Source organism: Mustela erminea, chromosome 7, assembly GCF_009829155.1.
Source record: "Mustela erminea isolate mMusErm1 chromosome 7, mMusErm1.Pri, whole genome shotgun sequence".
In the NCBI taxonomy this organism is placed as follows: domain Eukaryota; kingdom Metazoa; phylum Chordata; class Mammalia; order Carnivora; family Mustelidae; genus Mustela; species Mustela erminea.
The window spans coordinates 46,124,050-46,268,228 of record NC_045620.1 but is presented as its reverse complement, the minus strand read 5'-3'; the positions used below and the strand labels follow the sequence as shown (position 1 = coordinate 46,268,228).

The window sequence follows — 144,179 nt, the reverse complement described above, 5'->3', positions numbered from 1 at the left end:
CCAAAGCAACAGAATACACATTCTTCTCTAGTGCACATGGAACATTCTCCAGAATAGATCACATCCTCGGTCCTAAATCAGGACTCAACCAGTATCAAAAGATTGTGATCATTCCCTGCATATTTTCAGACCACAATGCTCTGAAGCTAGAACTCAACCACAAGAAGAAGTTTGGAAAGAACCCAAATACATGGAGACTAAACAGCATCCTTCTAAAAAATGAATGGGTCAACCAGGAAATTAAAGAAGAATTGAAAAAAAATCATGGAAACAAATGATAATGAAAATACAACGGTTCAAAATCTGTGGGACACAACAAAGGCAGTCCTGAGAGGAAAATATATAGCGGTACAAGCCTTTCTCAAGAAACAAGAAAGGTCTCAGGTACACAACCTAACCCTACACCTAAAGGAGCTAGAGAAAGAACAAGAAAGAAACCCTAAGCCCAGCAGGAGAAGAGAAATCGTAAAGATCAGAGCAGAAATCAATGAAATAGAAACCAAAAAAACAATAGAACAAATCAACGAAACTAGGAGCTGGTTCTTTGAAAGAATTAATAAAATTGATAAACCCCTGGCCCGACTTATCAAAAAGAAAAGAGAAAGGACCCAAATAAATAAAATCATGAATGAAAGAGGAGAGATCACAACTAACACCAAAGAAATACAAACTATTATAAGAACATACTATGAGCAACTCTACGCCAACAAATTTGACAATCTGGAAGAAATGGATGCATTCCTAGAAACATATAAACTACCACAACTGAACCAGGAAGAAATAGAAAGCCTGAACAGACCCATAACCAGTAAGGAGATTGAAACAGTCAGTAAAAATCTCCAAACAAACAAAAGCCCAGGGCCAGACGGCTTCCCGGGGGAATTCTACCAAACATTTAAAGAAGAACTAATTCCTATTCTCCTGAAACTGTTCCAAAAAATAGAAATGGAAGGAAAACTTCCAAACTCATTTTATGAGGCCAGCATCACCTTGATCCCAAAACCAGACAAGGATCCCACCAAAAAAGAGAGCTATAGACCGATATCCTTGATGAACACAGATGCGAAAACACTCAACAAAATACTAGCCAATGGGATTCAACAGTACATTAAAAAGATTATTCACCACGACCAAGTGGGATTTATTCCAGGGCTGCAAGGTTGGTTCAACATCCGCAAATCAGTCAATGTGATACAACACATCAATAAAAGAAAGAACAAGAACCATATGATACTCTCAATAGATGCTGAAAAAGCATTTGACAAAGTACAGCATCCCTTCCTGATCAAAACTCTTCAAAGTGTAGGGATAGAGGGCACATACCTCAATATCATCAAAGCCATCTATGAAAAACCCACCGCAAATATCATTCTCAATGGAGAAAAACTGAAAGCTTTTCCGCTAAGGTCAGGAACACGGCAGGGATGTCCATTATCACCACTGCTATTCAACATAGTACTAGAGGTCCTAGCCTCAGCAATCAGACAACAAAAGGAAATTAAAGGCATCCAAATTGGCAAAGAAGAAGTCAAATTATCACTCTTCGCAGATGATATGATACTATATGTGGAAAACCCAAAAGACTCCACTCCAAAACTGCTAGAACTTATACAGGAATTCAGTAAAGTGTCAGGATATAAAATCAATGCACAGAAATCAGTTGCATTTCTCTACACCAACAGCAAGACAGAAGAAAGAGAAATTAAGGAGTCCATCCCATTTATAATTGCACCCAAAACCATAAGATACCTAGGAATAAACCTAACCAAAGAGACACAGAATCTATACTCAGAAAACTATAAAGTACTCATGAAAGAAATTGAGGAAGACACAAAGAAATGGAAAAATGTTCCATGCTCCTGGATTGGAAGAATAAATATTGTGAACATGTCTATGCTACCTAAAGCAATGTACACATTTAATGCAATCCTATCAAAGTACCATCCATCTTTTTTAAAGAGATGGAACAAATAATGCTAAAATTTATATGGAACCAGAAAAGACCTCGAATAGCCAAAGGGATATTGAAAAAGAAAGCCAACGTTGGTGGCATCACAATTCCGGACTTCAAGCTCTATTACAAAGCTGTCGTCATCAAGACAGCATGGTACTGGCACAAAAACAGACACATAGATCAATGGAACAGAATAGAGAGCCCAGAAATAGACCCTCAACTCTATGCTCAACTAATCTTCGACAAAGCAGGAAAGAATGTCCAATGGAAAAAAGACAGCCTCTTCAATAAATGGTGCTGGGAAAATTGGACAGCCACATGCAGAAAAATGAAATTGGACCATTTCCTTACACCACACACAAAAATAGACTCAAAATGGATGAAGGACCTCAATGTGCGAAAGGAATCCATCAAAATCCTTGAGATGAACACAGGCAGCAACCTCTTTGACCTCTGCCGCAGCAACATCTTTCTAGGAACAACGCAAAAGGCAAGGGAAGCAAGGGCAAAAATGAACTATTGGGATTTCATCAAGATCAAAAGCTTTTGCACAGCAAAGGAAACAGTTAACAAAATCAAAAGACAACTGACAGAATGGGAGAAGATATTTGCAAATGACATATCAGATAAAGGACTAGTGTCCAGAATCTATAAAGAACTTAGCAAACTCAACACCCAAAGAACAAAGAATCCAATCAAGAAATGGGCAGAGGACATGAACAGACATTTCTGCAAAGAAGACATCCAGATGGCCAACAAACACATGAAAAAGTGCTCCATATCACTCGGCATCAGGGAAATACAAATCAAAACCACAATGAGATATCACCTCACACCAGTCAGAATGGCTAAAATCAACAAGTCAGGAAATGACAGATGCTGGCGAGGATGCGGAGAAAGGGGAACCCTCCTACACTGTTGGTGGGAATTCAAGCTGGTGCAGCCACTCTGGAAAACAGCATGGAGGTTCCTCAAAATGTTGAAAATAGAACTGCCCTATGACCCAGCAATTGCACTATTGGGTATTTACCCTAAGGATACAAACGTAGGGATCAAAAGGGGCACATGCACCCGAATGTTTATAGCAGCAATGTCCACAATAGCCAAACTATGGAAAGAACCTAGATGCCCATCAACAGATGAATGGATCAAGAAGATGTGGTATATACGGGGCGCCTGGGTGGCTCAGTGGGTTAAGCCGCTGCCTTCGGCTCAGGTCATGATCTCAGGGTCCTGGGATCGAGTCCCGCATCGGGCTCTCTGCTCGGCAGGGAGCCTGCTTTCCTCTCTCTCTCTCTCTGCCTGCCTCTCCATCTACTTGTGATTTCTCTCTGTCAAATAAATAAATAAAATCTTTAAAAAAAAAAAAAAAAAAAAAAAAGATGTGGTATATATACACAATGGAATACTATGCAGCCATCAAAAGAAATGAAATCTTGCCATTTGCGACAACATGGATGGAACTAGAGCGTATCATGCTTAGCGAAATAAGTCAAGCAGAGAAAGACAACTATCATATGATCTCCCTGATATGAGGAAGTGGTGATGCAACATGGGGGCTTAAGTGGGTAGGAGAAGAATAAATGAAACAAGATGGGATTGGGAGGGAGACAAACCATAAGTGACTTTTAATCTCACAAAACAAACTGAGGGTTGCTGGGGGGAGGGGGTTTGGGAGAAGGGGGTGGGATTATGGACATTGGGGAGGGTATGTGCTTTGGTGAGTGCTGTGAAGTGTGTAAACCTGGTGATTCACAGACCTGTACCCCTGGGGATAGAGTATTATGCCTCCATCAGAAAGGATGAATACCCAACTTTTGTAGCAACATGGACGGGACTGGAAGAGATTATGCTGAGTGAAATAAGTCAAGCAGAGAGAGTCAATTATCATATGGTTTCACTTATTTGTGGAGCATAACAAATAGCATGGAGGACATGGGGACTTAGAGTGGAGAAGGGAGTTGGGGGAAATTGGAAGGGAAGGTGAGCCATGAGAGACTATGGACTCTGAAAAACAATCTGAGGGTTTTGAAGGGACGGGGGGTGGGAGGTTGGGGTACCAGGTGGTGGGTATTATAGAGGGCACGGATTGCATGGAGCACAGGGTGTGGTGCAAAAATAATGAATACTGTTATGCTGGAAATAAAAAATAAAAAAAAATTCCTACTGCTGCTGTAAAAAATTACCACCAATTTAGTGGCTTTAAAAACACCATGAATGTGGGTGCCTGGGTGGCTCAGTGGGTTGGGCCTCTGCCTTTGGCTTAGGTCATGATCCCAGGGTCCTGGAATCAAGCCCTGCATCGTGCTCTCTGCTCGGCGGGGGGCCTCCTTCCTCCTCTCTCTGTTTCTCTGCCTACTTGTGATCTCTCTCTGTCAAATAAATAAATAAAATCTTTAAAAAAAAAAACAACACACCATGAATGGGGGCACCTGGGTGGCTCAGTCGTTAAGCGTCTGCCTTCGGCTCAGATCATGACCCCAGGGTCCTGGGATCGAGCCCCACATCGTGCTCCCTGTTCAGCGCGGAGCCTGCTTCTCCCTCTCCCTCGCCCTGCTTGTGTTCATCTTTCTGTCAGATAATTAAATAAAATCTTAAAAAGAAAAAAATAAAAAATAAAAAAATAAAAAAAAAATAAATTGTAAAGTGGTTACCATAATAAAGTTAGTAAACATTCGTGGTGACAGTTTTTTTCCTTGTGATAAGTACTTTTACGATCTACTCTCAGCATCTTTCTAGTACGCAATATAGTATAAATTAATTATAGTCATTATGTCGTATGTTATATATCCAGTACTTATTTATTCTATAATTGGAGGTTTGTACTTTTAGGCCACCTTCACCATTTCACCCACTCCCACACTCTGCTTCTGGCAACCACCAATATGTTCTCTATGAGTTCTTTTTTTAGATTCCACATATAAGTGAGATTATACAGTAGTTGTCTTTGTCTGACTTATTTCACTTAGCATAATGCCTTCCATCTATATTGTCATAAATGGCAAGATTTCCTATTTATATAGCTAAATTACATACACACACACACACATCCTACATATTACATTTTCTTTATCCATTCATCCAATGATGGACACTTTGGTTTCTTCCATGTCTTGGCTATTGTAAATAGTGTTGCAGTGAACATGGGGGCCCAGATGTTTTTTTCAAGATAATGATTTTATTTCATTTAGATGAATATCCAGAAGAATTGCCAGATCATATAATAATTCTATTTTTAATTTTTTGAAGACTATTTTCCATAATGACTACACCAATGTACTTTCCCACCATTAGTGCATAAATGTTCTCTTTTCTCCATGTTCTTGCCAACATTTGTTGTTTTTTTAAATTTTTTATAAAAATAACATTTTTATTTATTTTGTATTAGCATATAATGTATTATTATCCCCAGGGGTAAAGGTCTGAGAATTGTCAAGCTTACACACTTCACAGTACTCACCATAGCACATACCCTCCCCAATATCCATAACCCAACCACTCTCTCCCTACCACCACCCCCCACCCCTGCAGCCTTCAGTTTGTTTTGTGAGATTAAGAGTCTCTTATGGGTTCTCTCCCTCCCGATCCCATCTTGTTTCATTTTTTCCTTCCCTACCCCTCAAGCCCCCCATGTTGCTTCTCAAATTCTTCATATCAGGGAGATCATATAATAATTGTCTTTCTCTGATTGACTTATTTTGCTCAGCATAGTACTCTCTAGTTCCATCCACGTCATTGCAAATAGCAAGAGTTTATTTTTTGATGGCTGCATAATATTCCATTGTGTGTATATATACCACATCTTCTTATCCATTCATCTGTTGATGGACATCTAGGTTCTTTCCATAGTTTGGTTATTGTGGACATTGCTGCTATAAACATTCGGGTGCATGTGCCCCTGCGATTCACTACATTTGTATCTTTAGGGTAAAGACCCAGTAGAGTGATTGCTGGGTCATAGGGTAGAGTTGTCTTGTCTTTTTGATAATAGCCATTCTGACAGGTGTGAGGTAACATCTCGTGGTTTGGATTTGCATTTCTCTGATGATTCATGATGTTGAGCACCTTGTCATGCACCTGTAGGTCATCTGTATGTCTTCTTTGGAAAAATGTTTACCCTGCCCATTTAAAAAATCAGATTATTTGGGATTCTTTTTCTATTGAGTTGTATGAGTTCTGTTCTAATTTTCTGAGAATTTTCATCATGGTTTTTCTTCTTTCATCTGTCAATGTGGTGCATTAATTATACTGAAGATTTTTACATTTTGAACTAGACTGCACTGTCATGAGGTAATTTAAGTATGGAAAAAAGAAGATTTAAAACCATCTTTATTCATAGACAATAGGATTATGTGTGCAGAGAGTTCAAAATGATCTACAAATACATTATTAGAATTAGTGCATTTAGCAAATATGCTGGAATTAAAGTATTTATAGGGCACCTGGGTGGCTCAGTCTGTTAAGGATCCATCATCATCCTGGAGGTCTGGAATGGAGCCACACACTGGGCTCTCTGTTCAGTGGGGAGTCTACTTCTGCCCCCCCCCTGCTCCTTCTCTCTCTCTCTCACTCATTTTCTCTCTTTCAAATAAAACTTTAAAAAAAAATAAAAATAAAGTATTTCTATACAACTCTACTTCTATATACAAGCAATAATCAGAAAATGAAAAATTTTATTCAATATACAATATATTTAAAAATCATTTTACTAGAAATAAATTTTGTTAAAATATGCATAAGATCTTTACACAGTAAGCTATAAAACATTGAGAAACCAAAACAAATGGAGAGACATAGCATGTTTATGGATGGAAAACCAACATGATAAATAAGTCCATTCTTCCAAATTGATCCATTCCAAACATCCTAAAACTTTTTTTAATAGGAGGTGATAAAGTGATTCTAATGTAACTATGTATGGTGAGGGACGGTAACTAGACTTACTGTGATTATCATTTCACAATGTATACAAATATCACACCATTATGTGATAACTAATATAATGTTATATGTCAACTGTACCTTAAAAAAAGGACCTCAACACCAATATGTAGATACCAATGTAAATACCTTTACATTGGCTTTCCAATGTTATATGTCAACTGTACCTTAAATAAAGGACCTCAACACCAATATGTAGATACCAATGTAAATACCTTTACATTGGCTTTCCTCTAAACTCTGCTGCGCCTTTTATTTTAATCTAAAGAATATTTTTTGAATTGTTTTTACCTTTAATTCTGTTTCTTCCTGAACAATTATTTCTGTGTTCTGGGACCTATCAGGTATTGTGTTCACACTGAAGTTGATAGATGGCTTATGGATGAGTGGTGATAAACCATAGAGAGAATGATGGTATTAATTTCCTGCCTGAAAAGATAGACTTGACTCCAGTGAAGGCCTTCCCAAATACTTTGCAACACCTTGTTTCATATGTCTCTTGATAAACTATAAAATGAATGTTTCCATTAGGCTAGGGCTGAGATGCAGAGCAAATAACACTCTTTATGCCCTCTTTCCTTGTACTTCTACTCCAGCATTTCTTTCTGAAGGTGGAATCAGATTAACCTAGAAGGGGAAAGAAGTCACAGAAGGTTTGTGTCGTCTGAAGTTTGTGTGTGGAAGTGAGAAGAGGCAGCTGTATTCTCCTTGGTGATAAAAGTGGTGGTGGTGTCACAGGTCAAATAGGGTCAGAAAGCACCAGCCGGGAGGGGAGTCAAGATGGCAGAGAAGTAGCAGGCTGAGACTACTTCAGCTGGCAGGAGATCAGCTAGATAGCTTATCTAAAGACTGCAGACACCTACAAATCCATCAGCAGATCGAAGAGAAGAAGAACAGCAATTCTAGAAAGAGAAAAACACCACTTTCTGAAAGGTAGGACTGGCGGAGAAGTGAATCCAAAGCGACTGGAAGATAAACCCTGGGGGGAGGGGCCGGCTCCCGGCAAGTGGCGGAGCAACGGAGCACAAAATCGGGACTTTTAAAAGTCTGTTCCGCTGAGGGACATCGCTCCAGAGGCTAAACCGGGGTGAAGCCCACGCGGGGTCAGCATGGCCTCAGGTCCTGCAGGGTCACAGAAGGATCGGGGGTGTCTGAGTGTCGCAGAGCTTGCGGGTATCGGAACAGGGAAGCAAGCTACAGAGACAGAGCCGACAGTAAGCTCGCAGCTCGGTGTTACCTTGAACTGGTCGCAGGATCGGTGAGCTCGGAACGTTGCCGGAGGTCAGGCAGACGGGAGTTACTGGATGCTGTTCTCTGAGGGCGCACTGAGAGTGGGGCCCTGGGCTCTTGGCTCCTCCGGGCCAGAGACCAGGAGGCCGCCATTTGTATTCCCATCCTCCGGAACTCTACGGAAAGCACTCAGGGAACAAAAGCTCCTGAAAACAAACCGAGCGGATTACTCAGCCAGACCCCTGGTAAGGGCGGTGCAATTCCGCCTGGGGCAAAGACACTTGAGAATCACTACAACAGGCCCCTCCCCCAGAAGATCAACAAGAACTCCAGCCACAACCAAGTTCATCTACCAAGGAGTGCAGTTTCAATACCAAGGAGAGCAGCAGAATTCCAGAGGAGGAGAAAGCAAAGCACGGAACTCATGGCTTTCTCCCTATGATTCTTTAGTCTTGCAGTTAATTTAATTTTTTTTCTTTTTCAGTTTTTTCTCTTCTTCTGCTAAAAATTTTTTTTAACTTTTACCCTTTTCTTTTTTTAACGTTTTTTACTAGTTTATGTAATATATATATTTTTCTTTTTTATACTTTTCTTTATTCGTTTTCTTTTTTTAATTCTTTTCTTTCTCTCCTTTTTTTTTTTCTTTCTTTCTTTCTGAACCTTTTTTTATCCCCTTTCTCCCCCCTCACGATTTGGGATCTCTTCTGATTTGGTTAAAGCATATTTTCCTGGGGTTGTTACCACCCTTTTAGTATTTTACTTGCTCTTTCATATACTCTTATCTGGACAAAATGACAAGGCGGAAAAATTCACCACAAAAAAAAGAACAAGAGGCCGTACCGGAGGCTAGGGACCTAATCAATACAGACATTGGAAATATGTCAGATCTAGAGTTCAGAATGATAATTCTCAAAGTTCTAGCCGGGCTCGAAAAAGGCATGGAAGATATTAGAGAAACCCTCTGGGGAGATATAAAAGCCCTTTCTGGAAAAATAAAAGAACTAAAATCTAACCAAGTTGAAATCAAAAAATCTATTAATGAGGTGCAATCAAAAATGGAGGCTCTCACTGTTAGGATAAATGAGGCAGAAGAAAGAATTAGTGATATAGAAGACCAAATGACAGAGAATAAAGAAGCTGAGCAAAAGAGGGACAAACAGCTACTGGACCATGAGGGGAGAATTTGAGAGATAAGTGACACCATAAGACAAAACAACATTAGAATAATTGGGATTCCAGAAGAAGAAGAAACAGAGAGGGGAGCAGAAGATATACTGGAGAGAATTACTGGGGACAATTTCCCCAATATGGCAAAGGGAACAAGCATCAAAATTCAGGAGGTTCAGAGAACGCCCCTCAAAATCAATAAGAATAGGCCCACACTCCGTCACCTAATAGTAAAATTTACAAGCCTTAGTGACAACGAGAAAATCCTGAAAGCAGCCCGGGAAAAGAAGTCTGTAACATACAATGGTAAAAATATTAGATGGCAGCAGACTTATCCACAGAGACCTGGCAGGCCAGAAAGAGCTGGCATGATATATTCAGAGGACTAAATGAGAAAAACATGCAGCCAAGAATACTATATCCAGCTAGGCTATCATTGAAAATAGAAGGAGAGATTAAAAGCTTCCAGGACAAACAAAAACTGAAAGAATTTGCAAACACCAAACCAGCTCTACAGGAAATATTGAAAGGGGTCCTCTAAACATATGAGAGAACCTAAAGTGGTAGATCAGAAAGGAACAGAGAAAATATACAGTAATAGTCACCTTATAGGCAATACAATGGCACTAAATTCATATCTCTCAATAGTTACCCTGAAGGTTAATGGGCTAAATGCCCCAATCAAAAGACACAGGGTATCAGAATGGATAAAAAAAACAAAACCCATCTATATGTTGCCTCCAAGAAACTCATTTTAAGCCCGAAGACACCTCCAGATTTAAAGTGAGGGGGTGGAAAAGAATTTACCATGCTAATGGACATCAGAAGAAAGCAGGGGTGGCAGTCCTTATATCAGATCAATGAGATTTTAAGCCAAGGACTACAATAAGAAATGAGGAAGGACACCATATCATACTCAAAGTGTCTGTCTAACAAGAAGATCTAACAATTTTAAATATCTACGCCCCCAACGTGGGAGCAGCCAATAGTTGGTATAAACCAATTAATAACAAAATCAAAGAAACACATCAACAATAATACAATAATAGTAGGGGACTTTAACACTCCCCTCACTGAAATGGACAGATCATCCAAGCAAAAGATCAACAAGGAAATAAAGGCCTTAAACGACACACTGGACCAGATGGACATCACAGATACATTCAGAACATTCCATCCCAAAGCAACAGAACACACATTCTTCTCTAGTGCACATGGAACATTCTCCAGAATAGATCACATCCTCGGTCCTAAATCAGGACTCAACTGGTATCCAAAGATTGTGATCATTCCCTGCATATTTTCAGACCACAATGCTCTGAAGCTAGAACTCAACCACAAGAAGAAGTTTGGAAAGAACCCAAATACATGGAGACTAAACAGCATCCTTCTAAAGAATGAATGGGTCAACCGGGAAATTAAAGAAGAATTGAAAAAAATCATGGAAACAAATGATAATGAAAATACAACGGTTCAAAATCTGTGGGACACAACAAAGGCAGTCCTGAGAGGAAAATATATAGCGGTACAAGCCTTTCTCAAGAAACAAGAAAGGTCTCAGGTACACAACCTAACCCTACACCTAAAGGAGCTGGAGAAAGAACAAGAAAGAAACCCTAAGCCCAGCAGGAGAAGAGAAATCATAAAGATCAGAGCAGAAATCAATGAAATAGAAACCAAAAAAACAATAGAACAAATAAACAAAACTAGGAGCTGGTTCTTTGAAAGAATTAATAAAATTGATAACCCCCTGGCCCGACTTATCAAAAAGAAAAGAGAAAGGACCCAAAAAATAAAATCATGAATGAAAGAGGAGAGATCACAACTAACACCAAAGAAATACAAACTATTATAAGAACATACTATGAGCAACTCTACGCCAACAAATTTGACAATCTGGAAGAAATGGATGCATTCCTAGAAACATATAAACTACCACAACTGAACCAGGAAGAAATAGAAAGCCTGAACAGACCCATAACCAGTAAGGAGATTGAAACAGTCAGTAAAAATCTCCAAACAAACAAAAGCCCAGGGCCAGACGGCTTCCCGGGGGAATTCTACCAAACATTTAAAGAAAAATTAATTCCTATTCTCCTGAAACTGTTCCAAAAAATAGAAATGGAAGGAAAACTTCCAAACTCATTTTATGAGGCCAGCATCACCTTGATCCCAAAACCAGACAAGGATCCCACCAAAAAAGAGAGCTATAGACCAATATCCTTGATGAACACAGATGCGAAAATTCTCACCAAAATACTAGCCAATAGGATTCAACAGTACATTTAAAAAATTATTCACTATGACCAAGTGGGATTTATTCCAGGGCTGCAAGGTTGGTTCAACATCCGCAAATCAGTCAATGTGATACAACACATCAATAAAAGAAAGAACAAGAACCTAGGATACTCTCAATAGACGCTGAAAAAGCATTTGACCAAGTACAGCATCCCTTCCTGATCAAAACTCTTCAAAGTGTAGGGATAGAGGGCACACACCTCAATATTATCAAAGCCATTCATGAAAAACCCACCACAAATATCATTGTCAATGGAGAAAAACTGAAAGCTTTTCCACTAAGGTCAGGAACACGGCAGGGATGTCCATTATCACCACTGCTATTCAATATAGTACTAGAAGTCCTAGCCTCAGCAATCAGACAACAAAAGGAAATTAAAGGCATCCAAATTGGCAAAGAAGAAGTCAAACTATCACTCTTCACAGATGATATGATACTATATGGGGAAAACCCAAAAGACTTCACTCCAAAACTGCTAGAACTTGTACAGGAATTCAGTAAAGTGTCAGGATATAAAATCAATGCACAGAAATCAGTTGCATTTCTCTTCACCAACAACAAGATAGAAGAAAGAGAAATTAAGGAGTCAATCCCATTTACAATTGCACCCAAAACCATAAGATACCTAGGAATAAACCTAACCAAAGAGGCACAGAATCTATACTCAGAAAACTATAAAGTACTCATGAAAGAAATTGAGGAAGACACAAAGAAATGGAAAAATGTTCCATGCTCCTGGATTGGAAGAATAAATATTGTGAACATGTCTATGCTACCTAAAGCAATGTACACATTTAATGCAATCCTATCAAAGTACCATCCATATTTTTCAATGAAATGGAACAAATAATCCTAAAACTTATATGGAACCAGAAAAGACCTCGAATAGCCAAAGGAATATTGAAAAAGAAAGCCAACGTTGGTGGCATCACAATTCCGGACTTCAAGCTCTATTACAAAGCTGTCATCATCAAGACAGCATGGTACTGGCACAAAAACAGACACATAGATCAATGGAACAGAATAGAAAGCCCAGAAATAGACCCTCAACTCTATGCTCAACTAATCTTGACAAAGCAGGAAAGAATGTCCAATGGAAAAAAGACAGCCTCTTCAATAAATGGTGCTGGGAAAATTGGACAGCCACATGCAGAAAAATGAAATTGGACCATTTCCTTACACCACACACGAAAATAGACTCAAAATGGATGAAGGACCTCAATGTGCGAAAGGAATCCATCAAAATCCTTGAGATGAACACAGGCAGCAACCTCTTTGACCTCAACCGCAGCAACATCTTCTTAGGAACATCGCCAAAGGCAAAGGAAGCAAGGGCAAAAATGAACTATTGGGATTTTATCAAGATCAAAAGCTTTTGCACAGCAAAGGAAACAGTGAACAAAACCAAAAGACAACTGACAGAATGGGAGAAGTTATTTGCAAACGACATATCAGATAAAGGGCTAGTGTCCAGAATCTATAAAGAACTTAGCAAACTCAACACCCAAAGAACAAATAATCCAATCAAGAAATGGGCAGAGGACATGAACAGACATTTCTGCAAAGAAGACATCCAGATGGCCAACAAACACATGAAAAAGTGCTCCATATCACTCGGCATCAGGGAAATACAAATCAAAACCACAATGAGATATCACCTCACACCAGTCAGAATGGCTAAAATTAACAAGTCAGGAAATGACAGATGCTGGCGAGAATGCGGAGAAAGGGGAACCCTCCTACACTGTTGGTGGGAATGCAAGCTGGTGCAACCTCTCTGGAAAAGAACTTGGAGGTTCCTCAAAATGTTGAAAATAGAACTACACTATGATCCAGCAATAGCACTACTGGGTATTTACCCTAAAGATACAAATGTAGTGATCCAAAGGGGCACGTGCACCTGAATGTTTATAGCAGCAATGTCCACAATAGCCAAACTATGGAAAGAACCCTGATTTCCATCAACAGATGAATAGATAAAGAAGATGTGGTATATATACACAATGGAATACTATGCAGCCATCAAAAGAAATGAAATCTTGCCATTTGCGACAACGTGGATAGAACTAGAGCGTATCATGCTTAGCGAAATAAGTCAATTGGAGAAAGACAACTATCATATGATCTCCCTGATATGAGGAAGTGGTGATTCAACATTGGGGCTTAAGGGGGTAGGAGAAGAATAAATGAAACAAGATGGGATTGGGAGGGAGACAAACCATAAGTGACTCTTAATCTCACAAAACAAACTGAGGGTTGCTGGGGGGAGGGGGGTTGAGAGAAGGGGGGTGGGATTATGGACATTGGGGAGGGTATGTGCTTTGGTGAGTGCTGTGAAGTGTGTAAACCGGGCGATTCACAGACCTGTACCCCTGGGGATAAAAATATATTATATGTTTGTAAAAAATTAAAAATTAAAAAAAAAAAAGAAAGCACCAGCCGATGTGGTATCTTGCTACTCACATTCCCATCTATCATTGCATAGTTACCAGTTAGTGAAACAGCGTAGGAACCCCTGAAACATGTGGCTTTTAGTGATTTTTTTCTTAGGGTTTTAGTCATTCATTTGTATGTGATATCAACATTTAGTGAATGATTCTAAAATTTCTATGAAAATTATAGGGACAAGAATAGCCAAGACAATTGAAGAAAAGCAAAATAGGAGGACTTAATCAGATATCAAAACTTATTAAAAAGTCACAGTAAATAACACAGTGTGGTTTAGTGCTTGGAAAGACAAATGGACCAATGGTAGAGAACAGAATCCAGAAAGAGACACAAACCTATATTTGTGACAAAAGAGGCACAAATTAGAACATTAAATAGTAATGTTAGAGGATCATATTGTATTAAAGTTTAACCTTTTCTTGAAAGCTATGCTGATAACATCATGATTATACTATATAACATTATTTCATCATCAAATTAGTAGTATGTTTATTTTCATAGGGAACAATTTATAGTTATCTTTCAATAATTAATGTGTAGGCATGTTGAATGTAATTTTGTTAGATTATAATGATTACTTTGGTCATATTATAGTATAGGTTATATCAAGATTGTACAGTACTTGCTGAAATTTTTCTGAGTTCAGAGCTTAGTGATTTAATTCCATTTGACTTAAGAAACAAATCTAATCCATGTTAATGCCGATAGCACAATCCCTTTGCATTTTACTAATGAGGTTCTGATTTAAAGAACAGGGAACCAAATTACTATTTTGATTGGAAAATTATTGTCCCTATTTTAAGTAAAATGTGTTCATTATTTTCCAAGAAACTTGGATCAAAGACTATTAGTTTCTTATTTTTAATTTTTGAGATTTCTATTTTAACAGTTTTTATATTTGCCAAATATGTCTAGTAAAGGAATCCCTCAATTCCATGACTTTGATCTTGTGAAATTCCTGTTGATCTCAGTAATCTCTGGTTTGTAATTCCAACAAGTAGGATAATGGAATAAAAAGGATTCATGCAGTGAAAGTTGTTTGAGTAATACTTTGAAAAAGAGAGCAAATTTTTGTACATTCGATAAAAATCTACATAGGAAGCATGGAACAAAGAATTCAAAAATAGTAGTATAAACATAAAAAGATAGAATACTAACTCTTTGAAAACAACTAACTACAAATGGAATTTATGACTCAAGAGCCTGGTGTATGACAAGCTTTTACACTAGGCAAAACTTAATTATATAGCTTAGCATTAAGTGGTGAAAAAATAAGTAATATTTGATTCTTTGGTTTTCCCAACCAATCATTCAGGCCCTGAAAATTAGTATTGAACATGAAACCAAACTTATCTCAGAACTAAAGAGATTCACAAAGATACATGCAAGTAATCTAAGTCAAAGAACCCACTGAAATCAAATAGCCACTTACACTCTCAACAAAAGCAGGAATATCTAAGAAGTAAATGCTCTGCTATATATATTTGTACTATTGAAAGTGGTTTCCAAGAAAGAAAGAAAATCTGAAAAGCAAGCAGTCAAGGGCAGTAACTGCTGCCTAAAGAGAGAGAATAAAATTACTGATGATGATGGAATGATTTCAGGAGGAAATGAGAAAATCATATATCATCGAATAGAATTTTTACAAAGAAAAATAGCCATAGTGTCTCGATACTCAGTATTGTAGGAATAATGTATTTCTGACATCTGATTCATAGGACATTAGTAACTAACTCACCAAATAATGGAAAAACCTAGGACTGAGGCATTATCGTTAGAGGAGTATAATACCACGTATATCCATGTGGCTGAGGAAATCATTTAAAATTTGTTCCAACATAAATGTCAGGGCTGTCAAGAAGCTTTAGGTTAGGTGAGATGAACATCCACATCACAATTATCTGCAGTTCCTGACACAAATACTCTTATTTTTTTTTTTAAAAGGTGTTTGGTTGGCTAGTCTGTAGTTTCTGGTTATTAACAAGTACATAAATACCTTTCCACATAAACCAGCATTTTAGGGGGAGTGTAAATTCTTCAATATACTGGTGCTCCCACCTTTCAGAATATGCACTGCTTGGTGATTAGTGGTTATAATAAGGAATCTGACCACTATAAGCCTGTAAGTCACACCCCTGCCTATAACCTGCCCCTCTGCCCCACATTAGGGAAAGCTGATAAGAAATCCTGGGTGCTCCCTCCTTTGACCCCAAAAGATTCAAACCAAGCAAGTTCCTGCCCACACACAGGAACCATTTCCCCATCTCCATCCCCAACCACAAAAGTCATGCCAGTCTCCTTTCCTTATGCTCTCAAGCCATTTTGGATCTCTTCAGATGCCTGCCCTGCTCTGCTCTCCCTAAAGACCTGTATTGTATAGATACTTAAACTCTTCATACCCTCTTGATGTGTGTGTGTGTGTGTGGTGTGGTGTCATCAGTCTCAACATCTGAAACTAATTTTTAGAGTGTCCATTCTGTTTCTCAGAGTGGTTACAACAGAAATTAATAATATATTGCTTACCCAGGTCTCTTTCCCCTTATACAGCAAAATCTAAGCCAATTGGTTAGTTGGTCTAAAAACTATAAAGTTGGTCAAGGCTGGAAACAAAAGATTTGTTCAACTTAATAAAAGAGAAACATAAGTTCTATTTTTTATTTAAATTATGAAACATTGGGCGCCTGGGTGGCTCAGTGGGTTAAGCCGCTGCCTTCGGCTCAGGTCATGATCTCAGGGTCCTGGGATCGAGTCCCGCATCGGGCTCCCTGCTCAGCAGAGAGCCTGCTTCCCTCTCTCTCTCTCTGCCTGCCTCTCTGCCTACTTGTGATCTCTCTCTGTCAAATAAATAAATAAAATCTTTAAAAAAAATTATGAAACATTTGGGGCAATTGTTTAAACAACTGTTGACATACCCAATGTCATCGAACTAGGCTCTTGACTGCACTCAATTTCTGTGGTGCTCATAAGATTCTATTTCACCATACCTGTGAAGAAGTGACTTCATATTACCCTTCATTCACCATGGGAAGTCATCCTAATAACCCTTCCCTTAACAAAACAAATTTCTCTTGCTAAGAATATTTTAAAAAATCATTAGGAGCAATAAATACATTAAAATATTTTTAAAATCTTTAAGTGGGAAAAGAGTGAAAAACCAGAAGTCACAAAGGAAAATACCAACACATTTGACTGCATAAAAATTCTAAGTGTCATCCAGTAAAAGACACTAGAATCAAAATTAATAGACAAACTGAAATATACACAAGACAAAGTTAATATATTTACTACATAATGAACTCTTACAAATCAATACAGAAAAGATGATCACTGCAGTAGAAAAAATTATGAACCGACAATTCACAGAAAAAAGTCCAAATGACTATGCTGTATACAAAATGATCCTCAACCCCCCTGAAAATCAAAGAGATGCAAATGAAAATATTAAAATATTCTGTTTCCCATGGCATGGGTATGATGTGAGACAGATGAAGAAAATAACAAAGTCCAAAGCTGGTGAGAGTGTAGGGAAAAGGTGATCCTCATGTACTGCTGGTGACAACATAAATGGGGTTGCTTTCCCAAAGGGCAATGTGTATCAAAATATAAACTCAGTTTTACTTCTAAGTATGCATCCTAAAAAAATTATTGTTCAGGTACACAAACATGTACATACATGTATGTTCAGGGACTGCTACTTGCAGTATCTGATAATTAGAGCAACATGAATATTTGTCAGTAAAGATCTGGTGAAGTAATCAATGTCGTAACTATACAATACCTTTTCATGAACATGGAAAATGCCATAGGAGTAAAGATTACTGTCTGTGTAGTATCACCCCATGTATGTTTTTTAAAAATGCATAAAGGAATGTAGAAGATGACATACCAAGTCTTTAAATGGCTGACTCTGGGAGTCACACCCTGAAATAGAGGGCAGGGGAAGGCATGACTAAAAGCCCTGGGATCATTTGCACAGGTGCCTCCCTAGAAGACTGACATTTGGAAAGAAAAACAGAGTAATGAAGCCTACAAGTAAAATCAGCTTCTCCTCTGGCCCCAGCTGGTTGCTGCTCCAAGTGGGGAGTCATTAAGGGTACAGGGAGATGTCTTCCAATTACAGCAGTCCCTTCAAATAAGGCACCATGAACACAATGAGTTTGGGTTGCTGAATCAAGAAGCTTAGAATGTTTCTCATTTAGCACCACTGAACTAGCTATTCCTGGCTGTACTGCCCTCAAAAAAGGGAGGTGAGGAGGGAGGGGAATAGCATTAAGTAAATGACAATGGCTTGCCTTTGGGGAATAGTCAAAATGTGTTAGGCAGAGTCCCTTCAGAGGCACACTCTGAAAGGTGTCAAATAAAAGAGAGAGAGCCAAGGTCTGGTAAGCAGGAAACACCATAGTATATTGGAGGCAACCTAGTGTGACCCTTAGTAGGTGCAGTAAAGAATTGTCCTATCTGTAAGCCGAGCTGTGGCTTTCCGGAATTTTGTCCTCAGCCATGTGCATGGTATAGACTGGGAGATAACTATGGTCTGGGAGTACCATGCTCAACCAGTGTCATGGCAGAGGTGAACATTTCAAAGACTATAGAAAGCTGACCCAATCGATGGTAGATAATAGGAGTCACTGGGGAAGAGAACTGGACATATCAGGGTTGTCTGGGTCAAGGTAACAAACAAGAACAATTACAAAAACTCTTCTCATTCCTCTCGCTTCCACAGCCACACCCTGGAATGAGGGACTGATTTAGAGCCCCAGATCTGGAGGTGTAGGGAGCAGAGATTCTAGCAGCTGGCACTCCGTCCCTTGCTTCCCGTACCCCATCACCTCCAACAATAGAGACAAAATCTACCTACAGCTAAATATGGGCTTGAAGAAGAACCTGAAGTACCTGAGAAACAAAATATCTGGTGGAACAACTCTCGTCAGAGGAACCAAAGAAGTCTTGCTTTGAATGTAGGCAAGGGAGAAGCTGGGAGTCCCACCAATTTTGATACACACTCTGCAACTCAAACTCAGGTCAGACAAGATGAAGTTAGACAAAACAAAGAGACCTATACTAAGAGTTCAAAGAAAGAAATATCTCTAATTTCTTAGTAATGTTTTACTCTTGAATACATTTAATATTGAAACAGATTTTTCTTGAAACTAAAAAGTAATTATGGAACCAGAGACAACCAGGATGGCAAAATGGTTTTACTATGATATCTGAAATAGTTTCACATGACAGATTTAAACATGTTAACTTTTTCATTTCATTATACTGGCAACATAATTAGTTTCAGGGTATAAGTACCAAAGGTGTTGATCCAAACGTAATCTCAGTATTTTAGATTGGAAATATAAATGTCAATGAGTTACAGTAAGACATTTTTAAAAGTCAAATGTATATGTGTACATATATATATATGTGTGTGTGTGTGTGTGTGTGTGTGTGTGTGTGTGTGTTTGCTTTCTACTTTTTTGGCATGTCACAACTCAATTAGTGTGATAACGATGGCCATGTTAGGTTTTACCCACACTAATACATTTAAAATCCATGAGACTTATCCACATATAGATTAATGAAATAAAATTGAGAGCTCAGAAATTTTATACATGTACCTATAAGATGAATTGATCTTTGACAAAAACAAAAAAGTAATTCAACAAATGGTCCTCGAATAATTGGATTTCCACTTTTGAAAGTGAAAAAGAAAAAAGAGAGAGATGGAAGGACAGACAGAGATAGAAGAAATGATGGAAGGAAGAAAAAAGTAAATAACTACATCCATACTTCCTCACATCCTCACAAAAATGGATTAAAAGTGGATTATAGACCGGAAAGTAAAATCTAAAACTTTGAAAGGACACAACTGAATGTTTTGGCTAATGGAAATATTCTATATTTTAATTGTGGCGGTGGTTACATGACTCTACACCTTTGTCAAAGCTCACAGAACTAAACACTAAAAAGAGTGAACTTTAATGTTTATAAATTATAATTTAATTTGAATTTTTAAAAGATTATGAGTGTTAGGAAAGAATCGCTTTATATAAACTTATCAACTCTGCTACAGTGTCAAATGTGACTTGGGCAAAACCTAAATTTTCTGTGCTCGGTTTTTTAATGAGTATATTGAAGTCAACATAAGTGGTTCCTGGAAAATAAAATGTGAAAATGTATTCATAAATATACCTTAGGTTCATTAATGGGGGAAAAAAACCAATGAATTGTAGAGAGTTCAGAAACCATGAATTATATATAATTCAAAAACATTATTATTTCAAAATGATATTTCTTAGCCCTTGAAAACAACTTTTTAAAGACCTGGTTTATTTTTTAACCTTTGGAAACATGAATGTTTCTTCAAAATAAAACACTAAGATGTAAAACAACCAACCAAGGTCTTTCCTTCTTTTTCATTAACAATAAAGCTTTTAGTGCAAAAGCAATACAAAATCGCCTTGCTACACATAAGCTTTGTATTTGCAGCCAGCATGCCACATATAGCAGCTTCCCAGCAATGGAGATAAATCTCTAAGACATGTTGAGCCTCTCTCTTCCCTGAACCTAAGTTCCTAAATAAGGGAAAGTCACTTCACAGGAGCTTGTGCGAAGGCATTTTCTTTCTCTTCTGCTTCACAGGCACTCTTGTGAGCAATGTCAAGACAGCTAAGCATTACACATACATGCAAGTTTGCCCACTGGGGTCTCCTTTGAAGGCATTGCTACTGCTGGGCATCCTGCTGCAACATCCTGCTGCAGAGGGGTTTCAAGCCTAGCCCTTAGCTGCAAGCCTGGAATGGGGTTCAGGACACTGTATACCAGCTTCCTCAAAGGCCATTGCCATTACAAGTGTGTAAATGGATTTAAACCGTATTTAGACAAAAATTTGAAAAAGGAGTAGACTTTTTCTCCTTTGGGAGGCTTAAAAGATACACTGAGAATCAAAAAATCTCCTCATCAGTAGCTATGTAGGACCACCTCTCATCAAAGACAGTTTTTCTTTTACTGCAAGTACCTGAGGATTTGTCACTTAGCATCTGTTTCCACATACTCACAGATGGGAGTAGGAAAAACTTACTGGCATTCCCAAATCAATTCACAATTAGAAGTGGATGTTCAAATCATAAACCTATATGTCCAACATTGTTGAATAATTTTCCTAAAAGTTCCTTATATTAAGTTCTGCCTATATACAGGGTGCCTGGGTGGCTCAGTTGGTTAAGCGACAGCCTTCAGCTCAGGTCATGATCCTGGAGTACCAGGATCAAGTCCTGCATTGGGCTCCCTGTTCAGTGGGGAGACTGTTTCTCCCTCTGACCCCTGTCTCGTGCTCTCTCTCTCTCATTCTCTCTCAAATAAATAAATAAAATCTTTTAAAAAAAATCTTTCATATAACTCTCTAAATATTTGAAGATGGCTTTAATTTTACATTTAAAAACTTTTATATAGGGGTATCTGGGTGGCTCTGTCATTAGGCGTCTACCTTGGATTCAGGTATTGATCTTGAGATCAAGCTCCACATCAGGCTCCCTGCTCAGTGGGAAGCCAGCTTCTCCCTTTCCCACTTCCCCTGCCTGTGCTCCCTCTCTTGCTGTGTCTCTCTCTGTCAAATAAAATAAAATCTCAACAAAGTAAAAAAATTAAAAAATAAAAATAACAACTTTTATGTAAGCTAGCAATTTGCAAAACAAAAAATAAGCTATTAATATTCTACAAAATTCTACAGTCCAATATAGTTTATTTTGAGGCTACTAAGTGTTTAGTTCATTTCACCTCAAACATGCAAAAAATTTGGATGTCATCACTCTCCATCCTACGACAAGCAAAAAACTGAACAAATCGAAAAGTAATGGTTTGTACCCATTAGAAAACTGAGGGTGCAAGGCTGTCTGCCACCTTGAAATCTATCAAGACGGAAAACCTAGAGTGTCACAGCTATCGGCTTACCTAGAGCAGAAATGTTAGAGTCATAAACTGGTAGGGACCCTTAAATGGTAAATTTGATTAACTTCTGGAGGCTGAGGGTAGACTAACATTACAGTGATAATCTCTTGGGGGCTTAGGCTTAGTGGGGTCTACATTTCTTGTGGTGGGGAGGGGGATCCCCACCAACTTCTTATGGTAAAAATCCAAAAAAGATTCCCTCAAGACTGTGGCAGGGGAAGGGGAAAAATGACATTGTAAAATACACACAGGGAATTCCCTTACAAATGCCCACTCTCCAGGGGAAGGACTTTACCAGGGATCTAGCCAATCTGAAGGAAGAAAATTTCTCCAACTCCAGCCCTCTCTAGGTTTCCCACCTCACCAAAAATTGTGGGGAGCTAAGAGACACTTCTGAAGTTCACACTGAGGGACACAGGCCCACTAGAAGACTGAGATTTAGTAATAAGACTATAGAACATTCCCTCCCCCTACACTTTATCACCACACCATCAGGGCTTCATTATAATAACAGTGGGATAGCTAAAAGAGATTCAAGACCCAGATTCTATTCAAGAAAGAGTCCTTAGGTAAACCCTCTAACAACAGGAGAGCCAAAAGAAAGAACACTAGAGGGACGCCTGGGTGGCTCAGTTGGTTGGACAACTGCCTTCGGCTCAGGTCATGATCCCGGAGTCCCGGGATCGAGTCCTGCATTGGGCTCCCAGCTCCACGGGGAGTCTGCTTCTCCCTCTGACCTTCTCCTCGCTCATGTTCTCTCTCACTGTCTCTCTCTCAAATAAATAAATAAAATCTTAAAAAAAAAAAAGAACACTAGAGAAATTTGAAGCCTCCAGCACCTACAGTTACAAATTAAACACAGCCCAAATCCTAGCCAGATTAACATTACAATCTTACACTAAAAGCCTATATAATAATTATTACCTGACACATAGTGTTTGGCTATTAAAAAAAAAAAAAAAAGCCATGTTAAAAGACAAGAAAAAGTACAGTCTGAAGAGATGAAGAAAACATCAGAACTACAACTCGGGCATGGCACAGATTTTTTTTTTTTTTTATCAGACAGGGATTTTAAAATAATTGTGACTAATATGTTATGAGATCTAATGGGGGAAAAATAGACAATAAGCAAGAATACAGAGGTAAGATAAGATAGAGATGGAAACTCTAAGAATTAAAAGGAAAAACTAGAAATCAAAATGACTCAGTGGGGGCACCTGTGTGGCTCAGTCAGGTAAGTGTCTGCCTTCAGCTAAAGTCATGATGCTAAAGCCCTGGGATAGAGCCCTGAATAGGGCTCCCTTCTCAGTGGGTAGTCTGCTTCTCTCTCTCCTTCTGCCCCTCTCCTCCTGCTTGTACATGCTCTCTTGCTCTCACTCTATCTCAAATAAATTAAATCTTCTCAAAAAAAACCCCACAAAACTACTCAATGGGCTTCAAGAGATGTCAACAGAAACTTCCCAAACTGAAAGGCAAAAAGAAAAAAAAAAAGAATGAAAAACACAAGACAATCTAAGAACTGTGGGACAATTTCAAAATATATAACATACACATAATTGGAATACAAGAGGCAGAAGAAATAGAGAATAAGCAGAAAAAAACATTTGAAATAATAATGGTCAAGAATGTTCCCAAATTAATGGCTGACAGCAAACTAAAAATTCAGGAAGCTGAAAGAACACCAAGTAAGAAAAATACTTAAAAATTTACACCGAGGCATGTAAAATTCAAACTGTAGAAAACCAAAGATAAATAAAATCTTGTAAAAAGCCAGAGGAGGATAGAGGCTAACATTATATTATAGAGGAATAAGGATAAAAATTACAGCAGATTTACTAATCAAAAAACATGTAACCAAGTAGAAAGTGGAGTCAAGTATTTAGATGAACAGCACTATAGTAAGTGCTACCAGGAGGAGATGACGTTATCTGGAGCCTGGGTTAAATAACTGGAGAGACAAGATTAACATATTAAAAACAGATAATCCTAAGAATTGCAGCCATATTTAAAAGGTGAAAATTCCTCACTTTATTTCTCTTAATTCTGCTCCCTGGGTAATTCTTTGAAACTGGTGTGATTCCTTCCAAATAATTTTCCAGGCATATAAACAGATTGATGAAGTTTTAACTATATGTTTAAATACATGCTTCTCTTTTCCTTCCTTCTTTCTTTCACACAATGGGATTATTTTGTATGATTTTGCAACCTGCAAAATCTATTCATGGCTGTGAATGCAGCTGAATTTTGCCCTCCCCCACTCTTTTCAGCAACTACCTGGCATTTTCCTATTGATGGGAATTCATATTATTTACAATACTACAAATTACGCTACCATCAGGACAATGTGTTTGTGTGTGAGTGTGTGTGTATCCTTGTACAACATTTTCAGACCAAAAAAGCTGTATCACTTTATACCATCATCAACAATGTGCCTTTGTAGTCCTTTATTTTCCAATTCTAGATAGAATGTAAATCTTTCTGGGAGAGACGAATGGCTTCTAATGGCTGTTTTCATTAGCAAATCCCTAATCCTTCTGGGGAATGAACACTTTTTCAGGTGGTTATTACCTACTTGCATTATTTCTTTTGTAAACAGTCCATTCTCTATTGGCTTATTTGTTAGAAGGCACTTTTATAGTAGCAATATTAATCTTTTGCACATGTTACATAAAAAGGGCTCAACATCACTAAGGAAATACAAATCAAAACCACACTGAGATATCACCTCACACTTGTCAGAATGGCTGTTATCAAAAGACAAGAAATAACAAGTGTTGGCAAGGATGTGGAGAATAGGGAACTCTTGTGCACTGCTGGTGGGAATGCAAATTGGTGCAGTCACTGTGGAAAACAGTATGGGGTTCTTCAGAAAATTAAAAATAGAACTAGTATATGATCTAGCAATTCTACTTTTGAGCATTTATCCAAAGGAATCAAAATCACTATCTTAAAAAGATACCTATACTCCCATGTTCACTGCCACATTATTTACAATAGTCAACACAAGCAAACAATCTAAGTGTCCATTAGCTGATGAATGGATAAAGAAAATTATACACACACACACACACACACACACACACACACACACACACACATATTCAAGAAAATTTTATTCAGCCCTAACAAGAAGAAAATCCTGCCATTTGCAACCACATGGATGGACTCTGAAGGCACTATGCTAAGTGAAATAAGTTAGAAACACAAATACCGAATGACCTCACTTATAAAATGAAATCTTAAACAAACAAACAAAGCCCCAATTCACAGATACAGAGAACAGACTGATGGTTGCCAAGGACTGGGAGCAAAGGGGAATAAACACAGTTGGCCAAAAGCTACAAACTTGCAGTTATAAGATACGTAAGTCCTGGGGATGTAATTTATAGCACAGTGACTATAGTTAACAATACATGTGAAAAATGTAAAGAGATTAGATCTTAAAAGTTCTTATCAAAAGAAAAAATGCAGTGGTGAAAGTTAACTAAATTTATTGTAACCATTTCACAAGATATACGTATATTAAATCGCTATGTGGTACACCTAAAACTAATATAACGTATATCAAATGTATCTAATTTTTTAAAAAAGATTTTATTTATTTATTTGACAGACAGAGATCACAAGTGGGCAGAGAGGCAGGCAGAGAGAGAGGAGGATGAAGGCTTCCCACTGAGCAGAGAGCCCGATGCAGGGCTCGATCCCAGGACTCAGGGATCATGACCTGAGCTGAAGCCAGAGGCTTTAACCCACTGAGCCACCCATGCGCCCAAACATATCTAATTTTTTTTTTTTAAAAGAATCCAGCTCTCTCCACATCATGTCTCCAACAATGACAAAATAACAACAAATGATACATCTAATTGATAAATCTAATTGTGTACTAGAAACTCTAAGTTGAAGTGGGCCATCAGTAAAAAAGAGAGATCAAGAGGGCTGGGGTAGCCATGAAGTCTTTATGGAAGAGAGAGTTTAAACTGGGCCTTGCCTTGATGTGTGAATGATATGTGTATTGTTGGGAGGAAAAGAACAAAGACAGGGAGGTAGGACTATGCCTGGAATATCCACTTGATAGTAAGACTGACTAGATCACAAGTATCCTGGAAGTAGGATGGGTCATTCACAGAGAGATGTTGCTAATGCTATAAGAACAATGTAAAGCAGGGGAGTCCAGTCCTTCTTTAAAAGATTTGCTCTCATTTTAAATGAAAATGGCTCGGGGTGGGGGGGTACCTGGGTGGCTCAGTCATTAGCTGCCTTTGGCTCAGGTCAAGATCCCAGGGTCCTGGGCTGGAACCCTGCATAGGACTCCCTGCTCGCAGAGGAATCTGCTTCTCCCTTTCCCTCTGCCTGTTGCTTCCCCTACTTGTGTTCTCTCTGTCAAATAAATAAAATCTAAAAAAAAAAAAATTTTTGCTCTTTACTTCCTTTAACCCATGAGATCAAGAGATAGGAGCTGGTGGTGTCTGGTAAATTGGAAGAGAAGTGGCACAGCCAGCTACACTCTTCCTCTTCCTGATGGATATTCAGAAAAAGTGAAGATAAGGTAATCAGGTGGCAGCAAACAGCTTGAGATCCACCAATCAAAAGTTTGAGATCTGCTGATCAGAATATCAAGGACTGAGTTTTGAACACAATTTTTTAACTGTGAGGGGCATGAAGCAGAATGACCATGAAGTCAAAGGGGGAAGAGTAACAGAAACTAAGGAAGTTTTCCAGAAAGTAATGATCACTACCATCAGTTGTAGCACAGAAGTCAAAGAAAAGGTACTAGATAAAATCTATTGGATTTGACAAAGTTCTAGTAGCTCTGTTCTGTTTTGCTTATAACGTTCCTCCCTCCAGTTGGGAGCTGTGCTCTATCCTCCTCTCAAACACACACATATCTTGAACCCGATTATTCTATTGGTAGCTGCCTGTCATAGAATTGTGGCCAAAGTGGACATGCTAAGCCAATGATAGGATTAAAGTAGAAATGACTCTGAGAAGGGACCCACAGAATCGGAGGACCAGAACTATTACTGGTGGTTTCTTTCCACATTTAGAAAACTGATCTGTGTAGGAGAAACACCACTAACATACAGAAAGCTATCAGGAAATGAGCATGCTGGTGACATTAAAGTTTCTGGTTCCATTTGTTTCTGACATCCAGCTGCATGCCTATCCTTCTCTGGTCTATAAAACCAACTCCAGTATCATTGAAAACCCCCTCTTCACATAAGCTACTTCAAGGCAGGTTCCTGTAATCTGCAGCCCAAAATAGTTACGAATAATATGAGTTTAAATGGAAATTAATGGGGGCGCCTGGGTGGCTGGCTCAGTGGGTTGGGGCCTCTGCTTTCAGCTCTGGTCATGATCCCAGGGTCCTGGGATGGAGCTCCACATCGGGCTCTCTGCTCAATGGGGAGCCTGCTACCTCCTCTCTCTGACTGCCTCTCTGCCTGCTTATAATCTCTGTCAGGTAAATAAATAAAATCTTAAAAAAAAAACAAAAAAACTTTTCTGCTTGGTTGATTCCAGGATTATTCGGATAATTTTCTTCCAAAAGGAAAGAAAAAGGTATTTTCTTTGTGCCTGGTGGTTCGTGTTTTCCCAAAAGGGAAGAATAACATGATTCAACACTTTGGCTGTATAATGTCATGGGACAAGAGGAGATAGGTGAAGGGGAGGTGCCAGAGGATGGTGAGAAAGACTCAGTACTCAAAGGAAAGTACTCCTTTCCACAAGTCCAGATCAATTACTATACTAACATTACTTCTCAGTAACCTCCTTTGACATATTGTGGGTTTCCAACCATTGTAATAAAACATAGTATTTTAGAAAATACGTCCTTTTGTTGCTCTCAGAAAGAAAGCGGTGAGAGCAAAACAAAGCAATAAAATAAAGCAAACATTTTATGGAACTGATATGTGATTTCATTTTTTAAACATATTTAAGTTAACCTTCACATTTTTACAGATGAGAACTTAGAGTTCAGAATGGTTAAGTAAAATTTAAAGCCAAATTTTACAGTTGGGTAGAGTAGGATTCAACTGAAGCCTAATTCTAAAGCATAATCACTTTGTATTATGCCATATTCCTCTCAAAGAAAAGTAACAAGAAGAGAAATGCAAATATATTAGAGTTTCAGCTAAAATTTGTAGCTTGAATACTTATTTAAGAGTGGTTATCTCTCGGGGTGTCTGGGTGGCTCAGTAGGTTAAGTGTCTGACTCTTAGTATTGGCTCAGGTCATGATCTCAGTTTTGAGATGGCCTCCACATAGGGCTCCATGCTAGGCATGGAGCCTGCTTAGGATTCTCTCTCTCCCTCTCCCCCTGGCCTTCTTCCTACAGTCTCTAATAAATAAATTAAATAAATTTTAAAAATAGTGGTTATCTCTGGATGTATTTTGTGGATGTATTTTGTGGATTTTTCCCCCTCATGCTTTACATATTTCTTGGCTAATTTTCCTTTTGTTTCCTTTTTGTTTTTTAAATGAATGTACTTCAGCAAAAAGAACATTAAAGAGATACTAATTTATGCATGTAAAACTGAACTAGACTAGTAAAAAGGAACTTAATGATTATCTAGTGTTGGTGAGAGATGCAGGGAGAAGAGAGTATAGCATACACCGCTGATGTGTAAACTGAGATGAACTTTTTGGATGGTAATTTCTTTCTTTTTTTTTTAAGATTTTATTTATCTATTTGACAGAGAGAGAGATCACAAGTAGTCAGAGAGGTGGCAGGTGGGTGGGCAGCAGGCTCAGTGCCAAGCAGAGAGCCCGATGCGGGGCTCGATTCCAGGACCCTGGGATCATGATCTGAGCTGAAGGCAGAGGCTTAACCCACTGAGCCACTCAGGTGCTGTGGAGGCTAATTTCTACCAAAATGCATAATGAACTTACTTCTGACCCAATTTTACTTCTAGAAATCCTGCACAAATATTTGTACCAGTGCACAAGGATCCGCATGTATGTTCACTACACCACTGTTTATAACCCAAGGAAGTGGTGGTGGGGAAGAGAGAAGGGGAAGGTTGGAGATGGGAGGAAAGGAAAGGAGAAAAGCCTAAACTCATTAACAAGGGACTGATAAAATAACATATAGTAAAACCATATCATAGACTATAACATGATCATTAGAAAGAATAATGAACATCTATGTGCAATGCCATAAGGGTATGTATTTGTACTGACTAGGAATATATGTATATACACTGAAATTAATATAAAATATAAGTGAGAAATTAATATAAAATATAAGTGAAGAAAGGAAGTCAGACTATGTATGTGATACCATTATCTTTTTAATGTATAAATATAAGGTTTAGATACATGAAGATATATATATATATGCAGTAGTGTAAAATTACAAGGATTATAGTGACCAAAAAGACTTCTTAATAATTTTAATGTTTGTTGTATTTTGAAATAATATTTGCATATAATGGGTTCAGTGAGATAGATTTTTGTTGAATCTCACCTGTTTCTTTTCATTTGTTTAATACAGCTGTTAGAAAATTTAAAATCGGAGATGTCTAGGTGGCCCAGTTGGTTGGGCATCTGACTCTTGGTTTTGGCTCAGGTCCTGATCTCAGGGTTGGGAGATCAGCACTGTGACAGGGTCCATGTTCAATATGGAGTCAGCTTAAGACTCTCTCCCCCACAGTGTGGAGATTTCTTAAGAAATTAAAAATAGAGCTTCTCTACGACCCTGCAATTGCACTCCTGGGTATTTACCCCAAAGATACAGATGTAGTGAAAAGAAGGGCCATCTGTACCCCAATGTTTATAGCAGCAATGGCCACAGTTGCTAAACTGTGGAAGGAACCAAGATGCCCTTCAACAGACGAATGGATAAGGAAGATGTGGTCCATATACACTATGGAGTATTATACCTCCATCAGAAAGGATGAATACGCAACTTTTGTATCAACATGGACAGGACTGGAAGAGATTATGCTGAGTGAAATAGGTCAAGCAGAGAAAATAAATTATCATATGGTTTCACTTATTTGTGGAGCATAACAAATAGCATGGTGGACATGGGGAGATGGAGAGGAGAAGGGAGTTGGGGGAAATTGAAGGGGAGATGAACCATGAGAGACTATGGACTCTGAAAAACAACCTGAGGGTTTTGAAGGGGCGGGGGGTGGGAGGTTGGGGGAGCCAGGTGGTGGGTATTATGGAGGGCACGCATTGCATGGAGTACTGGGTGTGGTGCAAAAACAATGAATTCTGTTACGCTGAAAAGAAATTTAAAAAAAAAAAAAAAGACTCACTCTCTCTAGTAAATAAATAAATAAATCTTTAAAAAAAAGAAAATTTAAAATCATACATATGGCTCACATTGTATCACTCTTGGACAGAATTGCTCTATATACTTAGATATTATTTTTAGCTTGTTTTGCTAAAAACAAGCTAAAAACTTACTAGTTTCTATTACTTTGATAATTTTAGTAATACTAAGCTGACATCAATAATTACTGCCTGTAATCTACAAAGCAAATATTTATAATTCACTATAACCTGAGAAATTATATTGTTACTTTTTCTAAGGAAATAATTTTAGCAAGTATAGGAAAGAAACACCTTTATCACTGCTCTCTTAACTCTACTTACAGTCACGTAAAACTTCCAAACTCTCTGCTGTCCTTATAAAGAAAATGTATACAAAACAAACATCAAGTTGAATAGTAAGTTTATAAACCTTCTCTAGATAGCCATCAAAATAGTGACTGTGTAATAATAGTCTCATTAACAATAGCTACTCAAACACTGCATAAATTCTGATCCATCATCAACCTTGCAAAGAGGCAGGAAAGCATTATAAAGAATTTTCTTTGAGATCTCTTTCCCCACTCCTTTTCAAAATATTTTTTCACTTGAATTCACTGCAATGTCAATCATACTTTAAGTTCTCTTCTATTATAACTATTAAATGAAATAAACACTGAAAGTTCATGAACTTGCCTCACACATTAGCAACCTTAATAAATGTTCATGATTTAGGATATTAGCCTTATTCTTCACCTTATAAATGGGCTATACACTAAAAAGCTCATTAGTAAATCAACTGTTTAGAACTTGGCCTGTATTCTCATACATACATATACACATACATATATTCATACACATACACAAACATAAAAACATAAACATAAATATAATTTAAAATAAAGTGATACATATATACATATAAAAGTACTGTTTCGAGATCAAGAAATGTACGCCAAGTTTCTGCTCTGGTATAAGAGACGTTCTCTTGAGAGGCAGGGCGGGGAGTCATGCGGGGAAGGGAGGGAAAAAATGAAACAAGATGGGATCTGGGAGGGAGACAAACCATAAGAGACTCTTAATCTCAGAAAATAAACTGAGGATTGCTGGAGCGGAGCAGGGTGGGAGGGATGGGGTGGAGGGGTGATGGACATTGGGGAGGGTCTGTGCTGTGAATTAAGACTGATGATTTACAGACCTGGACATCTGAAGCAAATAATAGATTATATGTTAATTAAAAAAAAAAAAGAGGGGCTCTCTTTCCAATTTTCTATAGCATTCAGGACACTCTTAAGCATTTAGTAATCACTTAACAAATTATTGGTTAATATAATTGTCCATGTTCATTTCAGATTTTTTTGTTTTTTTTTGTTCTGGGGGCTTTTGTATGAAAAGGAGAAAACATAAGAAAATATGGTAATAATATATCTTCTTATATTTAGAGGGCTTTATAGAAAATTATAGAAAAAGGCTAGACTTACAATTTAGCATGAAAGGACTGAATTAGATACAATTCTTATAAATCACAGTAACTTAGCCTCAGTATAAGAACGTTCTAATACCAAACAGTTGAACACTATTGTGGTTTTTAGGAAGTCTTTAAAAAGTATGGAATTCATTCCTGGAATATTAGAAGGCTACAAACCCGGATCATATTATTTTGCTCCCATCTTTCATTCAGTTACCTTAATTAAATTGATTTGTAGCTGGGTTCTCAAATTTTTGATGAATGGCCACTATAGTGAGCCAACCTTAAGGAATAACTCCATCTGCTATAGAACTATTAAGTATTTTATAATCAGTGTTCCTCATGTGAAGTCCTCCATGAGGAATTTCTAAGTGAGGTGTTAGGTAATGCCTCTTTCCCTGAGGAATCAGGTTTTTTCTTCCTAAAAATAAAAAAGGTGGAAACTGGCTTTTTCAATTGATCACTGGAAAGCTTCGTGTGAATTTCAACTACACAAGGTTCAGATTCTCACTAAATGCTAAAAGCACAAAAATATATTTATAAATTGCCTCATGTCCTTTATGAATCAATATAGAGGAAGAATAAATACATAATTAAGCTTTTCTCTATTGCATCACATAATTAATTCCTCCTGAGTCTCTATGTTAAAATATCTATGTAAGAGAGGGGCACCTGGGTGGCTCAGTTGGTTAAGCATTTGCCTTCAACTCAGGTCATGGTCCTAGAGTCCTAGGATGGAACCTTGTGTTCCCTGCTCAGTAGGGAGCCTGCTCTATCTTAAATAAATAAAATCTTTTTAAAAATATCTATGTAAGAGAGATACAACTTACTGTTTGAACACATAGAAATATAGCAATCTATGTGTAGAAGAAAGCTAAGGACTCTTCATGATTAGACGTTCTTGGTATGAAAAGTGTTTGATTTTTGAATTTACATTTGTTAACTTACTGCCAAGAAGTTCAAGGCAACCCCATGTGGAATACTGAATATACAGAACATTCTCCATTACTCCTTTTCAAACAGGTGTAGTATAGACACTCCAGTTTGTTCATTCCAGATCCATGACTAGGTATTCATCATTTCTGTTGGAAGGGACTGGAGGAGATTATGCTGAGTGAAATAAGTCAAGCAGAGAGAGTCAATTATCATATGGTTTCACTTACATGTGGAGCATAAGGAGGACACTGGGAGATGGAGAGGAGAAGTGAGTTGGGGGAAATCAGAGAAGGAGATGAACCATGAGAGACTGTGGACTCTGAGAAACAGACTGAGGGTTTTGGGGGGGGGGGTTGGGTGAGCCTGGTGGTGGGTATTAAGGAGGGCATGTATTGCATGGAGCACTGGGTGTCATGCATAAACAGTGAATTATGGAACACTGAAAAGAAATAAAATCACACACACACATACACACACACACACACAAATCCATGACTGGGGCACCGGGGTGGCTCAGTCAGTTAAGTGTCTTGCCTTTGGCTCAGGTCATGATCCCAGGGTCCTGGGATAGAGCCCCACATGGGGCTTCCTGCCCAGCAGGGAGTCTGCTTCCCCCTCTCTCTGCCCTTACACTCTGCTTGCGCTCTCTCAAATAAATAAATTCTTAAAAAAAAATAATAAGATCCATGACCAAATAATTTTTTTTTTTTTTGCCACATAAATATTTTTCATGAGCAGAGCACATACACAACACTTGGACTTACTAAACCAGGGATTTATGTGAATGATCTCAGAGGACACCAGAAACCCCAGGCTTCTTTTCCATCCTCCAGTGTCTTTAGAAAGCAATTTCTAAACTACCATTTCTACCAACACCCTTTGAATCTCAGCAAATTGTTCATAAGAGCTGCATCAAGGCAGTCTGCCATCAATTATGTTCACAATAGTGGCTCAATCATATATGCACTATCACTGATTATTCTAAGGAAATACTACATTTCAGAGAATTAACTCTAGATGAAATCATCACACATACCAGATTATTTATAGAAAAATACAATTTCATATATGAAAGTTTTCATTCAGATCTTTCAGAATATTTTATGTCTTCAATGTAAGGAAATAAAGCACAAATAAACAAGAATAAAGTATTTCATTATGTAATTCCTAGAATGACAACTATGTACAACGTTCAGACTTAAAATACCCTTCACAGTTCATATTTATTTATCCCATTAAGAAGTGAACTTTAAACAACTGCAAGTTCAATTTTAAACTTTTTTTTACTGTATAATTTTATTTTTTTAAAGATTTATTTGAGAAAGAGAGAGAGAACAAGCAGGGGGAGTGGGAGAAGCAGGCTCCCTGCCAAGCAGAGAGCCTGTCACAGGTCTGAGGGCCTGATCCCAGGACGCTGGATTCATGACCGGAGGCAAAGGCAGAGGCTTAACTTACTGAGCCACCCAGACACCCCATTTACTGGGTAACTTTAAAGTATTTTGCCCATTGAAGTTTGCCATTTATTCTTATGGCTAAGTTAGTTGTTCCCCTTTTTTAAAAATTTTATTGGATATATACACTTTTTATTTTGGAAGAGATTATTCCAAATGTTTTACATTTCTTCTACTAGATAATTCTATATTACCCTGTATGCCAATGATAAGTTCCTTTCATTCAAACTGGTACTTATTTTCTTAAGCAATTCATATTTGGCATTATTGGCCAAATTTCAATAGCTTTGTAGCTTATAGCATTTTTCTAAAATTTTCATTATTTCTAGTTCAATTTAAAACCAGCCGGAATCACTTTTTCAGTATTAACCTGTTGACATTCCCTGCATGGAAATCAAACTACCTTCTAAAATTTAGTGTTGTTTTCCGTTTCCAAAAACTTAATAAATATTAAGTTTACTGAAGAGTCAGATTCCATTAGTAGATTACTTCACAAACAGATTATTCAGTTCTTCTCAGACTTTTATCTGTTCTGTTCTCTTTATGGCATTTAATATCTTTATGTCATTTAAAGTAGATTAATGAAATTATGTATATTTTTTAAAGCAAATTACTGAACCAATAATTAAGTTGTTTAAAATCTACCAAAACTGGGTTGCCTGGGTGGCTCAGTAGGTTAAGCGTCTGCCTTTGGCTCAGGTCATGATCCAGGAGTGCTGGGATCGAGTCCTCATCAAGCTCCCTGCTTTGCAAAGAGTCTGCTTCTCCTTCTGCCCTTCCTCCCATTTGTTCTCTCAATCTCTCTCTAATAAGTGGGTAAAGTCTTTAAAAAATAAAAATAAGTTAAAAAATAAAATCTACCAAAACTCCTACTGATTTGAGGTGAACACTAGCCTATTGCTTCAAACACAGTTCTCAACCTAGAATGCAGAGAGATATATACAAGTATCTGCAAATATGTCATCAACATTACTGGTACACAGGACAAAAAAGGATAAAGTTGGGCAAATTATTCTAAAATTATATTATCATCATAGTTACTTCTTCCAAAATGTATATAGTAAAACTCTAATAATAATAAATGTAACATATAATTTATTAAAATGTCAAAAATGAGAATTTCTCCTTCAAGCGATGGCAACAAATAACCCAATTATACCCAAGTTAGGTGTAAAGACTCTTACCTTCCTTGATAATTACAATTCAATTTGTAAATGTAAGGTGATACACATCTTTAATGGGTCTTGCTGAGAGAAAGAGATTTTACATTAAATTCACTGAGCCTCTTATGGAAAAATTGAGGGTATATGAGAAAAAAGTTACAAAAATCTGTATTTTTTAAAAAGCTATACGTATGCCATCTAGTCAGGTATATGCAGAGATATGGTTAAACCTTTAGAATGACTAGCTCCTTCCACAAAATAATAGAAATATGTTTTGCCTAAAATTCAAAGGATCATTTTTTCTTATAAAAAAGCTATTTAATGACATTCCAAAATATGTAAAAATATGTCAAAGATACTGTTCAATAGAAATGTTATTATATTCTAAAAAGTCTTTTTTTTTTTTTAAATTTATTTGTTAGAGAGAGAGACAGAGAGCGAGCACAGGCAGATAGAGTGGCAAGCTAGAGGCAGAGGGAGAAGCAGACTCCCTGTGGAGCAAGGAGCCTGAGGTGGGACTCAATCCCAGGACGCTGGGATCATGTTCTGAGCTGAAGGCAGCCACTTAACCAACTGAGCCACCCAGGCGTCCCTATTCTAAAAAGTCTTAAATTTTCTAGGTAAGCAAGGCACAGAAGTAAACTTGTTATTCAGAAATAAAAAATGGGGGTGCCTAGGTGGCTCAGTTGGTTAAGCAGCTGCCTTTGCTCAAGCTTCTGGCTCCCTGCTCAGGGGAAGCCTGTTTCTCCCTTCTGTTTACCCTGCTTGTGCTCTCTGTCAAATAAATAAAATCTTTAAAAAAAAAAAAAAAGGAAAGAAAAAATATATTTCAAAACTGCCGTTGTTTTCACTACCATGTATTTTATTGCTCTAAAAAAATGTTTTAAAACACACAAAAATTTAAATTTCTACCTCAAGTTCATAATCCCCGGGTGAGAGAATTATGACATACTGGTCAATTTTCATATATTTACATTCCTGATGTAGCCTAATGTTATACTCTATGGAGACTGTAAAAACTAGTTTTACAGCTTGACTCCAGAAAGGTAGGCTTCTGGTTTTTGTTTTTCAGGAATCAACTGGACCTTATTATTATGATAATTTCAACAACAATATCATCTTTAATACCTACCATTTGTTCTCACATTGTATTTATAACCATCAACTTAAAATGTGTTCATTGGTCAGAAAACTATTTTCAAAAGTACCTGAATCTTAGGAAACAGTAACTCAAGATTTTTTAATAGGAGATAAATTGCAAAAAGTTTGCATTTTGTGTAGAAAATATGAAAGGATGATTGCAGAGATGAGGTAAGGGTACCAAGTTCTCTAGCCTCTCCTTGTTCTCTCAAGAAGAGACCTTACGTTTCTCCTCAGCCCTAGGCCCTAGCTGTACTTCAGTGTACCATGGAGAGATGGACTGAAGATTCAGAGAGGGAAGTAGGGCAGAGAGGGATGCAAGTACTGCAGAAATCTTACCTCTGTTGTACCCCATTGGAAGACGGAAAGAGAAATAACAAAGTCACATTAATCCAAGTGTAATATTATCATAAGAAATTCAAGATAATGAAATGAACATTTAAAACAAAAGGCCTTTATGACTAAGAAGAAATAACCAAATTTCAGAAATTGATGGGAATCAGCAAAAAAAAATTTTTTAAGATTTTATTTTTAAGTAATCTGTACACCCAACATGAGGATTGAACTTCCAACCTTGAGATCAAGAGTCCCACACTCCACAGATTGAGCCAGGCAGGCATCCCAGCAAATTTTTTTAATTTTTTAAAACTTTTGTGTTTTATTTCTATAACATTTTGTTTCCTCTTTATAACCTCAAATTTTGCTTCAAAGTACTATTCTGACATGTTTCTTTATTCCTTCTCTACTGTATTTTAAATTTACTTCCACAAAATGGGAATTTTACCAATCAAATAATATCACAAATATTTTAAACCAATCACAAACGTAGCAAGTGTCTCATTTCTAAAAGTCACTTACCATCTTGAATATAAAGCAGAGAGTTATATTTTCAAACACAGTATATCTTTATTAGGAAATCTGGGACACATAAGAAATCTATTTGCTAGATAGAAAAGCGACGATTTAAAGAAACATTTCCCTTTAAGTACTGGCTGGATATGTCAGAAGGTTTTTCAACTTTTCTCGGGGCCCCTTTCTCTGAGCTTCTCACAACAGCAAATCCCAAATCTGGAAAAGGCTTCTACTTCAGAATTATTACTATTATTATTTTTTTTTTTTTGCCAAATATCTTTAGACTTAAAGTTAACTAACACATCAGATATTCTCAATAAATAACACATTTTTCACATTTTTGTCCAAAGCCAAGAGATCCCACTAAAACTTTTTGTCTAGGAAAATTTTCTATCTTTGCCAGAACCCATTTATTTCTTAAGTTTCCAGTGCTAAATGTGATGTGTAAAATTACAAAAACCTAAACTATGAAAAAGGCAAGGTACCAAACCATATAAAACATGTTACACCTAGTGTGTAAAATGGTCATGTTTCAAATTGTACAGACTATCCCAGGGGGCAGGGGGAAGGAAAAAAACAAAACAGCTTCTGAAAAAGGGAAACTGAGAGGCTGGAAGAGAGGAGTAGGAGGGCCATCTCTTTTCACTGTATTCCCTTTAGTGGTATTTGCTTCTCTCCTCACCCCACCCCTCCCCAGCCTGCCAGCATTGTTTTTAAGGAAAGCAAACTCAACAAAAAACTTTCTTTAAAAATACATTTCCTATGAAATCCAATTTAGTCGATAATATTTAAGAAACTACGGAGTATAAATTTCCATACATAATTGGGACAGACAACAATCTGATGAAGTGAATTTGATGAAAAGCTTTAATGGAATATCAAGTGGACTGTTTTAATTTGTGTCTGTATATAAATGTACGTATACATCCTCTAGACATCATCTGCACATATCCAAACAGTGTTTCCAGCATGAAAGTATGTCATTTCTAGAATGAGGCACAAATAATTGATAAAGAGAAGTGTCAAAGATTGTGATTTTTTTTTTTCTTAACTACTGACCTCCAGTGAAAGAGTAACATTCAGGGTATCAAGCTCTCCAGCAGCCAGTAAATGACTCTCTGCAAAGAGCCTCCAGATATGATAAAGTACTTTTTATTTAAAAACGGGATCCTTCCATATGTAAATGAACCTGTAGCAGGACTCAATACAGCTAAAAAACAAAATAAGCAACAACTTGCAGTATAACCACTTCATGGGAAATGCTATCCTGTAGTTCTATAAAACAAATTACACTAGATGAAATGTATAACCTGAAAACAGACTAAATAATAACTGGAAAAATGTAATTATAAACATTCTTCAATTTGGGTAACTAATTAACATGAATATTATGACCACAGGTTTCATTTCTGAGACATGTTTGAACTTGAAAAATAAAATATAATGGTTCACATGGACTTTTTTATCCATAGATGCCATCACACAATGATTTTTGCTTACCTTGTTGTCTCTGATCAAAGTTTGAAATATATTTCTACTTTCTTTTGTTTAAACTACTACAAGGAAACAATTCAATTTTAATTAAAACAAAATTTAAAGCCAAACTGCAGTTTCAGGGTTCCAACAATCACCTAAGTACATATATAAATGCTTCTTTGTGTGCCACCAATTTTTTAAAAATTAATAGGCTCTTCCAGTTGCAGGTGAAGATGAAGACCTAGCCCAAGTGTTTCAAGTTCAGCACAGACCTGTAAAAGTAGTATCATGTTAAAATTGTAGCAATACTAACCTTGCTAAATCAATTAACTGACAACTACAAACAATTTATGTAACTTTGCCTTTTGTTCCTTTAGCATTTTGAAATACTCCTCTACACACTTGCCCGGTTGATACTTTGTTCTCACAGATGACCATACTGGTCCCTTCCCACACCCTCACCCCCAGAGAGAACACATTCTTTGCAAAACTGGTTGAAATGAACAAAACAATTATTAAAACAATAAGAGCAAAACTCTGGAAGACATTCCAACCAAAGGGTTAAAACCAAACAGGAAAAGGAATAGGTAACACTGTTCTTGTCTTCAAGACATGTACTGCTAAGTTAACCTAGAACGTTTTTCACACATTCTTTTCTTCTTCTTTTTGAACAATAAAATTTCGCTTAAGAAAGCATACCCCTTGTTCTTTTTCCTGCCCCACCAGTATGCAGGAAAACTTAAAAACTGTATTCTCATTTCCCCATTTTCATTTTTTTAACTGCAAGATTGTTTTCAAAATTTGTTCACTGTGCTTTGCACACTTCTTTTGTTTTGTCATGTTCAGCATTTGGTGGAGAGTTCACAATGTCTAAGTTCTTTGCTCTGCAGGTAAATTTGAAAATTAAGAAATGACAGTTTTTTTTAAAAAATCAGTTATCTATGGTTTTCTATTTTTCAAGACAAACTATCTTTTTTACATGGTTTCTGCATCCATTTCATATTCCTTAAACAAATTACATATTTTCTGACAACAAAAAGACCCATTTTAAACAGCTAGAAATACTTGGGTTTTTGGTTTTTTCTTTTCTTTCTCTTTTTTTTTGATCATGGCAGTGATAGGAGAATAAATCCTAAATTGAATATTTACTTGAGACAGAGATATGAGGTGGGAAGAGAGAAAAAAACGGGGAAGGAGGGAGCGAAGAAGAGAGGAAAAGAGCAGCAGCAACAGAAAGAAAATTGTGAAGAACTTTACAAGTGTAAAGTGAACGTGAAACCTTCTAACAAATAAAAATGTTCCCTCTTTCCCTTATCCAACCTCCATCCCCACAGATTAAAAACAGAATACTTACAAGTTAGATCTGTGTATTTGTGGGTATCTCTGTGTGCATGTTTTCTCTCTTCTTTGGATTTGGACACTTTGAACTAATTTGGAAGTGCCCGTTTGGCTGCGCACAAAATGATGCTTTAAGGTCTAAAGATGCATAAATTAGAAGTCCTGCAATGGCAAATGATGGTCATTGTACCTCATCTCTTTATGCGCTTTTACGGTGGGACCCAAGAGCCTTTTCTTTTCTTTTTTCTGTCTTTCCTTCGCTTTCTTTCTCTTTTCTTTCTTTTTCTTCTCTCTTTCTTTCTTTCTTTCTTTCTTTCTTTCTTTCTTTTTTTTTTTTTTTTCCAACACTTCAGATGATGGAGCGAATGAGGCGCTGGTCGCTGTAGAGGGCCAGGTGAGCCCTGCATAACCGCTGCAGCTCAGCACCCATTCCCGATGCCCAAATATAGTGGACTTTGCTACAAAGTCCCTTTAGGGAAACTCCAGTCTGGTAGGAAAGAAGCGTTGAGTTCTTGACGTCAAGCCCCGACGCCGACCTCGGAGTTTCTAATTTCTGGTGCTTGAGGGCTGGGGTAACTGCTGGGGATGGAGGCGGGAAGGACGGAGAAAGCAGAGGGGTGTGATCTTCTCAAGAAACACCCAACTGCCCCCTTTACCTTTTTTGCCTCCATTACGGGGGTGGGGGGGGGGTAGAGAAAAAGATGTCAATGACCATTGTTTGCTCGTTTGGGATGTTGCTCCGCCCCCCGAGTCTGTCGTAAACCTGGCGGCGGACTAAAATAAACCCCAGATCCCGCGGCTCGAGGGCTCGCCGCGCCGCCGACTCCTCGTCACAGGCGCTGCCGCCGCAGCCGGGGTGGCGGCGACGAGTGGCCGCCGCGTCCCGCCTGCGCCCGCCCCGGGCCCCCCTACCTGGCCGTTCGCCGAGCCATGTCGTTGAGCCCCAAGCACACGACGCCCTTCTCCGTGTCCGACATCCTGAGCCCCATCGAGGAGACCTACAAGAAGTTCGGCGGCGCCATGGACGGCGCGCCGCCCGGCCTGGGGGCGCCCCTGGGGGCCGCGGCCGCGGCCGCCTACCGTGCGCCGCCGCTCGGCCCCTCCTCGCAGGCGGCGGCGGTGGCGGGCATGCAGCCGCCCCACGCCATGGCGGGCCACAACGCGGCGGCGGCGGCGGCGGCGGCAGCCGCGGCGGCGGCCGCAGCCGCCACCTACCACATGCCGCCGGGCGTCTCGCAGTTCTCGCACGGCGCCATGGGCGGCTACTGCAACGGCGGCCTGGGCAACGTGGGCGAGCTGCCCGCCTACACGGACGGCATGCGGGGCGGTGCGGCCGCCGCGGCCACCGGCTGGTACGGCGCCAACCCGGATCCGCGCTACTCGTCAAGTGAGCGGGGCGGGCAGCGCGGGACTGAGGGCAGGCGGACGGCGCGGGCTTTGCCCATCTCAGCCCGGTGCGCGCGCGGAGCCGAGGGTCCCGGGCTCCCGCCCGGGGCGCGCGAGAGGTCCTGGGACGCGGCTCGGGCGCGCGGGGCGTCCTGGGACCCAGCCGGGGGCGCGCGGTGGGTGCCAGGCTCCTGGGCGCGCGGAGGGTGCCGGGACCTGGCTGGGGGCGCGCGGAGGGTGTCCTGGGACCCGGCCCGGAGCGCGTGAGAGGCGCCGGGCCCCGGGACGCGCGGAAGGTGCTGGGACCAGCCGGGGTCCCACCGGCGTCGCGGGCCGCGCGGTGTGAAGAGCTTGGGGCGGCGGCGGGAGCAGGATCCCAGCAGGCCTGGCCCTCACCCGGCTTCTCCCCTTGGGGCCCTCCCCAGTCTCCAGGTTCATGGGGCCATCGGCGGGCGTGAACGTAGCCGGCATGGGGTCGCTGACGGGCATCGCGGACGCCGCCAAGACGCTGGCGCCGCTGCATGCGGCTGCGGCGGCGCCGCGAAGGAAGCGCCGCGTGCTCTTCTCGCAGGCGCAGGTCTACGAGCTGGAGCGTCGCTTCAAGCAGCAGAAGTACCTATCGGCTCCGGAGCGCGAGCACCTGGCCAGCATGATCCACCTGACGCCCACGCAGGTCAAGATCTGGTTCCAGAATCACCGCTACAAGATGAAGCGGCAGGCCAAGGACAAGGCGGCGCAGCAGCTGCAGCAGGAGGGTGGCCTGGGACCGCCACCACCCCCGCCGCCGTCCCCGCGTCGCGTGGCGGTGCCCGTGCTAGTCAAGGACGGCAAGCCGTGCCAGAACGGTGCCAGCACCCCGACACCCGGCCAGGCCGGCCCGCAGCCGCCGGCCCCGACGCCGGCGCCTGAGCTCGAGGAGCTGTCACCCAGCCCGCCAGCGCTGCACGGGCCGGGGGGGGGTCTGGCAGCCCTGGACGCGACCGCGGGGGACTACGGCGGCGGCGTGCTCGGCGCCAACCTGCTCTATGGCAGGACGTGGTGACCGCGCGGGCGCCCCGGGGCGGGGTCCGGCCTGCGGCGCGGAGGCTGTGTAAGAAACTTCGAGAACGGATGGGGGAAACACACCGAAGCGGACTCTTACGTACACGGCGATCAGAAACTAATGAACGGGTCGTGGAGAGGGACAGCCTCGGCACTTCTTTGCTGGGGGTGGGGAACAGCGACAGTCCCGGGACTGAATAATACGACACCAAGAGGCTGTGAGGTGGTGATTTACTCCTTCAGAAGTTCCTAAATTATTCGAAAAGCTGGCTGAGTCCACATCCACCACGTCCTAACCAAAGCTCTCAAGAGTTTTAAAAGTTGGAAACTTTGTTGGTGTTTGTAGCTCAAAAAACCAACCCAGCTTTAATAATGAATTCTTTTTTGGAGTGGAACTTGAGAGATTAATTTTCAAAGGCCTCCCCATTAAGTGCAATTTCATTAATGTTTGATTGAAAGTACACTGTAGCTCAAGATGGATCATGCACATAGCAACATTATTGCAGGGGAATTATTGCCATTTAGGTAATAGAGAAATGGAATAAAAATAATCAAAATAACTGCTTATATGGATTGATAAAGCTTTTTAAGTTTAATGGCGATTTTAAAATGTTTTGATCGTTATTTGGCAAATGAGTGTTTCTATATTACTCTAAAAGAGGATATTTCCTACCCTAAGAAGCGGCTCATAAGAAGGAAGGATTGTAAACTACTTCTTATGTGGAATCTGGTCTCCCAAAATCAGCTGATAAAATAAATGCACGCTGTCTTTCCGTAGATCTGTTATTTGCTCTAAGTTATTTGCTTATCTGAATTTGAATACCTTGATAAAATACTAGAACAAGCAAGCAAATTTGCTAAAATTGACATCAATCCCTATATTTCAAAGCATGTCAAGAAGGAAGAGAAGGTGATTTGTTGAATTGTAATCAGAATGTAAAGAGTAAGAATTATTTATAATTTTCCCATCATATTTACAACTTAATAGGGGTTGCACACCGATTTTGTTGGTGTTTTATTGTACAAATAATGTATTTCCTCTTTAATATGCCAATTTATATTTCTTATGTTTCAAATGAATATTTAAATATAACTTAAAAGAATCTTAAGTGCTTTTTTGGTTAAAGTCAAGTGCTCATTTCTTTTTCACTAAGTTGTATAGGTTTTATTTTGGTTTGGCTTTTTTCTCCACCCCCACCTCCTGGCATGACATGACACCGCAGCTCAGTTTACTCATGATTTAAATAACTGGTATTGGAGTAAAAATACCAAAAGCAAGCTGAAGACTGTTAGCTTATAAAACGAATGAAAATTAAGGACCTAACATGGATGAATTGTGATTTATAGATGATCACAACTACTTAACAGAGACCCTAAAACTCTTACACATTTGAAGTTTTAGAATTAGTTTGAGACTGAAACATTTCATTTCACTTCATTGTTTGGGTGTTTTTCTGAATGTACAAAGTGAATCCTTCAGAAGGTGTTTTAGAAATTAAACTTGCACTTTCTCTAAACTGTATTTTACATAATAATAATAAAACTCCAGTCCCTTTCACAGAGGGAAAAAACAACCACTGACCAAGCAAGGGGATCAGCTTTATCAACGGTATGTGAATGCATTTTTGGGAAAATGAGAACTAATTTTTTAAAAAACTATTTACATAAAAGGAAATAATTTGAGCAAGAAAATAATATAAAAATGATGCAATACACCTACAGCAAATTCTCCCAATTTGGGTTTTTACATATTGATAGAACTGACTTTCAAAATTTTTGCCAAGCTAGCGTAATTATTACTGATATGCCAAATTTCAAAATGCTTTTCTATATTGATTTGATTCCCTCACATCAGTACCAGAATTCTGAAATTTAACTTCTAGGAAATGTGTTCCGAAAGTCCACATAGTTTGAGATATATATACCTATTACAACCCAATACTTACCAATAATAGCTTATGGACTAAAGGCTCCAAGTAACATTTTTAAAGAAAACAATCTTCATGGACAATTTTTCTATTGATAATTTATTTATGGAACAAAGAGTCCCTTAGATTAAGTGAACTCTGTATCCAAAAGATCATTAAGAAAAAACAGCCTTCTTTATACAGTATTTTCTAAAGTGTATTTGCTGTAGGCATATTTTTTCCCTTCAGCATTCCTTTAAGTAGTAAAGGAACCACTGCCAGAAGTAATCGCTGCAGATGGCTTAACATCCTACACCCAGAAATTCACAGAGTTTATGTGTGCACATTCTGAAATTAGGATAAGGTTTGGTTCTTGAAACACTGAAATAGAAAATGTTTTTACTATAGAATTCTGCATTCTGATTAATGCAAAGCAAGAGCTTTTTTTCTTCTGTTGCAATTAGTGCTTTGCAGATCTTTTATAAAAACACAAACGGCCAGACTAGGTGAAACTCATTAACTGAAGAGGAGGATAAGTGTCTTCACAACCAAGAGGGAGGGCCGAGGCAGGGTCTGAGTGGAACAAAGCCCTCTCAAAGTTTAGCAGAGGCCAGAGCAAAACTGGGTTCCAGAAATGCTAACTGCAGATGTGATATTTTCCTAAATGTTTTGGGGTTTCACAACAAGCTTATCTTTTCCAGTTGAGGCACAGAAACAAAAACCCAGAAGCAAAGTTGCAGAGAGGAACAGCAGGGATTGCAGGTACTTTTCTGTAATCTTCATTGGGATATGAATTGAAGCTTTGAATGTGTGGCAGTGTGCAATGTTGAAGGCGCAGGAATGGTGTTTTGTATAGAAAGCATAGAGGGTGTAACCCAGTTTTCTATTTAAGGTTTTGCTTAGAATTAAAACCCGATGGTCAAAACAAGTAGCCAGACTTTTATCAACACAGATGTTGTGTCCAAACTCCATTCTGCTAGCAATTGTTTACTTTCAATTTAAAGCAAATCAGAAACTCTATCCTGGTCACTAAATGCAAGCACCTTCCAAAGAATGGCTTTGTTAGCTGCATTGAATACTGCTGATTTAAAAGACTTTCGGAGTAAATTTGTGAACCATAATCACAAAGACCCATGGACTGGGTTTTTAGATATGAATTTGTGCATAAATAATACATTATGTAGTGACAGTACAAGTTTCAGATGTTCAAAGCATGAATGATATTGCCCAATGGTTTAACACAACAGTAATTTGTGTGAAAACAACCCTTTATGTTGACAATTTCGGTCCAGTTTTTTAAAATGCTGCTACTTGTCATGCCCAAACCCAATGAGACAGGGAATTAGGATACAATTTACTTAAAAAAAAAAAATTTAGATAGTTGTTTTTTTTTGTTTTGTTTGTTTGTTTTTTAACTGCTAGTGAGAATGCTAGTGAGAATTGGTGAGCATCTGGAGAAGATTCAGAGAAAATGGCAGACAGGCGCTGCATTCACATTCCATCAGGAATTTGCTCTCCCTAGTAAGTACTTAGAAAACTTTGTGATTTCAGGATAACTTTTGTTTTATCATTTTTCATTTTGGGGTAGTGGAAGCTTCTGGGAGAGTTTTTTGGTTTCATTGTTTTTGCTTTAGATGTATACACGCAATTCAATGAAATGTGTACCCAAAATTGAATGAAATGCCTTTTATTTTTTAAATTCCGTGTAACCTCTATTTCAGTCATTGTTTAGGTAACTTCTAATAAAGGTTTAACCACGAACATTGCGTAACTTTAAGTTGTGCTATTTTGCAGTAGTGAATATAGCTCTATTCCCATTTCACATAAAAAAAATCAAAGCATGTTTCCTTTTAGCCCTCCTCATTCCGTAAATACGAAATCCAGAAACAAGCAACACAAGAGATTAACTTCACCCTGAGTGGAGGAAAAATCTGTCGAGAACGGGCCATTTCTTATTTTATTGTTTGTTGACTTTTTTCCTAATTAGAAATAGCAGGACAGTCGATCTCCAGGAAGAGTCTGGCGAGAACTCCGCTCCCTGACCCTCTGGAGCGATCAGGAAGAGGCGTCGGACTAGCGGGACGGAGCCTGGCAGCTCTCAGCAGTCCGGGAATGGGGAGTCTTAGCTGACTCTTAAGAGAATGTCCGAACTTCAGATTTCTAAGCTTAGCTAAATTCGGTTACGCTCAGACTTAGAACTTAAAACTGCAGCCTTGGAAGGAAGATCTCCGCTATCCCCTTAGAGGCTCGGTGTTTGCATTTCGTGCAGGGACTTGAGACGCTAAAACGAGCAGGTGAAAAAGCTGCGGCGCCACTTCCAGGAACCGAGGGCTGCGGCTGCAATAATTCACTTTGGGCCTGGCGGCAGCCGAAACCACACTTCCCAGACTGCAGGCCGGGGGTTTGAACTTTCCTGTGCCCACCCTACTAGACACCGGCGGCTCGCGGGGCTCCCGAGCCGGCTAGCGGCTGGACGCGGGTCGGGACGTGGGCGGGAGAGGCAGCGGGCCCCGAAAGGAGCGTGTGGATGGGGTGCGCTAACTCGCCCCGCCGGCGCGCCTGCCCGCGGGCCTGGGACCTTGCCTCAGAGCCCGTCTGTCCCTGCCGCGCCAGGCCAGTGGCTCCCCGACGCCGCCACCGTCCCGCCCGGCTGCGATGTCACCGCGCCCGGAGGCCCTCGACTCGGTCGGAGGTGCGCCCGACCTCCAAATGCGCCCCGCGGAAAATGGGAGCTCACAACCCTCAGCTCCACCCCGGCCCGCCCAGACGTCCCGCGCCCTAGGACGAAAATTAACCATAGCTCATTACACTCAATTTGCCTTTGTAACGCCAAATGGCAATCTAATAGTTTGTGGATGGCTTTGTTATTTTAACGTGCATTACCTCATTTGATCCTTAAAGGGAAGACAACTGCTCATTAAGGGCCCTTAGAGCTACAATAGTATCACTGTTCCATGTTCTAAGATTTTTAAGCATCTTTAATAGGAGACCCTGAAAACCTGTCTCCTACTTAGTATGAGTAGTTATTTAAATGGGGTCCATTAACTATTTTTATATCCGAATATGGAGGGAATGCTTATAGCTTTAAATATTCTATTTGAAGTTCTAAGAAGCCTTCATTTGTTGAAATAATAGGACATTTTTCTGGCAGATTCAGACTTGGGGGGACAAGTTGGAAGGAGAGGCAGGAGGAGTAAGGAGCAAAAGGAGGGAGCAAGGATGAAGGAATGGAGCAGGCCTTTAAATGAGGGTTTATCGAGGGGGCAGGTGTCCTCCAGGACACCCCACCAGGTAGAGGGAATCTAGCTGGCACAGCTTTTCCACAGGCTTTTGGCTTAGACACCTTCAAAATAAACATTCAAATTAAAACATTTTAACAGTTATATGTAACTGTGTATAGGCCAAGCAAAAACAATTATTTTATACACATTTATAACAGCTAAACATTTAAAATAAAAAAACCCCAAATCTGAGAAAATATAAGTTCTGTGGAAGTGTGGGTTTGGGGTATCTATGAAGCTATAGAGAGTAGGACATTTATATGGGCTCCTCTGGAATATGAAATACTTGATTTAGGTGGCTATCCATTTGTAGTTTTTGGAACATAGAGAAATTTAAAAGGTGTTATCACTTTAACATATTGTGAAGGTTATAATGGTTGTGTTGTTAATTCCCAGCCGAGAGGCTTTGTCTCAACAATGAAGGACGTCACCAGCAAAGAACTCAACAGCTTCAAAATACCTTCTTATTTAAGATTAAGGTGGCCTTTTCTCTGCATAGGCTAAGATTAACAAGTGTGCCTTAGTTGAAGTATTGAGCAAAAATGTCCTAAATCAGAAGGTCAAAGAAAAACCTTATTCCACAATCATAGGCTAGAATAAGCAAATGGTAACAAAGCAGCAAGTCTTTACACATGTGTGTAAATTTGTTGGGGCAAACAAAAGTGCATATGAAAATGCCATGTATGTACATCAAGAATAAATTTAAGGAGTAAGTGTGCTGACTAGCAAAAAAAGAAAAATGAGTACAAACTGAAATTATTACAAAATAATGCAAAATATATACTAAGGAGCACAGGCTAAGTAGCTACAAATTAAACTTTTCAGCTTTTCTTAAAGATATAAAACAAGCCTTAAAACTGAAGGACAAGTCTATATGAAATTTATAAAACATAAGTAACTTATTCTTAGAGATTGTATAGTTAGCCAAGTCAGTAGCTCACATACTAACATAAGAGTTCGTTGGGTTGTCTTCCTTCTTCATTGGTGTTCTTTTGACATCTAATTATAGAAATGATTGTCTGAAAAAATGACTTAAAACAACAAATGGCCAAGATTTTCAATGTTGAAATTCTATAATAAGGACACAAGACACCAGAGTTTTCAGTTTTTTTTTTTTTTTTTTTTTTTTTTTTACTAAAGTCCAGAAATTTCCGTAAGACAAGTACATTAATGAAATGTTTCCAAAGAAATACTGAACAATATATACTCTAGTTAGCTGAGGGTGCCAGCTCGGGAGTTCATACCTAATTCTTGTGCATTAAAAATCAGCATGGATCTTAGATGATCTAGAATATACTGTGTTTTAAAATCCACAGCTGGTTTGATTTTAACCATAATGAAAAACCAGTATTCCTATTCCATCAAATGTGTTTTACAAGCAATAATAAATTCAGATCCACTGTATTATGCAACACACATCTTTGGAAAGCAACATAAACAGTGAGATCAGGTCAGTAGAAATATACACAGTTAAAAGAAATACACAAAGTACTGTAGTTTTATTAAAAACTACTACTTGAGAAAGAAATCTTTCCACAAATAGCATAGAATTGTAGAATGATCAAAGGATTTGGGAAAGCTTTACAAAAGCCTAATTCCAACTGTATCTTCCTGAGGGTGGTGGCAAAGGGTATTTCCTTCCTTCTCTGGGATATCCCTGTAAATAAGCAAAAGCAAGAGTTTATGTTCTGGATTAACACCCCTTCAAAGAAATTAATTTTATATCTCTCTGGAAAAACACACCATAAAGAAGCTGAATATGTCTTAAAAATATTTAACATGGAAAGTCTTTCATAAATAGATGCTTTAGGCCCCCAGTTTCATGCAAAGCTTGCTATAAATGGTACCACTGAAAACTACCCAAAGGAGCTGTAACATGCACTTAAGAAACTCCTTAAAATGCACACAAATGAACTACTGTGAAGGGACCTGTGTAAAAGACTAGTGGTTCTCAATCTTCCCTGTCACCCCTAGCAGTAATTCAAGTCACACTGTGGTAAGATGTCCACATCAACTTTAGACATATGCTGGAAAAGTCATTTGGCTTAACTAAGACAAGAGCTTGATAAAGCAGCTGAGGCCTAATGAACTATTAATTTTAGGGATTTTTTGGGGGTATGTTTAGCTATAAATACTAGAGTATTAAGTAACACATTAGATTATTACATAATTACTAGTGACATTCACAACATATCCTAGTAAGTTTACAAATAACATTTCTGTACAAAAAAACTCCCTTACAATTCCCTTTCTAGGCCTCTAGGATTCTGAAACAGACTCTCCACCCCACTTCCTGGCCCGGTGTTGTCATTCAGTGGTTTAAATTATAATGAGTATGTGTAGACCATTAAGGCTTTATTTTTAGTCATATAAACCTCACTAAATAGAGTGGTCATAATTACACTGTTTTTAACAATGAACTTCTGCAATTTAATAGTACTTCAAAACCTGTGATTTAATAAAAAGTATTTGTAAAAAAAAAAAGAGTGAGAAAAAGAAATGTATTTGTAAAAGGTCCTAAAAGAATTATAATTTACCAATTGGTTTGTATCTTCTAAGTGAATAACGATTTTACCTGCTGTAAAAACAGAGAGTTTCTTCCAGGGAAGACCTGGAAGGAAGACCTGAAGGAGATGAGAAACCAGAGGAACTGGGCTCAGAAGAACCCGGCAGCCAGGCCACAGCTCTGCTGCCACCGCTGTTTCCCACTTGGAAAATGAGGTAATCGGACTAAAAATTCTCCAGGGTTTCTTCTAATTTATAAGTATGTCCCCATTTCAGTAATACTCATTTTGTAGACTGCCTACTATCATCCCATCAACTCTTCAGCATAAAATGGCAAACTACTGATATGATTTTCAGACCTCTGGGGCTGACAGTAATTCAAAATAAAATTCTATGAACAGATTTTAATAAATTTTAACAAAATTCCCTCAAAAGATAATTAAGATGATTATTTTCTTATAAAGTGAATAGCCTTGTAAAAAGATAAACAAAAATGTGTAGAAGAAAAAAAAAATCTTTCTAAGCTGTCAAAAGAGAGGTCTTACACAAAGGGACCACATGCCAAGAACCTGTGTAAGAAAATTAATATTCGAAGCAATGCAAAAGGCCTGTAGGCAACACCAGGTAAGCAATTTTAAATCCACTTCAAATCACCACAGGTGCTAAACTCCATGAACACTGCACACACTAAATCGTAGCATTCTGACCCTGTTCTCTGGCAAGGATTTGATTGCAGAGCACGTAAATACTAGCCAGGTGTCAAATGGCTAGGGGACAAATAGACTGAGGCAAACAGACCTCTGTCTTAAATTCTGCTTAAACTGGATACTTTACAGAGAAGGAAATGAAGCTCACACATGCTAAATAAATTTGTTTAGGAATTGTTATACTTGTTGTAAAGCTATTTAAATTTAGCTAAAAAAATATGAGGGAAATAATGAACGAGATATTTCTTTCCATGAAAAGGGGTATCTCAGATGAATCAAGACAGAGGAGACTTCTAAGATGAATAAATGTAACAGCTAAAAGGGTAGACTGCTACTTTCAGCTTCTATAAAATTATCTACTATGAAATCTAGTTTCTACTACTACAAAGAACATCCTTAAAGGATAAAAAAAATGTTTTGGCAACTGACTCTATTTGTGCTAAATATTACTGACCGCTATGATTAAAAGGGCTCTGGGGCTGGAAAACCTTTAGCATCTTCAGGGTGGAGCAGATATAGTAAAGTATAGACTCACTCTATATACATTTTAAATTGAGGGAACCAAGTTCAGCTGACCGACACTACCAGTATCTCATCCAGAAATGTTTTTTAAGAAAATACAGTGTCCTGAGAAGCAAGACTAAGTACCAAGTGTGCAGCGTGCTTTTCATCCCACAGCCCACACTGTATCACCTGTCTCCCTCCACGATCATCGCGTCTGGGTGGATACCCGCCAGGTCCAGCTAGCATCTGGTACTGGTTTGGCTGGAAGGCTGCATTTTGGGTTTGGAGCATCCGGTTCCATGGCAGCAGAGGTTCAGCCCCAACGCCTCTGTGGAGAAGTATTATGTCTGCATTATAAGTCAAACCTGTTACATAGCTCAAAGTCTCAAACTGGCTAGCATCATCTCCAACTCTTAGGACAATCAAATTTGCCTGCATTTGTCAAATGGGACATACAACATCAGAGCGACCTTTATGCCCCTCATATTCAATGTAGTCTAACATGTTTAAGTATCAGCATTTAAAGAAGAGGGATCTAAATTCGAATGAATCAGGAACGTATACCTAAAATATTTTGTTCATTTTCAACTATGAAATTTCCTTTTCGGTCACTTGAATATTTGGACCCAAGATCACCAAGTTGGTTACATTTAAGATGCTATTCAAAGAGTAAACATGTACAAGACAGGAAAATGGGCTTTATTTTAAAAAATGTCTAGACTCGTTCTTGGAGTCCATTCTTTCTAGTTAATTGCAGGTTGCAAATGAATTCTTACTGCTCAGTATTTTGAATCTAGGGTAGGGGACTTGGCTGTTTTTTCCCATCCATTATTCTGCTCAATATGTCAGAAGGTCTGATCGGGAGGAAACCTTTTCAAGTTCTATTGATGCAGTTTTCAATTGACCACGGTGACCTAGCAACATGAGCACTAATTGGCATGGGCTGACTGGCATTTGGTGTACAGTTTACATGGGAACACAAATTCAACAGCTATTAGAACCCAGTTTGCCGGCCCGGATTACTAGTCAAAAGAAATGTTTTAATTGTCTTCAAGTGCCTATTTTAACTTTGCAGATACAAAGCAACAGGTATGAAGTATTAAATAATAATATAAAACTGTCACATAAACAATGTAGCCAAGATACACCTTCTAAAGATAATCACCATGTAAGACACAATTTTATCGAGGCATTTTCAACTTCCATTTTACAGAACAGTCATTATGAAGAATAGAAGCAAAATTCTCCAATATATTTTAACACCAGATGCTTTGAGGCCATTACAGATTTTAGGAAAAATCACAGACTTCTAAAATTGCTAAAGCATTAACTGCAACCATACCAGTATATGAATTTCACTTCCCAGGTGCTGGGGGTGGGGGAAACAGCTTGAAGTTGGGCTCACTGGGTAATGCTGGGTAATGCATTCTTCTCACAGCTATTCAAACCTGAATCCATCCTCTCTACCCTCCCATTTTCCTTGCCTTCACTTGGAGCTGTTTTTTTTTTTTTTTTTTTTTAAAATACCAAAGATAATTCTTTTTGTGTGATGACTCAAAGAACAACTCCTTGAAGAACTATAGAAAAGCCAATACTATTCTTCACAGTTAGTGGTGAAACCAGAGCTTTAACCAGTAAAATCTGCTGTACTCAAAAAAGATATCTCAGAGGGAATATCCATATATTTAGGGCTTTTATTATTTTTCAGGCTCATTACTAAAACAAATATATTTTAGCAAGAGTGACCCGTCTCTTTGGAAAGAACAATTATGCAGAGAGATAGGAATGTTCTCTTCTGATCTCTAAGGAGTGAGGGGTTAATGTTTTGTACTGTAACCAAGGAGGCTTATCAAAACTGGGCCATTAACATAAAACCCACACACCAAAGATGCAACTCACACATTGTGTTAACTGTAATCAATTTTTATTTTCAGTTCTGCAATGATCAAACTCACTCAACTGGGTTTCTGGAAAATCTGCTGGTATGGACGATATTATTTTACATTTTTTATATTCTAAAAATAGGTTAGAAACAAAGCCACAATTTAAAAGCACAAAGTCCTCTTTTTGTTCAAAATAATTACTTAAAATGTTTTTGAAAGATAATTTTTATAAAAATATTTTAATTGAAATTAAATAGAAAGAACAGTAGGAGGGACAGGTACTATCCTCTTTTGCTTTTCATGGCAGTCCTTTCTTTTCCACAGGTCTACCATATTTCTATACTAATTGTACTAATTTGCAAGTAGTTACAAGTAAATTTACCTTCAAAAATACACTTTAAATCTGGGACCAAAGTATTGAGGTTGACACATTTTACCTTTTTTAAATTAGTAGCTATCTACTGAGACAACTTACCTGAGGCATTTGGCATCATGGATGGCAACTACATATATATATTTACATTACTGCCAACATTCGATTTTCTTTTTTTTTTTTTTAAATGTTTTTTAAAAAAATTTAATTCCAGTATAGTTAAAACACAGTGTTAGTTTTAGGTGTACACACAGTGATTCAAAAATTCCATACATCACCTGGTGCTTATCATGACAAGTGAGTGCCTTAATCCCCATCACCTATTTCACCCATGCCCACCCACTTCCCCTCTGTTAACCAGCAGTTTGCCCTCTATGGTTAAGACTCTGTTTTTTGGTTTCTGTCTATGACAACTATATTCTTAAGTTTTGGGACACCTGGGTGGCTCAGTCGGTTAAGAGTCTGCCTTCAGCTCAGGTCATGATGCCAGAGTCCTGAGATGGAGCCCCTCATCAGGCTCTCTGCTCAGCGGAGCCTGCTTCCCCCTCTCTCTGTGCCTGCCCCTCTGCCTACTTGTGATTTCTCTCTCTGTTAAATAAATAAATAAAATTAAAAAAAAATTTCTTAAGTTTCTAAATTCCCATTTTGGAAAGTAGCTTACAATATGAAGTCACTATGACCAATCTGGATATTTTAAATTTATATATATGGCAGTTATTAAAGATTTTCCATGACTGACTAAGCCTAATGCCCATAAATTAAAAAGTAAATGGCCACCTTGGATATGGCCAGAAAAGAGAAGTCTTCCCTGGCAAGAATTACACACACAACAGGGCAGAACTCTAGCGAGGAAGAGAACTCAAATACTCTCTACCATTCACTCAGTTTGAGCTGGCTTGTCTCTGCGTGAGAAGGCAAGAGTGAGGCAGTTCCTGTTGTATTTTTTTTTTTAAAGATTTATTTAATTTTGAGAGAGACAGAGAAAGAGAGCATGAGTGAAGCAAGGGAGGGGCAGAGAGACGGAGGGAGAAAGATACCTCAAGGAGACTCCCTGCTGAGCATGAGCCTGAGGTAGGGCTCCATCCCACAACCCTGAGATTATGACCTGAGGCAAAATCAAGAGTCGGGAGGCTTAACCCAATGAGCCACTCAGGTGCCTCCTGTTGTATTTTTAAATGAAATGAACATATGGAATATAGATACTACCTCAAACTAGGAAAATTCAAGAAACAGTGTATTTTAGCAAAAAAAAAAGTACATTCAACATTTTCTTTTCTAGTAGGGTTCTCAACCAAATACCCAAAATAGTGAAATGGGCAAGTACTGAACTAATAAGAAGGATCAGGGCTGCCTGGGTGGCTCAGCAGGTTAAGTGTCTGCCTTTAGCTCAGGTCATGATCCTGGGGTCCTGGGCCCAAGCTCTGGGTCAGGCTCCTTGCTCAGTGAGGATCCTGCTTCTCCCTCTCCTTGCTGCTCCCCCTGCCTGTGCTTTCCCTGTGTCAAATAAATAAATAAAATCTTTAAAAAAAAAAAATCAATAAAACTGGTTCCAGTAAGAATTCTACTACTTACCAGTTGTGTCACATCTCAGTAAAGTCAAAGTGACTACAAGTTTTTATTTTCTCCTCTATGCCTTGTGAGTCAGAATGGTTAGACACATTTGTCAGTCTGTATCTGCTAACAGGTTAATGGACAAATTTCAGGCAGCTGAATTCAAACTTTGTTTTCTTTACGAATGTTATGCTTCTTAAATGACATGGTCTAAGAATTTTCTTATGCTCACATTTAACTTCTGTTTTAAGGTAGTATTTCAAGTTTCCAACTGAAACTAGACCAAAAATGAATGCTCCACAAAACTTGTCCCTAAATTGCTGGGTTCACAAAGACAGTCAGGATACAATACAAGTACTTGGTTAGGGCAGAAGAACAAAAACCTGATGGAAATCAGGACAATGGTGATGATCTTAAGAGATCTTTCAGTGTCTAGAGGGAAGCAAAGCCACTGGAAAGGAAGAAAGAATGTCTCAAAAGTGGAAGGAGATCCTTTATTTCCTCTAAGTCCCTACAGCTTTACTATAACATTATGTTCACACAGGCATTCTAAAAAGTTCTGTTTGTTCAAGTCAAAGTTTCTTAGTAAAGAATGGTACAGAAGAGAAATGTATGGAAACTGCTCGACTGCTGTGTACCTAGGTTTCCTCATCTGTAAAAACAACATCTACTTCAGAGGCTTGCTAGGAGGAATAAATGAAATCTTTTCTAAAGGCATGTTCGCTCACAGTGCTGACACTTCGTAGGCAGACTGTAAAAGTTCGTGATTATTAACGACATGGGAGAGAAGCAAGCAACAAAGTAGGGAAACCGAAAATCAAACCCAACAAACTTAAAGCAGAAAGACAGTTCTTTAAAATGAGATCAGTTCCAATGTGGTAATTTGTAATTTAGGAAAAATTTAAGCCTTACTCATTTTCTAATTTGTCTAAAAATGGTCGTATCCCAAAGATGTGGAAGTAGGGTATGCTTGGGGCACTTATATTGAAAACAATACATAAATTCAGGCATTGTGTGAGTCATTTAAATTTAAAAAGCAGCTTGCACTAAGTAGTTGCTACTATTAATACATAATTTAGTAACATGATTTGTTTTATCTTCTTGAAGAAAATCATGAAATGAAGTTTGGGAATCTCCAAAGAAAGTTTTCTTAAAAGGAGAGCAACATTTATAATCCCGTTCGTAACAACACTTTTATTCATTTCAGATGATCAGACTGCTAAAACAGTAAAAGAGAGGGGAACAAAACAGATTAGAATTGGGAAGGCAAAGAGGGAAACCTTACTATAGGTTTAATTGGTTTCGGCATTTACTGATGCTGGCAAACCAGCATAAAATGATAGGTTTGAAAGCTGCCTTGTAAAAAATTGTTCTACAGATGTTAATATAATTATTCATAATATGCCTAGCTGTCTTGTCATGTAGAAACCACCTGACTTAGGAGCACACAACTTATCAATGAAAGAACGTAAGTCAAACATCCCTCGTTATTAAACCATGTCACACTCTTCCTAGTCCCCAGTACTTATTAGACTGCAGATCCCATAATCCTTTTCTGAGTCCCTTCTGCGTTTAATTCAGTTCAGTCTTAAGCAGTTAAAGAAACTGTTTTCAGTGGCAACTAATAACTACTGACCTACAGTGACACTGCCCTACAATAGGCTTGTCAGCCCTGAAAAAGTTGTACCAAAGAAGCTGATTAGGACTTCAAGAGGTCTGTAGCAAGAATCAATGGTTGGTCTGTACTAATGCGGTGTTGCCCGCACAGAAATGATAAAAGTGGAACACCATTAGTTATGCCTCATTAAGCTGCACAAGCCTTCTAAAAAGAAATTTGTTTAGCCTGACCAAAACCTAATACAATTTTAAGCCCACTGTGTTGCATTTTTCAGGCCACCTTAAAACATTCACTAAAATAAAGGCCAAGGACCAAGGGAAGTGGGAAAGTATATAAAGAGGAGTCTTTTAATTCAATGTGTTAGGCTTCTATTTTCCTAAAAGAAGCACAACATAAACTGTTCAGAGGGAAGAAAGTACATTTCAAACACTGGAGAAAGCCCAGACCTCAAATGTTGATGTGGAAAAATATTTAAAAGTCATGTTTGCTTTAATATTACCTGTCAAATCTTTGCTGCTGGAAAAGAGGAGGAGGACCCCGCCAGGAATCCTGCGGCCTCATATCTGGAAAATAAACAGGGAAGGGTCAACAGAAGATTTTAAGTAATCACAACCATAAACATCCTAGAAGAGAGCACAGGCAATAATTTCTCTGACACAGGACACAGCAACATTTTTCTAGATAAGTCTCCTGAGGCATGGGAAACAAAAGCATAAAATAAACTAGTGGGACTACATCAAAATAAAAGGCTTCTGCAGACTGAAGCGAACAATCAAAACTAAAAGACAACATACAGAACCAAAGATATTTGCAAATGATATATCTGAAAAAGGGTTAGTATCCAAAATATATAAAGAACTGACACAACTCAACATCAAAGAAACTCCAGAATTCAATTAAGAAGTAATCACTATTCAGCTACCCATATTATATTCTTATAAATAAAATTTCTTGAAAAAAAAAAAAAAAAAACGAGAGAAAATACAAACTAAATAAACTAGCATAATTATACAAACTACAAATGTAAAAAGACACAAAATCAACAGGGTCAGTAAATTTTTCATTATTTTTCCTTTGATAATGAAACATAGTTTCAGGAGTCTTAGTCATTAAACTCCCACATTTCTCTCTTACTACCTATGTATGTGTGCATGAGTATGTAAAGGTATGTTTTTCATATTTTTATTTTAAATGCTGTGCAAAAGAAAGGAATTTAGGTTCTTTTCCATAAATACAACTGAAAGAATAGTAACTTCAATAGAAATCCTGAGAATTTCCCGAGCACGGAAACTGGAAGGAACTCTGGCTTACCTAGCTATCACAACAAAGTGGAGGGCACACATTTCTCCAACACAGGCCAGAAGATGCTAATAAAGGGACCACCCACTTTTCCATTGTTTTCTGAGACTCAAACTTCCTCCTCTAACACAAAGCTGAACTGGCAACATCTGACTCCAAGGAACGACTAAATGGCTGCTACTCCTGCACGTAACTGAGCTAAAAGGAGCAGCCCCAAACACCGGTCAGGCGGGCACTCAGCAGCTCAGCAGGTCATGTTAACCAAGTGCTGTTCTGCTCCGGTTTCCAGTCTTGCAGTCACCTTGGCCACCCTTCAGCAGGGTCTGTGTGTGACCTAATTAAAACAGCTGGTTCCAGGAGTTGTCTAATGAGTTCACTGTGTGAGGACAGTAACCTCCTCCAGACTCCTGAGACCCAAGGACAACAAGGCTTACCATAATGTATTCAGACTCACATTTTAATGGAAACACAAACTAGAAACATGCTTTTCAAAATTACTTCCTTAAAGGAAAGAAGAAATGAAAGCTTATCTCTGGTTAGGAACCAAAAAAATGCAATCTGGGTTTACTTATAAAAGGGGGGAGGTGGAGAGAAAAATGGAATTATGCTTAAAAGCCCCACAAAGGAGAACATGGAACAAGCAGAGGATCTAGCTGTTCACATGATTACAGTGTGAACAACAACTACTACTGTTTTGGGCTCTCCCCACCTCAACAAGGCTGACATTGCCCCCTGAAGACAGTTTTCCTAGAGACAACCACCCTTGGCCAGAGCAGGGGGGCAGCCAAAGCGCACTGCACCTCGGCCAGCACGAAGTGTCCAGCAGCCAAACCCACAACAGATGCTTTTCTTGGAAAGCAGCAAGAAGCCTTCACCACCATTATTTTAATGCAGAGACCCATTCTGAATTGAAAGGTGGCATCTCATTAAAAAAAAAAAAAGAAAGAAAAAGAAATCTTGCCATTTTCAACAACGTGGATGGATTACTTTAAGGTAATTACTTAAGAGGGTATTACTTTAAGTGAAATAAGTCAATCAGATAAATACAATTATCATATGATCTCACTGATAGGTAGAATCTGAGAAATAAGACACAGGATCATAGGGGAAGGGAGGGAAAAATGAAACAAGATAAAACCAGAGGGGGAGACAAACCACAAGAGACTTAATCTTAGTAAACAAACTGAGGATTGCTGGAGGAGACGGGTGGGAAGGATAGGGTGGCTGGGTTATGGACACTGGGGAGGGTATGTGCTATGGTGGGCGCCATGAATTGTGTAAGACTGATATATCACAGACCTGTACCCCTGAAACAAATAATACATGTTATATGTCAATAAAAAATCAATAAATAAAATAAAATCTAAAAAAAACATAAAAAGGAAGGTGGCATCTCTAGTCGATTTCAGTTAAGACCCTTTCCATCTCTTAAAAGCCATTACTAGCAGAGGTCAAACTGAGGAACACTGCTGAGGAGTTTTCATGCAGTCATTAGATATTCCAAACCCTGAATGGGGACACGGGGGTTATCACCACAGAACCCACAACCGACAGGGAAAGAAGGATCCCTACAGGCCTAGAATAATTTCTGAATCATTTCTACAGACCATAGATAAATAGGAAATCATAATCATTAGAGGTAAAACCAGAAATTCCTACAAAAACAGCAATGATAATGTGTGGTTTATTACTACGGAAAAACGTGAAATACACGTACTTCAACACATATATGATTTTCAGCACATTACCATTCATGAGAAAGCAATCTACTGAAAGTAAAATAAATTGTTGGGCCACTTTTTCTTTTTTTAAAGATTTATTTGAGAGAGAGTGCAAGAGCGAGAGTGAAAGAGAGAGAAAACATGCAAGGAGGGGAGGAGGAGCAGGAGCCCAATTTGGGGCTTGATCCCAGGACCCTGGAATCATGACCTGAGCCAAAGGCAGACACTTAATGAACTGAGGCAGACACTTAACTGACTGAGCCACACAGGTGCCCTCTGATCATTACTTTGTTAAACATGGAAGTCCACTGGTCTATTCAGATGTTGTACACAAGTTAGTTTCATGAGAACTGGTTAAAATGTTTCCAGAAGTATATTTTATTTTAGTGTCTTACATATATAAAATTAGTTAATTTAACTAACCAAAATCAAAAGGAATACAGTGAATTTCATTTGGACCCCTGTCTAGCTCTGTATTTCTCATGTCCCAGAATCACTTCTAGTCATCCTGGACACATGCCTCTTTTTACCATGAAGACTTAATTCCATGATTTTGGTTCCATGGGGTCTCTATATACATGGTATCGTCACAGAATACATACTCTCCATGGTACTTGTAGAAGCTTCCAAACAGGATCCCTAATAAATTTAAAATCAAGCAAAAATAAGATACATCTAAATCAAGAAAAACCTCGGGGCACCTGGGTGGCTCAGTGGGTTAAACCTCTGCCTTCGACTCGGGTCATGATCTCAGGGTCCTGGGATCAAGCCCCGCGTTGGGCTCTTTGCTCAGTGGAGAGCCTGCTTCCCTTCCTCTCTCTCTGCCTGCCTCTTCTGTCTACTTGTGGTCTATGTCTGTCAAATAAATAAAAAAAATCTTTTTAAAAAAATAAAAATAAATAAATAAATAAATAAATAAATCAAGAAAAACCTCAAAAATGTTTCATGAAAAATAAAGGCAGAAAAAAATCTTGTATATTTTCTCCTAGAAACAGAACAAATGGAGGGAAAGTCACCATCATCCAGAATACATATTCATTAGATTCTTATATGCTTCATGTTAGATTAAGCACAACAATATTTCTAAGTGGAATTGGAATGTAAAGCTCATTAAGTACAAATACTGTCTGTAGAGAGAAGGAATCCTTCTTAATAGTCTACCTACGCACCTGCCTAGACAAATGGCAAAAGTCCCTATTTCCATTTTTAGTATGCCAGGTACTTCACACTCTACTTTGCTTTTACTATTTCTCACTTCCAGAATAACTGCTTTCACATAAACTTAGCACATGCAAAAACTATAGTTTTTGTTAAAACCTAAGCAAATTTCCTATGATGTAAAAATTCTGTCACACACTTACTAAAACATCTCTTGCTTTCAACCAAGAAAAGAAAAATAAAAAGGATCAAAGAAAACCTTCAAGGCTACTTTTAAACAAATCTCTTCATGTGGCTCCGAGAAATATATATAACCCTTAAGTATTCATAAAGCAGAAATATTTCCTGGCTGATAAGTAATGAAGTAGAAGGTAAAACAAACTTATTATCATTCATTTGTATGGCTCTAACAGAAGATCCATTGAGAGGAAGAAAAAAAAATTCTGAGGTAGTGAATTGCACTTCAGAAAGGTACCAGCGAGAGAGGAAAAATGACAGTTAATTTTTTCCTTTGGTCTTTAAAAACTTATCCCTTTTCTAAAGCTCTAAGGCCATATAAACCAAGGCTTCGCCAATAGCTCCTCAAGTGACAATTTACCTAATCAGCGTGGCAATCACAGGAAAGATTCCATGTTTACTGATTGCACTAATCAAAAATCACTTTCCAAATGCAGCTAATTGACAAGTTTACCAACTGAAATGAAGAGAAGTGACATACTGGGTTCTCTGGGTTACAGAAATGAAATGCTTTATTCACATGGAGCACTCAAGGCTGCACTTGACTCCAGCAAGTTATCAGTACCCAGACAATTACTCATCAGCCAAAAACTGACACATCAAAGACAAATCAAAAACCAACAGTGAAAAACACCTATAGCAGACACAGAGTTTGACCAAATGGCCTGCCTTGAGTGTTATTTTGTACCACATAAAGAAAATAGCTATGATACTACAAACATTAAAAAAATTAAATGGCTTAGATCTCAATTTTACTGTAACTATTTCTGACCAAATTTCACAGTTCACGATTCTATAAAAAAGAAAGCTGATCTTTTAATATTTAATGCCCTCATAGCACTTACTGTGTGCTAGGCACCATTTCCAGTGTTTAATAACTTAAACTCCTTTATTATGGATATTCTGTGAAAGGGGTATTCTCAGTACCATTTTAGAAATGAGAAGGGGAGTGGCGGGGATGTCACAGGGCTCCTAAGTGGCACGGTCAAAGCAGGGGCTATGTTCTCTTAACCACTCCACATGCTACACTATGCTACTCCACAGTTCAGATGAACTTGTGCTGTTGGTATAGGTGACTCTCCAGGTTACTTCAGGAAGATCAGAGGAGAGCCACTACCTTAACCAGGAGGCTCACAAGCTTAGGGTTTCAAGAAGGCAGGATCAGGGATTTAAAACTACTTTCAACATTTCAGAAGTTTTGAATTAACATTATTCCACACATCTAATTAAGACAGGAAGGAAAAATAAATGTACTTAACACATGCACTTTGGTTACCATCTTGACTGATTTATGGGGAGAAAATCAGAAAAAAATTTTGGCTAAAACATCTGAAAATGTTAATTAAATATCAGCAGAAGACCACTACCCATCCAGCAGAATGGCTACAGGTGTAAAGACTGACAATACCAAGGGCTGGTAAGAATGTGGAGCAACTGGACCTTCCTTGCACCGCTAAAGGAATGTAAAATGGTATAAACTGAATTTAACTTGGGAAATGTGTCTGGCATTTTTATTCACGAGAGCTGAACATGCATGTGAATGTGCACGTAGTCTTGCAATTCCACTACTTGTACATACCTACCCATCAGAGATGTTCACTTATGTGTGCTCAAAGACACAGGAATTTCATAGCAGTACTACTCCAGAAGCCCCAAACCGGGAACCAACCCAAACACTATCCCGAAGAGAGAGAAATGACGACATAGTCACTGATGGAGCAGGGGAAGCGTGAGAATGAATGAACTGCTGCAGAAACAATGCAGATAAATCTCAGAAACAAAATATGGAACAAAAGAGGGCAAATTTTCAAAAAGGTCAATCGTGTTAAGAGTCCATTAAACAAACAGATGAAACAAATCTATGACACTGAAGTCAGGAAAATAATTACTTTAATGGGCTGGAGTGGCACCTGGGAAAGAACATAATGGGGGCCTTCTGGAGACTGGTCACTTTATACTTTTTGATCAAAGTAGTGGTTACATGAATGTATTCATTTCATAGAAATTAATCAAACTTCACACATATGACTCAGAACTTTATATGTTACATTGTAATAAAAAAGCATATGAAGATACATGTATAATAATCCAATTTTCAAAAATTGCATGTAAGAATATAATGAAAGAAACTACTGCTTTATTGCAGGACCGTGGGATTACGGGTGTTTATATTTTATTATCTGCCATGTTTCCTTTAATTAACATGTATTACGGTTAAAATCCATTTAAAATGTCACTAGAAGTATGGAGTGAAAAAAAATCAGCTTTCCCACCCTCATAATTGGTTCCCATTTATGCTCCCAGAATTTTGTACTAGTTATTCTAAGCTTTTCTTTTTTTTAAGATTTTATTTTTTTATTTGACAAGAGAGACAGGAAGAGAGGGAATACAAGCAGTGGGAGAGGGAGAGCCCAATGAGGGGCTTGATCCCAGGACCCTGGGATCATGACCTGAGCCAAAGGCAAACGCTGAATTGAGCCACCCAGGTGCCCCCAGTTATTCTAAGCTTAATACCACCTGACTTTTTGCCATATACTTTAAACTCTTTTTTTCCCCATCAAGCCAGAGTAGCCCAAATTCCCCTCAGTAGGCTCAGTCTGAATAGCACATTCTTGCTGATTTTTTCCCATAAACTTTTTCATTCCTACCATTCCCATTCCCTTTGAAAGTCCCAGCATTACACATGTCACCAGGCAGAGAGGGACACTCATTTCTTGCCCTAAATCAATCCCTACTTTACAAAACATATTCCCTATTTTTAATGATATAATTAAAATAGAGACTCTGAATGAAATAGATTCTAATTGAAGTCACTCATAAGACCGGTAACAATGGCAAATGAGAGACTCAAGGTAATAAAAAGGGAGAGGTGACCCTACTATTTGAAATAAAATGCACAGATGCTAATCTGGTAAGAGCTGACTGTTGATGAAGATGACAAACTTAAGAACTATAAAAAAATTACAGGCCGTGAAAGACATGAAATTCTTTACCTCTGATGTGACCTTGATAAATAAAAGACCTTCCTGACTCTCTTCTTACTCTTACTGTTGGAGATGGATCCTGCAGGATGAAAGGGGACCTGAGAACGAAGCACTTGGATTTACATGAACACCATACTGAGTGAGTGACTTATTTTCTGTGAAGGCAGTCCATGGTTTTTATAGATTCCCATATGGGTCTATGATTCCCTAGAAGATCTAGGGAATATTTCCCAAAGTGTGGTATGCCTACCATGGGTGTTATATAAGATCAGTTTCTGGGGACTGTGAACAAACATTTTATCTTCATAATTACGTACTTATTTTTATGTATATCTGAAAAAATACAATGTCATATACTTTTGATATAATCTTATATTTAAAGTCAATCAATTTAAGTGGAAAAAAAGGATTTTAAAAGGTTTTAAGTAGTTGTCTGGGTGATAATCTGGATTATGGTGACAGCATGTCCAGAGACTGGGCCTTAGGAAACATGAAATGAAAGGAAGCTACATAATGGAGAACACATGCTTTCACCTTTGCTGATCAAACCTCTCTCCAAATTTCTCAAAGTTTACTAAATGGAACAACCTCAGAAATGCCTCATAACCATCATTTTGAGAAATACCAGCTAACCTAAGCCATAGAGAGTATACTTGGTTCTAGCACTCTGCATCTCATTTTTTTCTTCCTATCTGGAAGCTATGATACCATTATGGATAGAAGTACATGGTGAAGAGTCATAAAAAAAAGGAACTAAAAAGGAATATGTCAATAAACAGCTGGCTTTATCAAAAGCTGGATATGCTTTCACCATTTACTAGTAAAATGTCAGGGCATAGATGACTCTTCCAAAGTAATTAGACCTCTCTGTTGAATGTGGCATAGCTTGATATATATATGGAAATATTCAGAAATGTCACTTGCTAAATCTTAGGGGGAAAGCAGCTAAGTAAACTACCGCATAAGCAGATCCCCACAAGGCCCATTAAACTCTGTGCCCTTTCTGTGTTTCACTAAATAGAATAAAACCTCTGAATTCCATAGTTGTCATGTAGTCTTAATATTGTTCCATTCAATGTCATAAAGCCACAGAGAGAGAGAGACAGAGATAGGCAGAGAGAATACACTGAAAAGAGGGAGCTCTAAGACAGAATGAGACCTTCAGAACCAATTTCTTTCTGGATACTGTACCAGGAAAATCTGGGTAGTACTAAAAAAAAAAAAAGGGGGGGGCCTGTAACTTAATTAGCATGAAATCAGCACATAGGATAAATACTTTCCAACAATCTTCACATTAATCTGGTATTTCTTTGACAACTACAACTTTGATTTAAAAAGATTTCTCAGAGCAGCCCCCTGTTTTTGTTAATTTAACTTGCATGAAATATTTCCAACAATCAGAAAGAAACTTAATAAAATAACACTTAGATTTAACAAAGGTTTAGCATCTTGCCACAGTCACATGTCATGTCCCCCCACCACCATGCTGTCCCAGTTTGGTTGGGCAGCAACCAGATAATCAGGAATGGAGAAGCAAAGACTTTATGAAGAAGATGGTTTTTAGAACCTGGCACATGACTTGAACACAGCCACAAAGCTCAAAAAATAACAAAATGGGGACACAATTTAAAATTAATACAAAATCTATAAAAAGCCTAACATTTAACTCCTTCTTCTCCTTTTCCAATATAATCCAAATGCCATGTAATTATTTTCAATGGGTAACATTTCTGAAGCACTTCTATCCACAAAACAGGTTACAAGGGGTCAGGGAAAGGCCAAGATTTTCAGAGAACCACGAAATTAAAGGAGTATTCCTACCTAAACCAATACCTGGCTTTATCTTAACATGCATCACAATATACAAGGTGCATCATGAAAGGGAGATACTGGTGTCTTTCAGTTGATTAAGAGGTTGTAATTCCAGGGACGCCTGGGTGGCTCAGCTGGTTAAGCGGCTGCCTTCGTTCGGCTCAGGTCATGATCCCAGCGTCCTGGGATCGAGTCCCGCATCGGGCTCCTTGCTCAGCCGGGAGCCTGCTTCTCCCTCTGCCTACCACTCTGTCTGCTTGTGCTCACTCTCGCTCCTCTCTCTCTCTATGACAAATAAATAAATAAAATCTTAAAAAAAAAAAAAAAAAAAAGAGGTTGTAATTCCATATCTACTGCACCGGATTTAACTGCCCCAGTACTTGTATTAATGGAATAAAAAGCAATTCACTCCACACACCTCCTTCTGCACAGGTTCACTGTGGCATATTTATAGATAAAAGTAAGAAATCCAATTCATATTATTCAATTAACTATATACAGCCAAAATAAAAGTATCTGAAAAACTTTACATTCCCTTATAATTCTTCTAAATTATATGTTTTTATAGTCCACTATCTCTGCCCTGATAAAATACATCTTTCTAGCAATGAGATTAGAAACCAACCTTTGCTGTAATATTTCATTTAACATGTCAAATATCAATTTGTAAAAACTTACTTGACATAAGTTTTGGAATCTGGGCTTGTCCTCTCAACAGCGGCCTGTATAAGTTCCCTTGATAAGTTGCAGGTGGTGGTGCAGCATTTCCATAAATGCCAGCCCCTGAGCCTCTTGGCATAACATGGCTGTAAAAGGATCCCACCAACCAGAAAAAAATTTATAGACAGATTCATTACATGACAGCTGATATAAATTAAATAAATGCTAGTAGTTGTCCCTTTACTACTAGACCTGATAAAGATAATACAAACTTAAAAGATTTATAATTATTGGGGAGGGTATGTGCTATGGTGAGTGCTGTGAAGTGTGTAAACCTGGCGATTCACAGACCTGTACCCCTGGGGATAAAAATATATTATATGTTTATAAAAAAAAAAAAAAAAGATTTATGATTAACAAAGTTCAAAATAGTACCAATGGTAAGGGTGATAGCGTATGTTTGTTTGCCACACCAAGATTCTTAACTGATAATTAATTATTAATTAATTACTTCATGTAAAGAGGGAGTCTACTTTTCTTTTTTGTATCATATTTAAATTTTGCCCTCAAGGACCCATGCTATTGCTATCACTACATATACTTCTGTTCTATAACTTGCCGTTTTCAATTCTATGAAACATTTCCCTATATTTTTCATTGTCTTCATAATTATAGGATATATACCTAATTGAGTACTTCACTATGGTGATGTCTCATTTTATTAAATTATTCCTCTCATTTAGTACTACTATTATTAATAATGCACTATAGATTTGGGCATATAAATTTATGCCCCTCTAAAATTATTTTCTCAAGATAAATTCCAAGAAGTAGGAATATGGATCAAAGTTGAGTTATCTTCATGTACTGATCATATACTTTATTATGTACTTGTTATATACTATGCATCATATATTGTAATGTATTAACACTTTATTTTTTTTAAAGATTTTATTTATTTATTTGACAGAGAAAGACAGAGAGGGAATACAAGCAAGGGGAGTGGGAGAGGAGAAGCAGGCTTCCTGCTGAGCAGGGAGCCTGATGGGGGGCTCAGTCCTCTGGGATCATGACCAGAGCTGAAGGCAGACGCTTAACTGACTGAGACACCCAGGCACCCCTTGATTAACACTTTAAACAGATTCTGCCATACATTAATTCAGCTAAAACTTTCTTGAAGGTAAAGAGAATGTTTTATTCCTTTGAAAGATCTGTTAGAAAGACAGGAGAACCTTTTAAGAAAAAATAACAGAATTCTCAAATGACACATAAAGCATAAACCAAAGAAACAAAAGTGAATTTTAAAAATGAAGAGCATGGGGCGCCTGGGTGGCTCAGTGGTTTAAGCCGCTGCCTTCGGCTCAGGTCATGATCTCAGGGTCCTCGTATCAAGGCCCGCATCGGGCTCTCTGCTCAGCGGGGAGCCTGCTTCCCTCTCTCTCTCTCTCTGCCTGCCTCTCTGTCTACTTGTGATCTCTCTCTGTCAAATAAATAAATAAAATCTTAAAAAAAAAAAAAAATGAAGAGCATGAGAGTATCAAAGTCATTAAAATATTTGCCACGTAGTTTCAATTAATGGTCTCTTAAATATTTGTAGGATAAATAGTAACTTAATCCTTGTGAATGATTCAAAAAAAGCAAAACATACAAAGGATAGCAACCTATTACTCACCCCAAAGTCCTAAATGCAGCCTGATCGAGGTGGACAGGCCGCCGGTCCCGATTAAAACCAAGCTGGGGTTTCCACTGCCGTCCATTGCTGGACTTTTCCCAGTCACTAGGTTTCAGTACTGGTGCTGGTTTTCTGACCATTTGAAAATACAATATTTAGTACTGGAATAAACACTGTTCATACAAAATAAAATGAGATAGTTCATATTTTATAACCGCATTATTGTTACCTTGCTCCTGGAAGCATTACAGCTTTAAAAATGTAGTCTTCAGCAAACTGTGGGTCTTTAAAATTAATACTAGGAGAGAGCAACATACAATTTAATGACTTCATTATATTCCCTTGGCTCAACTATTATGTAAACTGAGGTATTTTTCATGTTTAAAAAGAGTAACTAAAATTCAAAAGTCTTCTCTCCAAAAATTATTTTAATCAATAGTTTCACCAAAGCTAAGTATCTTTTTCACCAAACTGCTGCTAATCCCTAGTACATAGCCTACATGTAAATTTCTCTGTGGGAAAAGCCATGCTCTAGCTAATTGTGGGTGATCAGAGAGAAGAAACAGACACTGTTTCAAATCTTGAGCAATTCCAACAGGATACTGGAGACAGGAGGAAGAGGTTTACAAACAACAAAAAGACAATAAAAGAAATACCTTTTTTTTCTAAGATTTTATTTATTTACTTGACACAGAGAGACATCACAAGTAAGCAGAGAGGCAGGCAGAGAGAGAAGGGGAAGCAGGCTCCCTGCTGAGCAGAGAGCCCTATGTGGGGCTCGATCCCAGGACCCGGAGATCATGACCTGAGCTGAAGGCAGAGGCTCAACCCACTGACCCACCCAGGCATCCCTAAAAGTAATACCTTTCATTTTGTTTAGTGTGGGGCAAAGACTTACCCTCCAGCATCTTAGGGAAAATTAGTTCTTATGGCAAGAAAGAAAAGATGCAAATGCCACTAGAAATACTCACAAAATCAGAAAGTGAACACAAATAATCTATGGGGAAATACGTTAAATTTCCCAGTTGGAGCCCTCTATTGTGCTCTCTTAATGCTTCCCTTGTATCAGGAACAGTCACAATTTGAAAACTACACAAAAGGCTTATTGTATTTTATAAATATGTACACTCAGACTGTTGAGTATAAGCTGGATCAAGCTTCCTTTCTGGTGGGGTTTGCATGTCCCGAAAGCTGGTAAATATTTAAGTTTTCCTTTTGATATAGCAATGCCTCTTCTAGAATTCTGGATCTGTACTCAAAGGTTTATACCTAAGGATGCTCAAGACATTTGTATTCATGCTGAAAAACTAAAACCTAAGTGTGGGATTTAATAGTGGAGTGGTTAAAGAAACTATGGTTCTCCACAAAAATGGAATCCTCAATTGACATTTCAATACGTATACAACAGCCTAGGCATATATTCAAAAAAGTAATCAGTGATATGCTCTGTATAATTATCTCCTTTCCTTCTTTGTGCTTTTTATTTTCTAAAATTCCTCCATGATTACACTTGAAAATGGTTTTACTCAAGAGTCCAGATGGGGACCTGCAACTCTATGGTCAAATAATCTTCAACAAAGAAGGAAAAGATATCCAGTGGAAAAAAGACAGTCTCTTCAATAAATGGTGCTGGGAAACTGGACAGCTATGTATAGAAGAATGAAACTCGACCATTCTCTTACACCATACACAAAGATAAACTTGAAATGGATAAAAGACCTCAATGTGAGGCAGGAAAACGTTTCTACTCAAGAAGGTTTTATTGAATTGGTTGACATTTTAGATAGCTAATTTTTTCTCTTAAAATATTGCCATTTTAAATTATTAGGACCTACTTTTGTAGCACTGGGATTTAACTACATTTTAAGTACACAAAAATAACTTCATTTATAATAAAAATGCTGATCTCAAGAGTAGCTAAACAATACTTCATTTACTGAATCAATTCCTCTTACAATTCACTCTTCACTGGCAACTGTCTTTATCTCAAATGTTCTCTACTGGGCAAAGTGGCTTAGGGCAGTGTTACAGGTTTAAGAGGGTGACAGAGAAAATGGTAGTTAAGTATAGAGGTTCGTTAGGGCCTTCCAGATACAAAGTAAAGAGAGAAAATCAGTAATAAAAAGCAAGACTTGCAACTAGAATGTCTCAAAGCAGTTATCTTTGTGTCAGCAGAGCTTTTCAGCAGTTTACCAAACAAACTTAAAGAGTTCCCATAGCATACACAGTCTCAGGGTGGGCGTGGGGGTACAAATCCTGGCCAGGCATCAAGCTTGTCTCCCCTTCCGATAAAGGAAATGGGAAATATTTAATAACATTTTCATAAGAAAGTGGAAAAGGCAACAACAGACACAGAAAAGATGCTGAGTCAAAGGATGTGTGTACACATACCTTCCACTCATGTCTTTGTTAATATGGGATAAAAGTATGTGTGCAAGGGGGAGAGGGAAGAGGATTCTTTCACCTGGGACCAAGGAAAACATCATCCAAGAGGCCATGATATAAAGTGGGACAGGATTGGTTACAGAATGGGAGGAAATAAATGTAACCAAGACATGGAAAGGGCTTCCAAAGGAACTAAGGAAAAGCTCAGTTTAATTGGAGCAGCCTTCTCAATAGGGATCTGGGAGAGAAGCCATCCCTATACAAATGATCTAAGTGATTACATCCTCAATTCTCCCAAGAAAGACATATAACTACTCCCATTCTAAAGGAATAAGACACAAACTGACTGGTTACATGAAATGAATGCTTTAAGTTTGAGAACTGGCCTGAGGGCCTTTTAGAAATCATTTATCTATTTATTTATGTAAAGATTTTATGTATTTGAGAGAGAGAGGGCACAAAGGAGGCAAGGTTAGAGGGAGAAGCAGACTCCCCGCTGAGCCGGCAGCCTGATACAGGACCCGATCCTGGCCTTCCAGGATTGTGAGCTGAGCAGAAGGCAGATGCTCAACTGACTGAGCTGCCCAGGCATCCAGGACTTTTTTTCTTTTTAAATTTAAGTAGAGTTGGGCATGGAACAGGGCGTGGAGCAAAACACAGGAGACGAACTCATGACCCTGAGATCAGGAGACGAACTCATGACCCTGAGATCCAGATCTAAGCTGAGATCAAGAGCTGGTCACCCAACTGAGCCACCCAGGCATCCCAATGTCTCAAGCCTTAACTCCCAAGTGAAACCTCAGCTGAGAAGAGCTAGATTGGAGCAAGCAAGTTTGTGAACAGAGGTGAGCAGGAACACAGGCTGGCCAAACTGGGTTAATGTCATTGAGAGCCTGCTCTGACCACAGTGTGAAATCACTTCAGATAGTCAGTCAGGGAGTAAACATGATCAGGAAGGCAACTCAAAAAGAAATTCCTGGCAACAGGCGCTGGAGGTGCAAATGCTGGGCAGGCAAAAGAAATGGCAGGGCTGGAACTAGAATGAAGATCACATTCAGGTGAGGGCTTGAGATGAAGATCTGCAAGTGATGTACAGAAAAATGGGAACTAAATGAAAGAAACAGTCAAGGTAACGAGTTCCCAGGCAGAGTAGAGAACCCCAGGTTTACAGGGATAATCTCTCCTGAAGGATAATGGTTACAAGAAACATAATAAGACAGCCGAAACCAGCGTTTGAGAAAACAAACCCATTTATTTATGAAATATGTGCAGTTTACTGTCAACTGTCCCTCAATAAAACTGCTTTAAAAATTCCATCATTCATGGTCATGTTCTAAAGGGGAAAAAATTTCCAAGATAATGGGAAAAAAAATCTCCAACATCTCCCCTACTTACCCTCAGAACCAAACTCAACAGAGTGATCTATATACTTCATAGGAAACAAACTATTAGGAGACAGAAAAGGAGCATCTAAAAATAAGATTGGAGGTCCCTACTGAAGAGATAAGTGATGCTATTTTTGATCTCAAAGATTAAAGCATTCTTTTCCCTTGGATCTTGGAGAACAATTTGAAGACTTATTCTCTCCTAAAATGAGTTAAGCTTTCATTGGTTCAGGGTGGGTTTTTTTTAGTAATTTGTTCCCAAAAATATATAATAAGAACTATTATATTTTTAGAAAATAAAACAAAAGAAAAGTACAACTCAACTGTACTTTTCCAACGTGAAACACTAGCCACAACTTAAACAAACCTCTCCAAAAACAGAAAATACAGGGACGCCTGGGTGGCTCAGTGGGTTGGGCCTCTGCCTTTGGCTCAGGTCATGATCTCAGGGTCCTGGGATTGAGCCCCGCATCAGGCTCTCTGCTCGGTGGGGAGCCTGCTTCCCCCTCTCTCTGCCTGCCTTTCTGCCTAACTTATGATCTCTGTCAAATAAATAAATAAAAATCTTAAAAAGAAAAAAAAGACAAAAAACAAAACCTGAAACACATAAACCAGGCAGGAGCCCATTAGTCAAAGTCCCAAAGGGGAACTTTATTGAGACCCAACCTTTCAAAGTTCCTTCATTTTTTTCAGGTTTATGTAATTAAAATTCTTATAAACAGAAAAACTAAAATAACAAAAATGATGTTATTATAATAAAATACATAAATAAAAATAGAAATAATAAAGAAGAAAAACAAGATTAATCTTTGATAATTTCTACCACCAGAAACAAAAGAGCTTAACTGTGGAGCTAGTCAGGGGAGAGAAAGCAGTAACACTGAGATAACACAAGAGCACCTTCAGGGAGGAAATGAGTTAACAGAACAGCTTATAGATTCAACAGGTGGCCCTTCTGAGGTAAGAGAACTGTGTTTAGATGTGTACTGCTCATCTAACTCTGTAAACACAAGTGTTTTTCACTACTTCTTCCAGGTGGCACAGAGCTGACTTACAAAGCCTAGGCTTCTATCTACCAGACCATCATGTCCAGGAGTAGCATAATGGATCCCTCCATTGGTAGGGAACCTCCCTGTTATTTTAATCACCTAATTGTTATCACAAGCACATTAAGAACAGAATATAAAAACTATAAACCTAAGCATGGTTGAAAATAACAAAACTGAGCAGTGCTTTTATTTGTATTACAAGTAGCACTTTAGACACCATTAGTAAGAAGAAAATACTATAGCAAAGTCTCAACAGAAAAGGAATGGAATGTACAACACCCCTTTCCAACTCAATTCACTTTAAGAATTAGCCTTGCAAATGCTATTTTAAGTACTATTACTGCTTGAGTGCTAGCACACTTCACAAAGATAGCAGAAAACTCCAAATATCAAGTTACATATTTTTACTCTACCTTCCCCTGACATTCCTTAATTAATGCTAATTCAGCATACCAATGCAAACTGTTCTTGTAAAAAAAAACTTCATGATTCATATACTTGACATTTTAAAACACTTAAGTTTATAGGACTTAAGATATCTTTTCTGACATTCTATCAGAGGAGGCTAACCAGGCAGTGGAAATTAAGCCCTCCCAAGAGCTTTCACCATCAAATCTGTGACTGACTCTATATATTCCCCTTCCTCTAGGCTTCTGATTTCAAGTTATCTGCTTGCCAACCATGAGTCTTACTGCAGTAATAGTTACATTAAATATTCACATTTTTAGAAAACCTTCTTGAAGAGATAAAACATTCTACTGTTTTAGAAAGTGTTACTGCTTTCTTGCCTGATTCATAAAAAGTGTGAGAAACACTTCTCTGAAGGAATAAGCATTGCTGGAAGACGATGGCAAACACTGGGCTTTGACACTATGAACACTATGAACACCTGGGCTTTTATACAAGTTTAGAACTATGCCAGGTGCTAGGAGAAAAAAAAACCAAAACCAAAACCAAAACCAAAACCAAAACAACCAAAATCTTAACAGTGCTACTGATAAAAATAACATATAAGACTAAGTAAATTTCAGATTACATTTCAGAAGAGAAGAAAAGCTATGAAATATAGGATATAAAGGAACGAACATTGCAGGCACAAAAGTCAATGGGATACTCATGGGAAGAGCCTGCACTGAAGGAGGAGGCAGGTGTCCTTGAGGAACTGTGGGGATTCAGGCACAGAGCCATAGCTCTGCCAAACCAGGACAGGCCTTCAAAAAGCAAAGAAGTATAATTCCAGTGACAATATAGAGCGAAGATTTCTGAGGAGCGGCAATGTTTAACAAAGATAAGCCTCATAGCATATGCCAGTAGATTCAGTGGGAAGGTGGAATCAAATAAATTAGCTGGAAGATCATTACAGTAATTCAGAAGAAACTCAAAATAAAGGAAAACAAAACAAAACAAAAACAAAAAAACAAAAACCCCGAAAACACAGGCTCACTGGGAAGAGCCAGAAACAAACAACAACTGGGAAAAAGAAAATCCAGAACAGTAGTATAGATATAGGAATTAAGGTAGAATGAGAAGCCAAAGCACATAGTGTAAGAGAGCAGAGCAACAGGACAGTCAGGGATAGAAAGGGGAGATCAGCACGGAGAACTGATGGGGGGCACTGGACAAAGAAGGCCAGAATGCTGAGTCTGAGGTAAAACAAAGGGTGTGTGTGTGTGTGTGTGTGTGTGTCTGTCTGTCCCTCTACTCCAGATGAATAGAAAATTGTGCCACTGCAGTAGGAAGAAAATTTAATTTTAAGATCATATGAGGTTTTATATATTTAAAGGTCCCCCCCGCCAAAGATTTTATTTATTTGAGGACAGGGAAGAGCACAAGCAGGGGAAGAGGCAGAGGGAGCAAGAGAAGCACATTCCCTGCTAAGCAGGGAGCCCGACATGGGATCATGACCTGAGCTGAAAGCAGACGCTTAACTGACTGAGCGACCCAAGCACCCCTATATTTGAAGTTAACAAAGAATTAGTCTAAAAATATTACATCTAAGCAAATTAAAATGGTGAAGAATGGGATCAGGAAAAATAAGGGAGATAGCTCTGTTCTATTCAAAGTTAAGCTACTAATATGTTGGCTGATTTATGGAATCAGAATTGGGGCAGAAGGAGATCTCCTAGGTCACAGCTGACTGTATTTTTCTAAGAGTCCTTCTAGGAACTTAAACACTTCAATAACCTCTATCCTATGCCTTTTTAACACTACAGGTAAGAGCTATGTGGTAGGAAAACCCACCTAAACTCAACTTGAAGAACTTCTCAAATATGGGATGGAATACTGGATGCATACAAACAGAGAAGGGAAAAAAATTTTGACAGGAGTCAAAATAGAAATAACCAGCAACTGGAACCAAAGCCTGCATTCTCAGATTTTCATTTATAAAACAAACACAAGACTGGGATGAAAAACAAGCCCCCAAACACACACACAAAAACTGCAATAAACTGGATCAACCTCATTACCCCTCAAAGGAAACACTGAAAATTAGCTTATAAGGTAAAAGTTAATGTGGTCTTTCATAAATCTCTAGGACATTAACTCAAATCGATTTTATTATAAAGTTTTCAACATATGTCTGAATTTCTACCTAGATCTGGTATTTGTCTTGTTAAGTTTAATAATCTTAGGAGAACACAATGGATACCAAATAATACCAAAGGCCTTCTTCAGGCTCATAACCAACCAGCCAACAATAACACCACCATACACACAGAAGTTAGAGGATTTGCCAATTTTATAATTCTTCCCTTGGACAAGTCTTTCTGTCCTAATTGTAAAGTTAAGTAGAAAAAAAAAATGTTAAGTACTTCTACAGGGCTGGGCAGAAAGGCCCCTGAAAACATGCAGAACTGGGGAGCATAAGCAAGCATGTGACAATCCAAAGACGGAACTGGTAGGATTAACTGGCCTGAAGCACTGTTTCAAGGCAGAGAGATCCCATGGGTTAATAAAGTGTCCACACTGGATCTACCTGAACCAGACTATTTGTGATGGGTGCAAGAGCATGGCCCACAATTCTAAACTCCACCCTTAACAGAAGAGCCCAAAGACAGAGAGCCAGAACAAATTACATGTAAAGATAAATTAAAAATGTGTGTAAAGATAAAAGCAACTAATTTAGAAAGATTTTCCAAATTCATGACAGTTTTCTTTAAATAAAAGCCCCTCTAAAGTGGCAGTTGCTATCTATCTAAATCTATTAATAGGAAAATGAATATGCTCACACTTTACAATGATAAATTTAAATAAAATCCAAAATACTTCTGAAGAGTAAGAGAAATAGTAACAATGACTCGGAGAGAAGGATTCAGTAACAGTCTTCGCAAGCAGGCTTTTACAAAATCCTTGAATTACTAGGATGTGTTTTCCTTAGTCTTGCCTAAAGACTGAAGAAAATGGTAACATAAATCCTGCAATCAAGATTTGTAATTACATATAAGAATTAAGCAAATGAGTAATAAGTGTGTTGGTTTTTATTCTAAACAGTCACATTATATTTTACACATAGAGAATGCTGTACGAAGAAATGCAAGAAATTAAATATGGGGGATGGAAAGGATGGGGTGGCTGGGTGTTGGACACTGGGGAGGGTGTGTGCTGTGTTGAGTGCTATGTGTTGTGTAAGACTGATGAATCATAGACCTGTACCCTGAAACAAATACATTATGTTAATTTAAAAAAATTTGAAAATAAAAAAGAAAGAAAGAAATGAAATACATTTTTCCAGGTAGCAGAAATGATCTAATTTTAGTTTATAATAATTATTGGTAAACATTTCCGCAAATTTATTCTATCTCAACCAAAATAAAGTATGTAATGTTTTGTTTTTAAATGCTGCAGGGCCACGCCTGTAAATATAATTAAAATAATCTGTTATAACACAAGAGAAGCTGTGTGGGTCTCTGGGGTAAAGAGGTCTGTTTGCTCCTACATAGTAAACTACTCTTAGAAACTCCTACTTTCTACCTCCCACTTTCCTAATCCAGGAAGAATTAAGAGGTTGTCAGGGGAAACCAGTAAGCAGAGAAGCAAGCTTGTTAAATCAGTAACCTTAACAATATACATAATTTAAAGTCAAGAGGCTCTGTTCTGAGGTCTGCAACACAGGGACTCTCCAATCTCAAAACACTGGTGGAATAATAGCTGCCATTTCCTTGTGATTCAGGGATCTTCTTAAACTTATCTGCAAGTTCAGAGCTGTGTTTTGATCAAACGACATTAATTTTCGAAGACTTACCTGATTGCAGTGTTCTGTGTCAGATCCCGTAACATGGGGACAGGAGAACATACTATCCTAAAGAGAAAGAAGGGAGTAAGTTGTAACCTTTTGGACAAGTGGAATTAAGATGTTGCTTTAGGAAAGAGAAGTCATTAAAATGTACCAACAAAAAAATGACACAACCAATTACATCTTTAAAAAAAGGACCCTGTCTTCCTTGCTTGTAATCTCAACAGAAAACTATTGTGGGCAAACGGTTCATATCAGAATTTGTAAAGGATACAAACAAACCGGAAAGGGGCACAGAAGAACAGAACAGGTACTTGGTAAATGAGGGAAACCTAATGGCTAATAAATATACCATATGGCATTCAATTTCATTAGTAATTAGAGAAATGCATGTATAAGACACAAGGTGCCAATAAGCATCCACTAAACTGACAGAAATTAAGGTCATGACAATCAATTCCAAGGGTTTGCAAGAATGTAGAGCAACAAATCTCTCACAAACTGCCACTGAGATTACAAAATAGTATAATCACTTTGGAAAACCACCCGTTATCTACAAAAGAGGAAGATACAACTGACCAGCAATTCCCAAACACTGATCTCAGAACCCCTTTAAAACATTTCTAAAAATCAAGGACCTCAAAGAGCTTCTGGTTATGTTGGTTATGTGTATCAATATTTACCTATTAAAAATTAAAACTAAGAAATTTCTAAAATACTAATTTAAAGATAACAGTAATAAACCTATTACATGTTAACATAAATAACATTTTTAATGAAAAACTGTTTTACAAAGCAAAAAAAAAGAAGTGTCATTGTCTTACATTTTTGAAAATTTCTTTAATATCTGGCTTAATATCTATCTTATTAGCTGGATTCTCTTATCTGCTTCTGATTCAATCTCTTGAGATAGCTATCACACTACATTCAGCTTCTGGACAACTCCACTGTACACTCAAGAGAGAAAGAGAATGAGAAAAGCAAATAATATCATAGCATCTTAGTATTATTATAAAAATAACCGTGAACTCCTGGATCTCCTGTAAGGGCTTTAGGGACCCCCAGGGCTCCCTGCACACAGTGATACAGCTACTAGGCTGAAGAGGTGGGCTCTGACCCCAAGTATTTTTATAGTCCAGCAGGTTCTCTGTTGTTTTGTTTTCTTACTATTACTAGAAAATAAAACATTTGGGCAACAAGAAAAAATGCTAGCTAAACTTCCTCCCAGTCACCCCAATGTGCACAAATGAATGCTTACTGATCTGGAAGAATAGCTTCTTCATCCAAAGAAAACTTTCCTTGAATCCCATGACATAGTTCAGGTGGTACATCCACTGGCTGTAGAAAAATGCATTCCTGATCATAAACCCAAAAGAATGGAAAGCAGGGATTCACACATATACGTGTACACCAAAGTTCAGAGTAGCATTATTCTTAAAAGCCAGGAGGAGGAAACAACCCAAGTTTCCATCAACAGATGAATGGACAAAGAAAATGCGGTGTATACATACTATGGTCATAAAAGGAAGCCCTAATACGTGCTACAACATGAATGAACCTTGGAAACATTACACTAAGTAAAATAAGTCAGACACAAGAGGACAAATATTATAGGATTCCATTTATTCCACTTCCAAAAACAGGTAAATTCAAAGACAGAAAGTAGAAGACAGGTTATCAGAAATAAGGGGAGAGAATGGAGATGTATTGTTAAGGGATAGCAGTTTCTATTTGGGACGATAAGTTCTGAAAGTGGATAGTGGTGAATGGCTGCTCAACACTGTACATAGATTTTTTTTTTTTTTAAGATTTTATTTATTTATCTGACAGACACAGATCACAAGTAGGCAGAGAGGCAGGCAGAGAGAGAAGGAGAAGCAGGCTCCCCGCTGAGCAGAGAGCCCGATGCAGGGCTCGATCCCAGGACCCCGGGACCATGACCCGAGCCGAAGGCAGAGGCTTCAACCCACTGAGCCACCCAGGCGTCCCAACACTGTACATAAATTTAATGCCACAAAATTATAGACTTTTAAAATGGTTTTTAAAGATTAAAATGGTATATTTTCTTCTTTTCCTTTTTCTTTTTTTTAAAAGATTTTATTTATTTGACAGACAGAGATCACAAGTAGCCAAAGAGGCAGGGAGAGAGAGAGAGAGAGGAGGAAGCCCGCTCCCTGCTGAGCAGAGAGCCTATTGTGGGGCTTGATCCCAGGACCCTGGGATCATGACCTGAGCCGAAGGCAGAGGCCTTGAACCACTGAGCCACCCAGGTGCCCTCTTTTTCTTTTTTTAAAAGATATTATTTATTTATTTTTGAGAGAGAGCAAGCATGTGTCCATGAGCTTTGGGAAGTGGTAGAGGGAGAAGTAGACTCTCTGCTGAGCAGGGAGCCCAATGTAGAACTTGATCCCAGGACCGCAGGATCATGACTGAGCTGAAGGCAGAAGCTTAACTGACTGAGCCATCCAGGCACCCCACTTATTTCTATTTTATCTAAATTTAACATATGTATTTCTGATGAATTAACCGAATAATTATACTGTCTAAAAGCACTTCATGATGGAAAAAGAGACCATACCTCTGTGGAACCTGTCTGGTAGAGTTCTAAAATGAAGTCATGGAGTGGGTGATGTTTGCCCACAAATAAGATGTCACCTCCAAGACTGTTTCTTTTAGCTGGGGGGAAAATAAGGAAAGAAGTAAGATCAAACAATTATATCTGCAAGAGCAACTTTTATGAGAATAAAATAAAAAGAAACATCTAAATTTTAAAAACTTTAGTATAAGGTCTACAATAAAATATACTTTATATTTCTTAAAGATTTTTTTTATATGACAGACAGAGACACACCGAGAGAGGGAACACAAGCAGGGTAAGTGGGAGAGGGAGAAGCAGGCTTCCCACTGAGCAGGGAACCCGATGCAGGGCTTGACCCCAGGACCCTGATATCATGACCTGAGCTAAAGGCAGACAGACACTTAAGAGCTGAGTGCCCCTACAAAAAATAATTTAAAAGTGACAGACCTAAATGTGTGAGGTCTCTGTAGAAGAAAAACAAGTTTGACATTAAGGTTTCAAAGATCAAAGACTATCAGAAAATATTATCACTAAAACATATTTCAATATAGTACTGTAAGATAAGGGATAAACTTATATAGAACTCAATTTCTTACTGTAAGAAATACATAACCATTTCCTGAGCAAACCCAAACAAATTACATCATCTGATAACAAAGACTACTCTAAGAATGGCTGACAGAGAAATTATTTCTATAGGTTTATTATACTGGTATTAAATAAATTTTCCAATAGAGTCTAGCTTTGCAATTTCCCAACACTTTTAACTGTCAGTATTTTTTTTTTTAAAGATTTTATTCATCCATTTGACAGAGAGAGATCACAAGTAGGCAGAGAGGCAGGCAGAGAGAGAGAGAGGAGGAAGCAGGCTCCCTGCTGAGCAGAGAGCCCGATGCGGGACTCGATCCCAGGACCCTGAGATTATGACCTGAGCCGAAGGCAGCGGCTTAACCCACTGAGCCCCCCAGGTGCCCTTAACTGTCAGTATTTTAAATGCCACTCCATACCAATAACATTTCAGGTTAGCATACTAAGTAAATGCCTTTATTTCAACATAGCTTTTTTAAACCAAGTTAACTTATTGGAGGGGATGAAGGAAAGAAGGGACAGAGAGGAAATTAATACACTCACAGCATGGAAAATTAGTTTTGTGTGTGCATGTCATGTAAGAATCAAAAAGTCAAGGGGCAGGCACTTAGGTGGCACAGTTGGTGAAGTGGCTGACTCTGCATTTCGGCTCAGGTCATGGTCTCAAGGTCCTGGGATTGAGCCCCACATTGGGCTCCACACTCAAGGCAGAGCCTGCTTGAGGATTCTCTCTCTTCCTCTCCCTCCTCCCCTACCCCTGCTCATGCATGCTTGCCCTCTTTAAAATAAATAAATAAATGTTAAAAAAAAAAAAAAAAAAGGAATCAGAAAGTCAAAGGATATTCCTGAAATGCTGTTTTTGTGTTTTTTGTTTTGTTTTGTTTTGTTTTTAAAGCAGGCTCTACAACTAGCATGGAGCCCACTGTGAACTTTGAACTCACAACACTGAGACCAAAAACTGAGCTGAGATCAACAGTCAGATGCTTAACTGACTGAGCCACCCCAGCACCCCTCAAAGTATTGCTTTTTAATAAATCTAACACTTGTTAAAAAAAAAAAAAAACCAACTGTATTTACTATTCAATTTGGATAATATATTTTATGAAGCAAAGTTGACTTTTCTTATGAAGAAGTAAAAACCAACGGTCTATGCCCCCTGTGTATGTGAAATTTGACAAATGGAAAAAAGAGTCTAATACTATACAGAAATGTAATGTCTGTAAGATACAGACTCAGTGTTGAGACCAAGTGGAAGCAGAGTTCTTACTCTCTTCTGGAGTGAGGTCTGGGTATACCTCTTCTAGAGCAGCTCGCAGCCTTCGTTCGTCCACAAAAGGCAACAGAGCAACACCTGGAGAAAGAAACGCACACCAACCACTGAGCTATTAGGATCACCCAAATTCAACTTATTACTCGTTCAAATAAACGTTTCTAGTAGAATATCCCTGTTGGCGTAAAAACATTTTGGAATTGAACTCTATTCAAAACTCAGATGCAAATACTTTCCATGTGTTCAGAGAAGAAAGAAGTTTCATATATTTTCCATCCTTAAGATAGCTCATATGAAAAGCCATGTTTGCAGAATCTTAACTCCATGATGATAAAACTTTTAAATTAAATGAACAAGTGGCCACCTGGACACCAGTCTATGTTCTCTTGCCTTACTTATGAGGATGTCCTTGAGCAAGCCAGTTAATCTGCAAAGAGTCTGAACTTGTCCTTTCATCTTTCTAGGACTTTGTTTTCAACTAAAATATTCAGAAGGTCTGTTCAATGTGAATAAATGCATGGAATGTCTTCCAGCTCTAAAACTGCACAGCATTCTGTTTTTTACATTTTAAAACGTAATTACTAATTTAGATATAAGAAGTGTTTAAGGACTTGTTTAAGTAATCTTGGGGGCTGGGTAGGATCCAAGCTGTTCATATTCAGGCTGAAAACTGTCCTATGGAATGTGCTGGAATTAAAGTAATTGTTTTGTTTCAACCTACATTCATAATTTTCAAAGCAGCACACCAGTAATAAAGTATCTATTTCTAGAAAGATATACAAAGTTATTGAACCACATGTATATGTTATACTGTATACAGTAGTCTTTTGACAAAATAAAAAGTGTAAAATAAACAGCAAAGAGAAATGCTAAGTAGAGCTAATTTTGAAACTATTGCCAGTCAAAACTGCCACAATTGTGATTGTTCCCTTTAAAATGAGAGAAATGAAAGGTTCCCAAAGTTGTCATTAATTATTTAGCTACCATATTTTCAAAGTTTAGAAACAGGTTCAATTTCATTATCTAGAAGGGAAATACGCATTTTTTAAAGTTAAAAAGAAACTAAGTGAATTCTGAAGGGCCTAAAAAGTGATTTCAAGAATATTATCATCTATCACCAAAGTTAGGCTGTTTCATCTACTGGTGAACATATACATGGAAAAAATGCAGGGAGTTGTTCAAGTTTTGTTTAGTCATACACTTAAGACCTAAACAAATTATCAGAAAGACTGTCTTACAATATCAACTCTAAAAGCCAGCTCCAACTGGTAAGCAACTTGCAGTGCTAATGAAAGCAATAAGGTTACTAAGCAAAAAATCAGCCCTACTGTGCAAGACAGAAAGAAATGTCTTATACCCAGATGTGATAAATTTAGTTCTTGAGTGAGCTGATAGTAAAAATGACATTTACAGCTAATTTCTCCTGAGTACTTATTTATTACGTTAACATGCACTACCTCAACAACATAAGTAACCCAAGTAGTGACAGCACTTAGGTAAATACACAGTAGTCACAATCCCTGGGTCCAATCTTAGTTCAGCCACTGTGTGACTTTGATCAAAGGACTTAAAATACTCTGTTCATAAAATATGTAGCATTAGAAATGGGTATGCTATTTTCCTCTTACATATATTAAGGAAATACTACAAAAACACAACATTGCAAGAGTTCAGTAAATGTCAAAAAACTACCCAGATATATTTTATCTTCTATCATTTTAAGATACATGCAACTTAGGTAAGAACTTAAGTATTACCATTACTTTTAACAAGTTTTAAAGACATGGGGGAATAACTATAACTCCTCACAGTACTAAATTTGACCTCAAAAAAGTTATGTTCTTGCTGCAGTCTAATAACTGAAAATACTTACATAAAATATAAAAGTATTAAAGGTCTGAGTTTCAACTCATCCTAAAATTCATTTGGAATCTCAAGGACCCCCAAAGAGCCAAAACAACTTTGAAGAAGAAAAATAAAGTTGGAGGACTCCCACCACTCGATGGCAAAACTTACTAAAGCTACAGTAATTAAAACAGTTTGGTACTGGCATAAGGATAGGCGTATTAGGCAGTGGAATAGAGAGCCCACAAGTAAGCCCTCAGATACATAGTCAAATGATATCCAATAAGGGTGGCAAGATTGTTCAATGGGGAAGGAGCAGTTTCAACAAATGGTGCTGGGGAAAATGGATATCCATAGCAAAAGAATGAAGATGGACTCTAACCTTACATCCTATACAAAAGTAAACTCAAAATGGATCAAAGACCTAAATGTTAACAGCTAAAACTATAATTCCTAAAATGTGCGGGGTGGGGGGGAGCTTTATGACACTGGATTTGGCAATGACTTCTTGCATACAACACCAAAAACACAGGAATGACAAAATAGTCCAACAGAAATTGAATCTCCCTCATAATTAAAAACTTTGTGCATCAAAGGACACTGTCAAACAGAGTAAAAAGACAATCACAAAAGGGAAGAAAATAAATACAAAATCATACATAAGAGACTGGTGCTCAAAATATATAAAGTACTCCTACAATATAAAAACAAAAACCGGGGCGCCTGGGTGGCTCAGTGGGTTAAAGCCTCTGCGTTCGGCTCAGGTCATGATCTCAGGGTCCTGGGATCGAGCCCCACATCGGGCTTTCTGCTCAGCAGGGAGCTTGCTTCCCCTCTGTTTCTGCCTGCTGCTCTGCCTACTTGTGATCTCTCTCTCTGTGTCAAATAAATAAATAAATAAATAAATACATACATACAAAAACCTAATTCAAAAATGAGCAAAAAACTTGAAAGACATTTCTCCAAAGATACGGAAATAGCTAATAAGAACATGAAATAATGCTCAACATCACCAATAATTAGGAAAATACAAATCAAAAGCACAGTGAGATACTGCTTCATTAAAAAAAAAAAAAAGATACTGCTTCATACCCCTTAGGATGGCCATTATTAAAAAAAAAAAACAAACACAAATAAATGGAAAAGATATTACATGCTGATGGGATTGGAAGAATACTGTCAAAATGTCCATACTATCCTAAGCAAACTATATATTAAATGCAATCCATTTATGGTAAATGCCATAGAACTAGAACAAGGAATCCTAAAATTTGTATGGAACTACAAAGACACCAAAGAGCCAAAGCAACCTTGAGAAAGAACAAAGCTGGAGGTCTCACACTCTCTGACTTCAAACCATACGAGAAAGCTATAGCAATCAAAACAGTATGGTATGACATGAAAACAAACACATAGATCAATGGAATAAAACAAAGAGCCCAGAAAAACCCCCAAATATATAGTCAATTAATCTATGATAAAGGAAGCAAGAATATACAATGGGAAAAGACAGTCTTTCAAGAAATGGTGTGGGGAAAACCAGAAAGCTACATTCAGAAGAGTAAAACTAGACCATTTTCTTGCACCATATGCACAAATAAATTCAAAATGAATTAAAGACTTGGATGTCAGACCTGAAACTATAAATCACAGGCAGTAAGCTCTTTGACATCAGCCTCAGCAATATTTTTTTTGGACCAGTTTCTTCAGGAAAGGGCCACAAAAGCTAAAATAAACAAATGGGACTACATCAGACTAAAAAGCTTTTGTTTCAGCAAAGGAAACAATCAACAAAATGAAAAGGCGACCTACTGAATGGAGAAGATATTTCCAAATCATACATCCAATAAGGGTTTGATACCCAAAACATACAAGAAACTTACACAACTTAATACCCAAAAATAAATAAATAAATAAACCCAATTAAAAAATGGGCAGAAGATTTGAATATTTTTTTCCAAAGAAGACATCCAGATGGGCAACAGACACATGAAAAGGTGCTCAACATCACTAATTACCGGGTAAATGCAAATCAAAACCACAATGAAACATCACCTCACATCTTTAAGATTGGCTATCACCAAAAAGAAAAACAACAACAAAAAAGTGTTTGTGAGGATGTGGAGAAAAGGGAACTCTTACACGCAGCCACGATGGGAAACAGTTTGGATGTTTCTCAGAAAGTTAAAAATAGAAACACCATACAATCCAGCATTTCCACCCTTGGATATTTATCCAAAGAAAAGAAAAATAGCAATCTGAAGAGATAAATGCACCCCTATGTTCCCTGCAGCATTATTTACAATAGCCAAAATATGGAACTAACCCAAGTGTCCATCAACAGACAAATGGATAAAGATGCAGTGTGTGTTTGTGTGTGTGTATACACACATATATATAAAATGAAATATTACTCAGCCATAAAAAAGAGAAAGCTTACCATTTCCAACATCAGTGAACCTACAGGGTACTATGCTAAGTGAAACAAGTCCTGACAGAGAAAGAAAAATACCATACAATTTCACTTATATACATAACCTAAAAAACAAAACAAAACAAATGAACAAACTCACAGATAAGGAAACAAACTGTTGGTTACTAGAGGGTAAAGAATGTGAGGAGATAGGCAAACTAGGTGAAGTGGATTGAGAGGTACAAACTTCTAGTTATAAAATAAGTCAGTCATGGAGATATAATATACAGTATAGGGAATATAGTCAGTAATACTATAGTAACTTTGTATGGTGATAAATGGTTATTAAACTTATCATGGGGATCACTTCATAACCTATAAAAATATCAAATCACCATGATGTACATCTGAAACAGGATATTGTATGTCAATTATACTTCAACCAAAAACACTTAAATACATAAAAGCCATTTACTGAATAAAAAAAGAAAGTAACAAATGTTGGCAAGGATGTTAAGAAATTATAACCATTGTGCACTATTTCACTTTTCCTCTGGATGATTATATATAGAAAGCAAGACATCGGCATATTTATATATTTACTTATTTATTCAACACTTACTTATGTACTTACATTTTTATTTTACTGCCTCTTAGCCCTTTCCTTCTATTAATCAAAATACCCTCCACAAAGCACCTTAAAAACAACCTAAGACTCCAACCAATTTACATACAATAAAATATGACCACAGAGCACAATACCTGCTAACCCCAATCACAATCAATCCACTAAAGTAGTATGAAATTTCCTTTACTACATAAACCCAAAATCAACCCTAAAATCTCATAAAATGATTTTCAATTTGTAAATTATTACTTATCCCTCCTTCCATTTCACAATTCTCTGAGTCATGTTACCAGTCATCTGTACCACAGGAAATAACCAAGCAAGAAGTAAAAACATGGTTTTCCCAAATGAAATTATCTTAGAAAAATATACAGTGGAAGCAAAGTTTAAAGTGATTTGCTGAAAGGGCTTCTGGCATGAAATAATAGTGGACTTACTATGTGCGAGACTTCTTTATTGTGTTTTACATTCAGTCATCATCACACATTTGCTGAGTGGTAAATAACACATTAAATTTAGTAGTAATTTAAAAATGACATTCTTATAAAAACTGTAAACCTGTATTTCTCAGCAACCTTACAAGGTGTCAATGAGCTACTAAATGAAAGCAATTCCCAAGTCCCATTAATTAATCACAGAAAAGACAAAAGAACGATTGGTCTACTTTAACTCTATTTACTGTTTATCAGAATGTTACTATTAATCATTGCCAATGCCAGGGTAGATAGAAAAAAAAAAAATCAAATTTTGACATCCAAGTCTTAAAATATTTATCTTTTACAGAAATTCTTTCATTACCTAAATCATGTTCGTTTACAGTTTACCAAAAAGTGGAAACTGTTTTAACAAAAAGGAATAATGTCTAAATTTTACCTTGCCATGCATATTTCTTCCCATTCAAATCAATAGCAAAATCTTCTGGGTAGAAGTCAATTATACTAGAATCCTATGTCAAGGAGAAAAATAAAGATTCAAAACAAAAGTCACACATGTCTGAGTTTTAAAGAATCTGACATTTCTTTCATTCATGTTATCAGGCCTGATGAGAAAATAAGGTTTCATTTCTTTAAAAAATGTTAATAAGATTTCAGGTCATTAATCCCAATAGTAAAACAAAATTAACAATTTTATTTTTAAAAAATGAAAAAAAAAAGGGCATTTTTAGAGAGGAATTTTATAACTGACAACTGTGAACCCAACACAGTCAATGAAGAGTTTACGGACTCTAATGATTCCTACTTCTAGCCTGGCTCTCCTTTCTATCTGGCACACAAAATAAGCTCAGAGATGTCTGAACAATGGTAGCCACCACACATGGCTGGAACAAAAAAAAAAAAAAAAAAAAAAGACTTACAGGTAGGCTTAGAACAAAGTAACAGTTTTAAGAATTGCTCCTAAAAACAAATTAATTTTATTTATACCAGGTAGTGTTCTCACAGCCAAGGAAAGTAGGGGCGGGGGGGAAGGTGAAAAACATACAGAAGAACTCAATACTTTCACTTTGTTTTTGGACTTCACTGTTTTAACTATTAGATGCAAAAGCACTTGTGACTAATGTTCATGAAACATGACAAAAATCCAGTTACTAACATACTAAAAATACTAAGACACTAACGGGATCACTCATGAGCTTCCGCCATGATGGAGGTAGAAAGTTACCACTTGCAGCTGGAAAAACTCCCATAAGTTGTTCCAATGGTTTAAACTGCAAGAAAGAAAAAAGGTTTAAGATAAGACACACAATTTTTATCTAAGCCAAAATTCTATGAATTTCATGACTCTAAATAATTAAGCTTACTGGTTTAGTGCCCTTCTCAAAATCTGATGGCATGTCTGCAATACCTTCAAAGTCTGAAGCAAATGGTGCATAATGGAATGGATAATACCACTTCCAGGAAGCACAGCCCTAGAATCATAACAAAAAAAAAAAAACAAAAACAAAAACAAAAACCAAAAACAAAAATCTACGTTCAATACGGACACAGAAAAGCAAATAAAAATTAGAGTATTAGCCTATAAAATACATAACTTCCAGTGTACATTCCATATATTTTTTTCCCATGAGTCCTAAGAGTTGTTTTGATTAACTGAACTTTTACTTTGTATCAATAGCTCCTTGATTTAAAAACTACTGCAAAGTGTCTTTAATAATCAGTAAGTTAATACCAAACTTTGTAAATACAATTTGTATAGTACAATTTGGTGAAGATTTTTACCCTTAAAATGTGTTTGGTTACATTTCTTTCCAATTTTACAGCAGCCATTATCAAATAAAATGAAGAGCAGTGATAGCTGGCACTTACTTACTTAGCATATAGATGGGAAGGGACATCACACTGAACAGGGACCAAATAAAATTACCGAAAGTTTCATTTTATAATTCTTTATTATATTTTATTGTGACAATTTTCTCTTTATTATAAAAATATTTAAGTAAACCCATCAAAAAGAAGTTTTTACTGATAGAAAAAACAACTCTTAATATGTATTTTGATTCTATGCCTAAATGAATTAAAATCCTGAGAACAAAAGTAAAACATGAATTTATTATTATACAGTTGACAATACATTAAATTATACTTTCCACTTAATAACAAACTTCATCTTTTCTTAGATCACACCAAACTTAACTTGCCTTGCTCTCAGAGAATGAAACCAGATATTAACTACTAGTGTTAAAATCCCCTATATATCTACCTAATCTCTCACCAATCTGATTTCTCAATTATCAAAGGCTTTAAGTCAGATACGGATTACTCCAATTAGAATGCATTTCATGTAACATCACTACACTACACAGAGGAAATTTTATCATTCAAATGCCTTTCAAATTCTTACTAATATTTTCTAGTCTTTGTCCTTTGTTCAGTCATTAGTGACTATTATTTTTTACTTCCAATTGAAAAACCACCATACTTAATTATATTAAAGACAAAGTATACTCAACCCACACTACTTGATGCTGAAATCCTTAAGCACAACAAAAATTATCTTTACTTCTATATATTAACACCTGAGAAGCGTAAAAGCCTTTATAAACAAATATTTAAGGTAATGAATTTCTGAACAGGAAGCTTTAAAAGAATGAGTCTGGATTTAATTTCATTAAAGCTCAATAATACACAGAAATTATGATCTTCCTAAAATGATTAGCTAGGTTTAGAGGAAAATATTCTCTCTGTACCTGGTAATAATATCGAAGAACCCAGCAGAGCCCCTCAACATAAGACTGTACAACTTTACGACGGAATTTCTCATCAGCTGCATCGACGTCAAATTTGTTCTTGTAGTACCGCTGCTTCCAACCAGCTTCCCATAGCCTAAAACCCAGGCAAAGCCGGTTCATGTTGAATTAATTCTTTCCATAATTGTCCACTGGTTTATCACCCAAATCATTTTATACTAAATATACAGGTGAAATGTGAATGAGTTAAACAGTAATGCTAACACAGCTTCATTTAATTATCTAAAAAAGCCCACTTTCACAGAATTTATTAAGACAGTCAAACATCAAAAATCCAAACACTAATTCTAATGAGACCATTAGAAAACTACATTTTGGAAAAAGAGAATAATACTACTAAAGGAGATACTGAACACTTGTTTGCTCAAATTTTAATACTGTTTTACTTGTTTTTGATTGTAGACCAATTCTGAAACTATACCGTAAGATTCAAATATTGAAGATATTTTATGTAAGTTCCTCAGTTTGTTAAAATACATCTAAACTAAACAAAGCAACCAACCAAATTACTTTAAAAAGAAAAAAAAAAGTTTTGCAGGGTGCCTGGGTGGCTCAGTTGTGACACGTCTGCCTTTGGCTAAGGTCAAGATCCCAGGGTCCTGGGATCAAGCCCTGAGTCTGGCTCCCTGATCAGGGGGAAGCCTGCTTCTCCTTCTCCCTCTGCCTGCCCTTGCTTGGGTTCCCTCTCTCACTGTGTCTCTCTCTGTCAAATAAAGAAATAAAATCTTAAAAAAAAAAAAAAGAAGAAGAAGAAGAAGAAAAGATTTGCATAGGTAATTTTTTAAAAGATAAAAAGTGGTTTGTAAAATAACATTCCAGGAACCAGGCAGAAAATTATGTTTATACCAATTCTCCCATCCTTGGGCCTTATCCCTCTTTCAGCTAAGAGTTGTTGGCTTAAGTGAAGGAAACATACACACATGTTTGTATGTTCTGGTAGAACTCAGAAGCAGTCAATACACTAAATTATTATTAATCACTGAAAATACACGTAAAGAACCACTTTTTCAAAATGCTTTTTTACATACTCATTATTCATCCTCTAAAAGATTTAAACATAACACAAAGAAGCCAAAGAACACTAAAGAAACAAATTAGGACAGATCAAGAACATCAAGATGATTCTCATTAAGGACTATTTTCCACCCTGTGCCACATCTTACTAATTAATTACAGTCATGTTCCAGAATGCACCACACCAATTTTAATTCCCTCCCCTGCCCCAATGCATTCACAGAACATCAATTAGGAGAAATATCCTCTATGATGTGGATTATAACTGTTTTACAGAAAATAGTAATGAAATACACGTCAAGTGTCTGGAGCACTTCTTGACAGAAGCATTTCTACCTTGACTATTCTCAGCACTGGGATTACACAATGAAGTACTAACAAATCAATTCAACTATTAAGCTGGTATTGATCAAGATGGCTACCCAATAAAACAGATAACATACTCCAAGAGGAAAATCCAGACTTGCAGAAACGGAGGATAAGGAAAATGTTCAATCACAAGCCATCAGAGATCTCAGAATCTAACTTTAAAGGACATTAGGAAAATACAGAACCATACACGACACCTGAGAAGTTTCTCATCATAAATGCAAACATACCATCCATGTCCTATAAAAGAAGCATGAGTTGTGGACCACCATTGTTTAATTTTGAAATATATCATTTTGCTAACTTCTTAATGAATTACAATTGTTAAGATTATTGGCCTTTTGCATGCGGAACCCAGGGTTCAAATCTGGATTTAATTATAGTATATGTGCTGCCGAAGCGAGCACTCAAATCTGGATTTAATTATAAAAGAGATTATTAATCTTATATAAAGATCTCAAATTTCTGGATAAAGAATCAAAGTTTCCTATTAGAAATTTTAAGTATATAGCTAAAGGGAAACTTCTTTGTCATGAAATGTAATTGTATACACGCACATTTGTGGTTTTAAAAAATATACATATTTATCTCTTAACTTGAATGACTTTTGCATATTTCATTTGAGGAAGAACCTTTCCAATTGAGAAGATTAAAGTAAACTATGTTAAGTATCCAAGTGTAACTGAACTTCCTGTGGTAAGCAGCTTGAAAATTTAATCTCAAAACAGTAACATTCAGATCACATAGTCAGAGCTAGACACCGCATGTCTAGCTGATCTAGTGCCTGGTCTCAGAGGGAAAAGTGGCTTGGAGGACAAAAACCTGCACGCATACTAATCTAGATACTTAGATTTAACAGATATAGCTTACACATCTCACTGGAATTTACTGACTATTCTAACCCTCCACATTAATTACTGGTGGATAAAAAGATCACAGGCAAGCATCTGAAGGCACTGCTGCTCTAAGCTAAATAGCATTAATTAGACAGCATCTATTTCAGCAATTTCATAACAAAGTGTTACCAAAAAATGGTTTCACCTGACGTTATCCTCAGGCTCAGGTTCACTGTCACTGTCTTCTGCTTTTCGCTTAATTCCTCCTATTGGAGATGGGGAGCCATCAGAAGTGAAACTCGTATTAGGAGATACTGAAGGACTCTGCAAACAATTATGATATTACAGAGGAAGGATTTAATTATTCATTTCACATAAGAAGTTACATCCAACTGCTATTATAATCATGCTTCATGGTAATACAACTCTTAAAGCTATTAAATAGATATGGTAAGTACATTTAGAAAATATGAAGACCATTCTTGGCATACTCCTTCAGAAAAAGAATTATATAGTTCTAAGCTTCCTATGCTTAAATTCAAAAGAATCTGAACATTATTAGAATAAAAATTATTTCAGAAGAAAAAAGAATTTAATTTATAGATTTTTAAAAATTAAAGGATGGGAATTATTTTTTTCTTTGGTGGTTCCCTCATGTTATGAGTTTGTGATCAGTTTCTACCAATCAAACAGCAAAGCTATAAGGAGGAAAATACAAATGTATTAATTAGTAATACACAAAATAGTCAGTGCTGGTGAGAATGAAGTTAAATGGTAAATGCTCAACCTCACACAACCATCTGGAAAGCAAAAGTTTGACAAGACTCTGTCAGATAACTGCTAAATTATTTTATAGATAATGTTTAAAATTCAAGGTCCAAGTAAAAATGTATTAGTAACTTAGAAAAATGCAAACATTATTTCAAAGACTTAGATACCACTTTAAATTCACTATTATCTTCCATTTGTACCTAATTCAATGAACACAGTTAACACCTGAAAATATTTTAACATTTAAGTAAAAAATTCAAATTCTCTGCAACTTTAGTTTTATGTTAAGAGACCAAAACCACAAGTGGCAAAAAAGGTTTTCATGATAAAGTTTCTCTTCTATTATTCACAGCATATTAGATATTGTGATTAAACTGAATTATTTTTAAACTGAGAGCTTACGAGGCTACTTTAATGATACTACAACTAAAAACTTACTATGAATGTAGTTCACACTATATGCCAAAAAAAGTTACAACAAAGCAAAATTGTATTTCTCAGTGAGTTTATAACTTATTTTTTAAAAATGTGTAATTTCCATTTTATTCATGACACTTTATGGTCAATACTGTTCAAAAAAACCCGAACTACAAAACATAAATTCAGGAAGCTGCTATTGTACTTGAAAATGAGATGAATATTTTTAGTCAGATCTAAGTTTGACATTCCAACTCTAATCTTTACTGGTTGTGTGGCCTTGGGCAATTTATTTAACCTCTTGTCAGCCTCAACTTGAAATGGGGATTATGTCCTCTTTGTTGGTTACAGCAAGGATTAAATGAAACGAAATGTATACAGGATCAACAGCAAGATGAAGGTGTGGCAATGGTGGCTCACCTTTCAGTAAGTTATCACTAATTTTTAAACCATCACTAAATCCATTTGGATTAAACTATGAGAACGATATTCCTATCAATTGTCTAAGTACAGAGAAGTTAGGTAAAAAGCAAACTTTCCCAAACTGACAAAAATGATACAAACTATCTTTATCTGATAACAAAAATAATATACTGGCAAAGGAAAACAGAAAGTGGTTTTTTAATATTAAATTTTTATTGCTCTTTTCTGCTCTCCACCAACCAAGTCTTTCCTAAACATACCACCCCAAATGATTCAAATTCCTTTTTATTTATTTATTTATATTTATTAAAAGATTTTATTTATTTATTTGACAGATAACAAATAGGCAGAGAGGCAGGCAGAGAGAAAGGGAGAGGCAGGCTCCCTGCTGAGCAGAGAGCCCGATGTGGGGCTCGATCCCAGGACCCTGAGATCAGGACCTGAGCCGAAGGCAGAGAATTTAACCCACTGAGCCACCCAGGCACCCCTCAAATTCCTTTTTAAATAGCTCTTTTTGCAATTACATTTTATGAAATGGTCACAGATATAGTCAAACTGTATTTCAGAACGTAAAATTTAAAAACACATTTATCAGGAAACAGAAGCCAGCTAGTAAAGCATTAACAGTATAGACCATCAGGTAGACACTACTCAGTACTAGATACTAATATGCCCAACAGCTCAAACAAACAAAACAACAATAAATCTATAACTTTAAATTCACCCTTGAAATGAAGTGGTAATTAGGCTTTGTGATTTCCTTAAATTCATAATATTCTAGATGAAAATCCCTCTATGCAAAGACTCCAACAGAAATAATTATGTCAAGGGGAATTAAAACAGGATCAAATAAGCAACTTAATCATCAATCTCTCTATTCCTACTTCCATGGCAGACACTATTAATCAACAATGGGTCTAGTCCTGTGGAGCCTCAATATAATACTGGAATCTTTCTCAAAGCAATCAGAGCTGGCAAAGTGTAAACCTCCCTGCCTTCCTGAGATTAAGAAAAAGCATCAGCCTTTTCTGTTCTATTCAAGTGTCTCATTGCAATCCCTTCACTGACCCTCCATATCCCACTGTTAATGGTGGAAGGAATAAGACAAGAACACAAAAATCAAACAGAACAAAAAACATAACAGAAACCCAGGCTGCTTCTCTCAGGAGATGCAAATTCTCATGAATTCTCATATTCCATAGCTAAGGTCCTAAAATTTCAAGATGGGAATTTGCAGGAATATAAATCAGTCTCCTGATACGGCAAAAATTCCATATACAGGACTGCCTTGTAATAAAAGATGTGGGGCATCAATAGGGTAACTGTTAGAATAATGAAATATCAAAACACGTAATTTTCTTGAATATATCAAAACAAAAATTTACATTAGATATCAAACTTTACAAAATATATTTCCTCTCTTTATAACACATACTCTCTCTTATGCCTACTAGCCTGAAATAAGCAATAGCTTTGATTATTTGCTGTACATCAATTCATTGTCTGTTCCCCCACCCCTGTTGCTGCCCTGCCTTGTGCTCTGAGCTCATGGTGTGTTACCACTACAACAGGAAGCTACTGGACAGACTACAGCCTTGCTGGCTGAGATGATCTGCTTCTTCAGTCTGGATCACTAAGTTCAAGCAAGGAGGGATACCAAGTGGCAGATCCATTCAATTCCTGAATTTCTAAGTAAAGAGCAACCAGAATCTGCATAGTGAAAGCTACTTGAAAATATGTATTCAAATCTATCCCACGCCTGAGTTGGAAAGCAAGAATTTAGGCAGTGAGGAATACCTGTATTTGACAGACTGAGGAATATATATAATAAAATGCCCACAGCTGATCCCTGGAAAGAAAGGGGAAAAACCACCTTTCTCTCTTACCCCAGCTATGAGATACTCAGATGTCCCCATCATGCTTCTAGCACCCAGTACCTTTAGGGGAAGGGGGAAGCACTGTGGCCCATTCGCATTACAGAAACACTGCTGCCACTTAGCTATATATATTTACATGCATTTTCTTTTCTTTCATATCATTTAGATATTTACATATTGATAATCATGGATACAACAAAGTTAAATATATCTCAAGGAAAAAGAAATTGAGAAAAACTACAACACAAAACAACTCCAGACTTAGTAACAAAATTCACATACAACCACAAGAGACCTCTGATGGTCTCCCCTTTTCAGTGCCATGTAAAAGTCAGTCACTTACAGAGTTATTCTGCATCCTCATTTCATAGGCTGCTTGTCTCGGATTACTGGCTACTTGAGAACCTGGTGAATTTCTTGAACCCAAGGCATGAGGGGTTAATATTCCACCAGGAGAGAAAGCTGGTTGATCTCTCTAACGTAAGTGGAAACAAATGTAGAAATTAAAATTAAATCACAATACAGTCAGATGACAGGAAGAAAAGATGGTACTGGAATAGAGTCCTCACTGTAAGCACATAAAGGAGGAACCAGATTTCTGTTAGCATTTACAGGACTGTCCAAAATTTGATTTGATGGTAACTCACCCTGCAAACAATACTCTGTAGTATTTAATAATAACAGTTCTAAAAGTACATATAATACAATGTTCTGATACACAGAATCTATTCAAGCCTCAGTAAGCTATTCCATTATGTTTACTGACAATTTCAGAATACATTCGACAAAGGATTTCAGGCACATAAAAATAACAACGAAGGTTAAAAAACTAGTCAAGAGTTTGATTTATAGTTAGGAAAACCCACTTTTATTTACCCTTCACCTTGCTAGAATAAACTATTTCCAATTAATTAGAGCTATAATCATAGCTGGAATCGATGACCATTGTGTCTGACTGGTAAAACAAACTTTTTACGCAGATATTGACTGAAAGCAAATAGTAATACATAAGGTAGAAAGCATATATTCCCCTCTCAACCTAACTAGTTTTGAAACTACCTGTAACAGTAAATAACTCTACTTTTTTCCCTTCTAAGTTCCCCAACTTGCTCACTTCTAATAAAAGGCACTCCCTAAATACTGTAAGTTTTTAAATCCAGTTAGGACAAGAAAAATAAGAACTAAAGAAGGAACTATAGAACATTATGCAATGAGGTAAGAAAGCAAATACCATAAGCAAGAAGCAGTGAAGTTCAAAGAAAAGGACTGCTCATCCTGGACTAGGGCCAAGGCCTCAAGGGAGGCCCCAGTGGAAAAGCTAAGATGTGAGGGAGTCGTGAATTCCACACGGAGCTGGCAAATGTAGATAACACTCTGAGTCAGGAGGGATGAGGTACATTTAGAGGACAGCACAGAAAAGCTCAGTGGCTAATATCGGACCATATCAGACTATACTCCACAAGCCAGCTTGAGAGAGAAGTGGCTCTAAGGGGACTACAAAGTCGCTCGTCATTTCCAAACAAAGAAACAAGAGTTTCAGGAAGATTAATCTGACAAAGATGTAGACAGAATGCAGTAACTTAAAAGACAGTATAAAGGACTGACAATTTTTATTGCAAAAATACCTGATTATCACAAAAAAAGTCAAATAGCTAAGCACCCCACACGCATCAAGTGCATCTTTTCAGACTCCAGAGTTTAGAAAAGACTTGACACCAGTATTCTTCCTCTGGGCAAGAAGGCAGCTGGGTAGACATTACACCCCTATCCAACTCCTACAGGATAAGGAATAAAGCTGCTGCAATAAACATCTTTCTCCCACACCGTAAACTTATGCTATTGCCAATCTTATGAAATTAATTAAAACTCACCTTCATTCTCTTTCTTTTTTCTTTCTGTCGTCTTCTAAAACTGTCCTAAAAGTATAAAATCCACATATTCTGTCAAATATTACATACACAAAAAGTGCCAGTTAAACATTACCAGGAATGATTTGGGAAACAATTCAGGTTTTAAAGGAAGACCCCAGAAACCTAGGTACATAGTTAAACTAGGCAATGGACTATATGTTTAAAGTGTGTTTTATCAGAACTTCAGATGGATAGAGAGCATTCTAAACGAAGTTTAGATGTAATTTAACTGTTTCTCTTAATATTTTCAGATAGTTTTTGAAATCATTTCATGAAAGAATACAAGAGTCATGACAAAGACTCTTGGTTTTACCCTGGAGCGAATAGGCTGCCAACATGGAGAAGATACAAATAAAAGAAAACAATTCTTAAGTTTTAGCTGAATACAGTTAATAACCAAGATAGCCATTTAAAAAAAAAAAATTAACAAGACAATTTAATGATGATTTTGTTACCTAAAGAGGGCTCAATAGTTCCTAATTCTGTAGCACCCACAGCACCAAGTGGGTAAAGAGAGAAGTGGGGCTCTGTGCAAACATGACCCCCGCCCCCACCCAACTGCAGGGTCCAAAAAGTCAATCTCATGAAAGAAAGGAAAGAAATTCAGATGCTCATTCTGAGCTACCTTAATTCACAGGAAAGGGTCCAGTTTGTATTGATTCTTCCCCTCCACTCATATTCAAAATGTAGTCATGGTTTCAATTAAACAGATTTGGGATTGATCTTGTTTCCCACTAACTGTTCGGCCATTCAAAGGCCTCCCTGGTCCCAGAAAGCACTCCTTTCATGCCCAAGATTCCTTGAGTATCAAGGCACTGGAACAACTAAGGTCCTACAATAGCCCAAAACAAGGGCCAGTAGGTACTATACTGGCTGCCACCTGACTAGCTGGACTTCTATCCCTTTCAGGTCAGTAATGCCAAATGCAAAATAACACCCTTACTTAAGGTCTGAAAGGTATACTTTCTTCCAGAAGAAAGGCTGAAGGTTGGATATATGGTGAATGGTTACCCTAAAACCTAAGATATGAAATCCACCGATTTCTTTAATCAAGCTTTTCCCTCTATCTTTAATTGAAATATTCCTTATCTAGGGTATCAACAAGCTGCAGACAGTGAAAGCCATTAGTCAGTTTTCAGTCCTTATCTGACCATGACTCTTTGGTCTTCAATCACGCTCTTTTCTTGGCTTCAAAACCACTACACTCACCTGGTTCTCTTTTTTCACTCTTGCTGTATGCCTTTGCTCCATGACTCCCCAACCTCTCAATGTTAGTGTTCCTCTGTGCCTAATACTTGGACTTCTACTCTTATAAGAGTAATCATCTAGTCTCAGAGCTTTAAACACCATCTATATGGTGATGAGTCTCTAACCGGGACCTCTCCCCATTCAACATCTCCAATTGGCTGTCTCAAACTTAATGTGCCCAAAATGGAATCCCCACCCCCAACTCAGCACCTCCCAGGCTTCTTCATCAGTTGCTCAGATCATTTTTCAACTGCTCAGACAAAATGCCGTGGAGTCATCAAACCAGCATTGAATCTATTAGCTAATCCAGTAGTTTAACCATCAAAACATATTTAAAATCCAACTACCTCTTATCATCTTCACTGCCACCATGCTGGCTCCCTTGAATGGCTGCTAAAGAGCTTCCTAACTGGGCTCTTGGCTTCCATCTTTGCCTTCATATAGTCAATATCCTGGGTACATGCCCTAGAGCCTCTGCACTGGCTATTCACTATGCCTGAAATGCTCTTCTTGCAAACACCTGCATGGTTTACTTCTTCACATTCTCCAGGTCTTTATTCAAAGTCATCTGTTGGTGAGGCCTTCGCTAATCACCTTTTCTAGAACCACAACAACCCCATCTTCACCTTCCCAGATATTTCTTCACCTGCTTTAATTTTCTTCACAGCACTCATCACTCTAACACAGTACACAATTCACTCAGTTTTTGTGCTTATTGTCCATTTCAGGAGGAATGTAAGCTCCATGAGGTCAGGAATTTTTGTCTGCATTTTTTTTCTTTTATATCAATGACACTCAGAATACTATCTGGCACATGAGAAACAATAAATGTTTACTGGATAAATGAAGGACATTTGCAAGATAAAGGGCAAACATCAAAGCTTATAATATAAAAAGCATCACCTTCAACCACTCAGTTTTAATAACAAATACTGATGTATTCCTTTTCTACTATTTTGTGCTATGAACTCCTTTGGAAATTGGTCAAATGCCACAGACAGTTTCCAGGAAAACACATAAACCTAGATACTCTTACGTTGAATTTCTGAAGGTTCATATATTTCTATCAATGCCCAACCTTGCTGATAGACATCATTATGATGTCAGAACACCAAAAAAGATCCAAAGAGCTTTAAAATGCCCTCTCTGCTAGTCCAGTTGGAAACCGTATTACTTAAGCCTGAAGCACTTTGGTACCTATCAAATCTCATACATCCTTCTCTAATGCCAAATATCACCAATATTTATTAGTACAGAGTCTGCTAAAGCCACATAAAAGGGCTGTTCTAAGGTTTTTATATCAAGTAGTACACAGTACATATGTATAGTTTTTTTTCTTAAGCATAAATGCAAGAGCCAACTCCACTTGTTGAAGTCTCAGTTCAAAATGGCTACACTGATAGACATTTGATATCCCAGACAAAGTCAGTTCTGTTATTGGAACCTTTCATGTGAAAAATTCTTGCTGCCATAGTGGATTACCAAGAACCAAAGGTTTTGGAAAGAATTACAGTCCACTCACTCTGTTACATAAAATGGTACTGAAAGTTCTAAGAAAGAGACCACTAGCAATAGTACACAAAGTTGAAGAAAATATAAAAAAATGATATGTTTTAATCTTAAGAAAATTATGAAGTAAAGTAGCAATATTTGCTCAAAATAGGCATATGAATTTTTTGTTAAGATCAGTTTCTTTAAGGATTTCCTTCACTCTCTAAGAAGCACTATCTGTTAATTCTACCCACTTCTTGCCTCCTTTGACCTCCCCCACAATCACCCTCCACCCTGTTTTGGCTCCAGGCTACTGCCCCTCCACCCACTGACTCCCCAGAGCCTCCAAACCTCTGGCCATGTACTAGGGGCCTGTCCATCTTGCCCTGACAAGACAAGAGAGCACCAATGGCTTCTCTCTTCAGGGATTTCCTCCCATCTCTCTACAACCAGCTCCTCTTTTTCCTTAAATGTCCATGTTTCTCAACGTTTCTATTGGAGGCACTTTCACTACACACAGGGTCCCAGGGACTTCAAGTTCACACTGACAGCTTGAAGTACCTACCCTCTACTAAGGGTTCTCAAATCTCCTTTCAAAAGACTTCTGCCTGAGCATTACACAAACCCATCTAACTGCTTCATTGGCTTTCTTCTCTCCAGTGTCGCCATATGGCGCCTCAAACTTAGTATCTCCAAAATTAAACTCTATTTCTACCTTGTCCCCATCTCAACCTGCTCTACCCTAAGCGCTTACTATCTCAGTGAATGGAACCAGCAATCTCCCAACTACCCAAGTCAGAAACCTGAACTTCTCACCAAGTACTCATCCTATTATATGTAATCATTTCCAAGTGCTTTGTTATTTTATTTCTTTCATGTATTAAATTTCTTACTCAGAGCTGCAACCCGCTGCCTTGGCTGATGCAATCCAACCCTGACCCCCTATACTCTACTACCAGAGTAGAGAACTGCTAAGTCTGAAACTATCTTCCAGGACATAAATATTTCCTATAAAACATGGCAGCCACAAGTTCAATCCCAGGATTCATCTGGCCTTGGCACCCGCATCTTACAGCCTACTGATTATAGAGAGGTGTTTGGATTTTTATCTTTATTAAGATTATGAAGAGAGAAAAAAATTACAATGCAACCACACAGTGTGCAATACATAGTTCCACACAGCAAGCATCACCACCTTTATAAAATAATCAAAGCACTGACCACTCATGATTACATTGGTGTTTGATACACTATAATGATATAACAATGCACTCAAAGAGGTTAAAAGTACAATCACAAGATCATCACAGCCTATTAGAGACAGGAGCAATTTAGCTACTGCAATAGAAACACTTTACCTCATCATCCTTTCTCTTTTTAAAAATGCTATCCTCAACTTCACCAACTGCTAACATGATCATCTGTACTCTTTGCAGATTGACATAACCACTTTCTGTAAGGTAACCCTGTAAGTGATAAAATACATGTAAAATGATCTTCTAATAAAAGCAAATACTTCTGTTTTGAAATTATTCAAGAGTTAACTTACCCCAGTTTTGTGTACCACATTTTTGTATATGTTAACCAAACGGTCAATTGCACCTTCCCTGCCACCAGGAAACAAATATTACGCATTAGGACCAGTGTATACTATAAAGGCAAGAAGGCTAAAACACTAGTTTGAAAACCCACACAAACACACGTACCTAATTTCTAATGATGGCAAGTGAGGAAGGAAGTCATTTCCCACAAAGAAGCACATGAAGACCCAGTCATCAATACTCCTCTCAACATCAAATGTAAACGGCAGGCTGGCCATGGTGAGCTCTCTTTCCAAATACTACAACCAAGAAGGAACGTTGCCATTATAAGTTATCAAAAGCCACCCTGCTTTAGAGAACTGATCCCCATGTTTATTACTACATACCTCGCGAAGAACATTAAGACGAAGGAAGATAAATTCTCCTTCTGCACAAGGAAGACTATCTGCCAGTTCATCATGCTGCAGGAAAGGGGAGTCAAGATTAATCAAGTCTACTTTAAACCCTGTAACTTTTTCCAATGAAGTAAATATTATGGATTTCTCTAAAGCAAGATCCGTTTTAATATTACAAGAACTACCAAAAAAAAAGAGAACTCCCCAAACCATTTTAAAAATAGAAAATTATCCATAATCCCAATCATCCCTGACCAGGGATCAGCAAATGTTTTTGTAAAAGGCTAGATAGTAAACATTTTAGCCTTTTTGGAGACACATATGGTCTCTGTTGCATATTCTTTCATATTTTGTTTTGCTTTTACAACTCCTTCAAAACATAAATACCATTTTTAGCTCACTGGTTAAATCTGGGGGGCTGTAGTTTGCCAACCCCGACCTACATCCAGCCAATATTAAATTTCAAGGTATATAATTCTAGACCCTTCTCTATGAATATACAGTGTATTTTTTACCTTTTTTCCCCCACTCAGCATGTCTTTTAAAGAGGCACCATATTCTTAACCAGATGAAAACACACTCAAAGGGAGCTGGATATAATCAAGTGAACCCAAAATATATAGGAACTAGGAGTAACTTAAAAGTATCAAGCAAATTAATGTATTTTATTTATATTGTTTTAAAGAAAAATAATCATTTGAAACAGATACTTCTACAAACAAATCATGTGCAAGAGGCATTACTAACTAGGAGACCTAAGCTTCATGTAGACATAAGCTGTATCAGAAGTCAGAGGAGAAAGACAAGTGCATGCATGCTTTTGAATGTGTGTTCACTTTAAAGGGCTATGAAAGATACATTCCTATGAGGGCTAACAGAGCAAGTAGGTAATACAATACAGTCTTCTCTTTATCCATTCTAAAAATGAAACAATCTGAATGAATATACTTAAAGCCACTAAACTGTAAACTTATAAATGGCTAAAACAGTATATTGTATGTTAAGTATATTTTATCACAACAAAAAATAAAACAGAAAAAATTTGAATGTGAGGCAATTACCATTTCAAAGTTCCTACCTTTCCTTTCTTTTCTCTTGGCAAACCTTCACAGTCTTTGACCTCATGCCCAAACTGATTACAAAGTCCACATGGTTTCGGTTTATTTGGTTTGAATTCTTCTCTAATGATGGTAAAGTTGGGTTCATGTGTAGCAAGGCCAAGCATAATGAGATCAGCTACCAACCAACAAGGATAAAACAATGAACAGTGAACACTCTGAGAAGACCCTACCACAACCAATGATAAAGGACACCACTGTGACACAAGATACAACACAAAGTAAAGCCGAAACAAGCACATAAACAGAGGTGATAAAGCCAAAAAACCTAAAATTTTTTAGTTCTCAAGCAACAAGCTGTCCTCCAGACACATGGGCAACGAAAATCTTCCAACTTAAAGGTATGCAATATCAAAAGGTTGAAAAATATTTTTAAAATTTAAGATAAATGAACATGAATCACAGATTAACCTTAATATCAATTCCTTCTCAAACATAAAATGAGCAAGATATATTAGAATTTCCAAGAAACCAGGAATAATCCACTACTACACACGAAACCATCAATTAGCTATGGTTTAATCCAAGAGCATCAAATCAAATGGTAAAAAGAAACTTACCATCTGCGCCACATAAGCAATGATGAGTATTTGGGTCATGGTTAGGTTGGGCTAAAGATGGGAGAAAGATACATTGTATTTATATAAATGTATTTTACAGCACAGGAATATCACATTCTACCAAATATTTCCTATATAATGGCTTGACTTTTTTAATAGAACATATAATAAATATTTGTAAGGGAATTTTACCTCTTTGTCTTCTAATATAATCCATGATTTTATGTTCTCCTTCACCAGGAGCACTAGCATCAGATAAAATAACCTATAAAAACAGTTTGTAACACTGTCAGTGCAAGCCCAATTTTCTAGCACAAAAATCAATAAAACTGAACAACTTAAAATAAATTAGGATAATTCCATTAAGACAGTGTTATTTATTAGAAATGTTTCATAGGGTACGTGTTAAACACCAAAATTAGTTTCATTGGTTAATTTACTACAGGAATAGAAAAAAAATGAAACGTTTCAGTCAAATTTAGCCAGAAGAACTAATCACTTTCCAGTATACTCACTGCTACCCAAGGATATAGCCCCAAACTACATAAACCCTGGGAGTAATCAATAAAAAATACCCATTAAATATAATTTATCTATCTAGTTTATAGCAAAATAGGCCTTGAATTTATTTATTTTTTATTTTTATTATTTATTTGAGTGAGAGAGTGGGCACACATGAGTAAGGGAAGGGGGAGAGGGAGAAGCAAATTCCCCCCCTAGCAGGGAACCCAATGAGGGGCGTGATCTCAGGACCCCAAGACCATGACCTGAGCAGAAGGCAGATGCTTAACTGACTGAGCCACCCAGGTGCCCCAACAAGCTTTGAATTTAAAATTACATGAAAGTACAATAAAATTTTACTTAAACACGTAGGAGAACACAGCTATTCTTTAAAGACAGCCCCATGACTTTAATCTGGCTCTATTTCAATTTCTAACAGTAGAAATTTTCATTTAAAATTTGCTTTCCTATATATACATATTTATATGTAATATACAATATTATATATATATATTTAAATCATGGGTCCTGTTTTATAGCTTCAAAGTGATGTTAAGAGGACAAAATTGGCACTGAGAGAAAATTCAGCAGCCTAAAACTGGACCATGCAGGGCATCCCATCTCTAATAACCCTGGAAGCTTCTCTTTCTTCTGACAGTCAACTAGCATTTTATGGGGTATCAGTCATATCAAAGTACAGCCTAAAATGATCACCCTTATCTTTCTGAAGTACCAAAATGTGGAACTTACTGTCAAGTTTTTCCACCCAGGGTCATTATTTAAACGATCAGCTATGTAATAGCGAAGGCATTTAGCAAGATTGTCCATGAACTCAGTTCCCTAAAATGATAGAAAGAAATAAATTAACCTACCATTTAGGAGTTAGCAATAGCTGGCAAAGTATGAGACTACTTACTGGTGTAATACAGTTGCTGTCAAATCTTTCTTTTATTTCTTCTGGAGGAAGAAAGCCACCTAGAGGAAAAAGAGGTAATGTTTTGTTCTCTCCATAAAAAGTCAGGTAAATTACTCAGTATTAAGCCAGAACAACAAAACAAGTCCAAATACAAAAGAAAGGGAAATACTGTCACCTGAGGAACGAATGCTCCCCCTCTGGGAAAGAAAATAAGAGTCATCCTCTCAAATTTAATATAAGCTTTAACATGACCATCAAACAATATATGGTATACAAAAGATACTATAGTTACACAGAAATATGGAAATTATGATATTCTTCATAATGCCCTCTGCAGCAAAACACACACACACACACACACACACACACACAATTTAGGAGTTTTCTTTTGGATAGTAATTCCTGAGGTAAAGGTATCTTAGAAAAACAAAATTAAAGTGCTGAGTTTTTTGTTTTTTAAAGATTTTTATTTATTTGAGACACAGAGAGGGCACGCATGTGTGTGCTCACGAACGAGTGGAAGGAAAGGAAGAAGGCCAAGCAGACTTCCCCTCGACCAGGGAGGCCGACGCGGGGCTCAATCCCAGAACTCTAAGATCATGACCAGAGCCAAAGAAAGATGCACCCACTGAGCCACCCAGGTGCCTGTAAACTGCCAAGTTTATTACAGCCTTATATGATAAGAAACAAAATCATCAGCTGTGATATAAAAGTCCTATTTGTTCTCTATATCACTGATTAGCTTTTTTAAATATTTCAAAATACCTTCAAGAAAGAAGACCTCTTTAAAATCAAAGATTATCTTTTGTAAGTACAAACAGGCCTTAAGCGTATTACAAGCTGCAGCTAAAGTAAATATATAGTTGCACGCTTCTAGCAAATTAAAACAGAAAATGTATCCTAATTGTAGGCCTGAGTTGACTACACTATGGTATCCTTTTACCTGCAAAGTACAATATCTTGAGCCAATAAATTGTTGCTTTTCTGGTCTATCCTACTGACCTTGTAACAAAACACCAAACAAATCACCCCGCCACTAAAACACCCCATCTCACAGATAGAAGCATCTCAGGGGAGAACTGGTCCCATGGAGTATCTGGACTCCCTGACCTTCCGTCCCTCTGAGATCAAGGTCCACCTATTTATCCAACAGGAATTTCAAGCTCTGGGGAACTGCAAAGATGATCACACCCCACCATTCCCCCAAGTCAAGGGAACCCTGGGTACTTCACTGCCTTAGTGCCTGCTGCATACTCTTCTATTGAAGTGTGTCTGACTTTAGTGAAAGCCTGAAAATATGGATCACGTCATCCTGGGCCTCCTTTTACAGACCTTTGAGTTCTAAGGGAAAGTAATAAGCAAGCTACTCAGACTGATTTAAGGAAAATGTTTACGGAATTGTAGCTTTCTAACAGCCCCCATTGAAAAGAAAAGTAAGAGGCACTCTTCATATATTCCTCCTTTAGAGATACATCAAAGTTAGCTGAAGAGCTGCACTTGCCTTGAAAGGGGCTGCCAAACAGCTCTCCCTACCAGAATTCCCTCCTTTTATTCCTAGGTTTCCCTTCTACTACAGAGCTGGGAAAAGAAAGCTTGTTAGTGGGAACAAAGGATTCCATTAACTACTTTTGGACAGTGAACATAAGTTTTCCTTGGATATTCTAGATCCCAATTAAATTAAAACCATACCTACTATGACAGAAAGCGGACACCTCTCCCTCATTCTATATACATTTCTTAAGAAGTCCAAGTTCAAAATGCACATTATTTACCTTTTGCCAATATTTCTTCCCTGACTCGCTGCTTCTCCACTGCTGCTTCCATTCCTTCTTTTGATGCTCTAAACCTTCGGGAACGCTGCTGGTTCATTTTAGCACGTGGTGCCTGAAAACATTATTAGATAGTCATACCATACCATTCAAAATACATGTAATAAAATTTATCCATTATTTTCAATTAGTTGTTCTTTTAAAAATAATACACTAAAATGGAAAAGTAATATGCCTAATATCTAATATATCTAATAATCCTTTCATGACAATAAATCCTGAGAACTTAAATTTGGATGAAGACCTTAAAAGCTGGCCTCAGTCATGTACGTGAGTGACATGTAAAATGGACAAACATCCTAACAAGCCACTTAATACTATGGAGCCCACAATCCAAAGCCATTTCTACTGGGCTATGGTGCTTCAAGGCACCCAAGGACAGCTCACTTTACTCAAACACCCAGCCAGCATAAAATGAATAGATACTAGCACAGAACCAGGATCAAGAAGACCTTATGTCCATGCCTAAAAGAAGAATGGTCTCCAAACGAGATTCACCATGTCCCATAAAAACTAAAGAAAACAACTTCTTAATCTGTAGGACTTCAAGGTACTGTATGTCCCACAATAACCACTCTGTCTCTACAAGAAAGCAAAGCAACTAGAAAGGGAACAAGGTTTTAACTGAAAATACTTTTGAATTACTCTGACCAAATATAATTTAAAATCACTAGATAAGCTTGAATGAAATGAACTGGACTCTAAGATTTTGAAATTCCTGAACTGAGTTTTGGAACTGGAAGGGATTCAAGCATCCTGTCTACATAAAATAAGTTATTTAAATTCTCTTTTAAATAGTTCCTTTTCCTATAAAATAAGACCACCTAACCTAACTCTTTCAAGTACCATGTTCTTTGATCCACACATATATTTCAACAAAAACATGCTACGCACCTGAGCATACAGACAGACAGACAGACAGACGCTCATACAGGTATGCATACCGTTTATACTTGATCTAACAGTAAGGGAACATGGATGTAAAGTGACAGATTTTCTTCAAGACCTTTCACTAATATGAATGGAAATAAGCACCAAATAAAATATTCCGGTTCCCTCTATTCTTCACTGCACTTCAACTGCAACTTACCAAGTTATCAAGTAACTATGATTTTTCATTGTATAAAGAGAACCTCACAGAAAAATTAATCTTCTAGATTTTTAAAATCATTATATTAACCACTAGGATTACTAAATCTAAAAGAAAGATAATCTGTTTGTGTATAGCTAAATAAATTTAAGGGTTATGATTTACCTTAATTTTCCTTGAATGCTGATATATAGTTTGCTGGTTATTTATAAGCTAAGCTAGTTGATATGGGATATATCACCCTAGGTCAGTAAATTATTGCCCTCTTAAAGTATTCTGAGGACTAGTCACTGCCCATAGGAGAAAATCCAAACTCTTAAGCATGGCAATAAAGCCTTCTCAAGACATTGCTCTACTTCCCCTTCCAATCTAAAACAACTGTAATTGCTCAAATGTGTTAGTGTGGTCAAAGGCATGGGAAGTATATTTACTGGACCCATTTGAGAAATCCAGAAGCTCTTCGCTCTTCCTATCTATCTGATCCCCCTCCACTGCCCACCAATCTCCCATTATTCTTTATGCTTCAAGAAATGGGACAAAAGTCACCTCCTATCTCTTAGCTCCCTTAGTAGCACTGAATTCCTCTTCCCTCAGTATTGTGCACATGTTATTTAATACCTATAAAGCCCATGAGTACCTTGCTCATTTTAAGCCCTTCAAAAGAAAGGGCAGTCACCATTATCCCCAGTATCTCACAATATTTGGCACAAAACAGGTACAAGAAATGTCTGAATGCATGACTGAAGAATCAGGCTGCCTTTCTCAATTTCACCACAGTCAACATTTTTCATTATTTAGCTGACTTTAACTCTAGACACTCGGGAACACAGCAAAAACAAAAACAGAGGATTATAAGCTAACTTTTTCTTAGCACTTACCACTCCATCTATTGCCATGTATAGAAGTCGTCTTGGTCTTACAATATTGAAAAGTCTGTCAATGTACTCAAAAATTGCAACCATCATTTCGTCTTCATTTTTTGGTGCTGGTCTATAAGGACAAACAAACAACATAACAGAATACAATACTCCCCTGTAACTTCTGCTATCAGTGACAAAAATGGATTACGTACTTGTCTTCAGGGTGAGTACAGGGATGGATGATTCCATTCATATCCAAATACAGATTATCAAACTCCACATCATTTGGATTTGGTTTACTGGCATCAACAGGGATCTTTACACCATTGCATTCTTTTGGCTACAAGAAAAGTGACAATAATAGTTTGATTGTTCATGTCTAAAATATCCTAGGCTCAGTATAAACCCGTTTCACTTCTGAACTGGAAGTAAAACAGTTTAAGCCATCTTTAAATTATAAGGTAAGAAATGATTTTACTCCTTAAAGCAAACTAATGCAGATATCTGATCTGTGGAAAGTGGAATAGTTTCCAACACAAGTTAATCTCAACTATGTGAAGGATATTTATCAAAATCTCAAATTGTTCAGTTGTCCAAGTGAGAAACCATGGGAATCATCTTAGAATTCTTCTCTGCCCCCAACCCATTATCAGTAAGTCCATCAATCTAACCTGAAAAAAAGGCTTCTCCACTTCATTTCCTCAGTCCCACTGCTATGACCATCACTGCATCATCACTTGCCTCAAAGACTGACCCTTACTAGCCTTCTGGCCCACCACAGTATCATTCAGGCCAACCCTATCTCTTCTAAGTTCCTAGAAAACCCTCTTCCATCTCCTGCCTCTGCGTAGTTTCTCCTTCTGTCTTCCTGCCCACATCCACCTTCTGAAACCTTGCTGATTTTCCACAGTCTAGACTGAAATCAAATGTCACTCATTTTATAACTCTTCATACACATCCCTCAGAAAACTAACTGCTTCTCCTTCTGCATTTATTTACTTGAGAGAGAGAGAGAAGGCACGCGCGCCAAGTAGGAGGAGGGGCAGGAGAGGGAGAAACAGACTGCCCACTAGCAGGGAGCGATCCCAGGACCCTGGGATCATGACCTGAGCTGAAAGCAGGAACTTCATCGACTGAGCCACCCAGACACTCCTCAATTTTATTTTTGTAATGAATATTACCTTTGTTTTTTCTTCCAGAGCTTCAGTGAATAATAAGAATATGAGACCAAATTTTTACTGTTAGTAAGTCATTTAAAAAAAAAAAGTTCCCATAAAGCATATAAAAGCATCATTTGTAACAGCAAAACATTGTGAACTTAAAAGCCATCACGTACATCATGGATGAGCCTCAAAAACATTTTAAATGAAAGCCAGTCACCAAAGACCACAGAAGATTCCATTTATATGAAAAATCCAGGATAGATAAATCTATAGAGATAGAAACAGATGAGTTTCAATCTGGGGGTGGGGGAGGAGAAAAGTAATAGGAAATGAATGCAAATGGGTGCAACATTTCTTTGGGAGTGATAAAATGTTCTAAAATTAGGTAGTGGTAACAACTCTGTATACAAGCCACTGAATTGTACATTTTAAACAGGGGAATTTTACGACATATAAATTACATTTCAGTAAGACTATTAAAAAAAAAAAATTGAAAGGTCAACTTAATTAGTGAGAAAAAGAGCCCACAGAATGGATTAATGTTAAACTGTGGATGTCCATATACCAGAATGTCAGACACAAGGGAGAGTCAAAGAAATAAAGGACAGTCACAAATATATTTATACTGAGCCAAAAACAGATAAACAAAAAACAAAACCAAAATCCACCAAGCTTCAGAAGAAAACAAACAGTACCATTTATAGAAAGTTCTAAAACAAAAAAAATAATAACAGGTATTGTTCAGGGCTGAGTACAACATACACAGTGAACGCCTAAGAAGAAAAGCAAGGGAACAATTTTGAGACCCTGGTTGTTATCTCTGAGAGAGGGAAAGGAATGAGACCGCATTTTAATGTACATTTATAATTGCGAGACAAGACAATCACAAAAGGGATTTAAGGAAGGAACAGAGAGAACAGCAGCTTTCAGATACTGCTCTGTACACATATACTTGTGTATCAGGAAAAAGGGCCTGATCAGAATGAATACGATAAAAATGGTCAGGAAAGTAAGAGGTCAATTTTGGTGGCATCTATTTCAATAGAGGACAACCTGATAAACTCTCCCCTCAAAAAACAAAAACAAACTCTACAAAGGCAGTCAGCTATCAACCTCTCCATCTAGCCTCTACACTCCAAAGTCCACACATTTCTTTCTCTGCATCAAGCCAGACACCACTCTCGGGTGAATCAAGACTCACCATTTTTAAGTTCCCCAGGAAATCAGGTTAAAAATATTTAAGACTTGGCCATATGATATCAGTTGCAATAACTCATATCTGCTTTTACAGAGTGAAAGCAGCCATAAACAATATGGCTTCATAGCCAATGTGTTCCAATTTAACTGTGTGTACAAAAACAGGAGGCCATTGGCTTGCTAATAGCCTCTGCCCTTTGTCCGTAGTACACCACTAGGCATACTGCAGCTCCTCAATGAATGCTGAGTATATAGCTGCATGAGAATTTCTATTTATACTACCTAGAAAATGAAGCATGTTTCAGGGAAGCGGGGGAGGAGGGGCAGGTGGGAGGGAGGCATTAATTTTGGGAAAAAAAAGAGGGCATTCCAGGAATTTCCAGTAAGAAGACTGTGAATATATTTTCCTCTCAGAATTACTGCAGATATATTCAACATGCTAATTACACAAATTTAGAGTTTCTTCAAGAGAAGACTTTGATGCTCAACAAAGGAATTCACTCCTTTAAAAGCCTTGCCAAATACAATGCCAATGTGTCTCTTGCTGGTTAAAGAGAGATCTTAATCAAAGGGCAGATAAAAGGAGCCACTCTGAACCCCAAAATCAATTAATGAAAATAATCTTTTGGGTTTTCCAAATGATAGACGGAGCATACACTGCAGCCTTCCCTTTCTAACCCAAGACCATGAGACTAACAACAAACAAACATCCACAACTCAGAATCTGTGACAGAAAACCAGAGTTCTCTGTGGCTGAAAACTTGTGAGGGATATCTGAAATGTGGAAAACTAGAACATCTGACAGCTAAAACATGCAGACAGGAGCTTTCCTGCCAAGAAGTGGGTAAACACAAAAGGTCTCCAGACCCAGAGAGGGACTCAAGGGACAGCTTCTGGATAACCCATCAGCACCAGCAGCACTAACAGCCAGGAGAGTCAGTCCCCTGCATTCTCCCCCTTCCTTACCACTCGGGTCCCACAGGGACCAAGGAAGATGGGTGCTTGAGGAGGAAAGACAGTGCAGCACCCAGGCTGACTGACTTGTCCCAGAGAAACAGGTACACCTACCCAGAAGGCTGGCAGTCAAGGCAGTTCTTGCCTAGCAAGAAGACTTGTCCTTTTCATGGAAAAAAGGGTATATATATCCCAAATAGGCAGTTTGAGAAATCATCCTATTTGTTTGATAAAGATCCCAAGCAATCAAGGTAAAGAAAATATTTTAAAAAGTAAAGATAGTACAAAGACACAAATAGTGAGTATGTATAAAAAAATATTCCACAGGGGCACCTGGATGGCTCAGTCCTTAAGTGTCTGCCTTCATTCCGCTCAGGTCATGATCCCATGGCCCTGGAATCCAGCCCTGCATCAGGCTCCCTGCTATGCGGAAGGCCCACTTCTCTCTCTCCCACTTCTCCTGCTTGTGTTCCCTCTCTCACTGTGTCTCTGCCAAAAAATAATAAAACCTCAAAAAAAAAAAAGATACTCCACAGGTTTTAACATAAACCACTCAAAATTAATTTCACATCAACTTACTGTTCTACTAACCTTACAAGGCTTTCTGGCTCCTCAAACGTGAGGCAGAAACCACTACTTTTAGTAATAGCTAAGTAGATGCAGTTCTGCTTAAGCCTGCCTAATATTTAACAGCAGCATTAGAAAAATCATGAATCCTAGCTGAGGTTCCACTGTAAATAAAGTTCCCGCTATTGAAGTCAGATACCAAACTACAGAACTCAGTTTTAGATTTCCTTAGTCAGACTTCCCCAGCCAGCTAGTTTGAGAAGAGAACCAGGGTATAAGATAGCTGGGAGGAACCTTCGTTTGGTTGGAACAAATAACCCATATTAACCTCAGAAAGTAACCCCTGGAAAGAACCAGTTTGACTGGATTGTCTATAGAGAAACTTATGTCCCAGGGCAATAATGAAAACAAAAGAGCAAAGCACCAAAATTAGCGGAGTTAAAAGGCTGGGTGTGACCAGAGAAAGTGGGAGAGAACCCCCTCCCTATACCACAGGTCATCCCAGGGTGGCTATGGGCAGGCCCCAAACTATACCTCCCTAAGGAGGTATCTGATCTTTTAGAGCCATGTAACACAGTGAGAAAGAAACGTAGTTCACTACACTAATCTAACCAGTAAGTAAACTAGGAACACATAACAAGCCCTGGAATGGGGCAGGGAGGGGACACCAGTACCCAGAAGTGCTACAGTATATTATCTAAAATGTCCTGTTTGCATCAAAAATCTACTAGATATGCAGAAAAACAGAAAAGAATAAACCACAGACCAGAAAAAGACAAGCTACAAAAAACACCTGTATATCCAGATTTCATAATGAACAGAAAAGATTTTAATGTAGTTATTATAAAAGTATGCCTAAGGGAAAAAAGGTAGGATTATAATCTGTTTCAAATAGAGAATGTTAACAAAAATAAAAATTAGGGGGCGCCTGGGTGGCTCAGTGGGTTGAAGCCTCTGCCTTCGGCTCAGGTCATGATCTCAGGGTCCTGGGATCGAGCCCCGCATCGGGCTCTCTGCTCGGTAGAGAGCCTGCTTCCTCCTCTCTCTCTGCCTGCCTCCTTGCATACTTGTGATCTCTGTCTGTCAAACAAATACATAAAAATAAAAAATATCTTTAAAAAAATTAAATTAAAATTAAAATTGAAAATAAAAACACTGTAATTCTGGAGTTGCAAAGCACAGTAACTTTAAAATCTCACCTAAGACACCCAACAGATTTGAACAAGCAAAAGAATTAGAAAACTGAGATAGATGAACAGACATTACACAAACCAAAGAGCAGAAGAGGAAAAAAAAGAAAAAGAAAAAGGAAAGAAAACCTGAGAGAATATGGGACACAATGAAATCATGAACACACATGTAAACGGAGTACCTACTAGGAGAGAGGAACAGAAAAAATATTCAAGAAAATGATAACCAAAAAAATTCCCAAATGTATTGAAAAACAATAGCCTGAACATGCAAGAAGCTCCAAGAGCACCACGTAAAATAAACATAAAGAGAACCACAGATGGACACATAAGAGTAAAAATGCTGAAGATGAAAGATAATGAGAAACCTTTAAAAGAATCCACAGAATGAGTCACTTACAAGGGAACTGCAATGAGATCAGCAGCTGGCTCCTAGCAGAAATAACAGAATCAAGAGAGGGCAATGGGATAACATAAAGTCCAGAATGCAAAACCTGTTAGCCAAAAGTCTTAAACCAAGGAAAGTTACTGCTCTGAAATGAAAGTGAAGGGACTGGCTGGCTCAGTCCTTAGAGCATTTGACTCTCAATCTCAGGTTAAGAGTTCAATCCCCATGCTGGGTGCAGAGGCTACTTAGAATTAAAACAAAACAAAACAACAACAATAAAAAACGGAGACTGCCAGATAAACAAAAACTGGGAGAATTTGTTGATAGCAAAACCAACTTAAGAAAATACTAAAGAAAGTTCTTTAGGCTGAAGTAAACACAATAAAGGTAAATACGCATATCTTTAATCCTTTCTTTTCTTAACTGATTTAAAAAGCAATTGGATTAAATGTACATTAATGTACATTATTATATAATGTACTAAGGCTTCTAACACAATGTAATGTAAGTGCAATGTATTTCCCAGTAACAGCACAAATGGAGATGGAGTGGGAGCAAAGATGCCATGGGCTAAGAAAGTTCCTGTAAATAGTATAGTCATAATTATAATAATGCACTGCTGGGTTTGTAACATTAATAAGTCTAATATGTATAACGGCAATACCACAGAAAAGGGAAAGTGGGAATCAAGCTATGTAGCAGTAAAGGTGCTATAAATTACTAGAATTAAACTACTATAAATCTAAAGGTGATAAGATGTACAACTGACCCTTGAACAACATGGGTTTGAACTGCGCAGGTCCACTTATACAAGGACCTTAAGAGTGGAGAGCAGGGACGCCTGGGTGACTCAGTGGGTTAAGCCGCTGCCTTCGGCTCAGGTCATGATCCCAGCACCCTGGGATCGAGTCCCACATCGGGCTCCTTGCTTGGCAGGGAGCCTGCTTCTCCCTCTGCCTCTGTCTGCCATTCTGTCCGCCTGTGCTCGCTCTCTCTCCCTCTCTCTCTGACAAATAAATAAATAAAATATTAAAAAAAAAAAAAAAAAAAAGGAGTGGAGAGCAAAAGCTGTAAAACATTTATTTACAAATGCCCACCGCAGTCTTCATGGGACCAAACTGAAGGTGACCTGCTGCCCTCTGAGTAGCGGAAGAGGCCAGCTAAGCCTGTCAGGAGAGTCCCAGGAGAGCCCTCAGAGAACCCCAGAACCAGGTAGGGCTGCAGGTCACCACATGTGCTGATGGGGTGGTTGGACTGAGTGCCCTGGGCTGGCAGGCATGAGGTCAGACCCAAGCTGAGGAATCCACCCAAAGAGCAGGCACAATATTGCACAGGGAGCAGTCTTGTACCTCAGGCCCCTCTTGCATCAGGCATAAACTCCTCCCCACAGCTGTGCCCCACCCCTGTGGCCTCCCAGAAGTTAGTACACTTACATATGGCCACAGCTATGGCCACAGGCTGGTGGTACACCTAAGCAGATGAGGCAGCTTTTCTGGGCTTCCAGATCATTGTTGCTGCTCGTAGGCCTGCCTGGTGGTTGCTGCTCCTGAGCCCAGGCCACCAGGCTGCAGAACATCTGTGGGCCAGGCCCACTTATATGCAGGTTTTTTTCAGTAAATATAGGTATGTTACTATAAATGTATTTTTCCCTTCCTTATGATTTTTCTATTAACATTTTTTAAAAGATTTTATTTATTTATTTATTTGACAGAGAGAGAGAGAGAGATATCACAAGTAGGCAGAGAGGAGGGGTGGGGGGAAGCAGGCTCCCTGAGAGCAGAGAGCCCTCCCTATGTGGGGCTCAATCCCAGGACCTTAGGATCATGAACTGAGCTGAAGGCAGAGGCTTTAACCCACTAAGCCACCCAGGTACCCCTCTATTAACATTTCTTTCCTCTGGCTTACTTTACTGGAAGAATACAGTATATAATACAGACACAAACTATGCATTTATTGACTATTTGTTATCAGTAAAGCTTCCGGTCAAGAGTAGGCTATTAGCAGTTAAGTTTTGGGGATTCAAAAGTTTATAGGCAGATTTTCAACTATGTGGGGGGCCAGTAACCCTAACCCTCAAGTTGCTCAAGAGTTAATGGCATTTGGCAAACCCTAGAGCAACCACTTAAAAAAACACTCAAAAAAATATAGTGAAAAAAAAGTCAGTAATGAAAGTTAAGTTTTACATTATAAAATAAATATGGAAAACAGAAAGTGAAACAATAGATATAAATCCAACTACATCAATAACATTAAATGTAAATGGATTAAAGAATCCAATCAAAAGTAAGAAACTGTCAGACCGGATTTTTAAAAAAATCTAATTATGTTATTTATAGGTACAAGTGCTTACAGGAGACACACTTGTGATTCACAGATAGAAAATGAAAGTAAATGGATAGGAACACCATGCAACAGCAACCACAAGAAAGCTAGAATTGTCATATCAGTATCAGACAAAATACACTTAAAAAAAAAAGTTACCAGAAATGGTATTTCATAATGATAAGAGGATCAATCCATCAATAATTATAACAATTAAAAACATACATGCTCATAGTAACAGAGCATCAAAATACATGAAGCTTTCCAAAGCCAGTGCAAGAAAGGAAACAATAGAACAGAATAAATCTAGGAGCTGGTTCTTTGAAAAGATAAGCAAAAGAGATAAACTGTTAGCCAGACTCACCAAGAAAAAAAGAGAGAACTCAAAATCTGAAATGAAAAAATAAAAATTACCAACATCACACAAAGGATTATAAGAGAATAGTGAAAAATTATATCCTGACAAACTGCAGAGCCTAGAAATTGGTAAATTCCTAGAAAAATATAAACTACCCAAGCTGAATCAGAAAGAAATAGAAAATTTGAACAGACTGGTTACTGGCAATGAAACTGTATCACTAGCGATGCCTGAGTGGCTCAGCAGGATTAGTGTCTGATCCCTACTTGCTGGTGCAGGTCATAATCTCAGGGTTGTGAGATTGAGGCCACAGAGGCTCTAGGATGGGTCTGGAGTCTGCTTAAGATTCTCTCTCTCCCCCTCTGCAGTCCCCTCCCATCCCCATACTTAAAGAAGAGTTAATACCCATTCCTCTCAAACTATTCCAAAAATAACAGAAGAGGAAGGAAAGCTCCCAAATTTATTCCAGGATGCCAGCATTACCCTGATACCAAAAGCAAATAAAAACTCTACCAAAAAATAAAACTACAGGCCAATATCTCTGGGGAACATAGAAGCAAATACCCCCCAACAAAATATTAGCACACCAAACGAACAATATTAAAAAAAAAAAAACATTCACCATAATCAAACGGGATTTATTCCAGAGATTCAAGGATTCAAATGTGATTCGATATTCATAAATGAATCAATATTATACATCACATTAACAAGAAAAAAGAAGATATAAACCATACAATCATTTCAATAGATGCAGAAAAAGCACTTGATAAAGTATAACATCTACTGGTGACTTAAAAAAAAAACCAAAAAACTCAATAAAGCAGATTTAGAGCACAACTCCACGTAATAAAGACCATATGGGGGTGTCTGGGTCACTCAGTGGGCTGAGCATCTGACTCTTGATTTCAGTACAGGTTATCTCAGGTCTTGAGATCAAGTCTTGCATCGGGCTCCATACTCAGTATGGAGCCTGCTTGGGATTCTCTCTCTCCCCCCACTGGCCCTCCTCTGCTCAAATAAATAAATTTAAAAACATAAAAATAAAAAATAAAGACCATATATGAAAAACCCACAGTCAACATCATACTCATTGATGAAAACCTGAAAGCTTTTCTTCTAAGATCAGGAAAGAGGAGGATGTCTACTCTCACCACTTTTATTCAACATGATACTGGAAGTCCTAGCCACAACAATCACACAAGAAAAAGAAATGAAAGGCACCCACACTGGTAAAAAAGTAAATCTATTACTGTTTGCAGATCATATATTATACACAGAAAACCCTAAAGTCTCCACCAAAAAACTATTAGAACTGATAAATAAATTCAGTAAAGTCACAGGACACAGGACACAAAACTAATATACAAAAATCCACTGTATTTTATGCATGAATAATGAAGTAGCAGAAAGAGAAATTTAAAAACTCATTTATAGTTGCACCCCAAATAATAAAATCCCTAAGAATAAACATAACCAAGAAGGTTTAAGGCCTGTGCTCTAAAAACTATAAAGTACTGATGAAAGAAACTGAAAATGACACAGATATTCCATACTCAGGGACTGAGAAAACCAATACTGTTAAAATGTCCACACTATTCAAAGCAATCTACAGATTTAATGCAATCCCTATCCAAATACCAATAACACTAGTCACAGAACTAGAACAAATAATACTAAAGTATGTAGCGGATCACAAAAGACCCCAAATAGTCCAAGCAATTTTGAAATAAAGGTACAAAACTTCGGGTATCATGATCCCAGATTACAAGATGTACTACACCAAGCTGTAGTAATCAAAACAGTATGGTACTAGCACAAAGAAAAAGAGGCACAGATCAATGGAACAGAATAGAGAGCTATGAAATAAACCAATGCATATATGGTCAATTAATCTATGACAAAGAAGGCAAGAATATACAATGGGGAAAAGACAGTCTCTTCAACAAATGGTGTTGGAAAAACTGAACATCTGCATGCAAAAACAGAAACTAGACCACTTTCTTACACGACGCACAAAAATAAACTCAAAATGGATTAATAAAGGACCTAAAGGTGAGATCTGAAACCATGAAACTGCTAGGGGAAAACACTTCCAATAATTCTCTGACACTGGCCATAGAAATAGTTTTCGAGATACATCCCCTCAGGCCAGGAAAACAAAAACAAAATTAAACTGCTGGAACTATACAAAAATGAATGCACAGTGAAGGAAATCATCAACAAAACAAAAAGACAACTTAGCAAAACAGAAGACATCTGCAAATGAGATGTCCTATAAGGGGTTATTATCCAAAACATATAAAGAACTTATACACCCCCAACAACCACCCCCCAAAATAATCCAATTTAAAAATAGGCAAAGGCCGGGGGGGCCAGGGTGGCTCAGTGGGTTGAGCCTCTGCCTTTGACTCAGGTTGTGGTCTCGGAGTCCTGGGATCAAGCCCCGCATCAGGCTCTCTGCTCAGCGGGGTGGGGGGAGGGGTGTCTGCTTCCCCCTCTTTCTCTGCCTGCTTCTCTGCCTACTTGTGATGTCTGCCTGTCAAATGAATAAATAAAGTCTTTTAAAAAAAAAAAAATAGGCAAAGGCCCTGCAAAGACATTTTTCCAAAGAAGACATACAAATGGCCAACACAGGGCAAGATGCTCAACACTACTAATTTTCAGAAAACTGCAAATCAAAATCACAACAAGATATTCCATATCTGTCAGAATGGCTAAAATCAACACAAGAAATAACAAGTGCTGACGAGGATGTGGAATAAAAGAAACTCTTCTGTGCTGCTGGTAAGAATGCAAATTGGTGCAGCCACTCTGGAAAGCAAGCTGGAAGTTCTTCGAAAAATTAAAAACAGAATTACCATATTATCCAGTTAATTCCACTACTGGGTATTTACCAGAAGAAAACAGAAATGCTAATTTTAAAAGACACATGCACCCCTATGTTTACTGCATTATTTACCACAGCTAACACATGGAAATGACCCAAGCGTCCATCCACAAATGAATGGATAAAGAAACTGTGATACACACACACACACACACACACACACACACATACACACACACAATGGGATATCACTCAGTCATTAAAAATGAGATCTTGCCATTTGCAACAACATGATAGACCAGCAGGATATAATGCAAAGTGAAATCAGTTAAATAGTGAAAGACAAGTACCATATTTCACTTGTACGTGGAGTACCAGGAACAAAACAAAAAACAAAGACAAAAAGACCGTCAAAAAACAGACTCATGTAAGAATACAAACTCATGGTGGCCAGAGGGGAGATGGGTGAAGGGATGGGTGAAACATAAATGGGATTTATAATGCATTTTTCCTGACGAGCACTGAGTAATGTACAGAATTCTTGAATCATACTGTACATGCAAAACTAACAGTGCGTACATCTGAATACCACTGTGTTCTAATTACACTTAAATTAAACAAGAACTATTATTAAAAAACTTTTTAAAACACAAATCTTTTAATAAATGACAAAAGTGAAAAAATAGACAATTCAACAGTAATAGCCTGCTTCCCCTGCCCCTCCTGTCTCTGCCTACTTGTGATCTCTGTCAAATAAATAATTAAAATCTTAAAAAAAAAATAAGGAAACAGATGACGTGAACAACACTCTTCCTTTTCATTTCTTTAACTAACATGTAACATTTTATTTGCTTCAAGGGTACAGGTCTGTAAATCATCATTCTTACACAACTCTACTTTTGTGTATACAACGTACTCTCCCCTGTGTCTATAACCCATCCACCATATCCCTCCCTCCCCACCCCCCAGCAACCCTCAGTTTGTTTCCTGAGATTAAGAGTCTCTTTACAGTTTGTCACCCTCCCTGGTCCCATCTTCTTTCATTTCTTCCCTCCCTTCCACCACAACCCCCCGCCCTGCCTCTCAAATTCTTCATATCAGCGAGATCATATAATAATTGTCTTTGACTGACTTATTTTGCTTAGCATAATACCCTCTAGTTCCAACCACGTCATTGCAAATGGCAAGATTACATTTTTTTGATGGCTGCATAGTATTCCTGTGTGTGTACACATACAAACATACATACACCCCACATCTTCTTTATCTGTTCATCTGTTGATGGACATCTAGGTTCTTTCCGTAGTTTGGCTATTGTGTACATTGTTCCTGTAAACACTGGGGTGCACATGCCCCTTCAAATCACTACATTTGTATCTTTAGGGTAAATACCTAGTAGTGTGACTGCTGGGTCATAGGGTAGCTCTATCTTTAACTTTTTGAGGAACCCCCATACTGTTTTCCAGAGTGGCTGCACCAGCTTGCATTCCCACCAATGGTGGAGGAGGGTTCCCCTTTCTCTGAATCCTCGCCAACACCTGTCATTTGCTGACTGGTTAATTTTTGCCATTCCAACTGACGTGAGGTTGTATCTCACCGTGATTTTGATTTGTATTTCCCTGATGCCGAGTGATGTGGAGCACTTTTTCATGTGTCTGTTGGCCATCTGGATGTCTTCTTTGCAGAAATGTCTGTTCATATCTTCTGCCCATTTCTTAATTAGATTCTTTGTTCTTTGGGTGTTGAGCTTGGTAAGTTCTTTACAGATTTTGGATACTAGCCCTTTATCTGATATGTCATTTGTAAATATCTTCTCCCATTCTCTCTGTTGTCTTTTGGTTTTGTTGACTGTTTCATTTAATTTGCAAAAGCTTTTTATCTAGATGAAGTCCCAACAGGTCATTTTTGCTCTTGCTTCCATTGCCTTTGGTGATGTTCCTAGGAAGAAGTTGCTGTGGCTGTCAAAGAGGTTGCTGCCTGTGTTCTCCTCAAGGATTTTGATGGATTCCTGTCTCACATTGAGGTTCTTCATCCATTTTGAGTCTATTTTTGTGTGTGGTCTAAGGAAATGGTCTAATTTCATTCTTCTGCACCTGGCTGTCCAATTTTCCCAACACCATTTGTTGAAGAGACTTGTCTTTTTTTTCATTGGACATTCTTTCCTGCTTTGTCAAAAATTAGCTGACCGTAGAGTTGAGGGTCCATTTCTGGGCTCTCTATTCTGTCCATTGATCTATGTGTCTGTTTTTGTGCTAGTACCATACTGTCTTGATGATAACAGCTTTGTAACAGAGCTTGAAGTCTGGAATTGTGATGCTGCCAACTTTGGTTTTCTTTTCCAACATTCCTCTGCCTATTCAGGATCTTTTCTGATTCCATATAAATTTTAGGATTATTTGTTCCATTTCTTTGAAAATACTGATGGTATTTTGATAGGGATTCCATTAAATGTGTAGATTGCTCGAGATAACATAGACATTGGACTGTTTCTCCATTTTTTTTTTTTTTTTGGTGTGTGTGTGTGTGTGTGTGTGTGTGTGTGTGTCTTCCTCAATTTCTTTCATGAGTACTTCATAGTTTTCTGAGTACAGATTCTTTGCCTCTTTGGTTAGGTAGGTTTATTCCTAGGTATCTTATCGTTTTGAGTACAATTATAAATGGGATCAACTCCTTAATTTCTCTTTCTTCTATCTTGTTGTTGTGTATAGAAATGCAACTGATTTCTGTGCATTGATTTTTTATATCCTGACACTTCACTGAGTTCCTGTATGAGATGTAGCAGTTTTGGAGTGGAGTCTTTTGGGTTTTCCACATAAAGTATCCTATCATCTGCAAAGAGTGAGCGTTTGACTTCTTCTTTGCCGATTCGGTGCCTTTTATTTCTTTTTGTTATCTGACTGCTGAGACTAGGACTCCTAGTACTATGTTGAATAGCAGTGGTGACAGTGGACATCCCTGCCATGTTCCTGACCTTAGGGGAAAAGCTATCAGTTTTTCCCCATTGAGAATGATATTTGCTGTGGGTTTTCACAGATGGCTCCTAAGATACTGAGGTATGCATCCTCTAACCCTACACTGTGAAGAGTTTTGATCAAGAAAGGGTGCTGTATCTTGTCAAGTGCTATTTCAGCATTTTTTTAGAGTATCATATGGTTCTTGTTCTTTCTTTTATTAATATACTGTATCACACTGATTAATCTGCAGATGTTGAACCAACCTTGCACCCCAGGAACAAATCCCACTTGGTCATGGTGAATCATCCTTTTAATGTATTGTTGGACCATACTGGCTAGTATTTTGGTGAGAATTTTAAAAACTGTGTTCATCAAGGCTATTGGTCTGTAATCCTCCTTTTTTTGGGGGGGGTCTTTGTCTGGTTTGGGGATCAAGGTAATGCTGGCCTCATAAAATGAATTTGGAAGTTTTCCTTTCATTTCTATTTTTTGAAATGGTTTCAGAAGAATAGGTATTAATTTTTCTTTAAATGTATGATAGAATTCCCTTGGGAAGAGGTCTGGTCCCGGGCTCTTGTTTGTTGGGAGATTTCTGATGACTGCTTCAGTCTCCTTACTGGTTATGGGTCTGTTCGGGTTTTCTATTTCTTCCTGGTTCAGTTTTGGTAGTTTATATGTCTCTAGGTATGCATCTATTTCTTCCAGATTGTCAAATCTGCTGGTGTATAGTTGCACATAATATGTTCTTATCATTGTTTGTATTTCTTTGGTGTTGGTTGTGATCTCTCCTCTTTCAGGATTTTATTCACTTGGGTCCTTTCTCTTTTCCTTTTGATAAGTTTGGCCAGGGCTTTATCAATCTTATTAATTCTTTCAAAGAACTAGCTCCTAGTTTCATTAATTTGTTCTACTGTTTGTTTGTTTGTTTGGTTGGTTGGTTTCTATTTCATTGATTTCTACTCTGATCTTCATTATTTCTCTTCTCCAGCTGAGGTTAGGCTATCTTTGCTGTTCTTTCTCCAGTTCCTTTAGGCATAGGGTTAGGTTATGTACTTGAGACTTTACTTGTTTCTTGAGAAAGGGTTGTATCGCTATATACTTTCCTCTCAGGACTGCCTTTGCTGTGTCTTAAAGATTTTGAACAGCTGTGCTTTCATTTTCATTTGTTTCCATGAATTTTTTAAAATCTTTAATTTCCTGGTTGACCCATTCATTCTTTAGTAGGATGCTCCTTAGCCTCCATGTATTTGAGTTCTTTCCAATTTTCCTCTTGTGATTGAGTTCTAGTTTGAAAGCATTTTGGTCCAAAATATGCAGGGAATGATCCCAATCTTTTGGTACCAGCTGAGACCTGATTGGTGACCCAGGATGTGATCTATTCTGGAAAATGTTCCACGTGCACTAGAGAAGAGTGTGTATTCTTTTGCTTTGGGATGGAATGTTCTGAATACATCCTTGATGTCCATTTGGTCCAGTGTGTCATTTAAGGCCTTTATTTCCTTGTTGATATTTTGCTTGGATGATCTGTCCTATTCAGTGAGGAGGTTGTTAAGGTCCCCTACTATTATTGTATTACTGTCAATGTGTATTCACTGGTTTATATAACTGGGTGATCCTATGCTAGGGGCATAGATATTTAAAATTATTTGATCTTTTAGACAGACCCTTTAAGTATGCTATAGTGTCCTTCCTTATCTCTTATTATAGTCTTTGGCTTAAAGTCTAATTTATCTGATATAAGGATTGCCACCCCAGCTTTCTTTTGATGTCTATTAGCATGGTAAATTGTTTTCCACCCCTTCGCCTTAAATCTGGAGGTGTCTTTGGGTCTAAAATGAGTTTCTTGTAGACAGTATATCAATGGGTCTTGTTTTTTTTTTTTAAAGATTTATTTATTTATTTGACAGACAGAAATCACAAGGAGGCAGAGAGGCAGACAGAGAGAGGAGAAAGCAGGCTCCCCACCGAGCAGAGAGCCCGATGCGGGACTCGATCCGAGGACCCTGGGATCATGACCTGAGCCGAAGGCAGAGGCTTTAACCCACTGAGCCACCCAGGCGTCCCAATGGGTCTTGTTTTTTAATCCATTCTGACACCCTGTGTCTTTTGATTGGGGCATTTAGCCCATTTACATTCAGGGTAACTACTGAAAGATATGAATTTAGTGCCACTGTATTGCCTGTAAGGTGACTGTTACTGTATACTGTCTCTGTTCCTTTCTGGTCTATTACTTTTAGGCTCTCTCTTTGCTTAGAGGACCCCTTTCAATATCTCCTGTAGGGCTGGTCCAGTGTTTGCAAATTCTTTTAATTTTTGTTTGTCCTGGAAGTTTTTTTTAATCTCTCCTTCTATTTTCAATGACAGCCTAGCTGGATATAGTATTCTTGGCTACATATTTTTCTCTTTTAGTGCTCTGAATATATCATGTTAGTCCTTTCTGGCCTGCCAGGTCTCTCTGGACAGGTCTGCTGCTAATCTACTATTTCTACCATTGCATGTTACAAAATTTCTTATCCCAAGCTGCTTTCAGGATTTTCTCTTTATCGATGAGACTTACTATCAGATGATGGGGTGTGGACCTATTTTTATTAATTTTGAGGGGGGGTCACTGTGCCTCCTGGATTTTGATACTTGTTCTCTTCGCCAAACTAGGGAAATTCTCTGCTATAATTTGCTCCAATATACCTTCTGATCCCTCTCTTTCTTCTTCTTCTGGGATCCCAATTATCCTAATATTGTTTGTCTTATGGTATCACTTATCTCTCGAATTCTCCCCTCGTGGTCCAGTAGTTTATCTTTCTCAGCTTCTTTATTCTCCATCCCTTGGTCTTCTATATCACTAATTCTCTCTTCTGCCACATTTATCCTAGCAATAAAAGCCTCCATTTTGATTGCACCTCATTAATAGCTTTTTAAATTTCATCTTGATTAGATTTTAGTTCTTTTATTTCTCCAGAAAGGGATTCTCTTCTATGCTTTTTTAAAGCCCAGCTAGCACCTTGATAATCATCATTCTGAACTCTAGATCGGACATGTTACTAATGTCTGTATTGATTAGGTTCCCAGCTGTCGGTAATGCCTCTTGTTCCTTTTTTTTTTTTTTTTTTTTTTTTGAGGTAAATTTTTCTGCCTTGTCATTTTATCCAGATGGCTGAGAGAACAAAATACTAAAAGGGTAGCAATGACACCAGAAAAATATACACTAGCCAAATTGGAAGAGACCCAAAACCAGGGAGTGGGGGAAGAATTTTTGGGTGTGTTTTGGTCTGTTAGAAGAAAATGCTCCCAAAATTTTAAAGAAAGAAAAACTTACATATACACAAAAATAACAGTAAGCACAATTAAGGGATGGAATGTGATTGTAAAGATGAAAACATAAAAAGATTCTAAACAAGAAAATAGTAAGAAGAAAAAAAAGTTGAAAAAAGAAGAGGAAAAGAGGAAAGAATGTGATCAGGCTGGAGACTAGAACAAAGCCATGTGCTAGATTTAGGGTATATTTTGATCTGTTAAAAGAAACTGTATTCCAAAATTTTAAAGAAAAACCTCTATGTATACAAAAAATAAGGCTAAATACAATGAAGGGATAGAATAGAATTATAACAATGACCATTTAAAAAGATTTTTTAAAAGGTATTGATAATATAGAATAGTTAAAAAATGTTAAAACAGGAAAGAGGTAAAATTTTAAAAAATAGAAGAAAAAAAAATAAAATTAAAAAAATTTAACTTTGAAAGACTAAAGAATCATGGGGGAAAAGCCATGAATTCTATGTGCTGTATTCCTGTAGCTCTGAAGTTTTGCAGTTCTCATTGATCGGTGAACTTGGTCTTGGCTGGATGTTCTTGTTGAAATTCTGGTGGAGGGGCCTGCTGCATTGATTCTCAAATGTCTTTGCCAGAGGAGGAACTGCACCACCCTTGTAAAGGGCCAGGCTAAGTAATCTGCTCAGTTTTGTCCTTTGTGGCTTTTATTCCCTGAATGCTTTCTGTACAGCTTTGGAGGACGGGAATGAAGATGGCAGCATCCCAATCTCCAGCCCTGTAGGAGGTGAGAGCTCGGGGCCCCACTCCTCAGTGCGTCCTCAGAGAAAAAGCAGTCAATCACTCCCATGTCCCCACTCTCTAGCCACACTCCGTGCTCACCTAGCCTGTGACCTATTGTTTTTATTTCTGGCACAGGGCCGTGTTTAGAGTCTCCAAACCCAGCAGATTCCTGCAGCGCACTCCTGTGCCACTTCTCCCAGAGAAGGAAGGAGGAGGTCTCCCCCAATCTATCACACGTGTGGTCCTTGCTTGAAGAGAAACGGCCAGACTGTGCCTTGGGTCATGATTTAAGGTAATCCTGAGCTGAGAGCCCACTCCTTGTCTCTGTCTCTGCAGCCAGCTTCCCCACTCCAATACCTGGGAGCTCTTCCACATTCAGGCACCCCTGGTCTTTTTGTGACCCCACAGGTCCTGAGACCACACTGTCTCAGCGAGGGCTCCATCTCCCACTTAGCCTCTAGAGTGACGTCTCCCACTTAGCCTCTAGAGTGACTTCTTTAAAAGTTCCAATTTTGTGCTCCGCTGCTCTACTGCTTGCTGGAAGCCAACCCCTCCCCCCGCAATGTGTCTTCCCATATATCGCCTGGGATTCACTTCTCCGCATGTCCTACCTTCCAGAAAGTGGTCGCTTTTCTATTCCTAGAATCTCTGCTCTTCTTCTCTTCAGTCTTCTGTTGAGTTTGTAGGTGTTCAAAATGGTTTCATAACTATCTAGCTGAACTCCTGGGACCCGATGATATTTAGATCTATTCCTCTGCCATCTTACACCTCCTCTCATGAACAACACTATTAACAAACCAGATCTGACAGACTTCTATAGAATACTCCATCCAACAACAGAACATACATTCTCAACTGCATACAGAACATTTTCCAGTGGACCAAACGCTGGGCCATAGAACAAATCTCAAAAAATTTAGAAGCATAAAAATAATTTAAAATATGTTCTCCAGCCACAATGAAATGAAATTAGAAATAACAGGAGGAAATCTGGGAAATTCATAAATATGTGGAAATTAAACAACACACTCATGAATAAATAACCAATGAAATGAAAAAATCAATAGAGAAATCAGAAAATACTTTGAGATAGATGAAAATGAAGATAAAGCATACCAAAACTTATGGTATAGAGTCGAAGCAGTGTTCAGAGGAAAATCTACAACTGTAAATGTCTATATTAAGAAAGACTTCAAATCCACAACCTAACCTTATAGGTTATGTACCTTAAGACACTACAAAATAGGGGTATCTGAGTGGCTTAGTCGTTAAGCCTCTGCCTTTGGCTCAGGTCATGATCCCAGGGTTCTGGGATTGAGCCCCTCATCAGGCTCTTTTCAGCAGGAAGCCTAATCTCCCTCTCCCACTCCCCCTGCTTGTGTTCCCTGTGTCTCTATAAAATAAATAAATAAAATCTTTAAAAAAATACTAGAAAATATATGTACCTTAAGACACTAGAAAAATGATAGCAAATTAAACCCAAAACCAACAAAAGAAATGATATTAAAGGAAAAATAACAAAACTGAAAATGAAAAGATTAAAAGAAAAAAACCTTTGAACCAGAAGTTGTTCTTTCAAAAGATCAACAAACGTTTAGTCAGTCTGACCTAGAAAAAGAGAAGATTCAAATTATCAGAATCAGTAATAGAAGAGAAGACAGGATGTTACACCACCTTTATAGAAACAAACAAACAAAAAAGGTCATGAATAGTACACCAAAAAATTAGATAACTTAGATGAAGCATACAATTAATGAAAAGACAAACTATAAAAATGACAAAAGAAATAATCTGAATAAACCTATATGAGGCAAAACCAGTTAAAAAAAAAAATTAGAAAACAAAACTACCCACAAAGAAAAGCCCAAGCTTAGGGATGCCTGGGTGATTCAGTCAGTTAAGCATCTACCTTCAGGTCAGGTCATGATCCCAGGGTCCTGGGATCGAGTCCTGCATTGGGCTCCCTGCTCAACAGGGAGTCTGCTTCCTCTTCTTCTGCCTGCCACTCCCCTTGCTTGTGTGTACCCACTCGCTCACTCTCACAAATAAAATCTTAAAAAAAAAAAAAAGTAAAGCCTGAGCCTAAATGGTTTCTCCACTCAATTCTACCAAACACCGAAAGAAGAATAACAATTCTTGGGTTCCTGTGTGGCTCAGTTGGTTAAGCGACTGCCTTCAGCTCAGGTCACGATCCTGGAGTCCCCGGATCTAGTCTCACATAAGGCTCCGAGCTCTTGGCAGGGAGTCTGCTTCTCCTGCTGACCTTTCTCCACTCATGTTCTCTCTCTCTCAAATAAATAAATAAAATCTTAAAAAAAAAAAAATACCAATTCTTCACAAATTCTTCCAAAAACAAGAAAAGGAAGAAACATTTTCCAACACATTTTACAAGGCCAGTATTATCCTGATAACCAAAACTACACAAAGATGTCACAGGAAAACAAAACTACAGACTCTCTAATGAACAGGGATATAAAAGCCCTCAACAAAATAATAGCAAACTGAATCTGACAATACATGAAAAGAATTATATAGCACTACCAAGTAGGATTTATCCTAGCAATGCAAGGCTTGCTTAACATCAAAAAATCAATTAATAAAATATATCACATGAATAGAATGAAAGACAAGAATTACACGACCATCTCAATAGATGTAGAAAAAGCATCTGAGGATATCCAACACCTTTTCATGGTAAAAACAGAAACCAAACAATCACTCAATAAATTAGGAATGGAAGATAAGTTCCTTACAAAAAGGGCATCTACAAAAAAAAAAAAAGTTAATATCATATTCAATGGTGACGAAGTAGATGGTTTCCCTTTAAGGTTAGAATTGTCATGGAGGTTCTACCCAGGGCAATTACGTAAGAAAAAGAAATAAAAAGCATCTATATTGTAAAGGAGGAAGTAGAACTTTGCATGATGTGATCCTGTATATAGAAAATCCTAAATTAACTACCAAAAACTATTAGAATATATAGGTTCAGCAAGACTGCAGGATACAAGATCAATATAAAAAAAATTTAATTTCTATACACTTGCTATGAACAATTGAAAAAATAAAACAATTCCAATCATAGTAGTATCTAAAAATAAAGTTAATCAAAGATATGTGAAATCTATACTATGAAGTGGATTATAAAATTCATATGCAATTGCAAGGAAGTCAAATATACAAAGTAATCCTCAAAAAAGAATAAACTAAAGGACTCAGACTTCCAGATTTCAAAATTCACTACAAAGCAATGGTAATCAAGACACTATGGTACTGGTACAAGGATAAACATAAATCAAAAGAAAAGAAATTAAACACAAGAAATAAACTCATACCTCTATAGTCAGCTGATTTTTAACAAGGTGTCAAGACCATTCAATTAGCAAAGAACACTTTTCAACAAATGGTGTTGTAACAACTGGATAGCCACACACCAAAGAATGAAGTTGGACCTTAACCTCATACCATATGCAAAAGTTTACTCAGAATGGATCATACATGCACATTTAAGAGTTGGAAGTATAAAGCTCTCAGGGGAAAATACAGGCATAAATCTTCATGACTTTGGATTTGGCAATGGATTCTTTGATGTGACACCAAAAGTCCAAGCAAACAAAAAGTAATTTAGATTTCATCATCAAAAGTAAGAACTTCATGCTTCAAAGGACACTGTCAAGAAAGTGGAAAGACAACACAAAACAGGAAAAAAAAATTTGCAAGTCATATATCTTTTAAGGGGCTTGTATTCAGAATATGTACATTTTTAAAACTCTTCCAACTCAATCAAAGGACGACACAATTTGAAAAACAGGCAAAAAATATGAATAGACATTTCTCCAAGAAAGATCCACAAAGGGCCAATAAGTTCATGAAAAAAGATGTTCAGTATAATTTAGTCCTAAGGGAAATATAAATTAAAACTACAGTGAGATATCAACTTCATACCCATTAGGATGGCAAAAATAAAGTCAGATAACAAGTATTAGTGAAATGTGGATAAATTAAAACCCTGAAACACTGCTGGTGGGAATTAAAATGTTGCAGCCATTTTGGAAAACGGTCTGGTAGTTCTTCAAATAATCAAACACAGAGTTATCCTTTATCAGAGTTTCCACTTCTAGGTATATACCCAGTAAATGAAAACATGTCCACACAGAAACCTGTATGTGAATGTAATACCATTACTTATACCAGTCAGAAGGTGGAAACAACCCAAAAGTCCATTAACACACAAATGGAAAAACAAAATGTGGTATATCCACACCACACAATGAAGCATTATTTAGCCATAAAAAAGAATGAAGTACTGATACATGCTATAACATGGATGTACTTTAAAAACATAATGTTAAGTGAAGGAAGCCAGCCTGGTAAAAAAACATAGACTACATGATTCCATTTATATGGAAGTCACAATAGAGACTCTACAGAGAGACAGAAAGTAAACTAGTGGTTGCCTATGGATAGGAGTAGCAGGGGCAGGGGATAGTGGGTTGATAGCCACAGAATATAGGTTTCTTTCTGAGGTGATGAAAATGTTCCGAAACTGACTGTGGCAATGGTTACCCACATCCATGAATATACAAGAAACCCTTTAATTATAAACTTCAAGTGGGTGAATTAAGCTACCTAAAAATGTAGTAGCCATCTCCCCCAAAAGTATTATACTGATCAAAACTGCATGCAGAATCAGGGACCAACAGCCATCCTGTTCATTACTGTCCCTCCTGCCCTTAAATTAGAGCCAGTCATAAAAAAGTACTCAATCAAAGAGAGAAAAAAAAAGGGGGGGGTAGAGTACTATCTTACACTCCACAATATTACCAAAAGTTAGACACAAATATATCCCCAATTTTACTTGGACATAGAACTCTTGAAACTTAATTTAGCAGTAAGATTCTGAAATACCAAGTGTCTATACAAAGCAATGTTTGAAACAACTTAACTTGTATTAATTGATTTAATTCACACAACTACCTGTGTGGCATATATACCACTGATCTTCATTATTCATGAATTCCATATTTGCTAATTCACCTACTTACTAAAAATCTTTTGGTAACCCCTAAATCAGCATTTGCAGCACTCTTAGTCATTCACAAACATGAGCAGAGCAGTGAAAAATTTGAGTTCACCAGCATGCACACTACCAGCTGAAGTCAAACAAGGCAACACTACCTTGTTTCAGCTCTCACACAGAAATAACCAGAAAATAGAGACCGGAGGGAGCCGCGGAGTATAATGCAGAAATCACTAGTTCTTTAGAGTTTAGGAGAGTTTAAGGAATTTTTCTTTCTTTCTTTCTTTCTTTTTCTTTTTTTTTTTTTTAAGGTTTTTATTTACTTAATGACCTGGGGTGGGGGGGACGGAGAGGACAAGCAGGTGGAGCAGCAGGCAGAAGGAAAGGGAGAAGCAGGCTCCCCACTGAACAGAGAACCAGATATGGGGCTCAATCCTAGGATCATGACCTGAGTCAAAGGCAGAAAAATGCTTAACTGACTGAACCACCCAGGTGCCCAAAGGCATTTTTCTTAAGAATGTAAAGCTAATGGAGCCCTATATAAGCCAAGGACACAAAGTGAAAAACTGATGGTTGAATGAATAAATAGTTAAACCAAAGGAAGAGATAAAATGAAATGAAAAAATATACCCAATCCAAAAGAATTGGAAAATGGAAACAAAAAATGGGTATGACAGAAAACAGCTGACAAATTTAAATCTAACCATACCAATACTCACATGAAATGTAAAAATCCTTAATACCCTGCTTACAATGCAGAGACTAGGAAAACAGTTTGGCAGTTCCTCAGAAAGGTAAACAGAATTACCACAAGATCCAGCAATTCCACTCATAGTTATATACCCTAAGCATTGACATGAATACAGATAATTATACACCAATGTTGATAGCACCATTATCCACAGTAGTCAAAAGGTAAAAATAACCCAAATGTCCAAACAAAATGTGATCTAAACATATAATGGGATATTATTAGCCTTAAAAAGGAATGAATTTCTGGTACATGCAAACATGAGTAAGTCTTGAAAACATTATGCTAAGTGAAAATCCAGACCCAAAATGACAAATATTATATGATTCTACTTTCATTAGGTATCTAAAACAGACAAATTCACAAGGCAGAAAGTAGGGGCTAAGGAAGCACAGAGAATTATTGTTTAATGGGTAGAGTTCGTTTGGGATGATGACGAAATAAATAATGGTAATGGTTTCACAATATTGTGGATGTACTTAAAGCCACTGCATTCTACATTTTAAAAAGGTTAAAATGGCAAAATTTATGTTATGTGTATTTGCCACAATAAAAAAGGGAAGAGATCATCAAACAGCATTAAAAAAAAAAAAAAAAATAAACCCAGCGACACCTGGGTGGCTCAATGGGTTAAAGCCTCTGCCTTCGGCTCAGGTCATGATCCCAGGGTCCTGGGATTGAGCCTGGGGTTCTCTGCTCAGCAGGGAGCCTGCTTCCCTTCCTCTCTCTCTGCCTGCGTCTCTGCCTACTTGTGATCTCTGTCAAATAAATAAAATCTTTGAAAAAAAAAAAAAAAAACAACTGTATGTTAGACCTATCAGAAGACCTGGCTATCTCAATACTGAGCAAAACAAATTTCACACCAAAGGGGCAGGGATGCCAGGGATAAAAAAGATAATTTTAAAAAAGATTTTATTTATTTAATTGAAAGAAACCATGAGTGGGGGAGGGGCAAAAGGAGAGGCAGGGAATAGCAAGCGGACTCCACACTGAATCACCCAGGAGAGCCAAAAAAGTTAATTTTGCAACAATAAAGGAGCATATTTTTCCAGAGGACATAATAATCCTACCCATTTATGCACAAGAAACAGATGTATCCAAATAATTATATGTAACAGATTTCCACACCCCAACAGTAATTGACAGAAGAAACAAAATCACTAAGTATTGTTTGAGTCTTCCATATCCTATAAACCAGCATGATAACATTTATAAAAACACTCCACCCAACAGAAGAATTTGTATCTGTTTTAAGGCAAAATGACATTTACCAACACCATATTCTAGGCCATAAAGCAAATAAGGTAAACTTTAAAAAGATTCAAATAATGCAAAGTATGTTCAATGACAGTGAACAAAACTAGAAATCAAAAACCAAAAAAATGCCTAAAACCACAATACTTGAAAATTAAGTAACAGCTGTAAATAAACAATGGGCCAAAGAAGTAAAAAAGTCTATTAGAAAGTATTTGTTACTGAATAAAAATAAAAACACAACATGTCAATATTTGTGGGATGTGACTAACACAGTAGTAGCAGGCACTCCAAACCTATGAGAAGAAACAATGTATCAAAGCAATGACCTCAACTGCCACCTTTAGAAAGGAGGACAAAAAAAGCAGTTAAACCCAAAGTAAGCATAAGAAATAAATAATGAAAATAAGGATAAAACTCAATAAAAAGCAGAAGAAACAACAGGAAAAAAAGATTAATGAAATCAAAAGCTAGTTCTTTGAGATCACTCTAGCAATACAGATAATGAAACAAAAAAAAATTAGTATCAGGAATGAGAAAGATAACATCACTACATTTTCCACTGAGCAAAAAGATAGTAAGGAGTCCTATGAACAACTTTATGTCAACAAATTTGACTACCTAGATGAAATGGACAGAATTGATGAAACATACAAACTCATTAAAAAAAAAAAAGATAATCTGAACAGCTTTATGTTCACTTAAAGAAACTATATTTGTAGCTAAAAGAATCCTTCCCAAAAAAGTTCAGGTTTAAATGGCTTCACTGGTGAATTCTACCAAATACATAAGGAAGAAATAATACCAACTCTGCAAAAACGTTTCTCAGAAAACTAAAGAGAGCATACATCGCAACTCAATCTGACATCAAGATTACTCTGATACTAAAAATGGACAAAGACCTAAGAATACCAGAACACAAATATTCTTTTTGAACATAAAGGTAAAAATTCTCAAGACAATTGGTAAATTGAATCTAACGATTCATAAAAATAATACACCATGATCGAGTGGGATTTATCCAAGGAATGCAAAGTGGGTTTGACAATTAAAAAAAAATCAACGTGGGGCACCTGATTGGCTCAATCAGTTAAGCAGCTGACTCTTGATTTTGGTTCATGTTTCATATCTCACGGTTGTGAGATCGAGCTGCATTGGGCCTGAAGCCTGCTTAGGATTCTTTCTCTCCCTCTCCTTCTGCCCCTGCCCCCCTTCTCCCTCTCTTAAAGAAAGGGGGAGGAACAAAAGATCTGAATAGACATCTCACTCAAGAAGATATATGGAAGGCAAATAAGCCCCCAAAAAGATGCTCCACATCATTTATCATTAGGGAAATGTAAACTAAAACCAAGAGATAAAACTACATAAGAAGAAGTAAGACTTGGGGCGCCTGGGTGGCTCAGTTGGTTGGACGACTGCCTTCGGCTCAGGTCATGATCCTGGAGTCCCGGGATCGAGTCCCACATCGGGCTCCCAGCTCCATGGGGAGTCTGCTTCTCCCTCTGACCTTCTCCTCGCTCATGTTCTCTCTCACTGTCTCTCTCTCAAATAAATAAATAAAATCTTTAAAAAAAAAAATAAAAAAAAAAAGAAGAAGTAAGACTTAAAAAAAAAAAAAAAAAAAAAAAGGACTAAAACTGAACAAACTAACCATACCAGGTGTTGGCAAAGAAACAGAACAACTAGAACTCTCATAAACTATTAGTGGCAATACAAAATTGTACAATCACTTGGGAAAACAGTCTGGCAATTTTTCCTTTTGAAATAATCACACATCTACCATACAATTCAATCATTTTACTCCTAGGTAATTTCTCTAAAGAAATGAAAGCATACATTCACACAAAGGTTTGGACACCACTGTTCATTAGCTGTTCATCGTTTTTGTTTTTTTTTTTTTTTTTATGATGGCCCAAAGCAATCCAAATGCTCCTCAATCAGATGAATGAATAAACAAAATGTGACATAAGCACAACACAGAATACTATACAAAAATAAAAAAGAAACAAACTTTTGATACACATAACATGAATGAACTTCAAAATAAGTATTCTGAATGAAAGTAACTGAGCCAGGTCAAAAAAACAAAAAACAAAAAAAGAGTGCCTACAATATAATTTCATTTATATTCAACTGTAAAAAATGAAAACTTATCTACAGATTCAGAAATACACCAGTGGTTGATTAAAGATGGTCAACAGGGAAGGGCTTTAAGGAGAAATAATAAAGAGGCAGATGGAATATTTTAGATCGATTGTGGTGATGGTTGCATGGATGCACACATATGTCAATATCTATTAAACTGTACACATGAAATATGTACAGTTTGCTGTAGGTCAATTATATCTCAATAAAGCTACAAGAGAGGAGGGGGGAAGGGGAGAACAGAAAGAAAGAAAAATAAATCAGTCAGAGGTCCAGTATCCAATATCCAAAATCTGTAAAGAACTTATCAAACTCAACACCCAAAGAACAAAGAATCCAATCAAGAAATGGGCAGAAGACATAAACAGACATTTCTGCAGAGAAGACATCCAGATAGCCAACAGACACATGAAAAAGTGCTCCACATCACTCGGCATCAGGGAAATACAAATCAAAACCACAGTGAGATACCTCACATCAGTCAGAATGGCAAAAATTAACCAGTCAGGAAATGACAAGTGTTGGCGAGGATTCAGAGAAAGGGGAACCCTCCTCCACTGTTGGAGGGAATGCAAGCTGGTGCAGCCACTCTGGAAAACAGTATGGGGGTTCCTCAAAAAGTCAAAGATAGAGCTACCCTATGACCCAGCAATCGCACTACTAGGTATTTACCCTAAAGATACAAATGTAGTGATTCAAAGGGGCACGTGTACCCCAAGGTTTATAGCAGCAATGTCCACAATAGCCAAACTATGGAAAGAGCCCAGATGTCCATCAACAGATGAACAGATAAAGAAGATGTAGATATCTATACATACACACACACACACACACACACACACACACACACACACACACAGTGGAATACTATGCAACCATCAAAAAAAAACACGTAATCTTGCCATTTGCAACAACGTGGATGGAACTAGAGGGTATTATGCTAAGTAAAGTAGGTCAACCAGAGAAAGAAAACTATCACATGATCTCTCTGATATGAGGAACTTGAGAGGCAGGGCAGGAGGTCATGGGGGGAAGTGAGGGAAAAAATGAAACAAGATGGGACCAGGGAAAGAGGCAAATCATAAGAGACTCTTAATCTCAGGAAACAAACTGAGGGTTGCTGGAAGGGAGGGAGGGATGGGGGTCCCTGGATTATGGACAGTGGGGAGGGTATGTGCTATGGTGAGTGCTATGAATTTTATAAGACTGATGAATCACAGACCTGTACCCCTGAAGCAAATAATACATTACAGGTTAAGAAAAAAAAAAGAAATCAGAGACCCAGTATCCAGAATTCAGAGGGCAGAGGAAAAAAGTCAGGGGAAAAAAAAAAAAATCAAAGAACATTCTCTAGAACTGAAGAACACAAGTTTCCAGACTCAGAGAGTCAGCCAAGTTCTGATCCAAATGATTTTAAATTTTAAAAAACCCTATACCTAAGTACATAATCATGAAAGCTTATATTACCAAGGATACAAAGATCTTTAAAAAATTCAGAAATAAAAATAAATCAATTACAAAAGAGTGAAAGCAAAAGAACACATAAATTAGGAGCATGTTCTTCCTGGTTGACACTGGCTCTGACATTAACTGAGTGACCTTAAGTATATTACTTAACCCCTCCGTCCTTTAGTTTTCTCATCTGTAATAGTAATAATAATGAGTAATAATCATATGAGTATGAAGATTTAATAAATTAATCTGTAAAGTGCCAGAACAACACTCAATACATGTTAAACGCTACTTAAGTAAAACCTGCTAGATCTCAGCAGTTATACTCATAAATGTAGCTGAAAAAAAAAATGAATTAAATGCTAAATCCCAGCTAGATACCATTTTTTAAGTATTCAGAGTGAACTCGTTATGCAAACCAAACATCGTGAGGTCAAAATATTTAAAATTACTCCTTTTAATAGTTCAGGTACGTACAGTGTTACAAAACCAGGAGAAACCAGGAAGCAGAGTTGACGAGTGGGTTTAGATGCTCTGATTCTGTCAACTGAGAGAGGTGAGAAACAGGTGATCAAACCCATAAAGAGCTCCCGAGGACCTGCTGAGCGCCCGGATTGCGCGACCCAGGGGAAGCTGCAGCGAAGGCCCGGGGGCCCACACAAAAAGCAGCCTCCAAGAAGAAAGAAGACTTGATAGAATATCTGAGACAAGAGGGAGATTGGATAGGGAATGATGTAAAGAGGAAAAGAGAAAAGCAACACCAAGGAAAAGACAAAAGTAGCACATAACCTGAGTCGGCACAGTGACAATAACTGACAATACTATTTGATTTTTTTCAGCTTTTATTGTTTTTCAAAGTATGTATGTATGTATGTATGTATTTATGAATGAATGAATGAATGACAGATACAGAAGGAGGGGCACAGGGACAAGCAGACTCCAGGCTGAGGAGCAAGATCATGACCTGAGTTGAAATCAGATACCTAACTGACTGAGCAACCCAGGCACCACTAACTTTTTTAGCTTTTGAAATAAATCAGTATTGCCAACGCCCTGACAATTTAATTTTGGATGCCAACAAGGGAAAAGTATAACTGACACGCTGCAGGAAGGGCAGCCAGAGCAGAAAAGCTAATACCTAAGCTTTGACAGTGAAAAGTCAAGGGATACTTTATATAGGAAATACAATTTTTAAAAAGGCCTAGTAAAATTATCAAGCTTACCATTAGAAGAAATGAAGACAGTGATGTACTATTATTTGGAGGGGGGAAGGAGATTGCAAGAGCGACTAAACCGTCTTCTATCATAGCTGAAATTCCACAGCTAGATCCAAAACCAGTAAATCAGGTATAAGCATGATACTCAGAAATAGAACCAAAAGAGTTAGAACTGGTTATCACTAGAAAGTAAAAATGGAATGAGATGTACATTATGTTTGAGAAAAGTCTTAAAAAAATAAAGGAAGCAAGCATTAAGTTACAGTTTCCCTTTCAGGAAAAAAAAAAAAAAAAGAATACTGGGAATACCATCAAAACAAGGTTTTCGATTCCCCCTTTGGATAGCTAATAAGCAAATATTAAGATCTCACGGTTCCAGGAGTAAACAAAAGTAAGTTTTCACAGTGACAGCTGGGTACTTCCTTCAAAAACGAAAGGGTAGAAGGCATGATGTGCCCCCCTGAACCTTCCCAACCCAAAAATTCTAATTAAGAGTATAAAATCGAACTCGGACTGGTAACACGGAAACAATAACTACAAAACTGAAGAATGGACAAAAGTCAATGTACTAACAAACTAACAACAACAAGTGTACTGTTCGAGTGCATCCAGGAATTCCGAAAATTTTAACAAGTAAGCTGTCCGACAGGAGAGCACCTAGACAAGGGGCACTTATCAGACTTCTATCTTGTCCTACCTTGTCCTGGATGGCCGCTTTCGCCGTGGAATCTAACAAATCTAGCAACAAATGGCCTCTGGCACTACGAAGCTTTTCAGGCACGGACAGTAAACAACAAAAAAGCTCGCCGCCAGTTATTACTTTACAAGGTTGTTAAAGGCCAGGATCAGCATCTACGCAGCCCTAACCAGCTAATTCTGTGGAACCGCCGGGAGCGGCTCAATAGACTTTAAGACTCTTCGGAAAACCAAACACACGGGGCCGGAAAGAAACAAAGCCGTGGGCGGGGCCTCCCGGTCCCGGAAAAAGCGGGTAAGGGAGGAACAGCCCTCAAGCAAGTTCGTACCCCTTTCGGCTCTTGCCCCGCCCTGCCCGCTTTCCCGGGCCCTGATTCCGGGTGCCGGCGCCCAACAGCGTGTCGGGCCGCCCGGTCCGCGGGGCCGACAGGATGGCGCGGGACCCAGCACCGTGCCCCGGGGGCAGGTGGCGGGCGCCGAGGGCCGCGGCCTAAACGCGTCTGAGCCCCTGGCGGCCGTCAGGCGCCTCCTCACCTTCTCTTCCACGCAGTTGACAATGATGGACGGGTACTTGCGGCTGAGCCAGCGAAAGAAAGCCGGGACTCCCATTGCGGCTGCCCAGCTGGAATAAGCGGCCCGGCCGGCGGACGAACGTAACCAGAGAGACAAGCAGGAGCGGCGGCCGCGGGCACCGGCACTTCCTCCCACGTGCGCGCCGGCGACAGGAAATGGCGTCACGACCGCGCCGCTAGGGACGTTGACCGGCCGGGGGGCGGGGCAGGGTTCTTCTGCGGGCGGAGTGGTGAGGGCTGGGGGATCCCCCATCCTGGGTTGCTCGTTGTTGCTAGGGCCAGGCGCAGATTCCGCGCTCCTGCGCGTCTGAGTTGTGTGGGCCCCCGGGCTGTGCCTTCGCTGCAGCTTCCCCTGGGTCGCGCAATCCGGGCGCTCAGCAGGTCCTCGGGAGCTCTTTATGGGTTTGATCACCTGTTTCTCACCTCTCTCAGTTGACAGAATCAGAGCATTTAAACCCACTCGTCAACTCTGCTTCCTGGTTTCTCCTGGTTTTGTAACACTGTACGTACCTGAACTATTAAAAGGAGTAATTTTAAATATTTTGACCTCACGATGTTTGGTTTGCATAACGAGTTCACTCTGAATACTTAAAAAATGGTATCTAGCTGGGATTTAGCATTTAATTCTTTTTTTTTTTCCAGCTACATTTATGAGTATAACTGCTGAGATCTAGCAGGTTTTTTGAGCGTTTACGATGTGTGAAAGCATTGGCTGCGGGATTATCTCATTTAATCGTTACTTGAGCCTTAAGGTACCATTACCATCTTTATGCGACAGATGAGAAAGTCAAGCTGGGGATTTAGTCACTTGTTTATTCACACAGCTTGTGTTTCAGTCCAACTAAAGATCATTTAATCCTCTAACTTTGCACTGAAAGGATACTTTTATCCTTTGTTTTATGGTGGCATCAAATACATTTTTGCAGAATATAAAAAGAGAGTTCTGGAAGAGGAGGTATTTATGTCCATTTGTTCAAGCTTGGAACTCTCTCTCTCCCTGGAATCCCCTCCTGGCTTGACAAATCACACTCAATCCTAAAGGCTCACCTCAAGAGGCCTCTTGGAAAGTATTTCTCGTTGCTACCTGGCATGCAATATTTATTGCCCCCCCCCCCCGTGATTTGATGCCGTTTTGCTTAAAGTGTTGCAGAAATTAGCGAAAATGTTATCCAATATTTTACTTAAGGATTGCTGAAATTATTAATATCCCTCATTTCTCCTGGAAACAGCCCCTCCTCCTCACCTATTTGGTTTCCTTGGGAGGTGCTGTGTTCTTATATGAACACACACACATCATATGGGAGGAAGGACAGCTGGGTAAGTTAGAACAGTGAGAGTCCTTGCCCAGCATTTTTGAGCTTTGAACCATAAGGAAGCGAAGGCACCCCTCCCAGATGGTTGAAAGCTGAAAGATAAGAATGGGATTTGTTGCCCATCTGCGAGGAGAGAAGCAGATTTTAGTTCCTGGTTCCAGTGGTTTTTGAGTACAGCTAAATTCCTCTTCCTGCAGTTTGGTTGCTAAACCTTTCCCTTAGTTCCATGAACCAATAAATTCTCCTTTTGCCCTAAGCTGGTTTGGACTAAGTTCCTATCCCTTGCAAAGGAAACAATACAAACAAACCAGTAACAACATTTGAGGAGTAAACAACTAATTCACTGGGTGCTAAATTTGCTTTGCCTGAAAGATGTACAAAAATTGAAATTTGGGGCAGAAAAGATGAGGGTAAAAGGTAGAGAGGAGAGGGAACCTGTAAGGTAGGAGGAGCATATGAGCTGTGTTCTGAAATGTGTGCTTGAGTTGGTTTCTCCTAACATCACTGAACAAAGTTGGGGAAGAAAAAGATGAGCTCAGGGATTCAATTTCTCAACTCAAGCATCACATAAATGACCTAATAGTGTCTATATATGCCCTGAAAGAGACCTTTATCACCTACAGGAGGGCTGAAATTGCTGAGAGCCAAACTCAGAACCTCATTGTTTGAGTGACTGATCTACAACACACATTGAATTCCCAGCCTCACAGGGTGTTTCCTATTAAGGTAAGGGCACTGACTGGGAAAGAATGAGATCCTAGAAAGTGGGATGGGGACATGTGAGAAAACCGATGGAGTTGGGAGCTTTTTTTTTTTTTTTTAAGATTTTATTTATTTATCAGAGAGAGAGAGCACACACAAGTAGGCAGAGGAAGAGAGAGAAGCAGGCTCCCTGTGAGGAAGGAGCCTGAGGTGAGACTCGATCCCTGGACTCTGGGATCGTGAACCTGAGCTGAAAGCAGCAGCCTAACCAACTGAGCCACCCAGGTGTCTTGGAGTTGGGAGCTTTAAGACCGTTAACTCTGATTTGTCTTTGCCTGTAAAAATAGTCTCTCTATTCCCACCTGAGAGGATTTACTCTGCATTACCTACAGAAACTGTAATGGCTTTCCCTCAGGCAGATGCCCTGAAAGACAATACTGATTCTCTTCAGGACCCACTCTCACCACTCCTCTTTGCTTCTAGGCAATGTCTTAGTCTGTTTGGGCCACCATAACAAAATGCCATAGACCGGGTGGTTTATAAATACCAGAAATTGGTTTCTCACAGCTCTGGAGGTTGGGAAGTCCAAGATCAAGGAACTAGCGGGGTCAAGTGTCTGGTGAGGACCTGCTTCCTCATGGACAGTCCTCTCCTCACTGTAATGTCACGTTACAGAAGAAGAGGCAAGGATCTCCTTAAGGTCTCTTTTATAAGGGCACTAATCCCATTCATGAGTAGCTACCTCCCAAACGCCCTATCTCCTAATGCCATCATCTTAGGGGTTAGGATTTCAACATATGAATTTGTGGGGTGCACAAGCATTCATTCTAGCTATAGCAACCAATAATTAAACACAAGTCCCAGCAGGCCACTAAAAGTGAGGTGCAAAGTGTGACTCATGAGGTACACTACCTTCCAGAAGAACTGCTTGAGTTTTCTAATTTATCCAGACAGAAATCCAGAGAGTATGTGTGGGAAGGGATATTAACTGTATGAAATAAGGTAGAAGAAAGTTGGATCAGGCCACATTTAGTAAGATGGGCACACTGAGCAGGGATTCCGTATTGAATGTTGTATCTCAGGGGGTTAAAAAGGACTCTGACAGTTTGGTTGGTTGGATAAAACATGGATAAAGAGATGGCCCACTGCGAGAGAGTTAGAAATGCTAGACCTGCCTTGGTGTAATGTAAAAGAAGAGAAAACTAAGGCCTGGTTCATAGATGGTTCTGCCTCATACGCAAGCTCACTTCATATCAATGAAGTGCAGCAGTGGCCTATGCTCATAAAATTCACTGGGCTTTCTGTGTTCTCTACCATCCTGAGGCAGCTGGCTTGATAGAACAGTGGAATGACTTTCTGAAACTCTGTTAGAGTATCAGGTGGCAATCAGTACCTTACAGGATTGAGACAAGGTTCTCCAGGAGCCTGTATATGCCTTAAAACAGCATTCAGTATATGATGCTAGTTCTCCCATAGCCAAGACTTAGTAGTCCAGGAATGGAGGGGTGGAAATAGGAGTGGCATCCTCACTATTACCCACAGTGACCCACTAGCAAAAATTTTGCCTGCTGTTTTTGTGACCTTTTACCCTGATGACCTGTAGGTCTTAGTTTCAAAGCAAGGAATGCTTCCACCAGGATACACCATGGAACCATAAGTTAAGACTGCTACCAGGTCATTTTAAACTGAGGCAAAGAAGGGACTTACTGTGATGGACCATGACTACCAGGGTAAATGGGGCTGCTACTCCATGGTGAGGATAAAAAACAGTGTGCCCAGAATATAGGAGACCTCTTGAGCATTTCTTAGTATCACCATGCCTTATGAATTAAAGTCAATGGAAAACACAACCCAATTCAGGCAGGACTGCTAAAGGCTGAGACCCTTCAGACGTGAAGGTTTTAGTTACCCCACCAAGTAAAGAACCAAGTAAAGAACAAAGTAAAGAA

At 38.1% G+C, this 144,179-nt stretch overlaps 2 protein-coding genes across 2 annotated transcripts; one reads left to right on the top strand and one right to left on the bottom strand.

Moving 5' to 3' along the window:
* Positions 1–40,889: 40,889 nt before the first annotated feature.
* On the top strand, positions 40,890–42,803 carry NKX2-4 (NK2 homeobox 4). Its single transcript, XM_032353753.1, has 2 exons — positions 40,890–41,444; positions 41,869–42,803. The coding sequence occupies exons 1-2, from the start codon at positions 40,988–40,990 to the stop codon at positions 42,483–42,485; spliced, it is 1,074 nt and encodes a 357-aa protein (XP_032209644.1). The 5' UTR covers positions 40,890–40,987; the 3' UTR covers positions 42,486–42,803.
* Positions 42,804–48,783: 5,980 nt separating this feature from the next.
* XRN2 (5'-3' exoribonuclease 2) lies at positions 48,784–140,374 on the bottom strand. The gene is made up of 30 exons (XM_032351560.1): positions 140,178–140,374; positions 109,354–109,481; positions 109,160–109,271; positions 107,135–107,246; positions 105,363–105,421; positions 105,197–105,286; positions 104,138–104,210; positions 103,946–103,996; positions 103,346–103,503; positions 102,259–102,333; positions 102,038–102,171; positions 101,881–101,938; positions 101,690–101,797; positions 97,554–97,598; positions 96,026–96,157; positions 92,400–92,518; positions 89,916–90,051; positions 88,530–88,637; positions 88,347–88,436; positions 87,605–87,677; positions 81,843–81,926; positions 79,988–80,085; positions 78,668–78,747; positions 77,419–77,475; positions 68,586–68,654; positions 68,357–68,488; positions 66,703–66,830; positions 57,313–57,376; positions 51,578–51,716; positions 48,784–49,329 (listed from the first exon to the last, which is right to left on the bottom strand). Exons 1-30 carry the CDS (start codon positions 140,250–140,252, stop codon positions 49,264–49,266), a joined length of 2,853 nt encoding a protein of 950 aa, XP_032207451.1. The 5' UTR covers positions 140,253–140,374; the 3' UTR covers positions 48,784–49,263.
* Between the last annotated feature and the right edge of the window lie 3,805 nt (positions 140,375–144,179).

What these genes read in the sequence shown, in the direction of transcription:
- XRN2 (XM_032351560.1), bottom strand. Translation starts at nt 140,252, where the DNA reads ATGGGAGTCCCGGCTTTCTTTCGCTGGCTCAGCCGCAAGTACCCGTCC. An exon ending in CTGGGTGGAAAAACTTGACA is followed by an intron (nt 104,211 to 105,196) that starts GTAAGTTCCACA and finishes CTGTTTTTATAG; the next exon opens with GTTATTTTATCTGATGCTAG. An exon ending in TGAGGATGCAGAATAACTCT is followed by an intron (nt 92,519 to 96,025) that starts GTAAGTGACTGA and finishes AATTGTTTGCAG; the next exon opens with AGTCCTTCAGTATCTCCTAA.
- NKX2-4 (XM_032353753.1), top strand. Translation starts at nt 40,988, where the DNA reads ATGTCGTTGAGCCCCAAGCACACGACGCCCTTCTCCGTGTCCGACATC. An exon ending in GGATCCGCGCTACTCGTCAA is followed by an intron (nt 41,445 to 41,868) that starts GTGAGCGGGGCG and finishes GGCCCTCCCCAG; the next exon opens with TCTCCAGGTTCATGGGGCCA.